Raw genomic sequence first — 135,445 nt, 5'->3', positions numbered from 1 at the left:
GCTGGGTCCTCAGGTAGTACTATGTCCAATTTTCTGAGGAACCGCCAGACTGATTTCCAGAGTAGTTGTACCAGCTTGAAGTCTCACCAACAACAGAGGGATATTTCTCTTTGTCCACATATTCTCCAGTATCTGCTGTCACTTGAGTTTTTGATCTTAGCCATTCTGACCGATGTGAGGTGAAATCTCAGGGTTGTTTGGATTTGCATTTCCCTGGTGACTAAGGATGGATGTGGACATTTATTTAGGTGCTTCTTAGCCATTCGATATTCCTCAGTTGAAAATTACTTGTTTAGCTCTGTCCCCATCTTTAATAGGATTATTTGATTCTTTGGAGTCTAACTGCTTCAGTTCTTTGTATATATTGGATATTAGCCCTCTATCAGATGTAGGATTAGCAAAGATCTTTTTCCATTTTCATTTTGTTCTGATGACAGTGTCCTTTGTCTTAAGCTTTGCAATTTTATGAGGTCCCATTGGTCTATTCTTGATCTTGAAGTATAAACCATTGATGTTCTTTCTGTTCAGGAAATTTTACCCAGTGCCCACGTGTTCAGGGCTCTTCCCCATTTTCTCTTCTATTAGTTTGAGTGTATCCAGTTTTATGTGTAGGTCCTTGATCCACTTGGACTTGAGCTTGTACAGGGCAGTAAGAATAGATTAATTTGTACTTTTCTATATGCTGAACGACAGTTGAACTAGCACCCCAGCACCATTTGTTGAAAATGCTGTCTTTTTTCCACTGGATGGTTTTACCTCTTTCATCAAAAGACAAGTGACCATATGTGTGTGGCTTCATTTCTGGATCTTCAGTTCTATTCCATTGATCTACTGTCCTGTCTCTGTACCAATACCATATACAGTTTTTATCACTACTGTTCTGTAATAAAGCTTGAGGTCAGGGATGGTGATTCCTTAAGATTTTTTATTGTTGAGAACAGTTTTTGATATACTGGATATTTTGTTATTCAAAATGAATTTGCAAATTGTACTTTCTAACTCTATGAAGAATTGAGTTGGAATTTTGATGGAGATTGCATTGAAGTTGTAAATTGCTTTTGACAAGAGGGTCATTTTTACTATATTAATCCTGCCAATCCATGAGCATGGGTGATCTTTCCATCTTCTGAGATCTTCAATTTCTTTCTTCAGAGACTTGAAGTTCTTGACATACATATCTTTCACTTATTGGTTAGAGTCACACAAAGGTATTTTATATTGATTGGGACAATCATGAAGGGTGTCATTTCTATAATTTATTTATAATCCTGTTTATCCTTTGAGTAGAGGACGGCTCCTGATTTGTTTGAGTTAATTTTATATCTAGCCACTTTACTACAATTTTTTAAAAATCAGGTTTAGAAGTTCTCTGTTGGAATTTTGGCGGTCACTTACGTATACTATCATATCATCTGCAAATAGTAATATTTTGGCTTTTTCCTTTCCAATTTGCATCCCTTTGACTTCCTTTTGTTATCTAATTGCTATTGGTTAGCTCTTTGATTACTATATTGAATAAGTAGAAAGATTGGGCATCCTTGTCTTGTCCATGATTTTAATGGGATTGCTTCAAGTTTCTCCCCATTTAGGTTGATGCTGGTTACCGGTTTGCTGTATATTGCTTTTACTATGTCTAGGTATAGGCTTGAATTCCTGATCATTCCAAATCTTTTAACATAAAAGGATGTTAAATTTTGTCAAATGCTTTCTCAGCCTCTAATGAGATGATCATGTAGGCTTTTCTTTGAGTTTGTTTAAATGGTGGATTATGTAGATGGATTTCCATATATTGGACCATCCCTGTATTCCTGGATTGAAGCCTACTTGAACAGGATGGAGGATCATTTAAATGTCTTCTTAGGTTTAGTTTGTGAAAATTTTATTAAGCATTTTCCATGGATATTCATAAGGGAAATTTGTCCAAAATTTTCTTTCTTTGTTGGGTATTTGTGTGGTTTAGGTGTAAGTGTAATTGTGGCTTCGTAAAAGGAATTAGGTACTGTTCCTTCTTTTGGTATGTGTAGAATAGTTTGGAGAGTATTGGTATTAGGTTTTTCTATGAAGGTCTTATAAAATTCTGCACTAAACCCATCTGGTCTTGGGCTTTTTTTTTGGATTGGGAGACTTTTAATGAATGCTTCTTTTTCTTTAGGGTTTATGGGACTGTTTAAATGGTTTATCTGATCCTTATTTAATTTTGGTACCTGGTATCTGTCAAGAAAATTGTCTATTTCATCCAGACTTTCCAGTGTTGTGGAATATAGGCTTTTGTAGTAGGATCTGATAACTTTTTTAATCTCTTCAGTTTCTGTTGCATCTCCTTTTTTTATTTCTGATTGTGTTAATTTGAATACTGTCTCTGTGCCCTCTGATTAGTCTGGCTAAGGGTTTATCAATCTTGTTGATTTTTCTCAAAGAACCAGATTCTGGATTCGTTGATTCTTTGTATAATTTTTCTTTTTGTTTGTTTCTACTTGGTTGATTTCAGCCCTGAGTTTGGTTACCTCCTCCTGGGTGCACTTGCTTGTTTTTGTTCTAAGGCTTATAGGTGTGCTGTCAAGCTGCTAATGCATGCTCTCTCCAGTTTCTTTTTGGAGACACTCAGAGCCATGAGTTTTCCTCTTAGCACTGCTTTCATTGTGCCCCATAAGTTTGAGTATGTTGTGCCTTCATTTTCATTAAATTCTAAAAAGTCCTTTTTAAAATTTTTTTCTTGACCAAGTCATCACTGAGTAAAGTATTGTTCAGCCTCCATATGTAGGTGTACTTTCTGTCGTTTTTGTTGTTATTGAATTCCAGTCTTTGTCCATGGTGATTTGATAGGCTGCATGGGATCATTTTGATCTTCTTGTATTCATTGAGATCTGTTTTGGGTCCTATTATATGGGTCAGTTTTTGGAGAAGGTACCATAAGGTTCTGAGAAAGTATGTTATTTTGTTTTGGGATAAAATGTTCTTTAGATATCTGTCAAATCCATTCATTTCATAACTTCTGTTGGTTTTACTGTGTCTCTGTTTATTTTCTGTTTCCATGATCTCTCCATTGATGAGAGTGTGGTGTTGAAGTCTCCCACTATTATTGTGTGAGGTGCAATGTGTACTTTGAGCTTTAGTAAGGTTTCTTTTATGAATGTAGGTGCCTTGTATTTGGAGCATAGGTATTCAGAATTGAGATTTTGTCTTGGTGGATTTTTTTCTTTGACTAGGATGAAGTGTCCTTCCTTATCTTTTTTGATAACTTTTGGTTGAAAGTATGATTTTGATAGGTCTGCCTTTATATGTTACTTGACCTTTTTCCCTTACTGCTTTCAATATTCTTTTTTCTTGTCTACATTTGTCATTTTGACTATTATGTGACAGGAAAAATTTCCTTTTTTGTCAAATCTATTTGTAGTTCTGTAGGCTTCTTGTATGTTTATGGGCATCGCTTTTGTTAGATTAGAGAAGTTTTCTTCTATAATTTTCTTGAAGATATTTCCTGGCCCTTTAAGTTGGGAATCTTTGCTCTCTTCTATGCTTGTTATCCTCAGGTTTGATCTTCTCACTGTGCCCTGGATTTCTCATTTTGTGTTAAGGGCTTTTACATTTTGCATTTTCTTTGACTGTTATGTTAGTGGTTTCCAGGATATCTTCTGCCCCTGAGATTCTCTCTTCTATCTCTTGTAGTCTGTTGGTGATGCTTGTATCTATGACTCCTGATCTTTTTCCTAGGTTTCTATCTCCAGGGTTGTCTCTCTTTGAGATTTCTTTATTGTTTCTATTTCCATATTTAGATCCTGGATGGTTTTGTTCAATTTCTTCACCTGTTTGGTTGATTTTTGTTTTTCCTCTATAAGGGATTCTTTCTACCTGTTCACCTGTGTTGTCCTGTATTTCTTTAAGGAAGTTATTTGGGACCTTCTCAAAATCCTCTAACATCATCGTGAGTTGTGATTTTAAGTCAGAATCTTGCTTTTTCAGTGTTTTGTGGTATTGCTGTTGTGGGGAACTAGGTTCTGATGATGCCAAGTAGCCTTGGTTTCTGTTACTTAGGTTCTTGGACTTGCCTCTTCCCATCTGCTTATCTCTGGTGTTAGCTGGCCTTGCTGATTCTGACAGCAGCTTGACCCTCCTGTGCTCTCAGTTCTGTCAGCACTTCTGAGGAACCAGCTCTCTCCCAGTGGGGTCTGGGTACAGAATGCTCTAGCACAGGGTCGGCTGCTCAAGAACTTTACAACCATTGATTGTTATTCCATATTTTTGTCATACAGGTGAGAATTCTATTGGGAGAATTAATAAATAGCATCAGGCCACAGACAGCCATGATAGAGGCCTATAAAGAAAGAAAACCTTCACTTACATTAGACAAGGGGAGTTTTTAACTCTTTAGAACTTTGCAAAGGGTACTAGTCATCACACGACCTAGCATATATTCCAGAAGTCACAAAGGAATCCACAAGATAATTATCAAAGTTATAATCAAAGCTACCTTGGGTTTTAGTACCAGGAGAACTGGGCTTATATAATAGGCAAAAGCAAGTTCCTTGTCCTCAGTTTTTAACTGAGGAGAGAGAAACTTGGGAAGTGGAGCAAATTGGTCAAAGAGTTATTTGGAGCCAGAGATATCTAGTCCAACATCTGATAATCACATAATTCTGAATTAAAATCTTATCTTCCACCCCTGTCTGAGATTTCCCTTATGAAAAATATATCTCCAAGCCTCATATAAGTTATCCATCCTAACCTTTAAAAAATAACTTACATTATGGATTTGTATTAGCTATGTATTGTTATTTCACAAATTAAATTAGCATTACTCAGTCTCAGAGTGTTAGGGATCTGCAGTGGGTTGGTTATGCCTCATGACTCACACATTACCATGCAGGAATTGGAAATCTTGAGAGAGGCCAGAAATGTGTCCTCAAGGGGGCAAAGTCAGACCTTTGCTATAATTCCTTATCCTGAAGCTGCTTAGGCCATAAATAAGGCCTAATAAATACACGGCACAGCAGGCAAGGAGCCATGTGACATTTGGTTTTAGGGTTGTTATTGTTGTTTGTTTGTTTCTTTGTTCTTCAAAGGTTTTGAGAATTCTGCCAATTCTAAGAGTTTGAACCCCATGACTTCTGTTTCAATCAAGCCAATTATAAGCCACTAATACAACCCATTACCAAGAAAAAGAAGAGGGCTGGAACCTCTAAAGAAAGATCCAGAGCTTGTTGGACATATTTTAAAATCATCTAGAATATTTAATCTAGATAAATCAGAGAAATTTCTGGCACCACTGTCAAACCATTGACAGAATTTAATTTCTAACTTTAATTGTCAAGATGTTGCATCTATTTACAACATATCATGAAAGATAGGGGGAAAGACTGACCTTTTCTTATTGTTACCTTGACTCCATTGCAGTGTACCTAGAGATGCTGAGCTGACCAAGGATGAACATTGACTAGCTGACCCATGTCACCACACCCTGATCTGTAGCTGTGATTCACTAAGTTTTCTCTTCCTTCCTGACTCACGTTAACATATACTCAAAATTTGTTTCAGACTCTAATGGCCGGCACTTCTCCCTAGATTACTGGCTTTCTTTTCCATAGGCTCTAGCCCACAGTGCTCTCCCAGGGTGCTCAGTAGGTTGCTTGGTTTTCCATCTTTGCCTTCACCACTTCATTCTCTCCTACACTAATAGGACTGACCATTCAGTTGACCCAGAGGATAGAGTCTCAGCCCAGTGCTACTTACATGTGACGCTGGAAGACTGCTGTGAAGGGCCATCTATCCTCTGTAGCATACTTGGTAACATGCTTGTCCTTTACTTGTGAGATGCTACACTTCTCAGTGAAAAATTAAAAGCTTCTCCAGTTATTGCCCAATAGTCATGTGTGTATGTCTCTGTGTGTGTTTTAAGACAGTGTCTCACTAAGCAGCACTGGCTATCCCAGGAGTTCATTATGTAAACCACGCAGGCCTCAAATTCACAGATTTTCTTTCCTTTGCCTCCTCTGTCTCTGTCTCCTAAGTACTGTGATTAAAGATGTGTGCCATCATACCCTGCTTATTCTTTATTTCTCATATTAATTTTATTGAGTAGTAGTCATATATCCATCCCTTCAAAAATATTAAAATTGGGGGCTGGAGAAATGGCTCACAGATTGAGAGCACTGGCTGGTCTTCCAGAGGTCCTGAGTTCAATTCCCAGCAACCACATGGTGGCTCACAATCATCTCTAAGACATAATGCCCTCTATTGGCCTACAGGTGTACATGCAGTAAGAATGCTGTATACATAATAGATTAATCTTTAAAAAATATTTTAAATTCCCTTACTTTGTATTTGATCAACATGTGATTGAGTTCCTTATTTTTTCTTAACACATAAAGAGGCTGGGGCAGAATTACATAATGTATAGATTTCAGAGCTCTCCTTTATTATTACACATACACACACATACTCACACACATACACACACATATACTCTCACACATACACACACACATACACACATATATACACATATACATACACACATAGTCACACACACACACACACACATGCACACACACACACACACACACACACACACACACACACACCTCCTCGAGATTTCTTTCATTGGCATTTCTTACTTCCCTCCAAAGTGATCGCCACTGGGCACCAACTGCTTAAGAGGAGTCACAGGCTTTCATAAGCATGTCTAGCTCTCTACCAGGAAAACCAATAGAACCTAAAATATGACAGAAAAGAAAGATGATGTGTTCAGAGAAGCTAGACCCACATGGTGGAGACAGGAATCATTCTACCAATAAGGTTTGGGGTAAACAGGACCCAATGAGGTAGGCAGGAGATTGGGACTAGAGAGGTTCAAATAGATGGTGCCATAGGGAAAGAGAAGAAAGGACACATTTCTGTAAGGCATACAGCAGACACACCTAAAACTGAGTTCAGATTTTAATACAAACTTGGCCCATGGCCTTGAATGAAATTAGGAAAGCATCTAAGGAAACCGTTGTCATCATTGAAATGTAAGAATGTAATGTACTCATTACTCCACAAATAATTGCTTAGTGACCACTTTTGTGTCCAACAGTGTCCTAAGTACACATCTCTGCCCCAGCCTCCTGACCTTTCCCAAAAGCCTCCAGTTAAGTGTCTGCTCACCCCTTTGCCTTGATGAATAAGGTCTTTTCAAGTTGACCCCACTGTCCCTTCTCGGCCCAGTCTTTGCCTTCGATGCACTACATTTCACTAATGGTATTTCCCTTAAGTGTCTTTCTTGCCTTTCAACTTTCTCCCTTAACTCCTTCATGCTGGCTAGTTTTATGTCATCTTGACACAAGCTAAATTTATTAGAGAGGAAGGAGTCGCAGTTGAGAAAATGGCTCTGAGATCGGGCTATAGGTAAACCTGTAGGTTGTTATCTTGATTAGTGATTGATGTGGGAGTGCCTATTACATTGTAGGCATTGTCATCCCTGGGCTGGTAATTCTTAGTTCTATAAGAGATCAGGCTGAGCAACTCAGTAAGTGAAACCCCTTCGTGTCCTCTGCACCAGCCACTGCCTCCAGGTTCCTGCCCTTTTGAGTTGCTGTCCTGACTTCCCACAATGTGGAAGTGTAAGTCAGATAAACCCTTTCCTTTCTGACTTGTTTTTATCAGTGTTTCATCACAGCAATAGAAATTAGACATCCTCTTTCCAGTGTCTTCTCTGTCAAGGATGTACTACTTCTCAAGGTTCGGATGTAATAGTTCCTACTCCAAACCTCAGTCTGGAATGCCAGCTGTTAATAGTCAATCACAGTAACTTTTTACAGTGCCCATCTGGACCCCTTAGAGGATGGTTCTCAATCTTCCTAATGCTACAAATATATAAAAACAGTAAAAGGAAGCCTGCTTGCTCTCACTCTCACTGGTATGTCCGTTCCCTGGCATTAGAGCCAACCTCTTGGTCTTGGGAATTCTGGCATATACTGAAGACCAGCGGATACATCCAATCTCATGGACCGAACAACTACTGGGTTCTTGTATCCTTCATGTTGGACTAGCTAGAACACACACACACACACACACACACACACACACACACACACTATTCTATCAGTTCTGTTGCTCTAGAGAATTCAGAGCTCTAAATCCAAAACTATCTGTGCTTAGTAAACATTTATTTAATTAAATTGGAAGTTGAGTTTTCAATGCCTCAATTTTTAAAGATTAAGCAAAACCTAAGCCAGCGTAAGAATTTCCACTTTCTGTGTATGCTGCCAAATATCTTAATAACTTTGGCATTTGTAGAACTTTCTTTCATTTCTGAAGTGCTTTATGAATATTCTCTAATTATCCCTCCAATGGCCCTGGGCTGGTATAGTTAGTGACTCTCTGTCCCTTGGACTATCGCTCTTATGAAGGTGTGAAGCTGGATCTTTTCCAGAGCACAGGCAATGAGGGAAACTGGAAGGATCCAAATTCAGCAGATGGTCAGTCACAGAGAGGGACAGTGGCAGTGAGGACAAACACTTTCAAAGCAAAGACATTTTTCTTCCATTCTCTTTGTTATCACCAATAACATTTTATTCTGACTTTTAAATGGTAATTTTTATAAAATAATTCAAGTCCTCTAGAGCCAATCTATTTTTTATTTTTATTTTTTTGGTAAAAGCAAAAGGTCCAAAGCAAAAATATAAGTGTGTGTGTGTGTGTGTGTGTGTGTGTGTGTGTGTGTGTGTGTGTGTGTTTGTGGCTGTGTTCAGGAAGAGAGAAAAAAATTGATTAAATGCACTAAAAAATATCTTTTGATGCAGTGAACTCTGACACAAGTCATCATAAAAACAAATAGGTTTTCTGACTATGTGCAAAAGTTAATGGTGACACAGACAACATGAATCTGGCTCTGTGTCACATCATTTGTTTCATAATGAAAAAGAGATTCCACATTATTTCTTAGAATTATATCCTCTAGCTAAATTACAGAGAACCATACACAGCAATACTTAAGAAAGTGACCCCCGTCAGATTTACAACTCTGAGATATTATAAAATTGTGTCTAATTTAATTTACTTCAACATATTATGCAATTTGTTCTAACACCCACAATCTGATAAGTACCACACCAATATTAATCATCTGTAAAAGCATACCTTGTGCTATAGTTAAACATGTATAATATTCCTAAGACATTATAGGCAGGTTGACTACAAACGCATCACTTTTAGCATATGTCCCAATTTCACACACAGTAAAGCACCTAGTGTTTAAACTACATAGCACTTAAGCACCTTTTTCTGGTTTAAGCAATGTTAAATTAAGTCAGAAGATATAATCTACGGTTCAGATTAAAGATGCATACAGTACTGATCTTTTCCATTCAGGGTGTTGTTAGCAAGACTCTCAGCGGCTGTCTAAAAGCACCAGAAGTGTCTGTGAACCAACATAGTGCAGTGTGGATCCACTGACGGAGGAGACTATTCGTGCCCCAGATAAAACACACAGGAACTCACTGTGCTACCAAAACAGTAGACATCCTTTTAAACCTTTCAGTTATCCCTGAAATTTGTTATTTTTCAGAGCACAGGCAACTGGAGTAACAGAAAACAAGAAAATGAAACCTCAGTTGGGGAAGAGGGGACTACTTTCCATATTAAGCTGTTCAAAGAAGAATATTTAAGTTCCTCCTTCAAACTCTCTGTGACAAGCACATGACCACTGGGCCATATCCTCTGTCCAGCATTGTGTCTTCTCAGTTAGACTGGATGTGTTCGTGTGGCATTGCCATAGATTAGTGTGTACTCTTGAAATGACACAATAAAGACAGCATGTCACCTCTGTGCTTACCTTCTAAAAGCATGTAACCTGAATCTAGCAATCAAATGCCAGCAGAGAGACATCATATAACACATTTGACCACTATAACACATTTGACCACTATTCTTCATAGCTCTCCAGGTCGTCAAAACAAGAACTGCCACCACCACAAAGTTGGCTAATGAGGCATGACAATTACAGGTGACTGAGTTGATAAAAACCTGGAACAGGGGCTGGAAAGATAGCTCAGTGGTGAAGAGCACTGGCTGCTCTTCCAGAAGTCTTGAGTTCAATTCCAAGCAACGCCATAATGGCTCACAGCCATCTGTAATGGGATGTAATACCTTCTCCTAGTGTGTCTGAAGATAAGGAAAGTATACTGATATACATAAAATTAATAAATCATTTTTTTAAAGGCTGGAACAAAAAAATGAACATTAGGTTAAAAAAGTAAGAAAGATCAGTAAAACAGAGGCTTTGTTGATATTAATGTATCAGCAATGGCGTATCAATTATAAGACTGCACCAAACAAGTATAGATATTAATACTAATGAAGGAAAGGGGATGTGGGATATAGAAAAACTGTTTGTATTATAGAATTTTTTTTTCTTTTCAAATTTCTAACAGCTCAGTTTAAGATAATTTGCACCAAAGAACCTGTGCAGTTATGTAGGATGATGTCATTATACAAGGTGTGTTGAGCCTATCATTGGATGAGAAGGAAGGGTAGGCAGAGAAAAGTCTAGGAAGAAGAGAGGAGGAGGAGAAGCAGGAGATTCATGATGGAAGACGAAGATGAACCATCTCCATCTGTGTGGCTCTGAGTAGCCTTAGGTAGATATGATTATTTCTAAGGGTTTCTATGGGTCAATTTGTTTTATCTAGGAGGGCGGTTTATATCTTTATCATCTGGTTTGTAAGCTTATTGTGTAGAGGGATTGTGGATTGAGAATTTAACATACAAACCTGTTTGATAAGTTATTGCTGTTGGGTCGTGACTTTACCGAGCTGTGGAGGAGTGGAGGACAATGTGTGAAAGTAATGGCTGAGAGACAGCTGGAGTGGACAGTTCCAGTTCTGTTGCCCACTAGAGATGAGGACATGTGGGCCCATGGAACGGGATGTGTGGGTGCCAGGCTTGGTAACTAGGGGATTGCATTCAGCTCCGCACTAGACTAGCTCCCTGGTGTGAGAGCTCCCACAGAGACTCCACTGGACCCAGATCAACAGAACAGAACATTTTTTATTTTTACCACAACACACTTATATGCAAGGAAGAACTCATCCATAAAATATGTAAAAGCAGCCTTGGGCTGAAGAGGAGGCTCTGCACTTAACAGTACTTGCTGCTCTTACAGAGGACCGAAAGTTACAATCATAGAAGACAGTGATTAGCATCGTTCATTTACCAAGAAAGAACAAACTAAAACTATAAGAAACTATTCCAATTTCACCCAGATGATGACATCTTTAATTAACAGTGCTAAATCTAGGTGCAAAGAAGAGTCATTAGAGCATTGGTATTGGCAAGGTATATCGATAAAACTACCCTGTAAAACTATTTATTACAATATATCACTTATGTCCTAAAGCCACAGTGGTAAGCATAAGAACCCCCAAATCTAAATGACAATCATCTAAATCCCACCAACAAAGAAAATAGATATTTTTGTAAATTTACACAATGAGACATTGAACAATATTGAGAGATTCAGTTACCACATTAAACAATATAGATGAAGCTCAATGACCTGAACACATGAGCAAGGCACACAAGAGTCCTTCCATACAGGCAAAAGATAGACCTGAGCTATGGGATTTAGAGAAAGGAACAGACAGCTCATAGACTAGTTCCTGTTTTCACAGACATCTAATCTACTGGAAAATCCTGGCCCCAGCATTCATTGCAGAAATTTCCATTTTTACAAGTAACAACATGGCTCAACTCCAAGACTGTATTTCATTGACTGATAACCAGGGAGTTTGGGCAATCTTTAAAAGGAATGAGATATTTGTTAGGTGTGAGGTAACCAAGAAACATATAGTTGTGTCTTGGTATCTGTGTCTCCAGATGGGCAAAATGCCCCTTTGCTGCTAAGTATCCTTCAGACTGGAGATAGGCTGTTCTCATTACATTTTTAAACCAAGACACCAGGGAAAGTTCTCCCTGTGTGTACTGATGAACAGTCTATATCCTCAGAAGACCTTGGCTTCATTATAATATCATTTGCATTGTAGTTTCAGCCTCTCTTCCTATTCTCTGGGCTTTTCTAGAGGATCACGGGAAGAAATGGTTTAAAGAGGAGACCCTGACAACCATAACTTAGGAGAGGAAAGGGGGTCACTTTTCCTCATGAACATGCCCTTTACCTCATAAATATTTATAAAAACCTACCAACGCAAATCACCAAATTGTCAAAACACAATCTTTATAAAGCCGTGGAGGAGATATGAGCCTTAGATATTTGATATTAGAGAGTTATTGTTTCTTTGTAATGCTGATCTTGGTGACTATATTGTAAATGGTCAGCTCTTGTGTTTTCTTTAATAAGAAGTTTTACTACTTAACTTTAAAGTTACATATAAAGGTCAATAGTCAAAATGATACTCGTACCTATTTTAAATCCTTGATTTTTCAGGTTAGAACACCAAGGCATGAGTGTTATAATCTTTTCCTTCCCTGTGTCATTAATCATTCTTTCCCCGACTCCAGTCATTCCTTACAACCTCTCTTGCTGTTCCCTTAATTTCCAGGTAGCCCCGCCCTTGCTTTCATTAATGAAGACAGGAGGAAGAACCTGTAACAGTGAGGCAGTTACAGCAGGAACTGCTAAGGAGCAGCTCTGCTTCTCATTCTCGACTAGTTCTGTCTTGGCCAAAACCAAAAACTAGCCTTGCTTCTGTCCAGCAGTCTGGCCCAGATGAAGACCAGAAAGACCCCAAATGGAAAGGCACGTTGACTGTATTTTTCCTCTCTGGTATCCTCATTGGCATTTTATGCCTTCGATAAAAAATAAATAAATAAATAAATAAATAAATAAATAAATACCATGACCAAAAGCACTGTAGGGAGAAAAGGGGTTATTTCTGCTTACAGACAGTACAGATGTTTATCATCAAAGACAGTGAGTGCAAGAACTCACTCAGGGAAAGAACCTGGAGCCAGGAACTATGTAGAGACCATGGAAGGATACTGTACCCCTGACTTGCTCTACCTGTTTTCTTTCTTTCTTTTTAAATTAATTTTTACATTATTTAATCTTTTTTTACAGTTCAGTTTTTATCTCCCTCCTGGTCTGCCCTCTGACTTTTCTACATCCCACACCTCCTCCCTGGTGTCTCAAAGAGGATGCCCCCACCCCCACCCCACCAGACCTCCTCACCCCTGGGGCCTCAAGTCTCTTGAGGGTTAGGTGAATCTTCTCTGACTGAGTACACACCCAGCAGTTCTCTACTGTATATGTGGGGGCCTCATATCAGCTAGTGTATTCTGCCTGGTTGGTGGCCAAGTGTCTGAGACATCTAGGGGATCCAGATTAGTTGAAACAGCTGGTCCTCCTACAGGCTCCTCCTCAGCTTCTTTCAGCTTTCCCCTAATTCAACCACAGGGGTCTCCAGCTTCTGTCCACTGGTTGGGTGTAAATATCTGCATCTGACATTTTCACCTGCTTGTTGGGCCTTTCAGAGGGCAGTCATGCTAGGCTTCTTCTTATAGAACGCAGGGGTAGCAGCCCCGGGATAACGCCACCCACAATAGGATGGATCTTCCCCATTGATAACCAGTCACAAACCTGCCTTACAGCCAGATCTTATTAATGTATTTTCTCAGCAGAGGCTTTGTCCTCTCTGATGACTCTAGGTCATGTCAACTTGGCATGAAACTAGCCAGTATACCTGGGGAGAGGGAACCTCGACTGAGATATTACCTCCATCGGATTGGATTATAAGCCAGTGTTGATATGGGAGGTCTCAGACCTTGTAGGTGGCCCTGTGTTGTAGAAGAAACCTAGTCTTCAGGTACAGACCAGTAAGCAGCATTCCTCCATTTTCCTGCCTTTGTTTCCATCCTTTGGCATTCCTTTGTGATGGACTGGGATTAGGACATGTAAACACGTAAGTCCTTCTTCCACAATTTACATTTGCTTCTTGGTGGTTATCACAGCTATGGAAAGTAAAACAGGACACTCTCCCTTCATACAGCTTCGAGGAAGCTCTGGGAGGTTCGATACTGCATCGGCCCTAGAAAGTGTACCTCAAACTTCAGCCCTGGCACCAGGGTGGGGAGGCACATGAACACTCTGGAGGTGTGGCGCCTAGACTGACCAGCTCACCGCTGCCCTGTGCTTCAACCTAGTGATTCTTATTGATTCCTGCATAGGGACCCTCAGTGATGTTCCTTTCTTGGGGTCCCTCCTGCTACACAGGAGTTCTTCCTATTACCTTCGTGCTAAGCTCTCAGCTATAATGAAATTTCTTTCTGAAGTGTACTCCTCCATTATCATAGAGAATCATTTTTAAGAGTTTGTGAGACAAAGTACTGAAAGAAGCTGGCCAGGATGACACTGATGGCTGTTTATTAGTTCAAGACCCTAGCTCCAGAGTTATGTATTCTCAAGGCAAGAAAGCCCCCATCCTACTCAAGGAGTACCCCTCCCCCATTTCTATACATGCTTCATTATACTTTCTCCTCTCCATTGTTAACTTCTCCTAAGAATGTTTACCCCTTCTAATGGTCTCATGGTTTTCTCTCTCCTCGAATAGTCATGTGCCCATCCATGAACGTGTGGGCACAAACACACACACACACACGCACACACACGCACACACACACGCACACACGCACACACACACACACACACACACGCACACACACGCACGCACACACGCACGCACGCAATCGCATACACACACTTAAACCTAGATTCTCCATGTAGAGATAATATGGAGCATTTGACATTCTGAACCTGGTTTATTTAGCAGTCTTCACATCCATCCATCCATCTTTGTGAAAATGTCATGATTTCATAATTCTTTACAGATGAAAAATGTCTACGTCATATTTTTTATCCATTCATCTTGTATGTCATTTAGGATGTTTCTACTTTTTGGCTATGAGGAGCAATGCAACCAACATATGCAAGGGTCTCTGGGGCCAGTCAACTTTAAGTGCATTGAATACACTCAGCAGTGGAATCGATGAGCCATGTGTTAGTTCTGCTTCTAGGGTTTTGCAGGCTTTCTCTACTGACTACTTTATCGGCTGTACCCTCTTTCATTCCCACCACACTTATTGCTCCTGATTTTCTTGATAATAGGCATTCTGCATGAGTCAAATTAGACACAAAAAAATTTTAATGTGCATTCCTCTGAGGGCTAAGACCATTAAACATTTTTTTTTTTCAAATATACCATGTTTATTGGAGGTTCTTTTGAAAACCTTATTTATTGATTGTAGGACGGGGGAGTGTATTTAGTTGCGCAAATGTTTTATATTTATTTATTCTATGTCTGGGTGTTTTGTCTGCCTGTATATCTGTCACTATGTATATGCCTTGTTCCCAGAAAAGCCAAAGAGCAGAACTAGATCCCCTAAACCTGGAGTCTCAAGTGGTTATAAACATGTGTGAGTGCTGAGAATCAAATCTACCCCCTCTGTAAGAGCAGCCAGTCCTCTTATCCATCCCCACAGCCCTGAGCTTTTCTGTTTCTCATATACTGTAGATATTAGTATGCTGTTTGTTGTACCTCTGGCAAATATTAGTCCTTACTCCGTAAGCTTCTACTGTATTTTAGTGGTTGTGTCTTTTGTGTTGCAAATACTAATACATTTGGAAGTTTTGAGGATAATTCCCTGTTCTTTTACAATTTTTTGCAGTAAGCTTGTGTGTGTGTGTGTGTGTGTGTGTGTGTGTGTGTGTGTGTGTGTGTGTGTGTATGCACGCACGCATGTGTATGTGTTTATACTTTGATATATACCTATATACACTCATAAGTATATATAACATTTAGTAAACATATATATTATATATAGTGTTTTGCCTACTTTTTATTCTAGAAATTTCATAGTTTGGTGTCTTATATTAAAGTCTTCAGTCCATTTGGAATTGGTTTTTGAGCAGGGTAGGATATATTGATCTAGTTTCTTTTACATGTGAATATCTAGTTTTCTGAGCACCTTTTAATCATTACCTTTCCTTCCAAATATACTTTTGGTACTTTTGTCAAGTATCAGGTGGCTTTAACTTGGTGGGTTGATTTCTAAATCTATTAATATATCCCATTGGTCTCTATGTTTATTTTTGCCAGTACCTTACAGTTTATGTTATTATAACTTTGTGGTATAGTTGAAGAGTAGATATTGCTCTTTCAGCTTAGGATTACTTTGGCTATCTCAGGAGATTTTGCATTTCCATGTGTATTTTAAGATTGTTTACATGGTGAAGAATATAACTGGAATTTTGGCAAAATTTCATTGAATCTGTAACTTGCTTTCACTTGGACAGCCAGTTTTACAATACTATCCAATGGCAGCCTTTGTCTTTTAGGATATATTCTGAGATAAAGGCAAAACAAATATCATGTCCTTCCTATGGGGTTGCAAACCCCTTCAGCTCCTTCAGTCTTGTCTCTAACTCCAATATCAACCAACCAGACCCCCCAGGGAATAAACCACCAACCAAAGAGTACATATGGTAGGACCCATGGCTCCAGCTGCGTATGAAACAGAGGATATCATTGTCTGACATCAATGGTCCTGTGAAGGCTTGAGGTCTCAGTGTAGAGGAATGCCAGAGTGATGGGGTGGGAGTGGGTCGATGTGAGGGAAAGCATCCTCATAGAAGCAAGGAGAGAAGGAAACCAGGGAAGGGGACAATATTTGAAATGCAGATACATAAAATATCCAATAAAAATAAATTAAAAAAAGTAAGAAATAATTATGTACAGGCTTTTTACAGAGTAATTCAAAATGGGATTAGAAAGTTGAGGCAGAAAACAGGGCTTACAGCTACAAGTAAATTTCTTACATGATTTTTCAAATTATAATTTCTTAATATTTATTAAACCAAAGGGTTTTTTTTTAAATAGGAGTAAATTTTTTCAACGGAAGAAGTGAAGTAGAGAACAGGAAAGAACTCTTGGGAAATTGCAGGCAGAAGTATATATTCCTCTTTCCAATACTCAGCTCCACCAACTTCTACAGACAATATTTATCCATTGTTAGTCGCTGCAAACATAAGAACAGTGAAATAAACCATCCTCTCTCACAATTTGCTTGCAGCATTTAATTTTACAGATATTTATTTTTTAAAGCCTTCAATGTAAAATACTACTGCACTATAACTCACTTTACAGTGACCCAAGAACAGTCCATAACCTAAGCTAGTCTAAATTCACAGGAATAATTCACCCAAGGAGTTAATTAGCATCCAACTTATGGCTTTTCATCTCATCTGAGCTGCTGAAGCAACTAGTTACCTGAAAAAAAAATTATGTATTTTTGGAACACTTGTCAAATTTAATTTGGTTGAGTTCTGAGGCAGAATTAACAAGCATTTTCCTATCTCTTGTGCCTGAAGAGCCCCAAGTATATCTGCTACATTTGACTAGGGTAATGTAATGTGCTGGAGCAATTCTTCTTTAGGCAGCTGTGCAGCCAATTCCTGCGGATTTAACATCTCAAAGGACATCCCAGTTGGAACCGCTATTGGGTATAACAGCTGGCAACAGCTAATTGCCTGGTAACATACCTAGTTTTCTTACATCACAGCAGCGGATGTGAGAGCCAAGCTGGTGTTTGATGTGCTGTATCAAGTGCATATTCATTTAAAGAGGGGGGCTCTTTTAACACAAAAATCAATAATTCTTCCTTTAACTTTCTTCATTAATTTGACAGGAATAATTTTGCCAACCCCACCCTGCGAAAGTAATGTTGGGGGGGGTCCCAGAAATTTTATTTGCCTGTTATGTCAAAATGGAAATATAAAGGCTGGCAATGCAATCCAGTGGAGAAGCAGTTGCCTGGCCTGGGTGAGAGATCTGGACTGGATTCTTAGCCATCTCAAAACCCATTGGAACTGAGGTATGGTCTTCTGACTTGTTATTCATTTGCATCATTTAAGCAGAAAGCAAATATGACCCCCAGGAAATTTCAAAATCAGATAAGCACCAATAATATTTTCAGTATAAGTATGTTCTGTGGAGCTTGCATATCAAGAACTCATGCAACCTTCATATACCAGTGCTAAAGCATTTGTTCTTTGCCTGATATTTAATACAAACTTAATTATTTGTATCAGTTATTTAAAATTAATTGATACGAATTTAATCTTGTTATCCTGTATTTCGTTTGACAGTCTTAACCCTTCCTCACACTGACACTAGAAACAAAGAAAGTAGTTAAGCCCACACAGGAACAGAACGTCAAGACAGAGAGCAGACAATGGCTATAAGTACAAGTGAGTTTCTTATATGATTCTCAGATTTGTTATTTCTTGATATTTATTAATTCAATTGGACTTTAAAACAGGAGTAATGGTTTTTTTCAGTGAAAGGAGAAATGGAGAACAGGAAAGATCTTTGGGAATTAGTGGGGGAAGTATACATTTCTGGCACGTGTATGTAGATGACACACCGTACATTATTTTAGTTATTCCTGTCCTTAAGGGGATAGTGTCTCAAGGGAACCAAGTTAACCTCCAGCCACAATGTTTCAAAATGAGTTTCAAGAACAAATCTTCACCCAAGAAGCAAAATCATCAAAAGGAGAGCCTTTGTCAATTTGACAAATAGATTCACTTGGAGAGAGTCGCACTCAGAGTCAGAGAACTTGGCGCTCTGCACAAACTTCCCTCTGTGACTTGGGGGCAACCACAACCTTACTGAGCAAATCAAAGTAATCTGTCCTGAAGAATTGCTTCTCAAACTTTAAACGCATGCAAATTACCTTGGGAACTTGTTAAAATTCAGGTTCTGCTTAGGGGGAATGAAGCCTGCATTTCAAATGAGGTTTCAGTTAATTCTGACACTGCTGGTCTGTGCACCACTGTAAGAAGCAAGGGAGAGATCCTGGGCAAGCTCTGACACCAAGAGAAACTGCCACATGAGTCTTGACAATGCTCAGAATCAAGGTAAGTACCGGGAATATAGCCAGAATTATATTAACTAGTGACGGAAATTGTATGGGGGACCACCTCTAACTGTTTATATCCATTGCCTGAGACAAATAACTAACACAAAGAAGTGATCATTGCTTGGGCCTGAAAATTAGTGTTTGCACAAACTGGGTTAAAAGCAAACTAATCTGTAACTTTCTCTGGGTCTGGATAGGGGCCGTTGCCTCAACATTCATATTCCCTACTGGCCCTGGAATAGATTTTGGGGAGAGTACAAGAACCCCTTGACATCATACAAAATTGAATGCTAATGATGCAGTGCCGATAATTAACATACTTAATAAGCATATGGCTCAGGTGCAATTCCAACTGGAACGTGTGTGGCCAGTCCAGAGCTTCTAGCCTCTATACCATCATGGTGTGTCTTGGGTGAGCATCAGGGCCTGCTAATGCCAAAGCTGTTCTAACCTGCACTCAACTCTTGAAGAATTCAGTGATCCAAAGATCTAAACCACAGCTCTGAGTTTTGTCAGAGGCGACAGAAAGTAACAGACTTCCCGGGAACCGAGCGCATGCCATAAATTGACAAAAGTTATTATTATGTGGTTATCACTGTGTATTTTTCAAAATTGCTTTCACCAAGTTAAATTAGAATTAAATTGTCAGGTTTCACCGAGAATTAACAAGAAAGATACTCATGAAATTAGCGGTTAAGAGTTTCTTAAAGGCTGCACGCAGTTTGTTTTATTGTGTGGCCTATCCAACACAGTTCTACATCACTTGACTGTAAGTCAGTGCAGGGAATGTCTAATTTGAAAGGTGTTTCTTTCTTTTTAATCTATTGTTACCATTTTCTGGTTTGAAGTTTGCTTCTATGATTAAAAGGAATGTTTTGATTCTTTCTCCATAACTCTTGTAACTTTGTAGAGAGCTCAGCTATGGCTACCAGAGTGAAATTCTCAAGAGTTGAAGACTAAAGAAAAAGGAGGGGGAAGATGAATATTCACTTCAACATCAGCAACAACAACAAACAAAAACAAGCAAACACACCTTATCCATCTTTTGAGAAGTAACCTGAGAGCCACCATAATGTTATATATACCTATAGTTAACTGTAACTCTCCTTTGAGGGGCCTGTAACACACTATGATTTCTATGATTCTTGGTAAAGGGTGTGGACCTGGCTCTCTTGTGTGTCTTACTTCATTTGTTCAATGACTTGTTCCTTTGACTTTTTTTATTTTTATTGGATATTATCTGATTTACACTTCAAATGTTATCCCCTTACCCCTCACTCCTATCCCCTCTCCTCCTCCTATTGCTTCCATGAAGGTGCTCCCTCTCCCAACCATCCACTCCCACCTCAGCACCTTGGCATTCCCCTACACTGGGAAAATGAGCCTTCACTAGAGCAAAGGCCTCTCCCCCTATCGATGCCAAATAATGCCATCCTCTGCTACATATGCAACTGGAGCCATGGGTCTCTCCCTGTGTACTAATGAGTTTGTGTTTTAGTCCCTGAGAGCTCTGGAGGGTTTGGTTGGTTGATAATGTTGTTCTTCCCATGGGGTGGCAAAGCCTTTCAGCTCCTTCAGTTCTTTCTCTAGCACCTTCATTGGGGTCCCTGTGCTCAGTGTAGCTGCAAGCATCCTCATCTGTATCAGGATGGCTCTGGCAGAGCCTCTGAGGAGGCATCTATATCAGGCTCTTCCCAGTAAGCACTTCTTGGCATCAGCAATAGTGACTGGGTTTTGTGGCTGCATATGGGATGGCTACCTAAGTGAAATTGTCTCTGGATGAACTATTCTTTAATCCCTGCTCCTTTATTTGTCTCTGTATTTCCTCCTGGGAGTGTTTGGTTTTTCCTTTTAAGAAGAAATGAAGCATCCACATTCTGGATTTTCTTCTCTTTGTGCTTCATAAGGTCTGTGAATGGTTTCTTGGATATTCTAAGCTTTTGGGGCTAGTATTCACTTATAAAGGAGTGCATGCCATGTGTGTTCTTTTGTGACTGGGTTACCTCACTCAGGACGAAAACTTTTAGTTCCAACCATATGCCTAAGAATTTCATGAACTCATTGTTTTTAGTAGCTGAGTAGTACTCCACTGTGTAACTGTACCACAATTTCTGTGTCCATTCCTCTGTTGAAGTACATCTGGGTTCTTTCCAGCTTCTGGCTATTATAAATAAAGCTGTTATGAACGTGATGGAGCATGTGCCCTTGTTATGCATTGGAGTATCTTTGGGTATATGCCCAGGAGTGGTATAGCTGGGTTCTCAGATAGTACTATGTCCAAATTTCTGAAAAACCTCTAGACTGATTTCCAGAGTGGTTGTACCAGCTAGCAATACCACCACCAGGAAAGGAGTGCTCCTCTTTCTCCACATTCATGACAGCATCTGCTATCATTTTTGACAGCATCTGAATTTTTGATCTTAGCCATTCTAACTGGTATGAGGTGGAATATCAGGGTTGTCCTTTGACCATTAAACTTAAACCTTTATGTCCCATTCAGTCTTAGTCACACGAACTATGTCTATTCCCCAATCAAAGTCAGGAATCCTGGTTCAACCTGAATTGGGTCCCTAAAGGTTTGGAGAAGTGCTTTAGGCTGCCTTATGACCACTCAGAGCTGTGTCTTTGTCCCCTTGCTACTGACAAATGAATCTTGGCAGAGGCTAAGGCTAAGCTTGGGAGAAGCAGAGATAGCAAAGAGGGGATCAGCCACTCAGGTACTCATACCCTCACTCTGGGCAACAGACAACCCGAAAATATCTACGAAACCATAAGAGCACAGCAAAGAGAACCTCACCAGATCAAACACAGAAAGGGGATACCCAACTCCCAACTCCTAGGGTCCAGTCTACTCAAGGTGCCATTTTCTTCTGTCCTATGGCCAAGGCTTGTGAGTGCTGTAATTGCCTCCTTCTTTCTTTTCAGAAACTCCAAGGCCTACTTACTTTTTTGTTTCTTGTTTTTTTTTCTTCTAAATAAACCAATGAAAAGAAACAAAACCCATGAAACAGACAAACAAAGAACTCACCTCAGTGCTGCAGGGTAACCTAGTCAACCTTTAAATTAAAAAGCCTGGAGTTTCCAACGGTCTGCCCCTGAGTGTTCTGCACACAGCCTGTCTCTCTGATGATAGGAGAAATTCGGGAACTTAATCTTAAGAAAGAAAAGTCTGGAACAAAAAGCAGCAAGGGATACAAGCAAAACACAGCAGACCATGAAAAGAAGCAGAGTTACGGGAAGAAAGGCAGCTGCATCACCCGTGGGGGCAGAGCAGCCATCTTTGGATGGACGTGACTGGTTTGGGGTGTTTGTCTATGAATAACAGATGTCAGGTTGACTGCATTTTTTTCCTTCATAACTTTTAGACAACAGATATGGTACATATGATAAAGAGGACCAGGAATACATGGTAGATACTCCATGAATTATAAATGAAAAGGCTATTAAAAAAAGAAATTAGGGCAAATTTTTTATAAACAAAAAAAAAAATGGATGTCCTGATCACATTTGAAAATAGTGCTCAAATGCCAAGAATAATGAGACTAATAATAGCCAATAATATCATTTTATATGAAGAAATCTCATTAAGTCATATTTGATATGGTCAAATATATTTTTGTACAATTTAGCTCATAAATCAAAGATTGGACTGGTCTAGAAGGTGATTCAAAATTCATAATTAAAGCCATCTGGCCCGTTACTATGTAGACAGAATAATCTTTCTTTCACTGCAGAACTAAAATAAAAGTCCTTGGCCCTGTTTTTCCAAATTCTCTTTGGTGCTATCATGAGTCCTATTGGTAATTTTCTTCTTTAGTCTTGTTATACTTTTAAAAACATATCTTGTTGTCCTTATTTATGTGAACAAATGTGCATTCATGTATGCATACATGTGTATGACCACCCCAGGACACTGGAAGAAGATGTCGAATTCCTTAGAGCTAGAGTTAATGACAGTGGTGTATCCTCTGGCATTGGTTCCAGGAGCAGAGTTTGAACATCCACAAGCCACTGAGCTATCTTTCAGCCCCTTGTTACAAGTTTTGTTTGGTTGACTGGTTGGTTGGTTGGCTGGTTTTTCTGTTTGTTTTTTTATCTGACTGTCACTTCTAAGAGTATAAAACAATTTCAATCTGAGAAGAAAAATGAGTACACCTTTACCAACAGATAATGAATCAAAGGATTCAAGACAAACAATATAAAGTTCCTGTCAGTCCACACCAGTACCATAGGGCAAGCATAAGTTAGTCCAAAGCAGAAGGCTATAGGGGAGACTTGTGACAGAAAACAGGCAAAAACAAAATGACCTCACCCTACCCCATCCCACCCCCCCCCCCAAAAAAAACAAAAACAAAAAGTCATGCAGAGCAGCATTTTAATTTTCTTTGTATTGCCAGAATCAGAAAGGCCATGTTACATTCTGGTACTTTGTTAGTGGTTTTGTTGTGATTGTTGTTCATTTTGGAGGTGAACCAGTTTCAAATTGAGATTTTTTTTTATATTTTACAAGATTTATTTTTATTATGTGTACATACTATGCCTATGTGAATGTATGTCATGTGTGTACATATGTGGTCATGAGGTCCAGAAGAAGATATGGAATCCCCTGGAGCCACAGTTACAGGCCATTGTAGGCCACCTGATGAGAGTGAACACAGGCAAAGTGGGTTCTTCAAGGTGAGCAAATCAACAACAACAACAACACTTTTAATTGCTGAGCCAACTTAGGACTCCTGAGAAATTGTCATCCTTGATACTTTTTTAAACTTCGTTTTTTAATTTGTTTCTGTGAAATTACTTTTATTGTGACCTATACTTATGACATTGTATCTAAAATGTTTCTTTTAAAGAACTATTAAGTTCTTTCCATAATACACAATTCAGACTGGCAAGATCAAAGATAAAATATGTTACCAGACAATTAGGGGAAACTACTAGGCTTTCATCTAAGGCTAGCTACACATCCCCAATATGCCAATCAAAGAGACAAATGATGGGAAAAAGAAGAGAAAGGACTGTCATTTGATGTGACCTCGTTTAGGTTCATTGGCTCCACCTTCAAGTTCATCTTTGTTGCACTAACTTAAGTTTAAGCTTATACAGAGGAAGGAGCATGTCTTCCTGATGAAGGTGTGGTCCCATCTATCACTGACAGCATCTGTAATGCAAATTATTAGAGCTGTGTGAAATCTCTCTTAGAAGATAAGTCACTCCTGTGTTTGGCATGTAGACTTGAGCCTTCTCCTTCTCCCACTATGTGATTCCTGGGAATTTTTTTATTATTATTATTCTATGGAGTCCACAGTTTCAACAGTTGTGTGTCAAAGTTTAAAATATGGGATCGTCTGCTAGGACCGTGGCAGTCCCACTGAGAAATAGCACAAGTGATCCAGGGTCCTATTGAAAGTTCACACTTATGATTAGAATACAAAAGGGCCTGAGGATTCCATTATTTACGGAACTTACATTATGCCAGGCCCCTGCTAAACTCCTCTAATTATTTACCCAATTCTCCTGAATAATTCAATGATAGGATTGTGTCCATCTTTTTCTTAGATCAGAAAGTTACAGTTTAGCAAAGTCAAGCAAGTGACTCAGGTGCTATGATCACTAAATTAGTATGAAATTGGTTTTATTATTATTATTATTATTATTATTATTATTATTATTATTATTATTATTATTATTATTATTGTGATGGCTAATATTGGTTGTCAACTTGACTATGTTGGGAATGGGCTTACCCCCAAGCTCCTGGATGCCACTAAGAAAGATTTCTTTAATCGGATTATTTAAAGCAACCATCCTGAATCTGGACCATACTTTCCGGATAAGAAGACCTGAAAGAAGGAAGTTTTGCTTTTTGCCTCCTTGTCCTCAGGCTTGCTGTCCAGGTCATCAGTCCTGAAGGGATGCTTCGTCGTTTCTTCACTGATATGAGAACAAATTCTTTAAGATTCCATCCTAGATGTGAATACCAGCAGCTCTCCAGGACTTCAGGGCCAAACTGGGACAGCTCAGACATCCAGCCTGGACTGAACAGATAGTGGATTTTCAGACTTTTCAGTAAGGAATAACTATTGTTGAACTACCCAGGCCACAGCACATCCTGTAAGCACAAACGCACGTGCATGCACATATGAATGTGTAAAGGAAGCATATGTGTGCAAACAGGAGTAATACAAAGTTAAAGCATGAATCAAACAGAAAATGCTGTGCTGCCTAAAGAAGGTTCACTTTTTTTCAAACCGACATCTACCCAAACCTGTTTCTGTGTTGACTCTTCATTACATTAGTCAGATCTTATCTTGCAAGGAAAACAACAACCTCAAACCTTTAAACCTCTGTTTACAAAGGTCATAGAGATGTCAACTGAGGTTCTCCTCTCCTATCGTGGTGTAGGCTTGACTTCTCCCTACTAATTTTATTAAGGAGCATCACTTGGATGCACCTTAGTTTAGCAGTCAGAATAATATGATCTATTAAATTGGACCCATACTTGCACTTTCCTAGAAAACAGGACACATAAAAATAATCACCCCTGCTGCAGACAGCCCGATTCTATGTGGAAGAGAAAAAATTAATGAATTCTTTCTTGTTAGACAAAGAATAGAAAGTCCAAGCGAGACAAGCAAATCCATTCTTTAATTTGCAGCCAAGTAATTAGATGGCAATGAAATGCATCCCAAGTCCCGTGTACAAAACCCAACAACCAGACAGGGAATGAGCCAGCAATTATTTGAAGAGAGTGGAAGTTTGTGTATATGCTAATGACATGATAGAAAATAAATCCCTTATCCAAAGAACGTCCAATGACTGGGGAAAGTGCACAGCATCCCTATAATGAAAAGAGATAGAAAATATGTCGTTTTCTTATGTTTATTAATCTCTAACTGCTGCTGCCCATCAGGCAGGAGACCTGGGATGGAAACTATTCAGCTTTTAATTATCATGTTCTTTCTTGCTCAGAGTCGATCACGGTACTTTGGTATTGTAGGAATGTAGCTCTTTGAGGCCCAAAAAATACTAAAACTTGGGTGTCACACATCTCGTTAAATTGGACAGTTTTACTTGTTTTCAGACAACGGAATAACTTAAAATTGGAACCTGATGTTTTTATTATACAGCCATAGTCCCGTATTTTTAAATCAAAAGTAATAAGTGTGCTTGTTTTGTGTGTTTTGTACGGAAAAAATTCTCTGAAAGTATTTTTGCATACTGTAATTATATAGAATTATATTTACTTACTGTTTGCATAATCGTAAATTTTCCAAAGAACTAAGAGTCAAATTGTAGGCTGACATTTTAAAATATGTATTATATACAAATTGCAAGTCAAGTCACATAGACTTTTGTGTTTACTGAGCTGAGAACTTTTGTATTGAAGACTGGAAATGTATTCCTGTATCATTAAAGAGAACCCCAAGCCCATTGTCAGCTCCTTATTATGATAAATATGATATGTGTTTATATTAACATTTTCTTCCTATTTCTAGTTAAGGTTTTCTATTCTATTCCTCTTGAGATATGCTTAATTTTTTGAGTAGATTAGCATTCATTTCTACTCCCTCAGTTTTAGATGATTGCACTCACTCATGGGTCACAAATTATCTTTGGTTTTGCTCTCTCTGATTTCATGATTTTTCAGTTGTTTTCCTTCGTCTGACCTTCTGTTGTCAGTTCATGTGTCTACCTGAGATGAAGGATCATGTGGTTGTTGGTTTTTGTTGTATGGTGGTTTGAGTGGAAATGGTCCAGGATGGGTAGGCTCCTGTGTTTGCATGCTTAGTCCCCAGTTGATAAACTATTGGTAAAGAATTAGGAGGTAGATGTGTACTTGTAGAAGTAGGTGTGACCGTATAGAAGGAGGCGTGTCCTTGTGGGAGGAGGTGCTTCACTGCTGGTGGGCCCTGAGATTTCAAAAGCCCATGACAGGTTCACTGTCTCTGTCTCTCTTTGTCTCTCTAGCCCTCCTCTCCCTTACCTCTCTGTCTCTTTCTCTGTCTCTGTCTATCTGTCTCTCAGTTTCTATCTCTTTCTCTCTCCCCTCCTCTCCCTCTTCCTCTCTGTCTCTGTGTTTCTGCTCCTGTCTCTCTGTGTCTGTCTTTCTGTGTCTGTCTCTCTGTGTCTCTCTCTGTCTCTCTGTCTCTCTGTCTCTCTCTCTCTCCCTCTCTCTCTGCCTGCTGCCTGAGGATCAGGATACAGAGTTCTCAGCTATTACTCTAGAGCTATGCCTGTCCTCTTCCAAGCACAATCATCATGGACTAAACCTCTGGACTTATTTGAAATCCCCAATTAAATGTTTTCTTTTGTAACAGTTGCCTTTCTCAGCTTCTCTGTGCAACTGCAATAGAACGATAAATAAGTCCTGCTGTTTTGTCAGTAGTGAGAAATAGAGAAGCAGCTCCACAGTGTCATCTTTGACGGCCTGAGGAGGTCCCTAAGGCTTTTGGGACTTTGACTCAAACTCTACCAGGACTCACAGCACTGATGCAGAAAAGAATTACAGATATAGCCATTTGGATCCAAAGTTGGAGGCTTGGTTAAAGATACTTTCATATAGGTTTAAGTGAGGGACTAGAGATGGAGTGGCATGTATACAGGAAACAAACACACTCAAGTGAGCGTTTCCAGAGAAAATAGGGGGAAAGTAGGAAATATCTAAGTGTGAGTGTGGGCTATTACTCATATTACTACTATTATCCACATATGCCATTTTGCGTAGCTCATTCGGTATATTTCTAAAGGTTGTTGTAATGGCTATTCTTGGTTGTCAACTTACCTACATCAGGAATTAACTAAAATACAAAAATGAAGGGGAACACTTGTGAGGGACTTTTGCATAATTTGAAGTAGGAGAATCCCCTTCTAATCTGAATCTTTGAGGTAGGAAGACACACATTCAATCCAGGTCTTCTGAGATGGAAAGATCCACCTCTGATCTAGGCCACACCTTCTGCTGCAAGCCTATGTAGGGACACTGAAAGAGCAAGCTTTTGCCTTTTCTGCCTTCTTGGGTCCACCATTCTAACAAATCTATTCCTTCACTAGCATTAGAGATACGTTCATGTAGGCTTTGGGATTCCAGTGTCTAAAGGACCAGGTGAGACATCTAGCCTCTTGGGCTGAGCAACTACTAGATTCTTGGACTTTCCACTTATTATAGCCTGCAAGTTAGTGTAATAAATTTATTCATATATATATATATATATATATATATATATATATATATATATATATATATGTTCCTATATATGTGGAGAGAGAGATTTACTCTATAAATTCCAATACTCTAGAGAACTCTGACTAATACAGTTACTACAAAAGCATACTTTTTAAACTGATGTAATTAGAGGGTGGTTCTGGAGATGTTTTGGATGGAATTATAATCTGATAAAATAAAATCAAAAGACACAAGGCTTACATGGGGGAGGAGAAATATTTCAGATCCTTTCTCTGCAAATGGAATTTTTGTTGAGATTCCTAAAAATGCTCAGGCTTATAGCTGGAAGGTGCATATTGCCATAAGTAGTTGTTAGTTGTGGTGGGATTCTTGGCTCTATAAAGTTGAGAGGTTTCTGTTGGATCCTGGGTGAGAATCTCTACCTCATTCCCTATGTTCTCATCACAACTTCTCTTTCACATGTGCATCCATCAGTTATATGGGAGGACTTAAATTTGGCCAGTGAAAATATAATAATCCTAATCCCTATATGCATATATAAAAACTCTTAGATTAGAAGACAGAGGAATCTTTATAATTCAGCTGTAAATATTTTATTACCCAGAAAAGCCAAAAGAATCTTTTAGACAAATTAATAATAGTTCTATATAACTGGAATCTAACTTACCATCCTTCCTTGGATTTAAATCTTCTGTTCTTTGAGTTCACCAGTTGCTGCTTCAAGGTGTACACATATCTATATTTTATCAGAAGCAATCCTCTGTAGTCACCTTTAATTTATATTCACGGGAGATTTTGTTTTATAATTACATTATTGATCTCTGGAACAACATTCTACAATGTTCCTAGATTAAGAGGAAGCTAATGAGTTTAGAGCTAGACCTGACTCTAGTACGTTTAGAAGTAGTAAAGAAAACCAGAGGTAAAGAGAAAGGGCAAAGTAACTTCACTCTGCCTATGGGGCATGTGAAGGGACATTTGGAAGGACCTTTGAGGTTCCTACTACTTTCTCAATATTGATATAAAAATTTTGAAGATGAATTTTGTGGGAGTACTTATTAATAGAAATGATATCATTGTTCCATTTAGGTTACTGTGGATAGACTTCTGACGCTATCAACCCACACCCCAAACACGTGCCAGTTCTCATTGCTTTTGAGATTGTAGTAAAGAGTCCTTCAAGTCAAGATGAGGCTTAGCATGAGAACTAATACTTGCTAAGGATTGAATATCTGCCAGGTACCCTTCTTAATATTTTACACATGTGAGTCTACTTTAGAGCTTTAAATCCCAAGAACAAATCTTTCTGATCTCATTTCACTGTGAAGAAATTGATAAAGTGAGCTACACAGTTAAGCACATAAAAGAACCAACATTTAACAACTTCAATGTCTAGGCAGTTAACCAAAACACTATGGTTCTTTAGATTTGTTCAGAAAAACACATCTACATGCATGCACACATGAATGCACATCCACGTGCACAGATATGTACATACACTCACATTCTCTCTCTCTCTCTCTCTCTCTCTCTCTCTCTCTCTCTCTCTCTCTCTCTCTCTCTCTCTCTCTCACACACACACACACACACACACACACACCTAAAACCAGGTTCTCAGTTACCGCATCCAAAGTCCCTGCTCTCATCCAGCAATATGAATGATGGATACTGAACTTAATCTTTCATTAGCTCCTCCAAATCTATTTTATCTTGCTCTATGTCTCAAGAGCCTTCTGCTCCCCGAAGAAGGAGGTAGGAAAGGGAATCCAGTAAGTAGCTCTCCAACCTGTTTCATCTTCCCAAAGGCCTTTGCTTGCAGTGGCCACGTCTTCTTTGCAACTTCCTGCCTCACTGCACACCCTCATGTGTTTGTTCATCTCTATCTACATCACTGTCATGGTCGCTTCTCCTCCAGGCTTTTCTTGCCTTGTGATGGTTGACATGGTTCACACACAGGATCTAAGATTTACCTAGGCGACAAACCCCTAGTTACATCTGTGTGCTGGTTTTTAGATGGAGTCTGCTGAGGTAGACACCTCAATTTGGGTGTCTCTCTTCAGTGAACTGGAGTTCATAGTTGAGTAAGAGAAAAATGTGATATGAGTACCAGCATTCATCTCTCTCTCTCTCTCTCTCTCTCTCTCTCTCTCTCTCTCTCTCTCTCTCTCTCTGCTTCCTGACTGGAGATATAATGTGCCTAGCCACCTCAAATGCCTGACGCCATGTCTTCCTTACTATAATGGGTTAGACCCTTGAAATTGTAAGCTTGTATACTCCCACTCATTCTTAAATTTCTTCTGGTTCAGTATTTAACTTCAGCAATGAGAAAAGTAGCTGATACAAGTCCCTTGATTAACCACCACCACCAGTTATACAGACAAAACATGGATGGGCATGTTTTGATAAGTAGACTGCTAGATGCCCTTCCTTGCTCCCCTAACCTCTTGAGTATCCCCTTGATATCAGGGTCATTAAGATATGTAAAATTGACATTTGTTTTCCAGATGCATTGTCATCTTGGCAGCTTGCTGCTAAATAAGTTCATTCTTTCTAGTTCTTTCTGAACTCTGGCTGGCTGGCTCAATTCAGCTGTTCTGGTTCAAAACTCCTCTCCAAGTTGACTGATTCAAGCTGGCTTCTCTTGGCTTCTGACTGAATTTCTCTGCTTGGAAAAACTGCCTCTGAATTCCATGAAGTGAATGTTATTGACAGCACTGATTGCCTGAACTAAATGGAATGGAATGGAACTATAGGAACCAAACAGAACTGAATGTAACTGGTCTCCACCACATTGTGTGAACTCAATTAAACTGCACTCACCTGAACTGCACTCTCCCTGACTCACTCTGTGCTGCTCTTATGTAGCCTTTCTTATCTGTTCTTCTGAGAGTTGGGCATATCCTATTTCTGACTCTTTCTGTCTAATCTTTCTCTGATTCATCATGTTGTCTGCACCTCAGCTTGATGTTACTTTCAAGCATGGCTTCTTTATTCTACAAACTATGTTGACCTTAATTTGAGGGTGATTAAAGGGGTGTGCTTAGGGTGTGTCTGTATTCCAACCAGATCAAAAAAAAAAGAAAAAAGAAAAAAGAAAAAAGAAACCTAGAAGGCTATATGATCTCTTATCAGAGCAGCCATGTTGCTGGATTAAAATTTCTCTACAATAATATATGGCAATGCATAAGGTATAACGTGAGGCATAACCGGAAGGTCCCATTATTCTCACTTGCTTATGAAAAATATTTTCTGAGCATTTATAACTAATTAGGCATTGTGCCATGTGTTGAAGGGACAGCCATAATTATGATAGAGCGTTACTAGCATGCAGCTTACATTTCAGTGGGTGGAGTAAAACAATAAGTTCAACAAACTGTATAATTTGTTAACTGATATAAAGAAAATAATTATAATAGTAATGCAGAAAGCTGTTGGAGGCTAAGGGTATCCTTCATGATAGCCTGCAGAGGTTTCTCTGAAAGCTATCTTTTGAGTCTAAGATAAAGTAAAGCATCTGGTGATGTGGAGAACTGAAAATGTAGATTATTCCATGCTAAAGAAATGACTACGAAGACCATGAAAAACAGCAGCACTTTTGACAAAAGGAAATAAAGTAAATGTGGTCCAAGTATGACAAGGAATGAGCCAAGAGAGGTAGATGGAGAAAAAAAAATCATATAGGTCTTTCTAATTCTTTGGAAACTGTTAATTCTTTGGCTCCTAGCAAATTTAAGGTTCTGTACAGTACTACTTTTAGTCATGATGAGTATAAAGAATTCTGGGTGAACAGAGTCCAGGGAAGGTAAATATAAAAGCAAAGGTGAGCCATCATGGGTTGAAAGGCCTGTGAGGATTATGCTACCTGAAATGATTCTTGTTCATTTGCTGACATTTTAGAGTTTGAGAGGACTTGTCCCCATGGTCAATGTTCATGTCTCTGAGCAGTGAGCAAATCTTCAGATGAGTAGAGTACATTCAGATGTTTGAAGATGTTTTATGTCTCAAGGGTCTTCTCCAAATCACATAGACAGGTAGTTCACCTATCTCTGCAAACATCCTAGAAGTGCTGATAAATGTTCTTTCAGTTCTATGATAATTTAGTATCCCTCAACTGTCTGGAACTTTCTGATAGAATGTGGTTTGTTTTTTATGCTCTCTGCCATTTGCTTTATTTCAAATTATTTGCACATTTTAGACTTTCTATTTTTATTTATCCTCAAACAGGGATGGACAACATCCAGGAGTGCTAATACACACACACACACACACACACACACACACACACACACACACAAACACACACATTCATGTATGTAAATAATACATAATCCCTATCTTTCTCCCTCTCCCTCTCTATATATAAAATTTCCTGAAGCACAAGTTGCAAAGTTGCCAGTACAGAAGTTCTACATAAGGAAACTTCATGTCTGTGGGCAAGGTGGGTTTTAGCTTCATACCAAGGTTACACTTAAATCCCCTGAGACAAATCATGTTTCCCATTAACTATAAATCTAAGACTTCCTCGATTTCATTTAGTAGTCCTATCCTGATTCTGCCATTTGGACCCCTGGAGTTTTTCTGATCCTCTCCAATGCCCAACTTTGCTGTGACACTCATCAGATTCTGTGAGGCCCATGCACTTGGGCATCTGCAATGATTCACATGCTGAGCTCAGCTGAGGCTGAGATAGAAGCAGTGTCTGGCAGACACCATTCTTAATGAGCAATCCATCACTCCCTTCGCTCCTGTTCTGAGACGTGTCCTTCTTTATCTCTGAGCTCTCCACAGCTTGTCTTCTTTGCCTTTGCTTTTTTTCCCTCATGCCATCCTTAACTGATCTATCAGAGAATCCTTTCATTCTCCTCACACTGTTGACATTTCTAGGTGATCTGCTTCCCATATCTGGCAGGCCATGCTGCTGGACAGACCCAGTGAATCTACATCCTACCATGGGAATGCATCTCCAGATGAAGAAAGAGTGGAAACTGGATCTTCCTTTTTACATTAATTACATCAATGAAGTGTTTGTAGGCGCAAGGGTCTTGAGAACGTACGAATTACTTTGTTTAAAGATGCTGTGCTTATTTACTTTCTTTTATCATCAGTGAATGAAACCTGTCATAAATATGAACAATAAAGTTTAAGGAGGTTAAGGGGGCGGCTCTGTGTGTGAAATGGTTGGCATGTATTCGCAGCATCCGTGTAAATGTGAGTCTTAGAGGCAGGTGCCCGCAACCCTTGCTCTGGAAATGTAGAATCCCCAAAGTTCAGTGTTTATTCGGTCTAGTTATAAGGTCAATGAGAGACCTTGTCTCAAAAATTGAAAAGAATAAAATGTGGCAGAGGACCCAAAAGATAGCAGAATGGGTTTTTTAAAAAAAGCTAGCCAAGCAACTATGAGTTCGGATCCCTGAAACCCATATAAAAAGCCAGATATGGTAGTGTACATCTGTAACCCCAGCATTCCCAGAGCCAAGATGGCAGACAGAGGCAGGCAAGTCCTCCAGAAACTAGCTGGTCAGCCTAGAGTGCCAAGCACAGCAGCAGAAACAAGAATGACGTTCTTTCAAACAAGTAGAAGTCAAAAACTGACTCCCCCAGTTAACACACTCACACCATGGCATGCATTCACACACAGTTGTTATAATTACTCTAAGTTATTTTTAGTCATGACAGTTTGTCAGCAGAATAAACAGGAACCAAACAAAACATAGAAACCAACTGGGTTTCAGAAGAAGAAGAATGTTTTTCTTTGCTCATGTCTTTAGCAAAACTGAATGTCTTGGAAGAACTGCCTATGCAACCTCAGAGAGAACAACATTATTTGATGAAATTAGTGAGGTTGACGGTAAGAACATACAAGCCTGGATGTGGTAGTTTAAATAGATATGGCCCCCATGGACATGTGTGTGTTTGAGTGCTTGGCACACAGGGAGTGGCACTATTAGAGGGTGTGTCCTGATGGAAATGTGCTTTGAGGTCTCTTATGCTCAACCTATGCCCAGGGTGACACAGTCTCCCTTCTGCTGCCTATGTATCAAGATGTAGAATTCTCAGCTCCTCCAGCAACATGTCTGTAGGCATACTGCCATGCTTTCTGCCATGACTATAATGGACTAAACCTCAGGAACTGTAAGCCAGCTGCAGGATGGGTTATGTGCCTTTTTCCTTGATAAGCTGACTCTATCTTTAGGGGTCAGACTGATTCTATAATTGGATAGGGCTTTGAAGACTTTCCAGGATGGTTACTTACTCATTCTAGTTACCTATTCTTGCTTCAGACCTGATGACAAGGTGTCCCCAGATTGGCTGCCTGAGGCTGTTGTTGGCTGACCACAGATTCCTGTGGTTTAAATGTTGTCTTTGTGAGAGTTGCTGTGATTGAAATGTCTCTTCACGGTGATGAAAACCCTAACTAAGACACTTGGTAACTTAGTTGTTTTGTCTCCTTCTCTAGGCTAAGCACTTCAAAAAGCAAAGTGGTTTAAATAAGCAAATGGATTATTTCTCTGATGTTCCCAGACACATCTAATAAAATAAGCCCATATCTGTTTTGAAGAAGTGTCAACGGTTGACTGTTTTCCAGGAAGATCAGTGTTTTACTTGTGGAAACTTGAGAACATCTACAGAGAAGAAGCTTATTTTTAGCACAAGTAAACCTCCATCATTTGAAGAGGATCAGTTTGAGTGGTGAGTTATTATCAATAATAATAATAACAATGATAACAACAATAATAATCACCATCATCACTTTGGAAATCACGGGGTATTAGTTGTTCATGGAGTCACTGGATCTTGCCGGTCTAAAAGGTGGAACAAAAAGATTGTTGCTGTTGGATCTGTCTCCTTCTCAAAACCACATATTATTAAGAGTTTAGATATCAGTCACAGCAGCCACATGCAGATTTCTCGGAAGCATATTAATAAGCAAGAAAAAAACTCTAGAGTTAAATTTTATTCCTGTCTTAAATGAGTAGACGTGACCTTAGATAGTTGACACAAACACCATCTTCAACAGAAACCCAAAGCTCTATAGGTTAAATTTAAGGGAATTTGAAGAGACAGAAAATAGTATTCTGGGTCAGGTAAACACCTTTCTCCCACTAGCATTTTTTTTCCTACACTAAAGTAGAACAAAACAGCGGGAGCCCAGAGATAAACACTGCCCCCAAAATACACTTGCTGCAAAACAATTTTAGGAAGAAAATGAAAGCTATCCTCAAGGAGGCAAAAAAGTAGACAAGGTAACTATTAAATAAGATAAATAAGACAAGTCCAGGGTGAAATAAAAACAAAATGAAATCCATAGCAGCAGACCAAGGGAAGTTGCCCATGGCACCTAAGAGCTGGTTATACTGAAAAAAAAAAAAATGCCCGAGGGTGCAGTGGACAGAGTTGGGGAGCTAAAAATAAGCTGTTTTGATCCAAATTGGGTTGGTTACTTATTAATTATATAGTAGTGAGAAGAATCCCACAACTGATTGATTTCTTCATATGCTGAAGGAATGGATGAGAAGTACAACCCTGTAGTACTGTGAGGGGTCTGAGGCACACTGCATCATAAAGTATGGTGACATCATCAGGTGAAGTCCTACTGTGAGAAAGGAATTTACCATCACACTCTCACACCTGAAGCCATAAAAACTTAGACATCCTGGCAAAATGCTAGATCTGCAAAGAAGCGGAAAGTAGCCACCGTACTCTGGCTACTGAAGAAGAAACATACATATTTAAAGATTCTTGGAAACATGATGATCAAGGCAAGGAAGTCCAGAAATTTATAAATGGAGACTTTCCCCAAAGCACATGGACAAAGTGGATGTCCTTAGAAGAGTAGCCTTGGTCATGGTGTCTGTTCCCAGCAGCAAAACCCTAACTGAGACAATCATTAAGGTAATTTTTAAAAATTCTATTCTTCATAATTTTTTTTCAATGAGCATTGTTATTTTTTCTTGTAAAAATATTGAATTAAGGTTCCACTTTAAGAAATTAAGATGCCAACTGATGCCAGAGTAGCACTTAAAACCACAAAGAGCTGTTATCAGCCTGTTTCCACATACTGAGTACAACATCTGTAGGATATGTGTTTTAAGGTTGCTTTGAACAGCAAATGCTTGTTCACATACATTATTTTGGGTCAGGGGCATGAAAGAATACATAACATAAGGTTAAAACTATCCATTTTGATTATGTTCCAAAGGCTCATTGCATGGGATATCCAAAGCCTAATAAGGTTGGTTGCACTGTTCTGTTAGAGATAGGTTACACTTAAATAAGCTGAGTACATAGAAAGATATCAGGCAAAGAACATAATCTTAAGTGATCTTAAGCCATGTTACTAACTTGGCGGCAAAGTGTGCCAGAAACTCAGTCTCTTTGGGATCAAGAGATGCTTTCATAAAAATTTATCCCCACAGTATTACAGAACATTTGCATATTAACTTTTGAAATGAAAATGACATCTGCAAAAACACTCAAGAGTATATGTATATATGATATATATCATATATAAACAACCATATAATATATATAATATATAGCATATAATACACATCATATATTATATATTCCTTATATGTCATATATTATATACTTTCTATATTCTTAATATTATATATATTATATATATTATATATTTTAATATATAAAGTATACATGTGTTTATATATTATATCTACATATATGTCAAAAGGTTAAAAATAAAACAATTAACTATTTCAAAAACATTATTTTAGATCCTGGACTCTGGGAATCAGAGACAGTGAGAATATGAAACTAACTTCTTTGTGGATTAGAGTTAGGGTAAAATCCAGTAAAATCCCTATAACCCATTTTTGAGATTCTGTAAACCCCACCCCTCAGTTACCTAGCAACAGCCGGCCTCTACTCCTCTACTTCTCTACTCCTCTCTTCTCTCGGCCTCTACCACCCTCTTAACTCCCCCATGACCTGAATAAACTCTATTCTCTACTATACTGTCATGTGGCTGGTCCCTCAGGGGGAAGGGATTCCCAACAAGGGCCCCCAGAGGCATCTCCCTTGCCCCAGGCCTCACCTCACCTCCATGGGACATACCACCCCCATCCTTTTTCTACCATTGCTAAGACTGGGGATGTCATCTTTTAACAACACCCATAGCTTACATTAGTCATGATGGTGAGCTGAGGTACTGCAGGCAGTGTTGTCAGTGTGTGATGAGACTGTGTGCAATGTAGAAAAAGCACCTGTGCTGAGTGTTCAGAAGTGTGGTAACGCAGTACCAGTGGCCACAGCAGAAACTCTCAGATTCTCATGCTGCTGATATTGAATTGGTCATTGGCCACTGAGTGTTTAAGAAACATTTTATGTTGTACCACATTTTAATGACCCCCCCTCCCAATTTGATCATGCAGTTCAGGGCCCTAGCACACATTTTGTAAGTCACAAGTGAAGTGTCTGTGTTTAAATCTCTTAGCTATTCCCAACAGCCTGGTTGAAAGGACTCCTGCTCCTGCTCATCTTTATTTTTTTTTTTTTCTAGCTAAAATGGCAGCTGAGGGCTCTTTATTCTACACTCAAAAATGAAAGAAGTAAGAGTTTTTGCAAACAAGTTAAAAGCAAGGGTTCTTTAAAGTATAAAATGATTTGTGTGAACACTGTCAAAGATTAGAAAATAGTAATGCTGGGCTTTGACTTACGATGTTAGGACTTAGAAAACAAATATTTACAGGCAATGAGTAGATGGATTCATAGCAAGGACGCTTGAAGAACTTATCCACCGCTCTTCAATGACTGTGCCCTGCTTCCTTGTGTTTCTTAAACCCCCAAGGCAGGCTGAACACATGCAGTTTCTAGTTTATAGATAATGTTAAAAATCGAATCGAATCTGCTGTTCCAAAGAGCCCCCTTTATCTAAACATCCAACCCTATATTTCCATTTTTAGTAAGATCTGAAGTCAGCATGTTTAAAAGGAAAGTGTCTCTGGATATAAAGTTAAAAGAAGCAGTGGAGAAAAAAATATGCCTTCTTTTCCAGAAAGTTGCTATGGAAAAAAAAAATCTTCTTAAAAGTTTATTTTAAGCTGTTCCGAGAGAGGGATCGGAGATACACATTAACACCAAGCTTGCGGCACTGCCAAAGCTGTGGACCTGCCAGTGTGCGCGGAACTTTCATGTCAGACTTCTTGCAACTGTACCCAGTTTGGTTGATACGGTGAAGTTTGATATTTTTGTGGCAATTGTCACTTTAAATGTCTTCAACCTTTTTAAACTTTTGTACATGGAGTGGTGGGAGGGAAGGTTCTGTTATTAAAAGCTAAAGCAAAAGAGATGATTATATAGTCTGCCTTCAGTAGCCCTGTGGTTCTCAGAACCCAGGCTTGAAACCCTGCTACCTAAGGAGAAGGGAGGAACTTGGTATCCAGCAGGCTCTCTGAAAGGCCCAAGTCCCTAGGCTACTCTCTCCCTCTTTAGCTCTGTGCTTTTTGGCCAGTTTTTGTTTTCCAGACTAGCAAAAAACTATTCTCTTTTGTGACTGTCTTCTCTTTTAATTTGTCTATTGAAGTTTGTGGTTGGTTGGTTAGTGTTTTAAGACAGGGTTTCTCTGCGTAGTCATGTACCATGAACTCAAAAGTTCCCTCTGCCTCTACCTTCCATTTTCTGGGACTCTTGGCATGGGACACCACAACTCAGATGTCTATTAAATTTTTGAGACAGTGTTTCATGTAGCCCAGGCTTCTCTCAAACTAGTAGCTCTGAGGACAAGTTTGAAGTTTTGATTACCTCGCTGCTGAGGGTGGGGAATAGACGCAGATGCCACCACATCTCTTTGTCGTGGTATTGGGGACTGGTCCCACGTGCACGGTGGGCAAGTACTCTAGCAACCGAGTTACAAACCCAGTCACTATCCAAATTGAAAAACACTTTTTATACATATATAATTATCCATCCCATTTAAGGCTTATTATAGTAGAAGTCAGTTTAGTTAAAGAATTATATGATAAATATATTTAAATCACTTAAATTTATTTAGATTTTTTTAAAAAGATGGCCTATTTAGTATCCTAAACATTTCTAAGGTTTATATTTATATTATTTATATTATATTTTTATTATTATATTTATATTTGTAATATATTTGTGTTCTCACTTCTTCATAAAAGGGGATTCATTGTCCTGCAGGGGTAATTTTTCCCTCCTTACTTTTTTGAATTGAGATTTTTGGAGCCCAGAGAATGGGATAGAATCTTTATCAACTCTACACTTGAGAGATTACTAGCCAGAATATTTAAAGAACTCAAACAAACAAACAAACAAACAAATAAATGTAAAGGATTCAAGAAAACGAGATCCAATTTAAAAACTAGCTCTAAACAGATTTCTCAAAAGAAGACATAAAAATGGCCACAAAATATCCCAGACTGTTCAACAGCCTTAGCGGTTAGACAAACACAAACTGAAACTTGCGTTGAGATCCATGTTGCCCTAGTCAGGTGCCTCAGATCAAGGAAACGGTGCAGCACAAAGACCACTGCGACTGTTGGGAAAGCATCCCTAGTTGGCTCTGGTGGGACTGTAGCCTGGTGCAGCCCCTGTAGAAAGTAGAATGAGGAATATTAAAAAGATGTTTTTTAAAGGTTTCTTAAACCATTTTCTAGTTTCGCTGTACCTCCTCAAGCAACTGTGTTCTTCCAATGTTCAGAGTATCTTGGAGTCTCTGTCACCATCTACAGACCATCTGCTTTTTGTGTGCCAGGGGTAGATGACTTGGCCGGCACCTCTGTGGGAGGGCGCGCCATAGACATCGAACCATGGACAGAACTTTCCATGTTTGCTTTTTGGTGGCTTTTCATGAGTTCTGAATACAAGTCTTTTTAGGCGTTTTCCGATATCTCCATTCAGGTTTTAACCATTTTATCTACAACTTTTAAATGGCAGAACTCAGATTTGATGAAATGTAATGGACAGATCTGTTCCTTTACATTTTGTGTTGTATCTATCAAAAAGTTGTCCAGATAGTTTCCCTAAATATTCCTTTAAATTTATCGGAAGTTGGAGTTCTGTTGTTGTTGTTTTATTTTGTTTGTTGTGGATTGTTTTTTCATTTTTCTTGCTTAGTGATTGAGACAGATTCTCTTATAGCCCAGGTTGGCCTCAACCTCTTTATGTAGCTGAAGCTGGTTTTGAACTCTTGATCATTTGCTGGTATTACAGGCATACACACGCCTTGCTCAAAGTTTAGGTGTAAGTTTATCTATGATTTACCTCATATTGAAAGTTTTGTATACTTCTGCAGTACTGTTTGAGGAAAAGACTTTTCTAAAAAAAAAGCTAACACTGTCTTTGTAATCACGCAAACCCGTTGTCCAAAGATGCTTAGATATATGTTTCTGTTCATTTCCTTTCTTCGACGCTACTGTTTTGTCTCTATGCCAACATGACATACATTCAGTTATCTGATCTTTGAAGAAAGGTTCAGTGAGTTGTAAAGGTTTTATCTCTTCCTATTTGTTTTGGTGAAGGGCAGAGGACAACCACGGTGTGAATAGTATGGACTCAACAGGTCTTGACCCTGTCCCAAGCTCAAGCGATCTTTGCAGGTTAGCCTTTGAGTGCTGGGACTACAACTGAGCATCAGTGTGCCCATTTCCATGACCCTTAAAACTATATTAGAAGTATGCATGCCTTTGATCCTAGTGCTCGATGGCTAAGGCAAACAGATCTCTGAGTTTGAGACCAACCTGGTCTACACGACAAGTTTCAGTTTCAGACTAGCTAGAGTCAAATAGTGAGACCCTGTCCAAAAAAAAAAAAAAAAAAAAAAAAAAAAAGTACTAAGATTTTGATTAAGTTTTCCTGAATCTGCACATTAATTTCGGGGATAATTTGTATCTTAAAATGCAGAGCTCATAACTGTATTTCCATTTATTCAAGAGTTCTTTTTCTCAGCAATGTTTTACAGTTTTCTAAGTCTTGTATATATTTGTCACTTTAAGTCTTAAGTACTTTTATGTTCTAATGCTAATGAAAATGATATTGTTCTGTCAGTATACAAGTCTGCTACTTGTATATAAAATACAACTGGTATTTTCCATTGCCCTGTAACTGCTCAACCTTATTTAATCCACTTTTTTGAGAATTTTTTTTCATAGATCTTACTATGAAGCTAGTTTTTCTTCTTTATTTCAATATGCATGCCTTTAATTTCTTTGGATTGCTTTTGAAGCTGTTCCTTTGAAGCATGTTGTCAAGATCACAAATATTTGAAAGGGAGGAAAGTTTTCTTCTACTGGTTTAGGCATGTTCCTTAATAAGTGCCCCCTCCAGAGGAATTTTTTTCCTCTATATTTTAAACACTCTGGCAGCCCTAAATTTTGTCTTTTGATACCTCAGTAAGAGATTCCTTGCTTGAGTTTTAATGGTCATGTTCCTTGCAGGCTAAAGGGGGCCCTTTGAGAAATAGTTGTTGAAAAAATGGTTTTACTCAATGTACAGCTTTACTTTCAAGGCTGAAATTCTGAAACTCCTTCAGATTTCTGCTGGCTTTTGGTCATTCTCCAATGCTGTCCTTGTTCTTTTTTTAAAAGAAAATAAAAACATTATTTAGAATGTATCATTATCATACTCAGGAGGGATGACGAGGCAATTCTCTATGAACTTACTAAACATTTAATGACATACTTTCTCTCAAAACTCGTCACAAGAGTGTTTGAAGAGTCCTGAAATATATAGCTTCCTGCGCCAATGTATCATGAACAATGAGATCTTTTATTCTGACTCCAGCGTCTCTATTTTGGTGGTGTGTATGGGACTATGGCAGGCTAACTTATTATCTTGAAAGTCCAGTAAAGCTCAGACCTTCCGTGATCTTGACAATGAGCTACTCCTGTGTTTTACTGTTACAACCAAAAGTCTGAACAGTTTCATTTTTATCTTTTATTTTTTGGTACTAAATATAATATCCCATAGTGTGATGATATGTTAACACACTTAACACAACATTTCCGTGTTAATGGACATTCTGTTTGTCTTAGATTTTCTTGTTAGTTCCCCTGCCACTTTGAATAACATAGCAGTATATCTCTTGTCAAAATTCCATTCTATTTTGGCACATGTATTTTTTTTAGTTGCTTAGATTGCCAGGAACATGATTACTCTCTCTTATGCTGCAATTCTGTGTGTTTATTATCTTCTCACCACAGGAATATTTTAATGTTTGTGAAGCCAAATATATTTGTGCATGTTCAAAAGTGAGTATTTTTAGCCATGACAACCAAAGTGACCTTAAGTGCCACAGTGACACTTGTGATGCAAGTTGTGATACTTGTCATCCTTGTCCTTCAGCTTCTTCTTGGACAGGAGGTGAAGACCTGCAGGTTCTCCAAGCACTGAGCTTCTGAGAATTTCAGAGACTTCTCTCTGCTTCGCAGACATGGTGATGTGTAATGGTAAAGGATGTAGTGGTAGAAGCTTGCCTTATGCAATTCAGAGTCTTTTGGTATCTTCAGTATCACTGTTGCCCTTTGACCCTCCAGCACTATGTGCCCAGCTTTCTACATTAAATGTTCTGAGTCAAAATAATCAGTATGTCTTTCTTTCCTAAGTGGACCCGACTATGAAATTATTTAACATTTTAGAGTCTGGAGGTTGGAAAAGAATAGGCCCCATAGGTTCACATATTTGGATGCTTAGTCATCAGGGAGTGATACTACTTAAGAGGATTAGAAGATGTGGAGGAAGTATGTCAGTGAGGGTGGGCTTTGGAGTTTCAGAAGCTCTATTCAGGCCCAGTGGTTCTCTCTGTGGATCTGAATGTAGAACTCTCAGGTACCTCACACCATGCCCACCCTTGTGTCATCATAAGTCCTACCATAACGATAATGAACTAAACCTCTGAAACTGTAAGCTGGCCCAAATTAAATACTTTTTCTAAAAATATAAGAATTGGTCATAGTGTCTCTTCACAGCAATAGAAAACTAAGACATGCAGTTAAGTTTTAAAATATATTCTTTAAACAATAGTTTATGTTAATCGTTTCTTAGATTGTTCTATAGTATTTAATTTTCTACATATTGAGATCTTTTACATATCTGAAATTAATTTGGGATCATGATATAAGGGAAACCTTTATTCAAAATGAGTATTCATTTAGTATTGCAAGCATCTCTTACTTGATCCAGGTTTAGTGTGACTGAGTCAGAAAACAAAGTTGTGTTGTCAATTACCACACACTAAGATGTGCATGATTAACTTCTGAGGCCTGACCAATTCTTGATTTCTTCTGGTCCCACCATGAGAAGACAAATAGTTACTGTTTGTTTGTTTTTTATAAACATAAGAATTTAATCTGGGGGTTTGCTTGAAGTTTCAGTGAATTAGTCCATGAACATCATTAGTAGGGAACACGGCAGCAAGGAAGGAGCTATGGTACTGGAGAAGCATTTGAGAACTTACATATGACCCAGACATGATGTAAAGGGAGGAGGAGAGAGAAAGAAAATGACAAATACATAATTTTAGAATATCAGGTTATAATTTTTATATCTGTATTATTCAATGTTGAGTTTAGCATTAATATCTTTCTCATGTAACTTTTCCTGACAGCATTCAGAAGCCTTTCTTCTAACTTTTCAAAGACTTACAGCATATTGTCCCTGTCTTTAGTCACCCACTGTTACCCCTTTCTCTCTTGTATCAATGTGGTTCATTTTCCTTTTACGGGACTATGTTGGATGTTCCATAGTGCTTCATATCTTTCCGGTAAACACTCAAGAACAGGATTGCTAGGTCATAGGACAATTGTATTTTTAGCTTTTGAGGAAGCTGCACACAGTTTTCCACAGCAGCTATGCTGATTTTTCCTCTCCAGCAGTGGACAAAGTTCCCTCTTCACATCTTTTCCTACCTTGTGTCTTTCTGAATAGTGTACCAGGGATTACCCTAACAACGTGTTTGCATCATTATGGTATGGAAGGAAATCACACTCAAAAGAGGAGAAATTTCCTTTGGTTCCCAGTTCCAAAATTTCGGTTCATGTTCCGCTTACTCCACAACCTTTTGGCGAGACCAAACAGCATGGAAGGGTGATGGAGTGTCTTGTGGTGTTGAAGTAACAGTGAGAGTGTGGGTCTGGGATTCCAATCTTCCTTCCCAAGAACCTCCCAAGTGAACCGCATTCCTCCCACTTCTTAGGAGAGGCACAGATGCCCAGTGAGCTGGGCCTTCTTATGTCAGTCATTAATTAAGAGAAAATCACAGGCTGGAGAGATGGCTCAGTGGTTAAGAGCACTGACTGCTCTTCCAGAGGTCCTGGGTTCAAATCCCAGCAACCACATGGTGGCTCACAACCATCTGTAATGAGATCAGATGCCCTCTTCTGGTGTGTCTGAAGACAATGACAGTGTACTTATATATGATAAAATAGTAAATTAAAAAATATCTTTAAAGATATTGCACAGATTTGTCCATGGGCTAAACTTTTTTTTTTTTTTTTTTTTTTGGCAAAATAGTTTATTCAATGGTAAATCAGGATTTTTATTTTTAAAAAATCTAAACATTACCTTTGGTAACATCCTAAAATTACTAATTAACAATGTAAATTTGGGTGAATACTCAGAAGTCAAGAAATCCCCTATGAATTTCTTCACTCTTTCTTCTACACCTTCGGAAGAGCTTTCTTTGGTTCAGGACTTTAAATGATTAAATACTCACACTTTAGACTGGATCCAATACAACATGAGTAACAGAAGCAAGATTCTTCTCCAGTATTTGGTGATTGCTAAATCACTCCATATCTGCAGCATCAGGACTGAAGATGCCCAGCCTGCATCCCTAATGCTTAGAAATTCTGCAATAGGTTCCATTTCTGCTGTCCACTCAGTTGAGAGTTAGTGACTATAAGGTTGCTTTTCATGTAAGAAGGTCTTAGTTCATTGATTTTGTTTGAATTTCCAATTTCTCTCTCTCTCTCTCTCTCTCTCTCTCTCTCTCTCTCTCTATATATATATATATATATATATATATATATATATATATATATATATATATACATATATATATATTCATGTAATAGAATTATCTGGTACTCTTCTTTATGATCCAATGAGCATATGGTAAGTTGTCTTCCACAATTATACTTGGACAAAAGACATATGCTCTATTATTCAGATGTAAAGTTCTAAAATAAAATCATATACCTATAATATAGATATCAATGCCCAGAAATTTGTATTTTCCTCTAGATGATCAAATTTTCTGGCATGAAACTGTGGTGAAGAATTCCCAAAGAGCCTCTGTATTTCTGTGACATGTCAACTGAATACATCTTGTCTTGAGTCCTGCCTTTCCTTAAGCTATGTTTTCATAGAAGCCACTCTTTGTCTCCCTGATGCTTATGTTTTGTGGTAGGAAGTCATTTGTTTCTCTGCTCATGTTTTCTTTTTCTATTTTTTTTCCTCTAAGCCACAGAGGCAAGTCTTTTACTGAGAATCATGTCTTTTTGGATGTAGACACAGAATCCTATAAACTTACCGCTAAGCACGGCACATATTGTGCCTTGCAGGATTTGGTATGTCATGTCTTCACTTTGATTTCTTTCAAGAAAAATAATTAATTTACTGCTTCAAAGCCAAGCACAGGGGTATATGCCTGTACTCTTTGTTCTAGGGCATTGGATGCAGCTATATTGCTTGAGGCTAGCAGGGGATACAAAGTAAGTTCAAGGCTAGTTTGTCCTATATAGTGAGACTGTCTCAAAGACAGAGAAAGAGAGAGAAGAAGAAAAAAGAGAAAAAGAAATAAAAAAAAAGAAAAGACACAGAAATTTACTTCGTGACTTTCCCCCCTTGATCCATTTTTGTAAAGTAGGTTATACATGGAGAGGTTCAGGGAATAGCATGCTTGCTCAGTGTGAAAACTGATGCTTGAATCCACAGAGCCTACTCAAAGCTGGGCATGGCAGCATGTTTTTCTAAGGGATGTTATGAGAAAATAAAAGATGGAGAGAAAAGAATTCTAGGAACTTCCGGCTAGCCTGACTGACCTGTGGAGTTGTAAACAACAAAGATACACTGTCTCAAACAGCATAGAAGGTGGGGGGGAGGGGGGTCCCGGACTCTCCAAAATGCTTGCAGGCACACACACTTGCCATGAACAAACACTGAACACACATATATGAAATAAGTAGATTATATAATTTGTATGCATTTGTATGTGTCTCAGTCAATATCTCATCTCTGTGAAGAGACACCATGACAAGGGCAAACTCTTACAAAGAACAGCATTGAACTGCGGCTGTCTTACAGTTCAGAGCTTCGGTATTTTGGCATCAAGGATGGGAGCATGACAGTGTGCAGGCAAGGTACAGTGCTGAGTGGTAGCTGGGGTCTCTCCATCTGGATCTGTAGGCATCAGGAAAAGAGAGACTGGCTTGGGCTTCTGAAACCTCAAAGACCACACCCAGTGGCATGCTTTCTCAAGCAAGTACCCAGTCCTAAGTAGTGCCCCTCCCTGATGAATAAGCATTCAAATATATGAGCCAATGGGGGCCATTCTTATTCACGACACCCCAGCATTTTCCCCCTAGAAACTTGTTACAGTAAATATTAAAAATAAAAACTGCTTATCTCTTTATCAGCCCCCACGGTCTCACTCCGCAGATGCCTCTCTAGTGTGGAGCCTTGCACAAGAACTCTGTCACTCGGCCCACGGGCAACATTCTCGACGAGATTCCCTTCACTGGTTCAGTCTGCCTTCCCTACTGCCTCCTTCCCTGGTGAAATTACCACCCCAGCATCTTCTTTCCTCCATCACTTCAAAACCCAGTAACTTTTCAAAAGACTTTATATAATTAATTCTCAGTTCACAAACCCTCTACACAATAACATTACATCCAATAGACAAAGATACAAACTGCCCTTCCATATGAGATAAAGACCTATAAAATCCCTTTAAATACTTATATCTACCTATGTCCAATTACAGCCACCAGGATCTAAGTCTCCTTTCCCCAGTTCCATCTTGATTTCCTCAATCTCTGCTCCTCTTCCATTTTCCTATCTTTTCTTCTCCTACTTTTTTACTGTCTAATCATATATTACCTTAACATCAATCTACAGTAACTAATTTTCAGTTTCATCGTATCAAAGCCAGAAAAAAAAAAGAATACTTCATATGATTTTAGTTTAAAAATACGTATTCAGAATTATTTGGATAGAATAGAGATCAGAGGTTCCTGTGTGTGTGTGTGTGTGTGTGTGTGTGTGTGTGTGTATTTTAGTTTATTCTTTCCTACAATGTATCCTGGCTTCAGCTTCCCCTCCCTCCATTTCTCCTAGTGCCAACTTCCTCTCTCCCCAAGATCTATTACTTTTTCATCTCCTTTCAGAAAAGAGAAGGCCTCCCAGAGATATCAACCAGACACAGCATAATTAGATGTGAATAGACTAGGCACAAACCCTCATAGATGAAGTAACATCATAGGAGGAAAAAGGCCCCATGTTCAGGCAGAAGAGTCAGAGATACTCCTCCCACTCCTACTGTTAGGAGTCCTAAAAGTAAACACCAAGCTAATCACCTATAACAACTATGCTGAGGGCCAGGGCCTCCACACATATAGCCTTGTCCAGGCTTGCTGATTTGGTCTCTGTCAACCCCTATGAACCCTGCTTAGTTGATTCTGTGGGCTGTGTTCTTTTGGCGTCCACAACCATTATGGATCCTACAATCGTTCCTCTTCTTTCGAGGGGTTTCCTAAGCTCTAGCTGTTCTGGGTGTTCTAGAGCTCACTTTGTAGACCAGGCTAGCCTTGAGCTCAGAGGATCTGTCTGATTCTGCCTCCTCAATGCTGAGACCAAAGATGTGGGCCTGGCTTTTTAAAATTTTTTATTTTATGTTCATGAATGTTTTACTCACTAGTATATCTGTGTGAAAGTGTCTGAGTATAGAAGGATATCCAAATAATCAAGCTAGCTTTTGTCTTCAGTAAACGATAATGTCATATGCATAACAAATAACTGTTTTAAGTTTCTGACTTACTGTCCGTAAATATTTGACCTGTGAACCTATTTTGTATACATATACCTTGAGTCCCAGGATAGCGAGAAACCATTTCTAGAATACCTGCAGCCAGTTGGAAGGCATCGTCACGGCTCAAGTGGGTGACTGCAATTAGATCCAGAATTTCTTTGGGCCAAAGGTTGTAAATTAAATGCAACCATCATGATAAGAAATTTTAAAGATAAGGTCCAACTACAACTACCAAGGATAGATGGGGAGGAGGCTTGGTCCTGGGGACCATGGTATTATGAATGAGAATGTCATTCATGTATCAAATCTGGGATATTCCAAGAACCCATCAGTGGGCCTATGTATGAAACTTGACTTCCTCCAAGCTTCGATTTTTAATCTTTCAGCTCCTCTGTCGTGGAATATCAACATTAGCCAGATTCTGTTCTAGAGAAAACTTAGTGCTCTACTTCAGTTTTAAGACCTTCAAGGATGTAACTCTCATTTCGTACCAACTGCCGCTCTCAAGCAAGTACCATAGGAATCCTGCTGCAACTAAAGATCTACGTGGATTCACTGTAGGCATCTGCTCATTGAAGGTTGGATAAAACATCTTCTAGGCCACATCTCTGTAAACCTGCACAACTTGTAAGCACAGCTCACCTATTATGTCAGTGATTGTGTGTGGAGACGGTAGGATCCTAGGTTTCTGGACCAGCCGAGGACTACAGAAACGCACCTTATCTAAACAAGCAAGCAAGCAAGCAATCAAAACTATTACAAGTCTCATAACAGTTGTTGAAGTCTCTTTTCACAGAAAGTATCTTATTTACCTTCAATGCCTAAATGGTCCCCATAAAGGTAATTTTGATGGAGAAATAAGTATAGTTGTGTTCTGGGGGGAATGGGTGAAGGAAATAAAAGAATGAGCCATTGTTTCAATTATTAACTACAGGATGGTTGGTTAAAATCCTCTTTGTGAGCAGGAATGCCAATGGATAAAATAATAGGTACTAAATGCCTACTAAACCCAAAGCATCACAGTAGGTGCTTTGCATGGTTCATTCTCAGAGTGAACATGCCTGATGCAGGCAGGCAATAGAACCAAATACAGCATGGAGCTCTGCCAGACTCTGCAGTTACTCTGGATGAGTTGACTTCTGCAGGATGGAATTGTGGACCAAGGTCCTTGAGCTGGAGCCAACACAGTATGGTTGGTTATTATGTGGGAAGGGAGCAGAAAATAAAATGAGGTGAAGGACATATTTATCCCAGGTCTTAATAATCTAGTAAATTCCTGAGAATCTTGGGGTTTTGTTGTTATTGTGTTTCTTTTTCTGCTCTTATGAAAGTGCCTATATGTTTAAATACTGTACATAATATTTATTTATCAGTTCCAAAAAGACAGTTTGTACAGAAGGTGTAACTTTGAAGTTACTATGACTTTTATATAATGGGAGCAAAATTGGGTTTGTTCGGATTTGGGTTGCTTCATTTGACAACTGTGGTAGAGGGCAAATTTCCATATTTGTTTAAATATGGTGAGAAAGATCCATTTGTCAACATTATTTTGATGTATATCAGAGAGCACACAGAACAAACCGGGCCAAGGAAAAACTCTGCAACACTCATAAAGGAGCCCGTGAGAGAAAGAGAGCCGACTGAAGCTTAGTCACTGCGAGAAACTGAGAAAGAATCATGAGAGTCATGCTGGGAGTTGTGGGGTCTTCCCTATACGAAAGTTTTCCTTTTTTTTTTTTTTTTTTTTTAAAGCCAGAGGGAATTGATAGTTTTGAAAGAGTCGAAATTCTGCTGGAGAAATTACTTCAGCTAAGTAGAGAGAGAGATCGAGTTGAACAGACAGCCACCATGTTGCGAAAGCTACTGGAGGCCGTCCATTTTTGATATGCATGAAACTGTGCCTTTTTCACAGAAATCATAGACGCAGAGTAGCATCAGAGGTTCGGCGTTCAAAGCATCAGGAGAAAGAGTAAAAGGATTGGGACTGAGACAAGCTAAAGACAGAAAAATAGCCACGCAGGGTGGCCATTTGTGGTCTCAGCTACACAGGAGGTCGAGGCAGCAAACTGTTGTAGCTCAGTAATTTGGGGCCATTTGGGAAGCTCTGAGAGACCTGTGTCCCCATCAAAACAAACGGAGAATGTGAAATCTGGAATCCCCAGAGACAGAAACTCAATTCCTCATATATTGGTAATCTTATGCCTTTAAATTTTCTTGTATGTGTGTCCTAGCCATAAAATGTAATTTTAAAAATTAACTTGTTTGCAGCTTTCTGGAGGCATAATTAGCAAAAAATTTTTTTATATATTTTAAAAGTGTACAATGCAATGTTTTGATATACCGACAAACTGAGAAATGATTGCCAAAGTTAAAATAATTAACATATTTCTCACTTCAACTAATGTGAAAGTGACACTATTCTACTCTTTGCAAATTTGAGTACACATTGTTATTAATTGAATTCACTAGGTCTATAGAAATTATTCATACTATAGTTGAATATTAATATACCTTATCCATAGCTATGCCAGGGCTACTGGTCTCCAGGAACATCTTTCTACTTAATTTTAGACTTTTAATTCCAAATTTTAGGGAAAAAAATTCACTGAATAATAGTTATCTTTTGATCACTCTCTTTCTACACCTTAAATATCTTTGTAGTCCTTTTCTTCTGGTCAATTAGTCCACAGGAAATATTCAATGAATGGGGTGAGATGTGTGTGTGTGTGTGTGTGTGTGTGTGTGTGTGTGTGTCCAGTTTTGTGTTATTTCAGCATGAGCTATGAATTCTATAGTTTTCTCTCTTTACATAGACATCTATTTGAACTCCAGTGATAGAACCTGAGGTCCAGTGCTTAATCCAATAGGCTTCTTAGAGCATGGATCAATGTGTGCTAGTATAAGCGAGAAAGAAGCGTGGAATTGACTATATCTTATCCCTCTGAGGTTAAAAGCATGTTTTTCTAAGGCTATGCATATGCAGCAATTATTGGAAATGTCATCTGAGAGCCTAATATGTTCTGGATCCTGTGGTTTTATTTCATTTTTTGATAATTTGTTGAGTGTTTTACCAAAGGAAAATTATAGAAATAGAAATTGTTCCCCCCAAACCACCCAGTTGCTAAGTATCTCAGGTTGGATTCTGACCCAAGGTCTGTCTTTTCTCTCTACTTCTCCCACACTGTTAGCAGCAGCAAGCTTACAGGGTGTGAGAAAACCAACATCCAGTCACTGAACATAAATTGTAGCCTGCATAGCAACACCAAATGTTTTGTTTTTATACTCTGTAGTGGGGAAATACGTACAACTTTCTCCTTTATCCTGAAAGAGGAAAATGCTTTACAAATGTTAGTTTTCTGACTCAATATGTTCTGTGAAGAGCTGAAGAGACATCCTCCACTCTGTAAGTTAAAGCAAGCAAGACACACAAAGCTTGGGAGACAAGGACTATACTGCTGCCATTGCTAATCAACCTGAGAGAAATGGGAGGAAAATGTACAGTGGGCCCTGCTTCCAAACTAAGCACCAAGTGCTCTGACTGCTTCTGTGCATGAGTAACTGCCACTTTATTTTTGCATTTCATTTTTATGAAGTTTTGAAAGCCAGCTTGAAGAAAATCAAATCGCTAAACAATAAAAAAAAGGGTACATTAATGCTGAATACCAAGTTTTGTGGGTTTTTGTTTTGCTTTAGTTTTGAGTAATGGCTAAGGTATTTAGGAATTGGTTTAATACCACGCCAGTTCAGTAGAATGATAGGTTATCCTCTAGAAATTAGGACCACTTTAAACAAATCTTTTTAATCCCAATAATATTGCCAAGTATGGGTGTCACTGTGTGGAGTAGGACTTACATGCTGGTTATTGCTGTTGTTTGTTTGCTTTTAGAGTTGTTGGTTAGTCTCATGAAATTTGACATTTGTACCAATAGTGCACCAGTGGGCATGTCTTGGCAAGTTGAGCATTATTGTAGTTTGTGTGTGTGTGTGTGTGTGTGTGTGTGTGTGTGTTTGTGTAAGTATATATATAATATCTTATACATGTTATATATATATATACATATATAATTTAATGAAGCATCTATGGTGGTGACTTCTCTGTTACTTTTTCAAAAAGTCTTTGATATTGATTAGCTGTCTACTTTTCCCTCCTCATAGAATAGTGCATCTCTCAACCCTCATCACAGAAACTTTTTGTAATAAATGGCAATTAAAATAGAGAGCCAGAACTGGCCCACATGCAGACAATAAGAGACTATGAAATGCTCAATCCTAACAGCCCTTGACATGGCAGCAGTAACTGTCCTGGATAGAAAAGTTCACGTGGCAACTGAAATCATCCTAGATCAAGATGTGTGAGGTCAACGGTCCTACAAAAATTCTGTTTGCAAATGTGAACAGATTTGCAACAGGGGAGAAATCTAGCTAGGCTCTCTAGATGGCATACATGGTAACAGACCTAAATCAAGCAAAGCAGTTAATGGGAAAGTATAGAGTTTGGTATATACACACTAAGCATAAGAAATCAAATTAGGTTTATTTTTGAAAAGGATTATAAAAGAAATGAAAGCAGAACATGTGACAAAAAAATCTTTGTGTAGCCTACGAAACATAAACATCCTAACTACTCTCTGCCCTCTCCAGAAAGAGTACTAACACCTAGAATAAAGGGACATTCTCAAGTAACAGGTACAGAGATTAGTGTTCATTAATTTCTGTTCCCCGTTTTCTCCTCAGGCCTAATTTTGAGACTAGAATATGGTTAAAGGTGAGCATATGTTAGCATCACTTATACAGGCCCTTCTGCTAAGGGGTTAACCACCTTTCTTCCTCTCAAGCAGTAACCCCCACTTCCCATGCATACAGCTGCATTAGGACTTCCCCATCATTGTCTTTGTGTCTCTTACAGACTCTGCAAAAGATACTTCCTTCCAGTTGGACAGGAATTGATTGTTCGGAGGTGGGTTGGCATTTGTTATATTAAGTCTTAGCCCTTCTGTAAGTTCAAGAAGTCATCAGATGACATAATATCCTTTGATGACATGTGTGACACCTGTCTAGTTTTAAATGTCTCATGATTTATAACACATTGAAAGTAGACACTATTTTGTTTTTGTGTCTCTAGTGTTTGTATAGTTGTTTCTGACACACTCCAAACATCCAAATATCAGTTTGAGCAAAACACCAAGGGCTTTCAGGCTTAATTGTACTGACGAGCTTTTTGAGGAACATACTTATATTTCTCATAAATTATTCTTGTTAGGGAAAGCTGTTCCTTCCTTAAATAGACTTAGATCTTATGTATGTAAATACTTACACACACACACACACACACACACACACACACACATCTGAGATTTTAAATAGCTTTAAATGAATATTGTGAAAATGCTATCAAGATTAATTATACTTATTATATCTTGTATTATTATATTATATGTATATCTTATATTATTAATTATACAAGATAATATATCTGTGACAATATCCCAACAAATGCAACATAAAGAAATGAGGCTATGTTTTGTTTTATGGTTTGAGAACACAGTCCATCAGAACGGGGAAAGCATGTCAGTGGGACCTTGAGTCAGCTAATCACATCGCAGCTCTAATTGGGTAGCAGGAAAATGATCACTGGTGGTCAGTTCTCTTTCTCCTTTCAATGGAGTTTGGGCTCCCAGTGTATGGCATGGTGCCACTCACATTCGAAGCAGGTTTTTTCGGCTCTGTCAAACCATTCTAATTATAACCAAACAGAGACACCAAGAGGCACATTTTCATGGTTGTTCAAAGTTCCATTTAGTTGGTGATGAAAATGAACTATCCCAAGTCTACCTCTAGTAGACCCAACAGTACCACTCACATTTAGGATGGATCTTGCCTGCTCTAAATTTTTCTGAAAGCACTCTCAAGGACACACTCAGAAGTGTTTCAAGATCCTAAATCCTATCAAGTTGGCTATGAAGATTAACCATCACATTGTTCTTGCCATAACCCAAATGGCATAACCCAAAATATCAGTATATCACAAATGTAAGTCATCAAATAAACTTTGGTTTCAATAACAACATAAACATTTTAGACATAAAATTAGTCGAGTTCCATGAATCACCCTATGGCTTTGTGCATGCTAAGTGTGCACTGTGCTTCTGAGCTACATGGTTATCTAAGAACCTTGTGCTACATGTGGGAAGGAATGTGTTCTCTGAATCTCTTAATCTCTCCAAGGGGTAACCTGGTCACCTGACCATCTACCAGAAATATATGTCATTTGTGGACAACAGGTGCCACTGTCATATAAGTATGTGTTGTAGCACTCAACCTTGGCCCAATTCATGTTCAGCAGTTTTAGTATTGACCTGGAGCAAAGATAAATATATAGTGAGCCATATGAAAAACATAAAACAAGTCATCTTAGCTTGGACGTCTACTAAAATACTATTCATAACCTATGGCTTAATACATGCTTATTGGCTTTAGCATAAGTTCCATATTCCTTGTCCAATCATCATTGAAAGTTATAAGTGGTTGTAGAGGTGCCTCATGAGAACTTCTCAATGAGAGAAATAAGACGTCTCTCAATAAAAATGTGTGTGAGGAGAGGAAATTTCCTAAAACCAGTGTAGCTTAATTTCTGTGTATAAAATACTGAGAATGTATAGCCTGGGATTTACTTAAGTAATCATTGCTCATCGGGCCATAACAACACAGCTAAGTTTAGTAAATGAGAAATTCGTTCACCTTGCAAGTAGATATTCCCAAAAAAAGAGCAAATGTGATGGCTGATCTTTGACTGTCAACTTGCTCAAGAGATATATGGGGGACTAACTAATGCATACTTCTAGGTGTCTGTGAAGACACTGCCCGAGAGTACCACCATGTAGGGACACCAACTGAAGGGGAAAGTCTCACACTGATGTTGGTGGCACCATAAACTAGGCTGAGCCTAAGGACAGTGGATGGAAGAGAAGAGTCATGCAGCATGGGCGTGCTTCATTCTCCCCAACTGCATATGCCTACTATTGCTGCCACGTCTTGCAGACATCATTGTATCAGTGACTCCAGGGAGCTTCCAGGTTTTCAGCTCCAGATCATAACCACTGGTCTTCCTCATGCTGAAGCTTGAAGCCTCTCAGAAGAGCAGCTACCATTTTCTGGCCCTTTATCTCTCATGGTCCTATTGGATGATCTATCTTCTGATTATGTAAATTAGCCTAGTAAATCCCCTCTTCTACACAAATAGCAAAACTTTGAGTACTGTAGAGGTAATTGAGTGTAGACTTAAATATCTCTCCCAACTACTTACCTCACGTATCTTTAATCCCATACTCATAAAAAACAAGTATCAGAAAATGATATGTTGGGCTTTAAAGACATAAGCATTTCCGGTACTGTAATATTTTTATTATAATTCAACTTCGATGAAGTGACTTTTTTTTTTACATTAATTCAAGATATGAGGCACATAGAATTTTAGTGAGCACAATTACTGCACAATGTTAAGCATTCCCAGACCACATTCTGAAAGGTTGGGGCCATCATCTTGATTCCTAGACTTTTCTCAACAGACACCATTGTATGGAGTATGCAGGGACCTAAATGTTTGCGGAGTAAAACAAATGAGTTGTCACAAACCCAGTATGTGTGAGAATTCCTGACAGCACCCAGCTTTCCCTCAGAGAGCCAACATTCAACACCTTCACCTATACTTTACTGTTCATGCTGTAGCCAGCATCTGCTCATTCTTCAATGTTTATGTGAGGATTTTTATTATAATCTCTCTTTATGTTCCAGTGCCCCTGGGAAGAACAGAAAGAGACAGGAAGTATCGGCAGGGAACTGAGCACTGCTATCTCTTACATATAAAAACTCCCATCTATCATACCGTAGTCCTGGCTGCCTGGAAATTCCAAGACCAATTTACATATAACTGCAATGGACAATTTATCTCCTAACAAAATTTCCCCATAAGCGCTGTGACTTTTATCTCTAATACATTTGTTACGGACTTTAAATCATCGATCCCAAGTTTATATATTTTAAGTGTCACCTACTGAGTTGCCACAATAAAACTCGTTTGCTTGTTTGAGACGCTACACCCCACCTCCACCTCTTCCTCAAGCTCTTTCATTCTCCCTCCTCTTCCTCCTCCCATCTGCTGCCACTGCTGTCAGCATTGACACCCTCACAATTCTAATACACTTCGGTGAGAGAACATAATCTTTTCTCTATCTACTTTAGGATCCCGATGGGGCTCAGTAATGGAAGAGATTAGTAGGAGAAAATCATACATGTCCACTTCAGTTTTGCACAATACAGAACCCACATGAAAACTAAGACTTAAAGAGTAAGTATACGTGAATGCTTCCAGGCTGGACAAAAACTAGTGAGTCATGAAAATGGAACTAGACATTAGAAAACTAGGCTCTAGAAGATGGCCTTGGGTAATTGATGGTGGAGAAGTAGCCAGGAAGATAAGGGTCCATGAAAAATTTTATACAAAATATATTTTAAAGGATGCTGGCGACAGGGTGTACTTTTCTCCTAGTATGGCGCAGACAGGTTGTATACAGGGGGCTCGTCTCCTGCTCCTAGAAGGAAGAGATGACAATATTGGGCATGTTCAGGGTGGGATGGCTGGAGACAATATATCGCTACAATCCACAGACCCAGAAAGGCAAGTTACAAGGCTGACTCTAAAGGGGACACATGGGAAGGGGAAACAGAATAGACTAAGCAAGTGGAATGGGGACAGATAGGGAATGGGAACAGGAGGGATTCTGTGTGGGGTGGATGGAGAGAGTGAGGACAGGGAATGACAAATGGAATTAAAAGGCATTTGGGGGGTGATGTGAAAACAGTACAGTAGAAACTTCTAGGAATCTCAGGGTGGCCCTAGTGAAACTCCTAGGACATGGAACCTGAGCCAACCATCTTTCATAGCCAGGCAACGTCCAGTAATAGGGATGGAACACCAGTCCAGCAACAAAACCTTCAACCTATAGTCTGTCCTGCCAGCAAGATGTGCTAGGGCAGTGGAGGCATGGCACTTGTGAGAATGGCCAACCAATGACTTTACTGCTGTGGACACCAAGACCAAGGCAACTCTCATAAGGACAGCATTTAATCGGGGATGGCTTACAGGTTCAGAGACTCAACCCATTATTATCAATTCGGGAATATGGCAGTGTCTGGGCAGGCATGGTGTAGGAGGAGAGTTCTACATCTTCATCTGAAGCCTGCTAGGAGAAGAAAGACTAAGTCTTCTGCACAGGGAAAAGCTTAAAAGCCATAGTGACACACTTCCTCCAATAAGGCCACACCTACTGCAACAAGGTCACACCTTCAAATAGTACCACTCCCTGGGCCAAGCATATTCAAAACCACCACACTGGTCTAATTTGAGGACCATGCCAATGAAGGGAGCCCATGCTCAGGACGACCTCAATGACCAGGAAACAGAGAGTAAATAGCCCAAAGATCCACAATAGGGGGTACAAATCAAGAAAATAATTCCTAATGATATCTTGCTATACTTACAGATCGTTGCCTAGTCCAATCATTGGAGAGGCTTCCTGCAGCAGCTGATGATGGCAGATCGAGACTGATAGACAACCTTCGGTGGAAAGAGAGCCCAAATTGGAAATCTTTGAGGACACACTCCTTGAAGCCTAGGGACCTACTGAAGAGGAGGAGGAACCAGAAGGGTTAAGGACACCGAGAGCACAGCCCTTCAGAATCAACTAAGCAGGCATCATGGGTATTTTAGCCAGTCGGATCCCCACTATGCTGTCTGGTCTCTGCTAAAGGTTGTGGGGCAGGCAAAACATGGACTGAAACATTTGCAATTGGGAACCAAAGTAAATCCTTTTAACATGATTTTACTCTTAGGGTTGCTGTTTTGTCATAGCAACAGAATGATGCCAAAGTGACCAAGACCTATACATACTTTCAGTGCTATGGCCAACACCAAGTATGCTGTGATATGGATTGTTCCTAAATCAGTAATTACTCTAAATATGTGTTTTAGTCAGGGTTTTTATTCCTGCACAAAACACCATGACCAAGAAGCAAGCTGGGGAGGAAAGGTTTTATTCAGCTTACATTTCCACGTTCCCGTTCATCACCAAAGGAAGTCAGGACTGGAACCCAAGCAGGTCAGGAAGCAGGAACTGATGCAGAGGCCATGGAGGGATGTTACTTACTGGCTTGCTTGCCCTGGCTTGCTCAGCTTTCTTTCTTACCTTTGAACCCAAGACTTCCAGCCCAGGGATGGCACCACTCACAATGGGCTGGGACCTTCCCCTGTTGATCACTAGTTGAGAAAATGCCTTACAGCTGAATCTCATGGAGGCATTTCTTCAAGGGAGGCTCCTTTCTCTGTGATAACTCCAGCTTGTGTCAAGTTGACACAAAACCAGCCAGAACAATATGTAACATTCATAAAGCCTCACTAGTATGGTAGAAAACACTATTTATTAGTTTAGCTATGTGTGTGGGAGTTCAGGCATAAGCAGGTCAGGGGACAAGTCTCAGGAGCCTGTTCTCTCTGAGTCACCTTGGGAGCCTGGGATGGGACTAAGGGGAGATCTGTGTGCAGTCTACCTGCTGATCCATTCTTGTGGGCTCATGAAAACATTCTTATATTATTTTTTCTCCCTGGAGCTCCTAACGGATTTCTTTCCCTATGCATTAAGATTTTTTTTCTTCTTTTTAAAAACTTCCTTTGCTATAGCAGCACTGAGCTGGCTAGAAGTTGGTTCCAGGTTTCTCATTTCCCTGAGACATGGCTACATAAATTAATCACTTTGAAGTCTGCATGGAACATGAGGGCCCTCAGTCTTTTGGAAAGTCAATGCTTGGATGATCTCTAATTTAGGCATTTCCATGAAGGCTTCAAAGGAGATAAGCTGTTCATTAGTGGACGTCATGACACTTAGAAGTCAGCTCTCAGGAAAAATATAAAGTCGAATATATTCCATCACACCAAGAGAGGGACAAGGTAGCAGCTGAATAAAGTAGGCTTCTAAACACACAGGAAATGAGGAGCAAAATATATATTTAAATTTTCTTATTTAAAAATAGAAAAAAAACTAGTACGGTAAACTAAGAAGTTGGTCTAACAACAACAAGAAACCCTATGGTAAGTATATAGAAGAATTAGAATATTTCTAAACTTATAAGATAGCAAAAAAATGCCTCCTGATATTTTGATAAAAGTATATTCTATGTAGGCTTAATCAGTGTTTACAACTTCAAATTAGCAATTTCCCTATCAGTACTCTCTACATGTACAGAGTTAGTTTGAGTCCCAAGAACAAAGTCAGCAATGTGCAGGTGCACATGAAGTTAGTCACCCACCACACGATGCCCTGTGCAAGGTCCACATGAACAGCCAAGAGCCAGCATCTTCCTTCCTTGAGCCTTAGAGGAGCAAGGTAACACCAAGCCCAAGGGTGAATTTCCTTAGGGAACAAAGGAAAGCTTTCCTGGGCATTCACTGCAAGCAGAAGGAAGCATTCGAGTATGGTCGTGAGGAACCACTCATGTACATACAGAGAAATGGCCAAGAGCTCTGCAAATAAAAACACCAGAATGGCCTTAAATACCGCGCAGGGGCTTATGGGTTTCATTTAAAAAGAAGTAAAAGCCTTTCACGGTGAAGCAGTGAATTAATTCCGTTTCTGTCTTGAATGTCAAGAAAAGGCTGAGAGGAGTCGGGACTTGGCAGAAGAGCCAGTGAGGAAGTTTAGGAGTCAGGGTGTGCGAGTGTGCCTCAGCGGAATGACAAAAACCACAGAACTCAATGGGTTGTAAAGTGAGAACGTATCATTCGACAGTTATGGAAGCCAGACATTGACAAGAAAGGTGCTGGCAGGGCCGGCTTCTTGGAGTCTCTTTCTTTGGCCAGTTTCTGTGTCCTTCCATGACTTCTTCCCCATGCTGCCTGCACAACATCCAAGATGTCTCTATGAGGGATCCACACAACTGCCTAATTTTACCTAGATTACCAAGGAGGGAGGACTTCAACACGTGACTTCCGGAAGGAGTCTAACATAGTAAGTGGTGCTGAGAAGAGAGAAGAGCAACAGAGTAAAGGAAGGCTGGGCAGAAAAACCAACTTCACGATGAACTTCATATGTAAAGCTGTCCTGACTTTTAGTTGGCACAATCAGGAAGCCTAACACTGACAGACAAGGCCGTTTGCTATAAACAAACAACAGACAGAGGCTTAGTGAGCCAATAGTGGGGTTCAACTCAACCTGTAGCAATTTCAGCAGAGACGGAGTTTGCAGACAAGAAAGAGTACTGGGTCAGGGGAAGAGTACCACAGATGGAGGCAAAGGGACTGATCCGCCCAAAAACATGAACTAGAAGGGACTGGCATCCTGGTGAGTCAGGTCTGAGTGGGACAGAAGCCAACAAGGCTTTAGAAACTATCAAGTAAGGCAGAGAATCAATCAGAACAGTAAGTTCTGTCAGAACCAGGGCAGAAGACAGGGGTTAACTGTTGGGTCTTCTCCAGCAGCATACAGATATTTTACTTCAAGCACATCAGTAAATAATCTTGAATACGTCCTAGTTGACGTTAGCAAATTAAGACTTTATTTTCACCACCCAGAATGCAGTCAGAGAACGCTGTTAAGCCATACAACTTTCATTTTCTTTCACAGGTTTCCAAATACTTCAAAAGAAAAGCAGCTGAGTAGGACATCATGTCTTACAGCTGAATATGACATCATGTCTTATAGCTGAGTATGACGTCATATGTCTTACAACACTTAGTAAACTCAACCTTCCGCATTCATTAGTTCTTGATATTTCCATTTATGATAATGCAAGTTTCAAAGTCTTCTACAAAACAAACCATGTCTACAATGGCCTGTATATTCCTGTGGTGATAGCAATACTCCACGAACAATGAAACCTGGAACACATCTTAGAATACCATAGTCTTAAGTAGCTTAACAATTTTTCATGAACCTTACTTGAGTTAGACTCATAATTTTGTGAACAAAACTGAAAGCAAGCTGCCCATGAGAGTTACACTTATCCACAAGCAATACTGTGACACTGTTTAGTCAATCAGAGGAAGATACTTAAAAGTTTCACATTATTCCAGAGACCCTAAGGCACAAAACAAGTGAATTATGTTTTTAAAAAGCAACAAAGGGAATGATATTCTGTAAGATTTTAATAAATTTAATACTATTATACAATAAAGAAAATTTTCACAAACATTCTCTCACAAACCTGGAAACTTTATATTTACACAGCATTATAGTAATTTTAAATGTTAATCTATGATACAATAATGTTACTTCTGGAAACATAAAAAATATAGTTCTTTTAATAGCCATGCTCTCATTTTTGATGAAAGCTAGACAGTTCATTTTAATGTTACTTTAAACCTTTGAAAATGCATAACAGAAATTCAGCTAGCTTCACTGAGCCCTTCGGACGGAAGGCTGTTCACGCAGCGTAGGCGGACGGCTCATCTTCACTTAAGTCCGAATCTTCATCCACCCCTTCTATGACTGACTTCTTCCCTTTACAGCAGGATACAATCAATCCGATCAAGAACACCTATAAATTCAAATAAGCAGTGTTACTAAAATCTAAACATTAAGCAATACAGTGCCAACTCATCAGCTGAAGTAAAGAGTGTTGGGCAGTTCTGAAGACTTGTCTCACTTGGGGCAGCTAGAGACCTCCAATGACATCAGCTCCCGGACTCCTGATCCCCTTCTGGGCTCCATGTGTAGCTGCACACATGTGGCACTCACTCACATACATATCAGTGGTGATGTGCTTATAAAAAGGAAAGAGAGGGGGGATATGTTCTACAGAGGTGTGTTGAGATGTGGGGAAAGAGGGTGCCTCTGGTGGGCCCATATTGAGGCATCCCTTCCCCAGCCACATGATGGTATAGTATAGAATTCAGGGCATGGGGAGCGGGAGGGGGAGTTAAGAGGATAGCAGGGGCAGAGAAAGGCACAAAGAGAGAGGGGTGGGGAAAGGGAACTGGGAGTGAGAAGGTAAGAGAAGGCAAGAACAAGAGAGAACAAGAGCGAGGAGCGGACAAGCAGCCACTTTTATAGTGTCAGGCACACTTGGCTGTGGTCAGGTAACTGTGGGGCGGAGCTTAGACAAAATGCTAACAAATGGCACCTTTCCAAACCTTTCAATGCCAGTAATAAGACTCAGGCAGAATACTAAGGCACACACAGACTTATACACTCAGTGTATAAAGGAAAGCCAAGGCATGCTTGGCTACATGTACTTACCACAAGAAAGGCCCAGTTACCAAAATAATATGCAGCGCTGAAGAACCAGAACTTATGGAGGAATACGTATGTTCGGGTAACAGTACACTGATCTAGAAAAGCAAACAAACAATTCTGTTAAAGTTGTTTCTTTCATAAACCAATGACTTTTTGAATCTAAAGGGCTGTTAACCAAACTAATGTTAGAGACAGGTCTGGGTCTTCTTCCATGACTGCTTTCAATCACAGCCAGCATTAAACTATCTACTATTATGCCATATTATATAATAAAATGAGTGTCCATATAATAGTTTTGATACCAACAATAAACGTTTTACTTATGGGCCAGTTCAAACTTATCTGAAATAGAAAAATAAGTACAATATAGCATCACAGACAGATAAACAAGTCAGAAAACAAGACTTTCCCATCAAGAAAAACAGACAGAGTGATCGGATACAGTTAGCAGACATGGCCCCTTGTAAGGAAACAGCTTACTCTTGAAGAGATTGTATGAGTTCGCCAGCACCTCAGAGCATTCTAGTGAAAAGGTAGTTATTACTTCTTCTAAGGAAATACCATTATCATTGTTTACAAAATTGGCAAAATTTATACAGCACTATATCTTTAATCAAAAACAATGCATTTATACTTTTCCTTCAAATAAGATGTCACTTAAAGAGAAAGAGGACGGCGACTTGACAGCTGAGGTGGATTTGAACTCACTTCCCGTCCAAATGCAGTCCATTCATCATCCCAGGAAGTTGTAAGACACAGATGCCAGTGTCTCAAGTGAGGTCCGAGGGCATATTTCAAGCTATTCAGAAAGGTGTCTGCCGCTCCGCAGGCAGGCCCTGGCTATGTGAAATGCAGTGCTTGCAGCTGCTCACCGGGTTTAACAACCTTCCACACGTCAGGGGGCCTTTATTCTCTACAAAAAATGACTTACAATGCAACTTCTTCCCCATATATTAAGAAAGACAGTATGACTTCTGCATTCTTACATCTGAAACATGCAAGAGCCAAGCATCCTATATGCACTTAGATATATCCTGCTGCTGATTAAGAAAATACACCTTTAGTTTTTATTTTATAAGCTGTCTTCTCTTTAGTAATGGTAAGTGCCACTATTTTTTGAAACAAAATTAAGCAGCAAATTTTTGTTGTCCAACTTATTATTATAAAAGAAATCTAAAATACTGTTCTAAATTTTATGGCTGACGAAGTTTTCTGAAAAAATCGAAATAAGTTATATTTTATGAGAATGCAAGAGCAGTCTAGAGATATGTTAAACAAACATTTCAATAACCTAAATCTCCTTCACTCTGACCATTTCCACTATACTTTATCAGGTAATATTCAGTAGAGATGCAGCTTCCTGCACCCCACCTCTAGGGTCACCAGTGACTCCCTAGGGTCCCCTCATATCTTTCCTACTTTTGTGGGAATTATGGTTATTTGCTTAGTTTTCAGGAAGGGTCTTTCTAGGGTCATCCTGGCTGATCTCATGATCCTCCCCTCTCGACTCCTGGATGCTGAGATTACAGCCCTGCACCACACCTGCTCTAAACAGGTCTTTGCCCTCCTACACTTGGCTCTTCATCCTACCCTTGGCTCTTCATCCTACCTGTGGCTCTTCAGACCGTGCTGTTTTAGGTGCTGGAAGTCAGTGCACCAAAGGAGACCCCTGGGCTGGAAGTTACTGCAGACTTTCCTCTACTCCTTCCACAGTTTACACTCACTTCAATCATAGAACTATAGCATAGAAATTCACAGTAATATGATCAACCAGTTTGCTACTTACAGCAAACAAGCCTAACTATTCCAAAGTACCCACAGGGCCTTCACCTGCCATCAGGATGAAATAAAAGAAAGTTTAGGATGGGGCTGGCCTTACTAAAGTCAGATTACTGAACAGAACACTTTCTAATTTTAAGATCTGACAAGAGTCTAAGGATACTAAAACAATAGCCTTGAGTACATTGTCAAAGTGGAGGCTGAATAGCATTCCCAGTGTTGTGAATGAGAGGGAGGCACCAAAGCCTGAGGTTACACACTCGACTATCACTTAGCCCCTTTGCTATGCAAACGATGGAGCCTGCGTATTATAAAATGGTTATCATCCTTTCTCCCCAGGATCACCACACAGAATAAATAAAGTATATCAAAAGTCCTGGGCTAAGTGACAGTTACTAGTTTCCCTTATTTTTTGACCAAAAATAATAAAATTTATGATAAAGCAAGTTGCAAGAGCTGCAAAGTGGTTGTGAGGCAAACAACTACGCTTGGCCCTTTGTGGATGCCCCAAAGTAGTGGGAAAGGGTTCCCCTGGCAGGGGTATCATCACTAGTTTGCACATCTTCATTACTTTTCTCTACACAGTGTTAAAACAGGCTAAGCAAAATTCAGATGTGAACATTTCAGCAACAAGATGTATACTGCTAGGAAGTAAACTCCCTTTAACAACAGGCAAGTTGAATGCCTATACTGGAAAAGAGCCATAGGCTGCAACTGAGGAAAATTTGTTTAAAACTGTGTGTCTGTGTGTGATTTGTTTCCAGAGAGATAGAAGGATGGGCTAATTGGATGTGGGCGTCACCATACCCTAGGCTGGTCCCAGACTGAATAAGGAGGAGACCGGTCATAATCATCAAGCTGGGCACTGCATTTATGTTTCCTGACTCTAGACACAATGGTGCCAGCCTCCGTATTGTACCACTTTGACGTAAGGCATATCCTCTTAAACCTAAGCCCAAATGAACCCTTCTCCCCTTCTACTGCCTTTGTCACAGTAACAAAAAACACAACTAGTATAAAATTATTTAAAAACAAAAACAGTATCTTCTCTATGTATCACATGAGCTGAACGTGAAAGTTTAAAACTGTCTGGGAAAACCACTCAGCAGTCTCACCGTGGACGGGCAGAGTACACAGAGAAGCAGAAGTTCTATTCCTTTCCACACTAGAAGACACTCTGGGAGTTAATACTTGACTGAATTAGAAGCTCAGGGCCAGAAGAGGGATTAGAGGACAGCAGCTGAGCCAGAAGCAAGCACAAGTGAAATCCAATCATTCTTCCCCAGAGGCCTAATAATCCACTCAGTGACATTTGAAACTGGCTTAGACCGGATTACTTGGACCACCACCAAAACTGTATCTTAAATATTTTTCCCAACCACACTGTTTACATGTTTTCCATGTCTTAAAGGTTTGCCTTTTTGATGCAAGCGTCCTAAAATGAAGGTGAAAATATTGTTAGTATTTGACTTTGCCATTAAAAATGGAAGCTACCCTAAAACTCCATGCACAAGCACACAATAGCATTCGTTATCTTTATATGCCTGCTACACTGAGTTTGTTTACAGAGTGGCAGACACTTAGAGAATGATGCTTGCAAAAGAGCTCTGTGCTGGTATTTCACACCCAAGAGATGATTTCCCGATGAACAAAGGGAGAGATTCTTGTTCGCCATCCATCCACCAGTGTCCAGCTGCTCTCCGGGATCACCTGCCTCTAGCCTACCTCAAGCTCTTCACACATCGAACTCTCTTCAACCTCCAAAGCCAAGTTAAGGATGGACATGGCTCAGCGGGCAAAGTGCACGCCGTGCAGGTGTGAGGACCGGAGTTTGGAGCTCTGGAATGGGTGTAAAGCAGGCCACAGGAGCATCTATAACTTCAGCACTCTGTGTGAGATGGTGTTGAGGAGAATCCTGAGCTCTCATAGCCTCGCTAGCCTGAATCATGCAGCTGTGAATGAGAAGCCATGCCTCGAATCTCACACAAGGTGGAAAGTGAAGGCCAGCACCAGAAGTTGTCTACACACACACACACACACACACACACACACACACAGTGAGAGAAACAGAGAGAAGGAGACAGGCAGACACTGAATTGGCAGATGACCCAGTGCACGGTTGTGTTTTAAAATTAGAAGCACTAAAGACTACATGTTTATCATGAAAACCTGAAACTTGTTTTTCGTTCAGAGTATACAAGTTAGGAGCTGAACAAGGGCACCACGGGCACACACGTAGAATGGAAAGACTTTTAAGTCTCAAGCTTGCTCTTCTTACTCCATTGCTTCCCACATGTCATCAGAGAGAATCAGATATAACAAAACATGTGTCAGAGCATTAGTCTACCTGATAATTGAAATATTTATTATACATTTGCTGCTTTTCATACTGCTAGCTGAGGCATTTCCTCTTCATGTACAAGGTAATACCATAACATATAACACATATACCACAGTGGTTACTCCGACCACCTCCCTGTTCTAAAGGCCGAAGCATGATGACTGTGAGTTTGAGGCTAGTCATGGGCCACACAGGGTATTCTGAGACCAACCTGGGCAATGGAACAAGACCCTATCTCAAAACAAAACAAAAGTTTAAAGCTACCTTCCCCACCCCTGCCACCAAGTCATTAACAACAAAACCAAACTTAGATATGTGTGCGTTGTCTCTGGTTAATCTCTCATGTTATTTTCTAGATCCAATAGCAAATCCCATTGCCTCTACATTTAAAATATACCCAGGTTCTGAATGCTTTTTTGACATAAGTGCTTCCTTGGATTACTGCAAACCACCTCTCAACCTGCCTGTGCCTCTGGCTCATCCCAGTTGGTACAAGGGCCAGCAGACCACAGCACTCAGGGCACTGTGTCTGTGTAAAGGGAGTTCCATATAGACATCACTATGCCAGGGTCGCTCTCATGATACAAAGGCAAAGCTGAATAATGAAAACAGAGTGTGGTCCATCGAAAACACCGCTGTCACAGTGATCCCTTAGGAATTTAAGTTACATTATACCATTCTTCTGCTCACAATCTCCCATCAAATATTTTCCTCTGAATAGAAAAGCTGAAGACCTTAAAGCTACCTGTCTTCTGAAACAAGCCCCAGCATGCTCTACCCCCGCTTACTGCTCATCTCACGGTGTTTTCAAATGCTATCATAATGGTAACAATTCCTTCCCATCACACCTAAATCCTGCTCCATCCTTCCTCTGTACAGGATCAGCACTGGTCTCCATGGTTCACCCGACATACTTACAGACTTGTGCCTGCCTTTTATTTAAAGGATGCTGGGCAAAGATTCTGTTCACTATGATACCCCAGCATTGGCAACACTGGCCCGTGACATCAACATGTATCTATGAAACAAAAACGACAAGGAAATAACCAGAACTATGTGATCGTATGAGGTATTCAAAAGTAAAACGTTCAGGCTGTCGGTCTGCTCCGAATTACTGAAGGTAGTATGTTACCTCCCAAACACACTGAAGTGGTAACATGCATACTATTTAATGATGCACCCTTCAAGTAAATTAGCACAGTTCTGTCGGAGTTGATAATTTTCATCTTATAGACTAAATCTCTTAAGTAATTTTTAAAAATTCAAATTCCCACCTCTAAATGTGTAAATTATTGGACAAAAGGACCTTATCTTCTTTCAAAAGAATGGCAATGCCTCACATTCTTGGGTCCAAGGGACTAAGTAACTTCTAATGTCCTAAAGAGAGTCATCTTGTAATAAAAGTTCAAGGAGCTAGGAGTATCTTCACTTAATATGGGCAAGAGGGTTAAGTTCAAACCTGACCTTCTACTCTGGACAGTTGGCGTTTCCCACCATCTTCATTTCGCATTCTATGGAGGGACTGCCCTGGGCACAGAGCATGCACAGACATTACTGAATCCTGCCACCAAAGTCTCACTGTGGCATCTCTGCCTAAGTTTTAGGTTTTAGCTCTAGAGAAATCCATGTCGAGCCCTGTAAAATGAACATTGCTTAAAATAACCATTTATGTAAACATCAAATGCCAAGTGTCAACTAGTACAGTAAAAAAATGCCTTGACCCACTTATCCTAAAAAATGCTCCCTGGTGTCTGGTTTCCTTAATTATAAGTAACAGGATGTGTTTATCTTAAGAGATACAAAGGAAATATTCAACTCTTGACAGATGGAAAACTAGAATTGTATACTTTGTTTCTGTGTAAAGTACTGACAAGTAGGATTATTTAAATATATCCAGTCTTCCCCCTACCATTATATGAGTGTGTTTTCTGTGTGAAGGCCTGTGAGGGCATGTAAAGGTGTGTGCAGCCAACAAAGGTATTCCCTTTGCTGCTCCTTTAAGACTCACTGATGGATAGTGCAGCTGCTTCCTTGTTCTGGTGATATGTCTATCTAATGTTGGGGGACTGGAGACGAGACAAGACATGAATATAATGGAGACTTCCATCCGGGTAAGTGGCTTAGTGGAAGGGAAGGGGCAGATCGCTCTGCCTAACCCATGAGCAGGACCAGCACAGAAGGAAGGGAGCAGAGAGGAGGGAAAGGCTCTGTACTAGGCTTGAGGATGAAACTCTCTGGGGCTGACAAGATGAGATGTCCAGAAGTGAGCAAGCAGCTAATTAGAAAATAAGAATAGCAACTTGGGACCCTACATGTGTGATTTTGCCCTTTAAATTATACAGTGCGTTTAGCTTCTACATTTTTAACTGTCAATTTCCAAGCACTGCTAAAAGCCCTCACTAGTCTAGAGAAGCTCAATTTAACAGACTGACTGCAATGAAAGGAACACGATGAAAAATGAAAAGAGACAAAGTTTTAGAGGCTGCGTGGGCTGAGTCACTTCACTCAAGGTCCTTCAGGCTGAACACTAGCAGGATGTTCTAATCTTATGTCACACAGTACTAAACTCGGGTACAAATAAACAGAAAGTCTTGAATTGAGTTCTACTGTGCAATTAATCTTGTAAATAAGTTATTTCAATTATTCCACACAGGAATAGATATCTCTCAGAGCAAGCAGATAAACTTAATTTCTTGCCCCCAAGGATTATTTAACATGGCATATCAAGGTAGCCTTGTGCTTTAAATTGCTGCAATACCACATGAACTACTTTGATCAGAAAACAAATCCTGCAGGGGGCTGCAGAGATGGCTCCGTTGCTCTTGCAAAGGATCGGGGTTCAATTTCCAGCACTTATGTACTGGCTCAAAATGGCTGCAACGCCAGGTCTGGGTGATCCGGTGCCGTCTTCTGATCTCTGCTGGTACCCGGTATATATAAGTAGCAAGTAAACATAAATGCAGGCAAACATCCATACAGGAAAGAAAAGGGAAGAAAGAACAAAATTAAAACCAAGCAGCCAAGCAAACAAACAAGCTAAAAGACCTGTTATGATCTACAGCTTCCAAAAAAAGAAAATTTCCAATTAGAAAGCACAATGTTTTATTATAAAAAGATAAATTTATAATGTATTAAAATTATTAATTAAAATTGGATTGTTACTACCAAAAAATGAAACACCATGTCTGCACTTAAACTTCTGCATATGTCCTCAAAAGGTGCAATTCCTGCAATCTGAGTCTAAGAAGGACTCATTTACATCACTGAATATGCCCATAAATAATTCGAAGTCCACTTCATGGTAAAGAGAGGGAGGCAGGGGAAGGGACGGAGACAAATACAGCCATGATGTTTGAAACAGCCATAAAGAAGACTATTCATTTAGAGCCTTGCACAAAAATACATGGTGTGTGTGTGTGTGTGTCTGTGTGTAGTCAGATAGGTAGTCAAGTAGGGATATAGTTTAAATGGAATAATGCTACACGTGGCATAATCTTACCAAGGGCCACAGACTAAAGCTTTTACGAAAGCTTCAGTGCAAGGTAAGGCGATCTCCCTGAACTTGAATGTAAGACCCTGTTGCTGAAAACATTAGCTTGCAGAATTAAACGGCAGCTGACCTGAAAGCCTCTTATGGGAGGGCTAGTTCTCAAAGTATCAGAAAAGGGAGAAGCAAGCAATAGTCCTACCTGTGAACAGCTGCAAACAATGACTGACTGGCAACCTCTCCTCTTGGAGCACTAGTAAGGGGTAACCAAAGGCTGTCTAATTGGACTTATGCCTGCTCAGTAGGAGGGAATTAATCCTGGTGCCATCATCCCAGTAACTACCTTTGGCTGGAGAGGTCACGGACACCAAAGGGAAACCTATTCCTGCCACTTCTCCTAAGCCAGTGTAATTTCCAACTGTATTCTAAATACTTATCCTTACACCAACAGGTAATTGTAGCTCTCACCCCTAAACTAGTGAACCTTCAGAGAGTAAGCAGCCATAGGGTAGCTAGCTCGAACTGAAGCATATAATCCCGTACACCTAAGGGAAAACTGCAGGAGGAGGAAGTGCAAAGACTTAAATGCCAGATACCCAGGAAGCCTGCTGTTAGACAGTCTTCTGGACATGACAGGGAAGCTGCACGTATGGAATCTCAACAATAAGGCTATGTAAGCTTAACCTGCATAACGACAACTTGGGCTGACATGCCAGCATGGTAGGGGGAATGTCACCCCTAGATGAAGGGCTTTGGGCAATCAGTAGCTGCTGAGAGGAGAAGAGTCTTCTCCAGGGACGAACTTGATAGGTTATCCAATCCCAGGCAGTCAACCCTAAAGACACTTACACACAAGCTACACTACATCAACTCGGTAGCTTACACACATTCATGAGTTTATATGTGTGTGTGTGTGCGTATATACATACATACGCATACACACATATAAATGTAACAGTAATTAAGGAAGAAATTGTGAATTTGAGAGGCTGTATAGGGCACACAAAAGGAGTTGGAAGGAAAAATGAAGGTGTAAAGACAACATGGAATACTCAGTATGGTATTAAAAATGAAATAAAAAATGTATACTAGGGATAATATAAAACTATAGGACACATTATTCGACTGAAGAGTCAGAATTAAAAGCAAATGAGAAAGATTTAGCTCATTTTTCTAAGGAATTTCTCCTTTTAACTCAACTGCTAAGGCACCTTCAGGTAAGTCCTGCACTGGACAACATGTTTATTTTACATTAAACCCTGTTCTTTTGTAGGGCAAAACACATTGTGTTAAACCACTAGGCATACCACTTAAACTTACAGAATTTAAGAATGATATTAAATATACATTAAAGCATTAAGGCTTATATAATATGAAATTAGATTTAAAAAAATACCAAGTATTTAACCCCAAAATGATATAAGATGTCACCTTTCCCAGTCTCCAATCTCAGTCTACACTTGGGTGTGTCCTTTGAGGCAGCGGCACCTGAGGAACACAGACTGGCTCTTCCTGTTTTCTTTACCTGGGTACCACGAGGCGTGACTGCCTAATATTTCAGCATTTTTGTTCTTCTCTTTTTGTGTTTGTTTTTCCAAGGCAGGGTCTGACTATGAACCTCTGGCTGTCTTGGTACTGACTCTGTAGACCAGGCTGGTCTCAAACTCACAGAGACCAGCCTGCCTTTGTCTCTAGAGCACTTTGTCTCTAGAGTTACATTTCAGCACTTTTAAGGCAGGACATGCTCTGTGTAACTATAGTACAGGAACACATCCTAGAAATTCAACATTGAGAGCACACGCTTTACCTTGCGTATTTTCCACCTGGACCCTACCTCCATAATATCCTTCAGGACTTTCATCTCCACTCGGTCCAATTTAGGACCATGCATCACATCTGAGCACGTCTCCTTTATGTTCTCTTTGCCCTTTAAGACACTGGCATTCTGAGGTGCAGAGGCTAATTACTGTACATGCTCTTTGGTCTGGCTTTGGGTCATACCAGTCCACTGATTCATGTTATCCACTGCTGTCAGGCTGCTGTTTCAGGAAGCGCACAAAGCCCATTTGCTCCTCAGCGATGCTGATTTTGATCTCTCGATGTAGACTTCGTCAGATTCCTCTTGAGTTTCAGCTACTATTTTCTTCTTCCTTGAAACTTCAATACTGCCTTCATCTGAATCACTTTCAGTCACTCCAGTTATATTTATCTCAAGTTAGAGTCGTTTATAAATCTGATAAGAATGTATTTATTCATTTTTACCTTGTTGTTATCTGCTGGTAAATTGAACTTGTTTTATCTTTTCATTCCCGTTTGATAAACTCAGCACCAAGTCTGGGCAAATCTTTATCTATACCAACATCTTACTAAAAGTCTCCTTTCCAGTGATTCTACACTGTGTCAAATTGACAGCTAACACTAACAAACACAGAATTAAGAATACATTCATTTTTGCAAAAAGACCCAAAAATTGGTTATATGGCGAGCTCCTAAGTGTCTCTTAGTATGAGTCCATATTAAGAATTAGATTTACACACAATTATTAAGGATACTTCAAAGCTACATTAAATTAAGATAAGGAATTTCCTTCACTTTCAATTCCTTTCCTTAATTCTCTAGTACTGCAGTTTATAATATTCTATTACAAGCATTCTCAAAGCTTATGGCTTTCTAATTAGCAAGTTCTTCTGTTTCAAGCACTACACTACTGACCAGTGCATGCAGCCTTTCTTGGGTACTAAAATGCTAGTCTTCTGTTCTCTCTCTCATGTTCCAGCCTGTGCCTTCTCTAATGACCTAGGTTTCCCTGTGTGTTTCTGGTCAGTCTCTTTGTACCATCAGCAACTTCCATCACCTCTTTGCTTAGAATGAGCATTCCACTGTATTTACAAAGCAGCACCAACTTTGTTTTTAAAATTTAAAGAACAGATGATGTAATACTATTAGACTTCTTTCTTAAAGAAAAACACAAAAACACTAAATGTAGAGGAAAAACCTAGAATACTTGGAATCTGGCCCCTCGAATTAAAACTAAAGGCTTACCCTAACTATACAGTTCTCTCAGAAGGTGGCATCTCTAGATGATTCCTCTGTGATATCATAGTTTACAATGCGGAAGTAGGGTAGGCTCTTTAACCCTAACATGTAGAGTACCGTAGGTAAGTGGTGGGGACCACAGAGCATCGCTTGTACCTGCTGGATGATGGGCGCATTGAGTGTACAGCACAGTGGTCACCTCCTTCTGTGGAAAGATGCCACTCTCCTAACGTCCGTCAACTTCAGTATTAGTCACGCAACCCTTCACACCTGTACCTTCATGTCTCCAATACACAGGCTCATGTCTTCTTCAGCTTTACATTTCATTACTTGGCTAGTTAATAATTTATAAAGGTGGGATGGCGTTTCAACTTACAGGTTAGTATTTGAGTGTAAAACCCCACAGATTATTTGATTTCTCCTCAGGTTCTACTCTATGGTGAGAGAGGAAATAAATTTCAACAGAATGAGTGTGCAAAAATCAGGTTTGCTCCACAGAGAGGGTCACATTTCCATCTACTCTAAGGTAGACATAAGACAGAAAATGCATGTCAACAACATTGAAAGTGACTGAACGCGACAACCAAATAGGACTTTGCCTCTGAGGACTTTCTAACGCCAACACTTAGGAACATACTGCTCTCTGAACTTGCACCTTGTTTTCCATCTTAAATTCACTCAAGGCCACATGCTCCCCAAACACCGTAGTGACTGCTGGAGTCAATCAGACCAGTTCTGCTGACTTAAGAAAGGCAGTTGATAACTTTGTCTCATTCCCTCTATCGACCTATCTCTATCATTAGCTTATTTTCAGATGTATTCTTCTGGTCCCTTCTATGCACTATCAGAAACCACTGCCACTTCCTCCCATTGCTAACTTCATGGCCCAATGAATCCTGGTGGATGGTTTGGACTTTCACTTTATGGAGAACTGAGCTAACCAGATATTAATGGTGCTTCTTGCCAACCCTCGGGTCTCAGTACCATGCTGATCTGAAGCCCTTTTGTGAATAACTACTGAATTCAACTTTTAGAATAATAAACTACAAGATAACTATGTCCTCGCTTCAAGCTTTTTATGGATCTGCTGCCACTTTCAGACTTTTGATGATGTCACTCCACTGGTTCTTGTCTGAGCATCACGACCCTTTCAGACAGAACATCTCTTCCACCGGTGTCGCATATCAGACATTTACATCACTATTCACAAGAGTAGCAATATTACAGTTATGAGGTAGCAATGAAGAGTTTTATGGTTAGGGCCGCCACAACATGAGGAGCTGTATTAAACAGTCGCAGAGTTAGGAAGGAAGATTGAGAGCCGCTGTAATTTCCTTCTGTCATCATTATAACCCTCATGCCCATAATCTACAAAATGAAATGTCATAATAGTCATGATGTAAATGTTTTCCAAAGGTCTTAGGCAACCCCTGTGAAAGGGACATTTGACCCCAAAGAGGTCACAACCAACAGCTTGAGAACCACTGTGTTACTGTAAGAAGTTTAAAACTCTCTTGAGCATACGACTGGGCATGCTCTGTAGCAGGGCACAGTGTGAGCCTGAAGCACAAACTACGTACATTCTTCTTGAAACGCTGCTTCGGTATCTCTGACCGGAAGTTCCCTGTCATTCTACCAGACTCCACTAGGTAGAATTAACCGCACCTTCCCATGGATGACCTCACTAAGTTCATACACATTACAAATTGAAAGACAGTTTGACAACAGCTACTTTACCTTTAGGAGCATCTGCATCACATCTTTTTGGCACAGCAAGGGTTGAATTGCCTTTATGGGCATCGGAAGTTATATTGCTCTGAAAGATGAAATGTGATTAAAATAGAAATATTACAGTCCCGAATATATTTGGATTAAAGTAGTCACATTGCCAACCACATGATCTATTTTCTACTAATGACAGAGAGTAGCCATTAATATTACTAATATTAATTTAGAATAAGATTCTAAAAGGTTAATTGAACATAAATTATAAGACAAGAAGTTATGGTACATTTAATATTAAGGTGCTTTTGCAATAATGATTTAGGTCATTTACTAAACAGCAGAACTTCTTTACAGAATGAGGTGACATGAAAAAGGAAAAGGCCAGGCCTTGGAGCTTTGGTTCCATTTAAAATCACTTAAGTGACAATTGAGCAAACTTTTTTTTTTTTTATTTCATGTAAAAATAAAGACAAATCACTGGCTAATGAAGGATCTATCAAAGCAATGGATGAAACGGGTATATATGACGGGGCAAACTGTTCAGAAGTGCTGTAGGACACATTTTATGAACCGGAAGTAAACAGAATGTGTCTTGAATGAGAAAGTCCCTTGCACCCTCTCCTATCTTGAGTATTTAAATATTTGGCCCTCAGTAGAGGGTGTGGTTTGAGGAGGTTACAAGGTGTAGCAGGAGATGAGCTTTGAGAGTAAGAAGGCTTCCCATGCCCTACCCCCTGCTTTGTGGCTGGAGTTAAGACATGAGCTGTCAGGTCCTCCTTGCTTCCACTGCCACCAGATCCATGGCTGTCTCTGTCTCTACTAAATCAGAAGCACCCGTGCCTGCCCGCCACGTGCTCCCTGCCATCGGGCACTAACCACTTTAATGTTAGTCAAAATAAATCCAAACTCACTACCCAATTAAATCTAGAAAACATAGTTGTTTTTTATTAGACAATACCAAGAAAACAGAAAAATAAAGCAAGGAATTTATCATGCTTAAAAGAATCCCAATTATTCCCACATAAAGCTACCCTAGAAGTTTCTCTCACCGAGTTACAGCAGCAATGCACAAACATGATGTATTCTCTCAAACTTTAGGGAACACATTATTAAAATTACTTAAACTGCTATTTTTGCAGAAGCATTAGGAGTTGTAGTCAATAAATTACTGAGGAAAAGCACAGTCACTTAGTGTCACAGGATCCACTTAATGAATATTTATAATGAAAGTATGTTATTTTCAAAAGTATGAAACAAACATAAAATGCTCAAAAAATACTGAAAAACCAGTTTTGTCAATAATTAATGTAATAACTAGTAAATAAAATTTGGTTTTAAATATCTCTAAAGTTCTTTTCAGTTTGTTCTTACTTTTTATCATGATTCCTAAGATGTAGACATGGCAGAGTTTATGCTCTGCCCTTACCTCAATTAGGTAATTCTGGCTTCCGTACATCACGTACTGAGGGGCGAGACTGTAGATCATGTAGCTGCTGTGAAGGACGATCAGCAGGAGGATCATGCAGAGGAACAAGAGCGCCTGAGGCCTGGTTCGCCCTCTTCTGATTTTATATAACTGGGGGGGTGACAAAGTTCACCAACGTTAGTGTGAAGCTTCAGTCCTCATGAGGACATAGTGACAGTTCCACTGTTCACAAGTAACTGGAGAACAAAGGAAGAAAAGGACCACTTTCGCCCTGTAAAGCTTTTAGTGTTACTAGATGTGGGTTCAAAATACAGTCAAAGCACCCATTCCTAAAGCATCCTATTAAAATATCTCAGAATAGAGCAAAATAAACACTCATGGCCACCAGCTCATACAACCCAGCTTTACTTCCTGTGATCCCTTTCGGATGCTCAGAGAACTAAGAATTTCGAACTCAAACTGAAAGCATTCAGAATACGTGCATCATTCTGGTTTCATTACATTACCATATAAGCAGAGATATGACAGATTTGTGTATTAGTTTCTATAAAACAGTAATGATGCACTCATACTAAATTCTGCTTCAAAATCAGTTTTGAAAACTGATGATAATCTGATTACAGACATAACATTTTTATCTGAAGTACAGAAGAATTAAAGTGTTAACTGTCATTTTAAAGTGGTGTTCTTTGCTCCATCTTGATGGCGAACCCCACTCTCACTCTAGTAACTGAAGCATCATCTTCCAGCTACTTCACCAGACAAGCACACTTCCCATAGTCCCTTATGCCCAGGAGTGGTCACAAGATGAAATAGTTCCAGAAAGAGAAAAAGAAAGAATCTCTGCACCATCAGACCCCATACTTTTAACTACTAAAACATGTCCCCCCATAGCAAGAAATTTTTTAGTTCAAATAAATATTTACTAGCTTTTCTTTGATTTATATCTAGAGGTAATGTCTATCTGATTCAGGTTTGATTTAGAATTCATAACTATTTCAAGATAAATATATACTAACTCCACTGTGTGAAAGGCTGTGAGCTTTCCATATAGGCAATGCAGGCTCTCTTGAATACTCTAAATCATGTGTAGGTTGCTTATAACTGACATAGTGTGGGGCCAATAATTATGTTACATTGTTCAAGGAAAAATGGGAGGAGACAAGTCTAGCCTATACAGTCATTTGGTTGGCTACATGCACAGATGGACAGCAATGGGTACAGAGGGCTAACAGTCGCCATCGCCAACCCCTACCCAGGCAGGAAGTGTTTGAACTTCACTGAGCCCCGGTGCTTGTTTTATGTCCAATGCAATCAAGCACTAAGCCAGACAACACACTTTCTCCGCGGTCTCTCCACTTCGCAGTGCTGACATTTCCGGTTTGATTAGTCTTTGCTCTGTGTGCTGCATCATGTCTAATTAGCAGCATCACTGATCCCTATCCACTAGATTTCCACAGCAGTCCCTAGCAATTATAACTAAAAAATGTTTCCAAACATTGCTAAATATCTGTGTGTGCAGGGGTATGCATGCTCGCTCACACACACACACACACACACACACACACACACACACACTCCTAGTCAATACCTCCTGCTCTAGAAAGAAAGCACTTTTGTCTTAACATGAAGGAAAACATTAGCATTCCTATCACTTTCACCACCAATCTACATGTAGTACATTCTAAGGGCAGCAGCTGGCTATGGCCTCATACACTATCCTCCTAGCAGAAGAATGGCCAAGGCAGGCAGGATCACAGACTTGAGCCAACCTGGGCTACACAGACACTTTCTCACGTACCACACAGAACATCAAAGAGGGTAAACTGCCACAAGAGAAGTAATGGATAAAATAATGAGAACGTACCCGAAAGATAACATATACTTACTCTAATCCAAAAGAACCAAATGCCGATATTTCGAATTCCTGCCATCGAAGTAAAAATAAAGTACATAATAATAATTGTTATAAGAATATAATCAAGAGGGAACACCTGAAAAAGGATAAAAATCACATTTAATATTCAAGCTATGAACGCTCTAGAAATTCAACAAAATAGCCAGAAACAATTATTTATATTTGATAATTAAAGTGTTAATCCCCTTTCAGATTACGCTAATATAAGCATATCTTAAAACAAAAAATATTTTGATCAAACCCTGTCTATTATCATATTTTTATCCTAATAGGGGAAAATTTCTAAAATAAATTAATTATATTTTTGTTTTGAAATAAAATGCTTAATTAAAAATTGAATCCCAAATACTATTTGGAAGAGTTCTCCTTTGGTAATATTATGTATCCCATATCAACATTATGCTAATACACAGATAAAATCATCTGTAAACCAATGCCAATGCAGAAAGCATCTGCAAGTAACAAATTAGCACAGAGATCCAATGCATATCTGACTTTGGTTAAACTGCATAATGACTATTTTAATGGGACAGGAAAAACAATGTTTTGATATAATGTAAAATGACCGACATGTTACTTACTGTTTGTAACAAAGGCAAAAGCATGTTCAATGGATTGCTCAGGTTAGTTCCAAAGATGATGAAACCAGAATCTATTCCCGCTGAATGAAGGGCTTTATCTAAACTAAAACAGAGATGTGAAGAATGAATTTCCATTACACCATCACATTTCCAGCCTAGCTAGAAAGAACATCACTTTAACCTAAGCATGCAACTTCTGTTGAGCTGTAAGAAACAAATTAAATGTGACTTAAATATTTCAGAGATTGTCAATAAGTAAAAGAGAAACACTGTCCATTACGAGTCCTTTTAGAGATTCTTTGCGTTCATGTTATACAATACTTCAGGTAGAATGGGCTACACTAATGTAATTCAGCACCGAATTGCATGTTATCAAAGACTTCATCTAAGTGCTTTAGAAAGTATGTCTACTGTACTTACTTCGACAGGAAGAGAGAAACTACAAACAGCAATGCAACCAGGATGAAAAATATTCCCCAAATAATCTAAAATGAAAAATAGAGTCGTTAGAACACAGCTCTCAACATTGGCACTGAAGGCATAAGCTCTTTAAGCTGACAGACGGGGCTAGCACATAGCAATGACCCAGTGCACGGCACAGTGTAACTGAGTGTATCGTCTTAGCACTGCTCTAGGGCTCTGCACATGCAAAGAGGCAAAACACTTAAAGTCTCCACTAACAACTAAACACAGAGAACTTTGGCTTGATCAGAAACATTCTGTTCTATTACCGAAGAGGACATTAAATAGAAAAGCAACTTCACTCACACATACATGCAAGAACATGGACACGTACACACACACACTCACACATACAAGCATGTACATGGGCACACAAACATACACACATACATACAAGCATGCACATGAACAGACAGACACACACACACAGAGGCAGACAGACAGACAGACACACACAATGCTAAACAGATATCAAACCAGAAAAGTCCACGTAAGCAAAATTCCTTCTAGGTAGAGGAGCTGGCACAGAAAATGTTTCTGCGGCAGATAGATCAAGTGTTTAAACTCTCACACCTTACAATATAAACTTTGTTTTAGGGATGGATATAAAAAGAGGAAACAAAATATTGGAACTGAGTCCTACATAACTGTTTCAAAATGAAAAAGAAATAGATTCTATGCAGCAAAATCTTGAGATCTGATGTTGATGTTTTTTGCTGCTTTTGTTCAAGTTCAAGGAACTGTGGGCCAAGGTAAAGAGCTGGCAAGGCTACAGGATAAAGGCTTTGTTCTGAGCACAGGCTAGTTCCTTTTGGCTTTTCCTTTGGAACTGATGGGAGGAGATGAATACGAAATTTCCTTTGAGAAGATAGTGAAGTGTCTTTCAGAATGCTGGGGGGATAAAAAAGTGAACCCGCCCTAACAAAGATGAGCTTCTGAAATCTAATTTGACAAAGAGAGTTAGGCTTGCCTTTTGTGGATTCTCCAGTTCAAACAGTATCCTTGGGGCTTGATGAGAAGGAAGGTCAGAGGGAGAGGGTCAAGAGGACCTTTGTGAGAACACTACATGACCTGTCTCATATGATGTGGCTTCTCTGAAAAGTCATCATTAGAAAAGGGTTTCCTTGGCAAGGAACTTTTCCAAGAAAGAAAGGCACTGCAGCAAGACAGAAACTGCAGACCTTGAAGAGGCCAAGATGCCCTTCTGATACATGCTGGCAACAAAAGTTAAGTATAAAGATGCTTAGTTGTCTTACCAGTATATATATATGTGCATGTGTATATATGTATATATGCCCATGTGTGTATACATATATATATATACACACACATTTATAAAGTTAAGAGTATTTATCTCCTTAAGATACAGAATAAGCACAAGGAATCTGAGCAGCGTATGACACTATGCACCCTGCATGTATACAGGAACTAAACTGAGTAATGAAAGCATCTATGGCAACAGTGGTGAGAGTATCGAGTCGGCTGACCTCGAGGCCATAATGCCATTCATTATACTTTCACCAAGATGCCAATTTCTATATGAAAATGAAGCTGCAGATGTGGCACCAGTAAAAGTCCTGGAGTAAGAATTTTCAAAACATTTATTCCCCACAAAGGCATAAAAGAGCTAGTGCAAATGACTGGAAGTAACTTTTTCTGCATAATGGAGATGAAGCAAAAGCAAATAGCGATGAGGGACCATTAATTCAAGAAAATGTGGATGAACCTGGGTAAGACACAGAGAACCTGAACTTGCCCTAGCTCTGAATCTCCCACGCTAATGCTACGGTCATCTTGAAAACAGTCACAGAGGCCAGCAGTCTGGAGATAACACGGCACACAGAAGTGGGCCGAAGCTCTTCAAAACATTATTCCCGGAAAATGCCATCACTTGACCTGACTGGTGGTTCTCGAGAAAACTACTTATAAAGTGGCCTGCACTTGACCTAGATGGCTGTTCACACAGTGCTAAAAGCCTTTGTGATGGCTGCAGATAGTGACAAGCAATCTGACCTGCATGGCCTCAAGGGTCAGTGAGTAGTGCACAAAAATATACTAACCAAAATGCTTTAGAAGAAGGGCTAGGAAATGAGACGTCTGTTGAGTCTCGGGTTCTCATTTCCCAGCAATCTACAAGGAGCTGTGCATGCTCAGGGCTATGCATGTGCGCAGAACAAATGCAAGAAAGCCTCAATGCCTGCTTGAGACTGCACAAGAAGGAAGTACAGCTGAGCCTGAGCCCAGATGCCAGCTTGTTGCTGCGTTGCACCCATACACACAGATGCTCATGCAGAGGCTAAAACTCAAGGGTTGCAAGAGATTAAAAAAAACTAGTTATTAATTGGCACGCTAGTTCATAGGAAGTAGAGTAAACACAGATCAAAGAATTAAGGCCTTTTGAAGTCATAAAAACCCACGGCTCTAACAAAGAAAGAGGGAGGAAGGGAAGAAGAACAAGAAGAAAGGAAGGAAGGGAGCAAGGAGAGTCATGAATAAAACCAAACCAAGAAAATATGTTAAACACAAAGGAGATAGAAGAATTAATAAGCACTTATTGAACCCCAAACGTTGAAATTAATAAATAAAAACTTTATATGTGTTTAAAAACTTTTTTAAAAAGTAAATCAATACATTAAGATGCTTCAGCACATAAACATTATCAATGAAGATATGTTGAGGATTGATCTGGTGCTACTTATTCAAATGCTAAAATCTGTACCCCAACACATGGTAGCTCCAGGATGAACAAATTCTTATGTATACCAGCTATTGTTATGCAAACTTGCTCCTTAAGTTAACTGGTCAATAAAAGGCTAAAGTCAGTGATTGGGCAGTAGAGGTAGGTGGGTTCTTAGTTACCTGGTCCCATGTAGAGAGAAGAAAAGAGAAAGAAGAAGGAAGTTGTCATGGGTAGGTAAAGTGTGAGTACCAGGCCTTTAGGGCTGGTCTGGTGGAGTAGGAGTGGACTAGGTGGGAAACAGCAAGTATTAGTTCTGAGCTCATCAGAGAAAAGTAGACAAAACAGCAGAGAGGGCTGATATCTTCCCAGCTCTAATGCTTTTACAAGTGTTATAAATCTAAAGGTTTCTGAGTCTTATCTGTGAACAGAACTTAGTCTGAAGTGGGGTAGGAACCCCTAAAAGATATTTTAAGGCAACAAGGGGGTGTAACAATCCCCAAAATAATATGTACTACAACAAAGATACAGAAGCTATTTATTAAAAAGGGAACTAAAAATTTTAAACTGAAGTATAGAATAATGAAAATTAAAAGTCCATTAGAAGGACTTACCAGCAGGCTTGAGCAGAGGGAAGAGTTACAAAGAAATTAAGTATCAGCACTCAACTAAACCAAGGAACACAAAGGAGAAACAAGGAAGGGGGTGAACAGAGAGAGAGAGAGAGAGAGAAGGAGGAAAGGAGGGAGGGAGGGAAAGAGAGAGCCTGCTTAGTAAAAATGAAAAATTCTGAACTTTTTAGTGCATTTCACTTAAGGGTTTAGACTATGTAGATGCCTGTGTTGTTGTAAATGTGAGTGCACTTCCTCCTTCTGGATATGTATACTGAAGTCCTTACTCCAAGTGACAGTTTGAGAGGTGGAGCCTTTAGGACAGTGCTGCTCAACCTTCTTAATGCTGTGTGATCTTATAATATAGTCCCTCATGTTGGGGTGACCCCCAACCATAAAATTCCTCTTCTAGCCTCTGCCTCCACTGCATGCACATGGTTACAGTTTTAGGAAAAAGGCTGAGGTGTGCGGTCAGTATGTGAGTAGAAGCAAGTGGTGCTGCTGACCACCCTAATGCTCATGTCAACCTGCTTCTCCAAGGGCTGCATCTTATCCCGACTTATTATTTTTTCTACATATGACACTGAACGGCTTGCAGATGAGTGATAGATAAAATGCTTCTTGGTACCTGTGTCTAAATAGCAACAATGTTTAAACAGAAGCACAATTCAATCATAAAACCAGGAAATTAATATCAATATGACCTTAGCCAAATCTCGACTGAGTTGTTCATGTCAGCTACAGAAAAACAATCTTTTGTAGTCTAAATCCAACCCTGGATCACACAGTGCTGATGTGATTTTAGTAACCTTTGGTTTGGATCAAATCCTAATTACTGCCTACCACCCCACCACACACCCACACACATAACCTTGACATTCTGTGGCTGGGGCAATTATTTTATAGGATGCCCTTCAAGTTAAATGGGCAATTTCTCATGAGCATTTTATTATCATTATTATTATTATTATTTTGGCAGAAATGGCAGAAAGAGTCCTGTGAGTGTATCATACCAGGAGTCAAAATCAGGTCTATTTATTCTACAATTAATAAGGTTTTCTCCACTGTGAAAGTGTCACTTCCCCTTTTGTGATGTCATACTTGAGAATAGGTAAAATTGAATTCTCAGTGATTTTTGCCTTTAATGCCAAGTAGCTATTAATGTCTCTTCCCAGAAAAAATATGTGTTACCTGCCAAATGCTGCTTTCTAACTATGCTGGGTTTTTCTAAATTTGTTTGTTTAATGATCTTTGTTTTATTCAACGTATTTACTCACATCAATAGTCATAAATTGAAATATATTGTTTAAAGATGTATTTTATTTATATGAATATACTGTAGCTGTCTTAAGACACACCAGATGAGGGCATTGGATCACATTATAGATGGTTGAGACACCATGTGGTTGCTGGGAATTGAACTTAGGACCTCTGGAAGAGCAGTCAGTGCTCTTAACGGCTGAGTCCAGCCCCCAATGACTGACGTTTCTTCACTGAGCTATCATCATTCCTGCTGCTATGTGCAGTGTGAATATCACTATTCTATACCTAAAGGGTCCTACACTTCGGCAGTGGCAGAGCCCAAGGCTGGCTCCTGTCAGTACTATTCTCTGAGAATTTCTGCTTGTTGTCTGAAGCTGTTTTCAGCTATTGTTTGCTCTCCTAGACACAGTCCTAGACTCAGGCAGCTGCCTACTTCCTTTCCACAGGAGCAGCCAGGGACAGTCTACGTCAGATCAAACACACTGGGCAGGAACCACTAGTCCACCTGTCTCTTCCCTGGACCATCACCTTTGCACTCATCTGTATGTTTTTAAGTGTCTTTTATTTTCGTTAGCTTTATGGTAGCTGGAGATTTTGTTGTCGAGTTAAATCCTTTTCACATTCATTCTCACTGATGGGTGTGTCCTGGGCTATAGATCTCAGACCAGCAAATTATACGCATCTTCTAGTACAGACAAAAACATGAAGCATCAGCCTTATAATCTGTAGAAACAATATTATTAGCTCAAGAGTCAGAGTGAAGGACTGCCTGCCCTCTTGTAGCTGCCACAAAGGACCTGGTCCTGTTGATACATTTGTCCTCCAGACTCACGTAGTCCTATTCAAATGTGTAGGGCCAGAGTGTTTCCAATTTTGGAGTAATCCAGGCTTCAGCATACTTACATAAACTTTACTACCGCAAATCCTTGGTCCAAAGACAGAAAAGTAGAAATCTTACAAATCTGAGACTTTCTGAGTACCACAGAATGCTAAAGCATTCCAGATCTGCGGCATCACTAATGCTGAGAAATTCTGCAGTGGGATTCATTTCTGCTGTCCACTAGGTCTAGAGTTAGTGACTATAAGGTTACTTTTCATGCAAAAGGGGCCTTAGTTTATTGATTTTGTTTAAATTTCTGGTTTTAAATAAATTTTATTTACAGTAATGTTTATATCTACTCTATGGAATGTACTCTTCTTTACGACTCAGTTAACATAGATAAATTGATTTCCACATGTACTTGGACAAAAGGTATATTCCCTATTATTCAGATGTGAAGTTCTAGGATATATATTGAAAAATATGTATGTATTTGCACTATGTGTATGAAATATACCCAAGGGGGCTAGAGGGGATGGTGGATTTCCTGGAACTCTCCAGTCCTGGTTACAGGTGACTGTAAACTGTCGAGTGGCTGCTGGAAGAGTTGCCAGTGCTTTAACCATGAACTATCTCTCTAGCCCCTCCCACGTTCTCGTCAACATTGTTTGCACAAAATATCTTATCTTGCACTGTGGCTATTTCTTAACCACCTATTACCATGTTTCTGTCTGTTTCTTGCCATTTTCTGTAATTTTTGCTTCATGAAACATGGTGCTTTGGTTTCTCCAACAAATATTCATAACTGCTACATTTTTATTATAAACTGGAAGCTCTCAGATTAAAATGTGCTCATTTTGTATCTCAGCCATGGTACATTTTTCCAATCTTTTGGCAAAACCAATGCCCAGTTTTCTCCCTTTCCCCCTGTTGGTTGCCGTAAGTGGTATGTCTAGACAGAATGTGGCTCCTATCAGCCTCATCCCTTAAACATTTCACAAGGCCCAACCCAGCTGTCAGCAGAGCCACGGGCCTTTCTAGAGACGACGGCAGGGAAGCAGTCCACTCCTCCTCCATCGGCTCTCTAACTAATGATGCCACAGCCAGTCAGCCCTCCCTGCTGCAGACCTCTGCTATTGTGCAGTTTGTTTCCGTCTCTTCTCTGAAATGGTCTGCTTTAATGTTTCAGGTTGTTATACTGAGACCATCCCAAAAAATCCTATGTACAACACCTCTGTATTTTGAGGTGTATAATTTCAGATACACCTCAAAGTCCCTTTTGCTACTTAAGATACTTGCAGTTTCAGGGAAGAGGTCACCAAAAGCATCATCCTGTCTACTGAAACACACCTTTTGTGTTCTTACATTTAATATTTTTATTGAATCTGACTTTGTCAAACATCAGGATCACTTTCTGTTCTCCCATGGTTTCTGCTTGTTTATCTCTAAGGACCTCAGTTCTTATTTTCAGTCCTCTTGAGCTGCTATTTTAAGTGTATCACCTATAAATAACATAAATGGATCTTGCATTGTGGTAAAAGTTTTAAAATTATTCTAATGGTGGGTTGGATCTATTCACATCTGTTGCATTGCTAACACATTAGGCATTAACAATGCCTGGATGGACAGTTATATGTACATGTCTTATACTCTTTGCTTTATGTACTTAAAGGAGAAATAGAATAACAGTCATCAAGAAATGGGACAATTTCAATGGGCAGGGAGGTTTTGTTTGGGAGATAAGATGGGAAGAGTAGAGGCAATACTGTACGACTGAAGACGGCGAACTTTAAAGCACAGGAAGCTGGGATCACGATGTGACGTCACTAGCAACACTATACCTCTGTCCAGAAATAACAAACCTCAAATAGTATTTAAGTGTTTAAGAAACACTAAGCTAAAGGTAGTTTTCTACCTTTTCTGAATTACATTAACTATAGACAAAACACCAAAGGGATAATCAATGACTTTTATATCTCACTTAAAGGAAATTTCCTTGCATTTATATTAAATTGTTTTTTAAAAAAACCTGTCTATCCCCAAGGGACTTCCTTTAGGCAAGCCTGTGTTATTGGAGGTAACATGCAGAGTATTGTGAGAATTCTGATCACTATTGGGGAACGACACATTTATATCACAAACAGGAATAAAAGTCAAGTCAACTGTATGAGAGGGCTCGGGCAGGAAACCTGGAACAGAGGAAAAGCTAACGGCTGGAAATCCTTCATCGCCACCATTCCACCCTATTGTTGACCACAACACAATACTTGGAGCGATAAACCTTTAAGGAAGAATGGTTTATTCTGGCTTAGTTTTGATCAGTCTTGGTTCAGGGTCAGTTGGCGTCCCAGGCCTGCAGTGAAGTAAGTTGCTCACCTCGCAGCAGGGAGGAAGTCCACAGTGCCAGGTCCTAACTCCTCCACAGCACACTCCTATGGCAAGACAGCTTCTAATTTAGAAAGGTCTCCTAATCTCCCAGCAGCGCTAGAGTAGGACACTAAGCCTCTAATAAGTATCTGTGGGGGACACTTGTCCAAACCACAGTCCTCACAGCAGAAGGAAATAAGTAAAGCTGTCTTCTAGTCACTAACAAAACCAATAAAAGAATTTTCTAAGCAATCTACAATAAAGCTGTAAGAATTGATAGGCCAGCTAGATTGCAAGAAGGTAAATTCTTAAATTTTACAGATGAGTAACAAGCACTGAGAATTGAAATCTGTAATATAGTTTTCATCGGAACATAAAAGGATGCAGAAGCAATTTTTTAAGATGTTTATAAGCTAGTATAGTGACTATAACAAACACTGACAGAAATATAAGATTAAATAAATAGGTCCCAAACTAGAAAATTCAATAATATTAAAACATCAGTTCTCCAGAAATTACTTATAGATCTTGTAAATCCAGAATAAGCCTGGTAGACATTTCAACAGGTATTTAACAAAATTCTGAGCTGATTCTAAACTCTAGATGAAAATGATCTGTCATAATCAAGGCAACTCTAAAAAAGTCAGATAGAATTGCAAGGACTTCTGCGTGACTTCATGACTGACTACACTGTTTCTATAATGAAGCTTCAGCACTGAGACAGAGCTCAGGGGGCAGGGGCAGGGGCAGAGCTGGGAAACACTGAACAGGTATCCAGATAGCAAGGGAGCTGCCCAAGCTCAAACAGAAAGTCTCCTACTCGCACAAAGACTGTCTCAAAACAGAAATAACCAAGATATGCAAATTGTGATTTGCAAACATCAGACTAGTACTTAGCAGTAAGGCAGATTAAACCACATAAAATGAAGAAATGTGGAGGGATATAAAACCAGTGCCGGGGACTGGAGAGGTGGCTCAGTGGTTAAGAGTGTTTCTGTACTTTCAGAGAACAGGTCCCAGCACCCATACTTGGTTTCTCCCCACTCTACGAGACCCAAGAGCCTCCTCTGGTCTCTAGGACTGCTTCTGCAACCCTGGGCATATGCTCACACAAAACAGACAAGCTTTGCTGTGGCAAAGTTGGCATTTCTGTACTTCATGAAAGTCTTGAAAGCTTAAACTAAAGTGTGGGCTGGGCTACAGGGAGCAGGGGACAAAGTGCATCCAGAGACATGTGTGGGTATTCTTTGTATCCACATAGTTATACTTGGCAAAATCAATCTGTGCACTTAATCAGATTGCTTTACGAATTCTTCTAAGCATATGCTCAGTGAAACAACACACTTAAACAAAAGCAGCTAATGACAGAGCTTCAATCATTTGGTAAGTGTTCATTAGAGATGACAAGAATTTAGCATTAAAGTTAAGACTTTGGGGATGATATACTCAATCACCTTGGGGAAACAGACTAGGGCGGAGTCCTTTATATAGTTCACTCTGAAAAATGCTTATAAAGTTGACCATCTAGAGAAGTGAACTAATTTAATAGACAATATATTCTTATTTTTAAAATGTCAAAAGATGCCAAGGTGGTAGATACAGTAACAAGATTCAACCTGTCTGAGCCATCTTTTATGGCATTCTCTGAAATGTTATTCTATTTTCTGTTTTTGAGACAGTGTCACCATGTGACTCAGGCTGGCCTTGCACTCAAAAGCCTACAGCTCCAGTGTACCAAATACAGAGACGGGAGGCATATGTCACTTGATAGCAATCTGAAACTTTTATCTTCAGGTTTAGCCAACCTGTTACCTACCTAACTTCACTTCCAGTCTACCTATGGAATGTGCAGCATAAACTACAACTTGAATAATACGGCATACTGACGTCTGACGTCCAAAAGCTTCAGATGCAGAACAGGTATGCCTGGATCTGCAGCTAACACTCTCAGTTACTTCTTAATCTGAGTTGCCATCACTGCCCTAGGTACTGAAACCCTGATACCAGAATTCAAGTTCCAAAGCCTCAAGACTAGAAGGTTGGTAGACAATAGATTCTAAAGTGGAGAAAGTAATGGTTTCCAGTTCATAAACAGAGCATTATGAACTTCTAGATGCTCATATAACAAGCTAAGCTGCCACTTGGGGGCAGGGTTCCGGAGTCCTGCTATGTGTCCCCAGTCTCTCGTGTACCACACAAGCACAGACCCGCAGACTATGCTCTGAGCTTCTTGGGTTACTTGCCTTCCTTTGCATTTCCCAATGACTCAGTGCCCAGGAAGGAGTAAGTGGGGTCTCTGAGGGTTACGCGCCTTGATCAAACCTCCAGTCACAGAGCTGTGACCCAACCTCAGTTATTCCGGCTGCAAAGCCCATGCCCTTGAGTGCCGTGGTGCAATGCGGCTCAGGGAGACCCACCTCTGAGAGGTGCTACAGAAGGACTTGCAAAAAAATTGATAGAATCATTTTATAAATCTCCGTTTACCTTCAGGGGGCGCAGGGCACCACAAAATTTCGTCCACCAGCTGTTCTCAATGAATTCTAAGTGTCGCTCTCTTTTCCTGAGTGTTCGTAATCTTTCTTCACATTGCTTTAAGGCACGTCTATCCCTCGCTGACAAAGGTCGACCATCTTTGCTCTACAAACAACAGAACAAAAATCAAGTTTTTTCTTTCCTCCTTTCAAACCATTAAAGTCTTAACAAAATGCTTGCAGATCTGGCAGATCAAGCAGCCTTTGTAAGGCTGGACACTCACAGGCGAACGCACAGGTCAAACAATGGACACGGACATTGAACAGACACAGTCTGGCGAGGTCTGTGCTGAAATGGACCTGCCTGATGTGTGCTTCCGCAGTGCTCCTAATATGTGATAAAGCTAGGTGAGCATAATGACTCAGAAAAGCATCCCATGACAACAAGCCCAAAAAGGATGAAGAACACATCTGCTTTTCACAGAACAACAAATATTTCCTTGGGACTCTGTTTTAAAAATGCAGAAACACTAAGGACAGGAGTACGCCCATACTGTTCCTATTACAGTAGAAAGCACACCATCGCCAGCACAGGCCACTGTATCCTCAATTTGAAACACTAAGATGAAGATAACTTTTCAGGGGAGCCTCATTTATAAATGTGTCTTCATAGAGGCACCAGGCACCCTGAAACCAGCCACCCCCTTTCATAGCTTATCTTGATGGGCCATTCCAGATGGAGTTCAGAAGGCCACAATGTTGGACAGTGGCAGCAGGCTTCCAGAGGTTTCAGAGAGAACGGTGACTCTAATAAGAACCTAGCCAGGACCCACTCATTTTCTAGTAGGCAGCATATCCTTCAAGCTACAGCAGGGCTACTGCTCAACCGTATATTCACGCTGAGTATATGGAACAGAAACACGTGAAAGATGAAGAGTTTGGGAAGCTGAGGCACACAAGGAGCTCCAAGCTGCGAGCAAACATCCTTGGGTGTTTCTGACGTAAGCACCACTGCAGAAAAATCATGGGCTCTCACAGAGTGGGAGAAAAGAGGCTGGAGGGCAAAAGCCTACCTGCTGAGATTTTCAAGAAGTAATATTTCAAATCCACCTGGAAAAATAATACTTGAAAGGACGGTTCCCTGGGGGCTTAGCAGTGGCCACCAAAGGAACTGCATTCCTGGTTCAGAGTACTGGGCTATACCATGAGCTGGCATCAGGAGGAGGTGTTGTACTCACAATGGTGGTTCTGAAAACATTTAAGATGCATCAGTGAATAGGTTATGAGGCTTCCAGCAAGCTTCAGAAAGTCATGGAGCCCAGATAACATGTAGCAGAGTTGATATTTCTGCGGAGAGCTCCTGAGCAGGCTATTCGTGAAGCTGTGAGGGTAAACCTAGATCGGAATGGAAATCTCAGGATACTGGAGATGCCAGAAATGTGAGACATCTGCTGGGGAAAGCTGGAGATAGTGAATAAAGCAGAACCAAAGGGGCTCACATGTGCCACCAGTGACAGAGCCGAAGAGCGAGCCATCTCAAGCTCTTGTCACAGATGATGCCACCAGGAGCCCTAGATGCCAAACATGTAACTTCAGGTTTGGTGCTTGTCCTCTTTCCCTGTATCTCCCTGTTCTTCCTTTTTACAGTGGGTATGTTCACTCTACGTCACTATATGGTAAAACTGCTATTACTTCACAGGGTCTCAGAGCGAAGAGTATACCGCATTTTCCAAGACTTCTGCAGCTTAGCAGTACTGGGACTGTCAAAATGCCAGAGGCTTTTAAAGATGGACTGGCTACAGTTTATAGTATGACATGAGGGTGGAATGTGATGGATTCCAGTGATCTCTTAGGGCCTCTGTTTATAAAGGCTAGACTTTCGATGATTAATTTCATCATGGATTTACTGCATCAGGAAAGCACGCATAACCTTTATGAGACACACTTCTGGGTATGTCTTCGAGGACTACTTCAGGATTAACTGAGGAAAATGAGACTACCCTTGAACCACCCCATGGCCTGAGGTCCTTGGACTTGCTGAAGAAGGCTGTGGGAGAAAGCCCTTTTCTGTATGTTGACCCACCCAGACAACAGGCAGTCTCCCATTCTGAATCAAGAACTGCTCTAGGTCCTGTCAGGTGGTTGGTTCAGTGAGTAAGGGCACCCGCTATCAAGGCTCAGGACTTGACGTCAGTCCCCAAAGCTCGCGTGGTAAAACAGGATATCTGACTCCCATAAGTTGTCTTTTCCTTCTACATCTGTGCTATGGCATGTGGCCACCCCTCCTCCCCTGCACAGACATACAGATGAAAAGAAAACATACGCGTTGCTTGGCCAACAGTGTGTGCTTACCTTATGTTAAAAGCCTTTCTAGTTGTTAAAAACAAAACAAAACAAACAAACAAAAAACAACAACAAAAAAATCAATGTGTGTCTGTCTCATTTGAAGAAGGCATAAGAAGAAAAACTGTTATGTTTTTAGAAATACACTTACCTAACGTGATCAAATGTAACCTTAATATGCTCAACAAACACCCAGAGTTTGACTCTAACAGAGGCAATGAAACACATTACACATAACTTCAGGGACTGCGAACAGAAGACTTGGTCATAAGCAAGCAGCGGATTACTTTTAGCTGTTAAAATACCCACAGAAATTCTCAAATTGCCAGTATCCTATGAATGCTCAGAAAAGGAAAAAAAAAAATCAACGTAATTCTGAAAGTATTTGTTGCCCCAAACTTAAACATTGTAACAGGCTCTAGGTCTGCCAGTGGCAAAGGAACATCAAGAAGGACCAAAGAGACAGGATGACATGGTGCTTCCGGCGACGAGGCAGAAGCCTACCTTTGACCGAATGGCCTGCATGTGCTGCTCCACCTCCTCTATGTCCTCGGTGTTCTCCAGGCGTTCGTAGGCAGTGCTTCTGGTGCCTTTTATCAGGTTTAAAGGCAATGCTGACATGCCATACGCCTGAAAAGGACGACATGTTTTAATGCAGCTACTCCAAACCTCCAACACATGTTCAGGTTCAAGCTGGTGACCCCTCAGAGTAAGGACTGGAAAGTGAGTGTCAGGAGGCAGCCCTCAGCTCGCTCCTGGTCACCCCAGAATCCTTTACTCCAGTCACATGCACGCAGGTTATGTTTTTAAAACAAATTATTTAGACTCCATCAAAGTGGTAAGTTACAACTTCAGACTAAGCAAGTATGAGTTAATACAAAAACTAGCAAAATTATTTTTTGTAGTATTCTCTCATTACATAAACCTCTAGAATATACCCCCGATATTTGATGATTAATTCAGAGACTAATTATGTATGTATAATTCCTTTAATATTCTTCATAAAAATAATCAAACATTTTACTAATCTTCAAATACACTTCAACAATTAATTTCCAACATGAAAATGAACAGACCAAGTGCGTGAAACGTTCCCAGACTGGGCCTTGTGCAGGACATCTGAGCACCAGGTGTTCCCAAGCAGACGCCACAGTAGAAAGAGAGTTGGTGTCACTCCCATCTGTGTCCCAGATCTGATCTGAAATAACCCATCGTGTGCAACAGCTGGGGAAGGAATTGAAAGCCCTGACACGGCAGCTAGCCAGCCTCAAGAACAACGACATGTACTGAGAAACATGTGGACCCTGTGCCCACCTGGATGAGCCTAATGGACCAAAATGGATCCTGGAGATGGGTGAAGGGGACCAATCTTGACACATGAGTCAAGAACTGGAAGCTGGCATGGACATGGGCTAGGGGAAGGTGAGAACTGTGCCCGCTTCTCTCACGATGATGGTTGTTGGAATGACCATGTCTGCCAGAGGCTTTACAGTTGGATCTGTGACACAGAGCTGGGCAAAGGCAGCTGAGTCCACTCCCCACAGTTAGAGCCTTGGTTCCATGGACTCAGATACCCGGTGTTGGTAATCCCTCTGTCTTGGTATCTCTGCCATCTGGGGGTGTTTTTTTCAAGGGGGTGGTTAGAACCCTGACACTGAATACAGTGTACAGCCTATTATTGTCAAGGTGTGTTTTTCTAGAGTAAGAAGAATGAAAACGTACCATTCAGTTCCAAATTCCATTCCCAAATATGTTTCACTATACCTATCAATATGAGACTCAACGGCAGGGGCTGGAGAGATGGCTCAGCAGTGATGAGCACTGACTGCTCTTACAGAGGTCCTGAGTTCAGTTCCCAGCAACCACACGGTGGCTCACAACCATCTGTAATGAGATCTGATACTCTCTTCTGGTGTGTCTAAAGACAGCGACAGTGAAAATAGTATATACTCATATAAAAAAATAAATAAATCTTAGAAAGACTCCAATGACATTTGCTATGTCGCCACTATTCAAAGACACATTAACCTTAAGTGCTTAAGAAATGCTGAAAACTTACTACCTATGGTTGCAACTGCAGATTATGACTAGATGCAAGCTTGTCATTGGTGTTTCTTCTAATTACACAACCACAGCACCTTACTCAGTATCCCCTGGCGTTAGGACAGGGCATGAGATTGGGTCCCCATTCTGTGCAGAAAAGCTGTGAATTCTTTAACATGTTAACTCTAGTGCTGCTTCACTGGGAACCTCCTGCTTAGTTAGTATCTTCGGATGCAGTCTGCTGTCCAAGCCTAGGGTGTGTGCATTTTCCTGACTGCTCTGCTGGTCTGACTTAGTCCAAATCCATCTTCAATGCTGCTTCAAAGCATTGAAAATCTCACTCCAATACCCACATCAGACTATTATCTTCTAATTTATCAGCTTTCAGATTCTCCAGGAGTCATGAGGATATCATTCAAATTCCTCTCACAGGGCAGGATTCAGGGAAAGTGTCTCTAGGGTTAAGACAGGAGGCAGGGAGGGTACAGTACTCAGTACCCACAGCTGCTGTGGCACAGTGGTTTTACTTATCCACCCATTCTTAATTATGCACATGGACATACATTATATATATATACATATATATATATATATACACACACACACATACATATACATATATATACATATACACATGCATATATATGCATATGTAATATATATACACATGCACATATATGTAATATATATACACATGTATATATGTGTATGCAATACATATATGTATATATATAATATGCACGTGTATATGCATGTATCTTCTGAGAACCTCACTTAAGAGTGAGTTAAAAAGCACTTTACTAACTGTTTATGGGCTGGGCTGACTGACTGTTCTCACAGTCATCTTGCATCCCCATCATCTTGTTAACCTCATCTCTCCTGCAATTGCTCACCACTCTTAAAACCCTCCAGTGACCCACTTCAAGCTGTGGTGGATCATTCCTTAATATATGCAGTGCCCTCCCAGAATGCCGCCAACTGCCTGCCTCATTAGAAAACTTCAGTGCACTTCAAGTCTCCGCTTAATTACACCATGTCTGAGAAACTTCCCTGGATTTGCAAATGCGCCTTGCTTACAATAAATAACAGTGTGCGGTTAACAGTACTGGTCAGCCAGCCTTCTAGGCTCTGTGGAGTCTCAAGAGCAGAGACTGTTTGATGTGTTCAGATTAGGTCCCGATTCTTCTTTCCCATCCTTAGTCTATGAACATTTCCTAAGCTGATAATGTGCCTATGAAGACAGGGCTTGATTAAAACCCTTTAGGACAAGAAAGCGATTTACCCCTGCGGTTGTTTCCTTCCATACATTAGAAGAGCTGAAGCGAACTAACTACTCAGTAGCTTCAAGTAAAGTCCCTTAGAAAATAAAAATATTCTGTGGTAACAAAGTTTTATTTGGAGGATACCAGGATGCTCCACCTCTTGGAAATCTCACTGAAGGCCGTGAATACAGGACAATAACCACTGGCCTGCTTAGCCAACTTCGGCCTGCCTCTAAATTGCACGTTTATGTTTCAATGGTAATGAAGAAAATTAACTATAATGTTTAGGTTTTAATAAGCTTGAAATAAACATTTTAAAATATTAAGGTTTCTAATTTAACTGGATACTTCAGGGAGGGAAAAAGGTACAAAACCACGTTTATTGCTTACTACTGCCCTCCAGTGGATTTCCAGGAAACTGGCAACTCTAATGAAAGCAAGAATTTTAAACACTTCTAGGTTAGCCCTAATTGCCTCCAATTTCTGTTGCTGTTTTGTTTTGCTTCCAAGAATAATTCACCAACTAAAATGTTTCAAAACATAATGTATAAAGTTCAAGCATTTTCCCATCTTATTTCACTGATGAGTTTAGAATGGAAATTTTTCTATATGCTACTCCCGTACTTAGAATGATGTTTCCAACGCAAAAATCTTCATTTTTTGCTAAGGTTTCAACAACAGTCACATGGGGAATGAATAAACATTCCCCATGTGCTTGTAAAACCTCTAATTCACTGACATGCGTTAGTGTTACATATGTTGTTACAACCAATGACTCTATTCACTGCACAAGTACTCCAGCCTTCCTTGCAAGGACACAAACATTTTCTCACATTTGACATCAGGAAAGTCTGTGTCCTGACATTGGTGACAGGTCAGGACTCAGCGGCCTCACTGCATAGTCACAAACTCCATCCTAGCTTCGGAGCAGTCCCTGTCCACTGAAAGGCACACAGTGCTGGCATGGGACACTGTCGTACCTGCTACTTGCACATCTAAGACAGTCGCTCGGCACGTTGAGAGAGATGAACAATCGTATGGACCAGAGAAGGAGAACAGAGAAGCACCGAGCAAAGCAAACATTCACCAGCACAATAAACAAAACTGGGCAGCTGTTTGCAGAGCAACAGTAGAGGCTTCTATGTTCATCCAAGGAAGAGCCTCATTTAGAATTTGTTCCACTATTTCTACCTAAGTATATGGAGGTATACATTTTTCTCCTCACAAGTGGGAAGACAAAAAGCAACAAAACAATGAAAATTCACACAATCCTGTTGTCAGCAGCTTCAGAGCAGATCCCAGACATGGTACATTATTAGCTCCTAATAGCATAAAAGAAAATATGGCACTACATTTATTACTACACAGGAGCACTAATAACTAATCTATAGCAAATGTACACAGAGCAGGATAGTAGATGGTTATAATTTACAAAAACTTTAGAAGACATTTTGACAATGAGTGTCACTCAGCACACCACTGGCCATATTTTATATGGAAAGATATTTATTCAACAGTTCCCCACTTGAGGGCACCAATAAAATTCACACTATCTACATAGGTATGTATCCCTAGAGGTTTCGGTTGTAAAATGTGAAAGGCAGCAAATCCCTTTCAACTTGGGCTTCAAATAATAGGCAGATCCAAATAGTTCATCATTCTCCTAAAACTGAGTGTGCGATCACATGGCTTAAGACAGAGTACAGTACCAAAAGGGAAGTGAAATTTAAATGATCAAACTAGTTTCTAAATTAAATAATATATACCATATATAAGAAACACACTTGATTGGTACAGAAATGGCTGTAATTTTAATATAAAAGTTAGCTATAAATTCTAGGACAAGACATAATTTCCATTTAGGTGACGCTTTACATGCAGTGTCAAAGTCTCTACATCTTAATGTCCCACTTTGGGCACTTCAGCTAAAATTCAATCCCTTCTCCCTTTATGAAAATCTTCCGTGCCTCCTTTCATACTGTACTTCACAGAAGACCAATTCTCCAGCCTTTCCATAATGAAGCTGGAAAAACTTTAGAGTTCAAGTGTAAACAAATATAATAATTAGTAATATTAATTACCTATCGACACTAAAGGTGGCCATCTACAAATGATTGCTTTTTGATTAATTTTCAAAGGAATTGTGTAGGTTTCTGGTTCGACTTTACAGAAGTTAAGAAATCACTGGCCCATTTCTATCAGGAAAGCACATGAGAGAAATAACCAGCCCTTACAGTGAGGCATCTGCGGGCACACAGGTACCAGGGCAGCACATGATGAAACAACCAGCCCTTACAGTGAGGCATCTGCGGGCACACAGGTACCAGGGCAGCACATGATGAAACAACCAGCCCTTACAGTGAGGCATCTGCGGGCACACAGGTACCAGGGCACCTCACTCAGCTGCACATGCTCCCCTTCCCACTGCCAATATCAGCAGTAAAATAAGCCAAACGCTGGGTTGGATGAGAAATATTATCACATTGTGCTTCGAGCATATTTTCAGGGCTATTTAAGTGACATTTATTCTCTTTGCACCTCCTCCCAATTCCAACTACCCATCAATTATGAATACATGTCTGACTTACACATCTCTGAATAATTCATTCCCTCACTCCTCGGAGTATAATTGCCTTGTGCATGTTTTAACTTTCACGGAGAGAAGAAAGCAGCAGAAATTGCAGTTTGGTTTATTTAATACTAAACATTTAACCAAGTTAACAACGACTAGTTCACAATTGGTCAGCAGATTCTAAGACTGACTTCATTGCTTAGTTAAACTATCACACCGAATTCCTGGGGAAGTTTCATGAAGACACTGAGATGACTAAGTGGTTAGGAGACTCTTGAATTCGAGCTCCACACTAACCCTCTCCACTTCACTGTACACTCAGCTTAAAGAAGAGCCGTAACTCCTAGGCAGTTTAAACCCACACGACCTAACCTTCTTCCTTGTTCTCGGGACTTAGCCAGTCCTTTTCTTTCTATTCAGCAGCAACTCTGTGACCTTTGGCTCCCAATCTTAGTATAGGTTCCTCTGGTGATTTTATCAGTATCTTTAAGGCTGCTCCTCTGTATTTGAGAAAAATTGCTTTAAGAATATCTCAATTCAACATGGTCATTTGGTTTAAACGATTAAATGAAAATGTTCAAGGTTGAACACCATAAGACATTAGTTAAAAGTACTTCTCCATGGGCTGGCGATATGGCTCAGCAGAGAACGCTGGCCGCTCTTGCAGAGGACCCTTGTCTGATTCCCAGCACCCACAGAGCAGCTCAGTCATCTACACTCCAGTTCCAGGGGATCTGGCTCCCTCTTCTGGCCTCTGCAGACACCAGCACACAAGTGAATATACATGCAAGTAAAGCACCCACACATAAAATAAAAGTAATTAATCACAATATTCTGCTCACTTGGGAAGTGTCTTTCAAATGGTCTTGGTGACTTCACTCATTTTTCTCCTCACTCACAAGCTGGAAGCCAGGTTATTACTTGACCCCTCACCTACTTCACTCCCAATAGTACCTTTTTAAGGTCATAGGTATAGCAAATAGCCTAGGCAGACACAGGCAGCATCTTTCTTAGAGACAAAGGGCAGCCATATTTATTGTCCATGTAAATGATTCAGCTTCCTTGAGTCAGAATTCCTTTTTGGTGGCTCACCTCACCATGTGTATGTTTCTTAGATTCCACTCACAACTGCACATGCAAACTAAACAAGGAACCTGAACAGGACAACATCAAGATTATGGAGTACTGCTGATGTGATTAACCAAGGCTCCTGTCTGACTCAGAAGTCTGGCATCTTCTTAAGAAGCTATAGATGTGTAGCCGACTCCAATCAGGGAGAGTCCTCTGCCTTTCACAGTTCTCGCACGTGGTATTGCAGGTTGCTTTTCTCTCTTGTCTGTTTGTTTCTCCTGACTAATCTGTCATCCATGTCTTACTTCAGCTCCTGTAATTCCCAAAGCACTTCAATAAACAATGCCTGATGAACTTCAGAAGTACCTGTGAAACCCTTTTATTCACCTAGAGGACACAGGCTCCTAACTGTCTTGTTTACAATTTGTGATTTTTTCTTAAAGGACAATAATTAATATGTTGTAAACATATTCTGTGAGACAGACAGAACACCCCCCCTTACAGCACATGGCAAACTCTTATGTACTCATACATTAAAATGCAGACAACTAAAAATGAATAGTGACACCAAGACCTAAATAAACACTTGAAGACATGAAAGTGTGTGTGTGTGTGTGTGTGTGTGTGTGTGTGTGTGTGTGTCTGTGTGTTTGATCATGTATATGAGTAACTAGTACGAGTTGGTTCTCTCCGTCGAATGGGTTCTAGAGGTCAAACTCACAAGTGGAGTCTTGGTGGTAGGCATCTTTACCCAGTAAGAAATCTTGCCAGTCCAAAGTCTTTTCATTATGTATGTAATAACACATGAATGCACATGGACCATAACTCGATTCTGTTATTATCACAGCCCATTTCTTTTATGCCTAAAAAAGCCAGGCAAAAATGTTTCCAAAATTTTTCATCTTTATAAGAATCAAGAATCTGAAAAGCTTCCAGATAATTTAAATGTTTTTTATATGGCTCAGGGGTAGGCGTGGGGGTGGGGGGCTCGGAAAGAGCACTGATCATGATTTTAATCTCACCAAACCACAAGGCACTCTGTATATGTAGCAGTCACTAATTCTTGCCACTCCCGGGAAAATGAACAAAGTCAGAAAATATAGCAGCAGCACCGTCTATATACCATTCAGTGTACAGTATATATCAGTCTACACACTGTGGAGGAGCTCCAGTGTCTGACTGCACAAGCACATGCCCAGGCAGAACAAATCTACCAACTAGTAACATCCTGGCAAAGCGTCCAGGGCTCTGGCATGGACACAGTAGTGTGCTATGTACAGGATATAATTAGCTACGATTCACAAGTTATGAAACTCATTTCTCAGTCTTAATTCTGCAAACAGGTAAGATGGCCAAGTCTCAGGTAAGGGAAACTAGAAGAGTTGAGGAGGGAAGGACAGTGAGCAGACGCCTGAGGTCAAGGTTGCTGCCCGGGTGATGCTGACTCCAGCCCAGACACTCCCGTTGAACTTACCGTGTATGTTATGGCCGCCAGCATCCCAATCAAGGTCAGAGAACTGATGGAGAACGACAGTGCAGCCAGACCTTCTGTGAAAAGGAAAGACACTGTCAATGTACGCGTCTGCGATTCTATTTATTAGAGCACAGAGAATACAGACGTCAGGCTCCTTTAGGCAAGGGAAGGAAGGAAACAAATACGTATCACTGTGTCCCTCAAGTGCTGATTCTATTCAAGAGGGGAATTTTTAAGGAGCTCTTTATAAATTGATCTTCCTTCCCCTTTTAAAATTAGAAAAAAAAATCTGTTTAATTAGTGGCCTATATGTACACGTGTGTGTGTGTGTGTGTGTGTGTGTGAAGGCAGGAATGAAAGGTCAACAGTGTGTGTTTTCCTGCTGCTCTTCACTTTTTTCTTCTTTCTTCCTTTCTATTTTTCTTCTTTGAGATACGGTGTTCCAGTGATCCAGAAAGTTCAGGGATTCATCTAGACCAGCAGTTAACAAGCTTGGGAAATCTCCACCTGCCCCCAGCCATCTGTGAGGAGGTTACAAATCTTTTATGCTGGTGATGTTTAAACAGTAATATGTTCATAAAGGTTAATATACTTAAATGATGTATATTATTTTTATTTAACACACAGAACATATTAACAATTTATGGGGCAGACAAGGCTAATCCTTTCAGGATTAGAAGAGACAGCACCGTGGCTAAGAGCATCCTTGTTGTGCCTGAGGACTTAGGTTCCCACCACTCACATCGAGTAGCCCACGGGTGCCTGAAACTCCACCTCCAAGGGATCTGATGTCCTCCCCTGGGTACCGCAGGTACCTACACATGCATGGCACTAGCACACATGTGGCATCACTACAAAAACACACACATACACACACACACACACACACACACACACACACACACACAGATAAAAAGAAATTTCTTAAAAACTCTATTTTATCAAATCGGAGATGTGTCAGCGTTATTTTTCTTTAACTGTCATAGAAGAAACAACAGAAGCGTTTATAACACCAAGGCATTTCTGCAATCCAGCTCACAGCTAGCTTAAGATGGGATGACCTCTAAGACACACACTGATCTGAGAGACAAACGTGAACAGGCTAAGGCTGTGGCTTAGGGGCTAAAGTATCTGGTACATAAACACGAGGACCTGAGTTTCCATCTCCTACGCTTATGTGAACAGGGATGTGCCGACATACCTCCCTAGCTTAGCTGACCGGGTGGAGACTGTTGGATCACAGAGGCTTGCTGGCCAGGCAGCAGAACTCAAAGAGTGTGCTCCAGGATTAACTGCCAGACTCTATCTCAAACAATGAAGACGGCAACCAAAGAAACCATTTGGTGTCAACCTTTGATCTACATATACACACACAAGCAAGTGCCACAGTCCCATGCACACATGCATTAACCATACACACAAACATGAAGATGTATCATAGAATTACTAAAATGGAGTATCATACTAACATATTTAGGCAATCAAAAAATTAATATTACTAATAATCAAAATGGTTTGCTCCAAAGAATTCAAAATTAATCATTAAGAATTATTCCTATATATTTGAGCTAGCAAGGTGGTTCAGCGTGCTAACTACAGTACTTGGCCCACAAACCCCAGAGCCCACATAAAAGTAGAAGAGAAGTCTGTAAACGTGCTCTCTGACCTCCGCACACACAAACACACACATACACACAAATATTAATATTATTTTAAAAACAGAATCACTCTTAATTGACTAAAAGATAACTAAGCTGTTTGAAGATGCTGATGAAATTTCCTCAATAAAAATCTATGATCTACGCACACACATAAACAAATTGTATTGACAGAGCTTTTGGAGCATATTTGTAGAATTGATTACTTTGCTATAAAAAAGCATTGTTCAGTGAAAGAAACCAGATATGTATGAAAATCACAATATATCAATATACTTTTAAATAGGTGAACTAATATATATTCTGATAAATTGTAACATGGAAGGTCAAACTAACTCATTAGTGCAATTAATGGATTCTTATAGTGATGGACATCTTCTACACCTTGACTGTATTCAAATATGTAGTCACATTTATGTAAGACAAATTATATAATATGAGTCTGTTTTAGGACACATTAAGTCATATTTTGGAGCAGTTAAATACAATAGATATCTTACACATCTAGGGAGTAGATGAGGGGAATGAGAGTGGAAATCAGGAACACTGGGTTGGGACTGGAAGAAGGGCTCATCAATTAAGAGCACATCTTGTTCTTCCAAAAGACCCAGGTTCAATTCCCAGAACCCATAGAACAGCAGCTAATAGCTCTTGCAGAGGACTGAAGTTCAATTTCCAGCAAGCACACTAAAGGGCTGACAGACAACTATATCAACTGCTCCAGGAGATCCAACAGCCCTGCCCTCCACAAGTACCTATTGTTTTCTCATGGGCACCTACCTACAACCTCTGTGTGTGTGTGTGTGTGTGTGTGTGTGTGTAATTAAGATTTTTTTACAAGAAATCTTTATTAACTTAATCAGTATGAACTAGGTTTTATTTTGTTAGAATTTCAAGAAAAGCAATGCTGACACATTATAATACCATAAGCATTATTTAATTCCTGTAAAACATATAACTTACTTTCTCAATACAATATGACTTCATCTTTAGTAGCATGATAGAATACTGTCCTATTAAAAATTTAAAATAAAAATCTATGCCCAGCACATTTCCTTAACATGTATGATTCTGCATCATCATAAGGGATTAACGATCACATGAAAATACTTCGTACATTAAAGCCTCGTTATAATAGGTACCTTTCGCAGAAGTGCAAAGCTGCCTACGTAATGGCTGCAAGGCAGCTTTACCAATGTAAACCTCCTCACGAAGAACAGAGTGGCAGTGTTAAGTTCTTAGATGAGTAAAAGCTGGCTAATCTTTGTAAATTGCCGAAGAAGGCAAAGGAGGAAGTTCCTGTCAGAATGTTTTTACACTTACGACTAGTTCCGAGATCTTCAAACAGGAGCTTCACCTTTTCCCACTCTGTAGAATTGTTGTTGCTGGGAAGATTCAGCGGCACAAAGGCACTACAAAGGAGAAAATAACTCTGTCTAAAGGCTTTGAAAATACATTAAATAAATAAAAGAAAGGGTCTGAAACTCAATTGACAATAGGTTTTTAAAAGAAAAATCAATTCTTCCAGATCCTAAATCTGTACCAGACAGGGGGGGTCTGAGGAGCTTGTCACTGATGACTTACTTTATTGTGTATTTCTTTTGAAGCATGATATTAGAAACATTCTGTGCTGACTTAGCAGAAAAATACATGCAATTATTTCAATACATTCACTATAAAAGGAAAACAGAATGCATCACAGTCAGCAGTAAACATCACACAGTGAGGCCAGAGGTGATGTCTGCTTTTCTTCCTAAAGGCTTTCAAGATCCTGCCCAAAGTACACAGCGATACTTTTTGTTGTTTTTGGTCTAACCTACAGGAGAGAGGAGTACACTCAAACAGGAACACAGAAACAACAGCTTGCCCTAAGAAATAATGAAAACAGAATGCAGTTCTTTTATTTTCCAGACCAGAATAATAAACAAGGAAATTAAGACATTAAGATTAAAAAGCAGGATATCCTCAAGATAATATAAGGGAAAATCACCCCAAAGGGTAAATATACTACTCACACCTCCTTCCTAAAGGCATTTAAGGGAAGCTGTAGTATGGATCAATTTTTTTACAGAAGAAATGATGACTATATATTGACTGTATACAAATGAATATATTGGAACAAAAATATTTCCCAAAGAAAGCAATTATGTTGAAACTTTAGCTTTAAACACTTTTGTCCCAGGTCCCAGAAAAAGATAAATGGGGTGCTATGTTGGATAATTTAATTCCTAATCCTTGAGCTGTGGGTGAAGGCCCGTGGCACTGTGTTTCTGAAGGTCTGTCTAGCAGGCCAAGGCCCCACGTTCAATTGACAGCTTATGGAAGGCAACTCTAAGTACTCACACTGCCTTGAGTCCTCTTAATGTTGGAAATGAACTCTTACCACTTTAAAAAGAAAAGTGACTCGAAAGCATAAGCTTAAATATAAATGTTCATTTATTGTCCAGCAATGAAATCAAACAGCATAAAGTTTTAAAAATGCCTTCTGTATATTATATATCAATAGTATCAATCATTAATTTAACCATGGAAATTTAATTAATAGAAAAATAAGCAAGAAAGAACTATTTATATAATAACCTAATTTCATCTAAGCGTAACTTTTTCTTGACAGGCTACAAAATATATTTTGAACTTTTTAGTTTGGAATGTGAGTTTAGAAAAAAATTCTTTTATAAAACATCACATAAAGTTTGAATAAAACATATTACAGATACTTATAAGTAGTATTCATATAAAAATTTCACTTTTAGGCACTCAAAAGTACTGTGCTTTGGCAGAATAGACACAGTTAATCCCGGCTTGGAGGAATGCCTGGTGAACCAACTTTGAGGCTGGCTGTTCAACAATTCAAAATAACAGAGTAACAATACAAGAGGAAATGTTAGATGACCCAAATTTTTTAACTAAACTTTAAAGAAAAAAATGATACAAATCTTAAGTTGGACTGATTTCGGAGAATTAATTATTTTGATGAAATCCATCAGAGACTTGGCATTCATTAGCTCAGGCAAAAACCAGAGCAGACACTCAAAGCATCTCCCTAACCACATCACCACAGGGACTGAATCACTGATAAACAGAAGCAAAATGAAAGAGAAATATCAAGAGGAAGAATGAAAAATAAGTAATAAACACTAAGTCCTAAGCAATAGTACACAAACATTAAATGTAAGGGAGTAATGGTCAACGTGTGTTAGTGCAAGCTTGATTCTTTACATGGGGCTCAGGTAAGGAGACTGGGGAAGAAGATCACAGCCAAGCATGACCTCTGCTATTTGAGAGCTCACTGAAGCTCCGATGGCTGCCCAGGCCCCGCATGAGGTCAGTCAAAACCCAAACATAGTTAGGGAGGAGCTCATGTGTGCACTTCTGAGACCTAATGGACAACTGATGGCCAAGAAAGGGAAGGCCATTTTCTTACAAGTGGATGAGACCATATGCAAAAGTATATGAAAGGCACAAACTGGAGTCCATAACTGTTTACATCTTTTAATGATGCAAATACGGAGTTGGGGGGGGGGGGTCGGGGATGGATCTGGGAAGAGTTAAGGGAAGATTGTGGGATAAATGTAATCAAAATGTATTGAATGAAATTCTCAAAATGTAATAAAACATTTATTTTAAAATGGCAACTGAAATCAAGTAATGATGTGATACATCACTTTTAAAGAGGCAAAAAGTAAGTTAATAAAGCTATCAGGCATTTGTAAATGGTGATGATTTATGGCAAACAAGAGTTGTTGTTTAAAATCACATCAATATAACTCAAAGACAATGACTAGAGAGAACCCCAGTTTCTACAGCCACAGCAACAAACAGAATGGGAACACAGTAAGATTAGAATCCTCCCTCTCCTCACTGAAAATTAGAAAGCTGAAAAGTTGCTTAGTGAAAGCATTCTGAAGTCCACCTGAATCACTGAGTTAACTTAATTCCGTGTATCTTTGGGAAGAGGCAAAGAAGAGGCTATTAATGACTTTCAGGAGACAGGAAACTGAAAGGATGAACTCAGCATCCTTTCAGTCAAACAAGAGTCTCACCTCCTACCTCACCACCCATAACATCCTATCTCTGCCACTGGCTCATCTGTCTCCTCCGCATCTCTGAGAAACTGCTTCTCTGACCCTCGCCTCTCACCTCAATTATGAGTGGCTTACTCAGCTGCCCTTGCTGCCCTTGGGATCATCACTTCCCAAGCCCAGTCCAAGAATCCCATCCATCCAAACTTTATAGTGCTGTGACTTCTAAAGCAGGACATTAACTCCCCTTGAGTCATGATCACACATCTTCTCTGCCTCCCGACTGCTAGGCAGGATAAAACTCACTATTTCTACACAGTGTATGCTAACCTTGGAGTCTACATACCTGTCTAATATCATGTGCCAAGGGTCTCACGTGATCACTTGAAACATTGCACTGTGATTTGTTGATTGTTTGCTTGTTAGCTGGGGGGGATGGGTTTAAAATCACATACTTTTTAACATCACTCTTCAGCTGTGTAGAGCCCTTCTCCCATGATACTGGTATTTTTCAAAGGAGCAGCCCACAGTTCCCTCCACATTGCACAGAATAAGACATAGTAAAAGGAGGCCATCTGCAAACCAGGCATAACTCTTACCAGAGGCCAAACTTGCCAACATCTTGATCACAGGCTTCTTGCCTGTACAGCTGTGAAAATTAAACGTCTACTGTTTAAGTCTGGCCTGTGGCACTTGCTATGGCAGCACGAGGAAAACCAGTACAGACTGCACGCCGTTTGCCTTTTCTCCTTACATTATTAACCAATTAGTTCCAGTTCCAGCCCATTGTATTCCCTACTACTCTTCTGATTCTACACGGTGCTCTTCACAATCTCTCACTGGAGGGCTTAAACACTGTAATTCACTTACTCACTCATGTCCTGGGCCTTGAGGACGGAGACCAGCAATTTCCTTTACTGGCCCCAAGATCTAGCACTCACACAAACTACAAGTGCTCCAAAATCTGCTGAGTCCTACAAATATCAAACCTAGACCACACCCTGGCTATACAAATTACCTACAGATTTATCAGCAAGAAAATCTTTTCAAAGAAACTAGGGCATTCTGCCTTAAAGATATCCGCAAGCAATTCGATAAATTAAGTAACTAAAAATGTATGCCTCATCCAAATATTTACATATGGTAATGAAAGCACTGCCCATAGTCTTTCACCCCTCATTCTATTACACCAGCGCGTGCACAGGTAAGTACATTTATTAATAGTTCTACATCAGGATCCGCTGCAGGCTGAGCGCCTGCATATATGAAAATCCAATAGTCTTACTGCTAGTTTTGCTTTATATGTCTATGATTGCCTCAGAGCTACAAGGGGACACATGACTACACAAGCTAAATGCATTACACCCTTAAAGTACTTACCTTCTATCTGCCCTTTAACCTTGCAGGCCCTGTTTTAGTAGCAGGCTAACATGAGTTAAATGTCATCAAGAGAAAACTAGCATAAATATCTTTCTGGCCTTCTTTATTTAAAAAGGAGGCTTGTAAAAGCACAGTCGACAGCTAAAACAAATGACAAAACCCAACACTTACAGCCTTTTATGACCCATGAAGACAGGCAAAAGAAACAGGGACGTAACTGGAACCCTAAGCTCCATGATCCTTGGGAGCCACATGGGCTGCCATGTGTTCCATTCCCACCACAACTTACGGCTAATGAATGTTTACAGTATCAAAATTATTTAATAAAATTTAAAACACAAAACTGTGGGCTGGAAAAACAGCTAGTAGTTAAAGAGCACTTCCAGAGGACCCAGGTTCAGTTTCCAGCACCCACACAGTAGTTCCCAACGCTCTATCACTCCAGTTCCAGGGGCTCCAATGCCTCCTTCTGGCCTCTGCAGGCATAAGGCACACAGGTAATACACAAATATACATGAAGGCAAAAGAACCTTACACATGGAATAAAATTTTAATGTTTCTTTAAAACCTACCAAATTCATTATAAAACATTATTAAAAAGCAAATGACCAAGGAAAGGTAGACAAACGGGCTCGGAGGGATAAAAGGGAATGGGGAAATGATGTGATTGTATTATATTAAAACAATCTTAATTTCTTTAAAAAAAGTAGGAAGCTTGAAATTGCAAATAAGGATCATTTTATCACCCTTTCTGCTATTAAAAAAAAAAAAAAAAAAAAAAACTTTAAAGGATCAGAACTATTTCAACAAGACAAGAGTCTCCAATAAGCAAGGACAGATGTCAGACTCAGGAATCAATGAACAAAACTTCACTGACACTTCCATGAGAATATGCAGAGCTCTACGAACACAGATGGAGCTTTGAACACATGGACATCAATCATGTAGGTCCCTGGAGGAGCCCCAGAGCTCACTAACACGAACTGTGGTCCTCTAAGAAGGCCCTGCCGCCATGGCAGAGAAATCCATACACTCAGTCCAGAGACGACTCCCAGACATTGCAGCAAGTGTTAGAGCTGGACAGAATACAATATACAAAATACAAATGTGCTCCTGTAAAAGCAGTAACGAGTGTACATGCAGGAGCAAGAAATGCAAAGGGCTAGAAGGAAGACCAGAGCTCACGGTGGCTCCACAAAGTGGTGGCATAAAAAGCCACTTGTTCGTTTTTTTTCTTCCTTTTTGTTTGGTTTTCCTTGTCTAGGTTTTTCTGAATGAAACTCTGTTACCATTACTCAGATAATTCTTGTTTCCATTGGCACAGTGAAATGTCAAGACTTACCCAACAAGAAGCAGCAGTGCGCAGATCACAACAAATCCCAAAGTGTACTTGAGCGCCGTTTTAATTTGCTAGAAACCCGGGTTGGGGGTGGGGGTGGGGAGGGAGAAGAAACATATTTCTTAGCAGGCTTTATATAAAAAGGTATTGCAACAGTATAACAGTACTGTTTATATCAAATATACATTTCAAGTCAAGAGTACAGAGTTTCAACTGTTGGACAGAAAAACCTTGAATTTAAAGAATCTATAATCAGTATTCTGCATCTTAAGTGCCTTTGCAAGTATCCAGAATGGTCAGAACCCTTGAAAAGCACAGCACTGAATGTATAATTAGCCAGTGGGTGGAATGGTCAACATAGAAAAACATTCCCCAAAACAAGCACCTGTGATATCCCTGACCCAACACAAAAAACAGTCAGAAGGGTAAGTAACAATATTTTTGTTTTTATTGTTTTTCAAGACAGGGTTTCTTGGCATAACCCTGCATAACCCTGGCTGGTCGCGAACTCAGGGAGATCTGTCTGCCTCTACCTTCTAAGTACTGGGATTAAAGTTGTAGGCGACTATGCCTGACTATAAATAAGAAATATTCTCATGTATATACTTAAAGCCATAAAATATAAATACGTAACTATATAAATACTTATATGTTCATGTTTTGCTACATTTGTAAGCATAAGTAAATACACATATAAATTACTATGTAGCCTGACTGGCATTTAACTCATCATACTACCTCCATCTCCCAAGTGCTGGGATTACGGGCATGCACCACCCCACCAAGCTTGTGTGCATATTTTAAAAATATGAACAACATTTGTCATGCCAGGCAGCACCATTCTAAACATTTTACATATGTTAATTCACCCAATTCTCACAAGTGTAAGGTAAATGCTCCAACTTCTATTTCAGAGACGGGGAGCTGAGGCCCAGAGAGGTTAAATAGTTTTTCCTAAGCCAGCTAAGTCCTAGGGGTCTAAAGAAGGGTTGGAATAAAGTCAAGAGGAGTCATGGCACTCATTGGAAACTGAGGATGGCACTGTGTCAGTGGGGATGGCCACTCCATCTTAAGGAACTCACGGTGCATTTGCCGGTGTCATCATCGTCCTTCTCTTCGTAGTAGAAGTAGACAAAAGGGATCCAGAAGAACACACAGAACAGAATAACAGAATACAGAGCTGTGGGAAGGAACAAAGAAGGGTCCAATCAAATTTACTAATCAGATGTCCTATACTCCTAACTGTGTAGATGTGGTGTTCAAACAGCCTTAGCTCTCTGCATTCCAAGAAATCAACAAGAGGAGAATAATACACTCAACTCAAGTTAAGCTTCAGACAATGTGCAACAATGTTAACAATGGTACCTGTGGAAGGGACATCTGCTTCTCCTTATGTGCACAGTATACAAACCTGTACAGATCTCAGTTCTATTAACTCAGCACTCATTCCAGCCCAACCTTTACCAGCCACCCTGGCAAGTTAAAGAGCCAGCTAAAAAAAGATAGAATAACTTTTACAGAAATAAATTCCGTTTGCTAAATACAAAACACAAAGAATTAGCACACTGGTCTTAAAGGAGAAGAAGAGCTAAGAATGGCAGTAAGTCAGTAAAATGAGATTCAAAGTTACTTGATGGGAATTATGTTTCCACTTCAAGAGAATGTTAGATTTGAAATATTTTTAGATAGTGAAATATTCAACTCAATACAAAGCTTAACCTAGGAGCAGAGATCTATACTGTCAAAGTAACATTGAGATACTTTAAAAAAACAAGAAAACCTGTTTTTAAAAATCTGTGCATAAGCATGTTCTTGCATACGTGTAATCTGGAAAGACAACAGCAGTTATGGTGTTATCATAAGCTAGTTACGGAGGAGCAGCTATCACATTCCTCCAGACAAGGGAGCAATGTGACCAGCTCACACACCAGAGTGACTACTGTGCAAGGGAAAATAACAGGTTGGCCAGGACACAGAAGCCTGTGTCCTCCTGTAGGAGTGTGAAATGGTACAGCCATCATGAGAAACTATTGCATAATTGCATGATTATGCTTCTGCATATACATCCAGAAGAATTAAAAATGGTGTCTGAGTTATGTCTATACTCCCAATTTTCAAAGCTGCATTGTTTACAGTAGCAAAAATAGAGATGAAACCAGGATCCAACGACAATCAGTGATGTACAATATAGCATATATGTAAAGTGGACTATTATTCAAACATAAAAAAGAAATTCTGGCATACACTATAATATGGATGAATTCTAAAATCACTGCATTAGGTGAAATATGCCAGCCACAAGTAAAAACTATATAATTAAACTTATAGGAAATAATTAAGTAAAACACATAAATACAAAGGGTAGAATTATGGTTGTCAAAACCCAATATTCAGTGGGTAGTTGAGTGCACATGAGTTGTCCCTGCAACACATCATCTCATTTATAAAACAATGGCTAAAGCTGCTGTCAGCACTGCCATACTCAGTCCTGTGACAAGACATAAGGCAAACTCTGCAGCTCTAACAGAAGACAAATCAAGCTGTCCCTGTGGAGCTGTTGCCCTGAAATCTGTTTCTCTGGCTTCATGCTATTCTATGAAGCATCTTGTGTATCAATAAACACACATCTTCAGCCAAAAATTAGGCATGCCACTTTCAAAAGTTAAAAATCAGAGCAAAACCTTAAACAGATACTCTGCTACAGAGCATATACAGTGACCACAAGCGCATCGAAAGATGCATGCTGCCGTAATCATCAGGGAAATGTAAAGGAACCCAACAATGAGCTCCAACAAAGCAAGCTAAATGACCTGCCATGATTAAAAACAACTGAAAAGACCAACTGTCAGAAGCTGAATAAACAGACTTCGTGAACATTCACACAAAAGATACACAACAAAAAGACAGACAAGACATCAACAAAGTTCCCAGATGTTACGATGAATTAAACAAGCCCCAGACATAAGAATATATGCTCTATGAGTCAATGGAAAGAAATTCCCCCTACTAGACAAACTAGTCTCATAGAAGGCCAAAAACTGACTAAGAAAAACCCAACAAAAGAGACTTCCCAACATTGAGCACTTCCCCAAGGAAGCAAGAAATAAAAAATTAAATAAATAAACCTGTGGAGACTCAGCAGTCTCTAAGCAGTGGCCACACAAAGCACACCACAAGCCCTCCCAAAATGGCAATGTCCTGACAACCCAGCTAAACCATCTTCTTCATCTGACTATTTTCCTTGGTGCCCATCAAGATTCCTGCCTTTGGCCCATAAACGCTGAGCTATAAAGTAGAATTAAATTAACATCTGTGATTGGGTTATTCCTGACAACCAGTTATCCCTCTATATCCATAAACAGAAACTCAGATATTGCTTCTTCTATTGTTATGAAACAGAACTATCTCTTTTAAAGCTGTGTTCCAAACTCATGGTAATCATCAGAGCAAGCCCTCCCTGAACGCCCAGTCAAAACACTGTGAATCCTGACTTCTTCATAATGTGCTTGTGCTTACTTGTGTTTCCAATACAGAACTTCATTAGCTAATTACAGTAAGCAGGTTGTAGGTCCGCAGGGCCCCTGACATCAAGGATCACATTAAGGAAAGGTCTCATATGTGCAGAAACTGACACAGACTAAACTCATAAACTCGTGATTTCTTTTTAAAAATTTAAATACATTTATATTTCATATACATGTGACCACATAAATATATATACACATATAATATATGTAATTTATAATATTTTATACAGATATACATATGAATGATCAAGTAGACAGAGAGCTTCTGGCCCAGATCGTATGTTAACCCCCCACACTGGTTTTTGTAGGTACACAAAAAGCAAGCCGTCTACCTTCTAAATGCTTTGTGTCACTAAAGGATGATGCATGTGAAATTAACATAAATACACTAAGCTTCTGAAATATGAAAATTCAAGAGCCTTTTCCTGTTTATTATTAACCTTTAACCCAAAGCATTACGATAAAGGATAAGAGACAGGTGGCCTGTAATCCCACCTAATGTGGAGGCTGAAGCACCAAGATCATAAATTCGAGCACTCCTTGGATTATGAAGCAAGTTCAAGGCCACCTTAGGCAAGCTACTGGTAGCGTTCTCAAAATCAAGATAAAAAGGGGACAGAGATTTAGCTCAGTGGTGTGATGCTTGCCTGGACTGCTAAGGTCAGTCATTACAAAAATTTTAGTTTTTAGTTTTAGGGTCAAAGTACAAAGATACTGTACTCTGGGAATAAGAAAAGTTTTCCAATTTCTTTTATCCAGCTGAAGAAACCTGGGGTGAACACTGAGAGCTGCACGCCCAACACCCACCTCACTTCCAACTTCTCCTTTATTTCCACCTTCCCCTTTGACCTGCTTCCTGTTTGAAACTTATACACTCCAGCACCATTTTGGACTTGTTATGATCATAAAGGACTAAGTGTCGAGGACCAGAGAAGAAGTGAACTCCGAACCCTCACAACACAACCTAGATAGAGGCCAGGCCAGCCTACCATTCTAGCTGCCGTGACAGCTGCTACTTCCTGGTTCTTCTAGGGAATATGATCAATGCCTGGGGAGGAATCACACTTTCTGGGTGCGTGTGTGAGTACGAGCACAGCTCCACCCTCTGCAGCAGTGTGAGCACAGCTTCACCCTCTGCAGCAGTGTGAGCACAGCTCCACCCTCTGCAGCAGTGTGAGCACAGCTCCACCCTCTGCAGCAGTGTGAGCACAGCTTCACTCTCTACAGCAGGAAGTGTGAGCACAGCTTCACCCTCTGCAGCAGTGTGAGCACAGCTTCACCCTCTGCAGCAGGCACTCCCAACAGCTTCTAAGACAACACCCCTGTCACACAGAAAGTTTCATATGAACTACTTGAAAGCACACTGCCCATAGCAGACCACTCACTAAGGAATGGCAGAGTAAACAGCCCTGTTCCCTTGGTAATTAGTAAACTACAGGATGTAGAAGGGAAAAGCTCTGTGACCTGTGGCATTCTTTAAAAGAGATTTCTCAATTCATTTTATAAAGCTACCTGAGTCTTTTTATTTAAGCAAAAATCAAATAAGAGGAAGGTCACAGGCCTGAACTAATGCAAGTTGACTGAAGAATTCTAAACGAGAAAGAGCAAAGCAAATCCAGCGAAGTACTATTTAAATTGACACCGTTTTTACCAATTCTGTAGGTCACTGACAGAAAGTTTGTCTAATAATAATTAACCTACATAGTGTGTATTATTTTTAAGAGAGTTATAAAGCCCCTAAAGGGCATGATCCCCTTCAAACACAGAAAAGGCTGCAGATACTGTGGGTTTGGTTATAAGACCCCCTGGCTTCAGCTTTCAGGAGAGGAGGGCACATACCTAAATCACAACACAGAACCTTAATCCCTTGAAGTTACGCTGCAGTAAAGAAAAGATACAGTATCACAACTCTTGGGACATACTAGTCCTTTTATAAGGAGCAGATCACCAAAGAATAGAATGCCACTCTGAGATTGCAGAAAGACTGTCTTCTGTCTTGACCACATAATCCCTTTTCCTCTGAGACTCCAGCTCCATGCTCTATTGCAGCCTGCAGAAGAGCTGTGTACAAAACTCAGGTGGCTGATCAACAACCCGGGGACAGTGGGGTTGGGGGGCATGGAGGGAACTAATGCTTCCCTAGCCGAGCCTCAGGAGGACTTCAGGTCCAACAGACAACTTCCCTGCAACTCTGCAGGGGAAGCACAGCTGAGAAGCACCTGGATTCCTGCTAAGAAACGGCACAGAGAGTGTTGCTTCACACTCTCATCCTCCTGTACTTTGTTGGGCAATAACGGAGACAGATCTGAGAGCAGAGCAAATACTCTCAAGCACTCTCCCGTGTATGCGCTGAGAATACAGAACGCTAAATAATTGTTGGTGAGCATCACTGCGGATTTGTATCACGAAGAAGAATCATTCTGTTCAGCACAAGATTGCTGTTTCCCTCTTTATAGTATTTATTCCACAGTTCAGGGTTCATTTTTAATAATAATTGACTAAATAAAATATCAAAAAAAAAAAAAAGATAAGCTAATTGCTGGCTCTACTTCTAATTGTCTAGCAACTAAGGACCAGAACATTTGCTCCAAAGCTACACAAACATTAGGTGAAATTGCAGTAGGCACAAACGCAGAGACCAGGATGACACACTGGTTACTCTAGAGGCCATCTTACATGAAGTCAAAGAACCACATTCCAGTTTGTAAGCTTTAGTCTTAGTCTTCAGAACTCAGGCTCACCTTTCTTCTTGTCATCTGCTAATTAGAGTTAAGGTAAGGTTCCAACTGTAGAAAATCACATAAAATGGTAAAAACAAGAGTCACGTGGTTAAGCTTCGTGTTACTATGAATACTTGAAAGGGTAATTTGGGTCACAGTTCGGAGAAGTCAGCAGAAGGTGGAGCAATCTTGTGAGCTCATGGTGGAGCTGCCAGATGATGGCGCTAGGGAGCATCAACTGCTCACTTCCGGGTAAACAGGCAAAGGAGAGGAAGGGGAAGGTGCCAGAATGGCGTGTTCCTAGGAGAGCACATGTCAGTGGCCTAAGGGCCCCCTAGTAGATGCCTTTCTCTGAACTAATGCCACCTATTATTAATCCAGCGATTTATCTGCTATTGTTGACTGTTCGCTAAAACCTTTCTGAAACTTCAACAAGCAATTGACTGTAACAAAATGAATGTGTCATACACATTGAAGAGTAAGACTCTGGTAATTTAAAGAACTGTGTAACTCTTCCACAGTCCACACTTAGAGCACTCCTGTAAGAGGTCACCTGTGCCACTCTACAAGTGAGACCCACCCCTTCCCAGCCCGAGGCAACCACTGATGTGCAGTTTCTAGCAGTTGGGCTTTCCAGGATATCTCACACACACAGAATTATTCAAGATAATGGTTTTTTTCATCTGGCTCCTCTGCTAAGTTCAAGAGTTGTTTGTTTTGCAAATGCTGACATAATAATTCACAGGCTGTACAACTTGGTTTCAAGTACTCAACTGTGCACTTGCAACATTAACAGCAGACACAATAGGTGAGTGAACATCTGGCCAGGTGTAGTTCAGCTCTGCGGTCTTGCTGATTTCTGAGTGTACAGTCTACTCTAGCAGCATGCATTTTATTTGAGCATTCACAACCTTTTGGGCTTTCAGATTCATAGGCTGAGGCTATTATAAGCACATGTAGCTTTGTGTGGGCACTGTTTGTTTCTGTTAGGTAGATTCCAGAAGTGAAACTTGTTGGGATAGCCTTTTTATTTCATTTTGCGTGAGGGTATGTCTCTGCATTTTCAATTGTTAATTCTGTATGGGCAGAGAGCTATGTTGGCAGGACTTTGGTACTGTCATTCCCATGGCCCATCAGCAGGGTTTTCCCTTTTGTAAATAGCCATCCTTCCTCACCTGCCTAAAGGCGACCTAAAAATGTGTCGGAGGTCGTCTAGCTCAGAATTGGTTGTTAATAAAGGTCTGACGGTCACTAGCTAGAGGAGGAAATGGAAGCTGGAACTTCTGGGCAGAGAGGTTGCAGGGAAAGGAAAGCAGAAGCATGAGATTCAGAGACAAGACCGAAGAGGAACAGAGACGGTATAGAGCTAGCCTATATACGTGTAGGGATGCAGGCCGGTTAGTCGGTTAGGTTTGGAGCAGCCAGAAGACTGCCCAAGCAAAAGGCCTAAGCTATAAACTCTACTAAATGTCTCTGTGTCATTATTTATACACTGGCGGGTCTAAGAAGTCCCACTATAGAAACTACTGTGTTACCTCACAGATGAACCTTTCTGAGAAAATTATAAACTATTTTCCAAAGCAATATAGCATTTTACATTCCCAGTGGAAAAGCATTTGAAGACTTTACACTTGGCAATATATGTAGTATAACCTGCTAATGTTTCCCAAATTCAAACAGGTTTTGATGAGGAGTAGTTATAAACCATGAACATAATCAGACACCCAGCAGAAATGTCTTCAAGTTGAAGTGAAGGGGTTGGAAGTATGATGACTTTAAGGTAGACTGACAGCTTATCAGCACCTATTGGGTTGTCTGGTGAGAAAGTGTGGGACCCTCTAAGACAAATAATAATGATCCCACAGGCCAGCCAGAGGTCAGCTACGCTGCATCCAAGAGTTCCAAGTGCAGGAGAGGGAGCACTGCCCAAGTTTCTGTGTTAGGATCCACATGGCATCCCTCCAAAGTCGTGTCAGCAGAACTGGAGAAATGGAACTGTCATCTCAGTGCATCCGGCAGGAAGGATCACTCCCCAGAAGTTCATACAGCATCAAACGTAGAGCAGGAGCAACTCTGAAGCAGTTTTTGCTCTGATAGCCTTGGCCATAGTCTAGCTCCTCTTCCTCTGGTCTTCCTTTCAGAGTGAGACTATCTGCCCTATCCCTGTGGCCAATATTATATTGTTTGTACACGTAGATCGTTATCTGCTTCCACGGTTTAGGGAATTTTGCCTCAAAATGAATTATTCAATTTTCATTTTGAGTTCAATTTTATCTAATTTATGTAATACTGAAATGAGTCTTTGGACATTGATCTTTAGAATCTGTGACCTTGGAGAACTACAGGGCAGGATTAATATGTGTTTTTGAGAGAATAATATGGGGCAAACGAAAAGTTAAGCCCTGCTGGTATTTCAAGGTGGGGTAGGTTTGGGACTGGTACCCTGACCCTTTTCCCATCCCCCAAAAGCAAACTCCCCACAAACTCTTAAGAGGAACAGTGAGAATTTGCTGTCTGAGAGCCAGGGTGAAGGCCCTCGTGAGAAAGTTGCTTATGTAAGCCAAGTCAGCTGTATTTTAGTAGATGGCCTCGGCAAAGCAGCCACTCCAGCAGAGGCAGTATATCACACTAGAAATATAATCTATATTTAACTAGTGATTAATAATGCTGGCATTTTTATGTATTTATTAACCCATCATATATCTGCATTGGCAAGAATGCCTATTTAAATACCTTTCTGATTTCTAGTCCATCAGTTTGCGTTATTAATGATTAATAAAAAACTGTTAGATCAACATCCACTCCCTAGCCTATGAGATACAGCTCTGCTCTTCCTGTCTGTCCATTACATGTCTCCTTCACTGGAGCTTCTCTATGCAGTCCAAACTGGGGTTTTAAACTCAGTGACCCGCCCATCTCAGTCTCCACAACCAGCCACTTAGTGTTTGTCTCCTGTGTTCTGAAGGTAATTAACACACACGAAGTTCAATGTACTAAAGATTTCCCCCTATGAAAAAATCCAAGTACATTTTGTCTAACCAAAGCTTGTCAGAATTTTATTGTTCATTTGTTTTAATCATTTGATACTTTATAGGTTAGGACATATATAATTACAGTCTGAACATTAATAATATAGTAATAATAAATACTATTATGTCTTTTAGTATACTAGTTCTTTCACCACTATGAAAAGCTTTGTTGTCTCAGGTAATACTTGGCTTTAAGTTCATCTTGTCTGATATAATGCATTTATCCCAACTGTTAGAATTCTATTTGTATAGCATATTTTTCCAATCTTTCAAAATCCATTTTCAAAACTATTACTTGTGCTACTGAACAGAAGAAGCTACTCATCAAGGAGCAAATTAATTAGCAGGGACTATTTTTGAAAAAGTCCTCTATGCCAATCTACAGTGTGTGTTGATCGAGTAGTTACATCATTTACATTTAATACAATTTTTAATAAGATGTATTTAGATTGACAGTATGTTATCAAAAGCATGACTCCAACTCTAACAATAAAACCAGGATTTGGAAATAATTAAATCTTGCTACAGTCACTGAGATTTACAACTTCAACATACATAAAGGTTTTTAAAAATAGTGGTGATGTTAACCCATATGTTTCAATGCACAGTATTGAATACAAGACTATATTTTTAGGTGGGTAAATATTTGCTATATGAATAGAAAATAATGGCAAAAAAGCATGCTTGGTATGAGGGCCATTCATAGCATATCTGGACCAGTATATTTTAATATAATTTTAAATTAAAAGGTAGTGAAGGTATAAATTCGCATCAGAAATTGTTAGGCGATTAACACTCCTTAACATTTTCCCTGAGGAAGACAAATGAAACTCCTTTAAAGAGGGCCTTTAAGAATTTAAGTCATTTTGCCCATTTCTTCCATGGGAAATACACTCAGACCTAACCTATTCCTTAAACTGGCGTCTACACAAAACCTGATGAGCCCAGGAAAAAACCTGTAACAGCAGCTCTTAGAAATCAAATATGTTCACAAGCTAAATTTCTCAGTAATTAAGCATTGAGCATATATTAAACTTATAGTCTAGGGAAAAAATGGCTGTCAAATGATTTACAAGTAGATTGGTTTGGGGTTGAAAGCACACACTCCAAAACAGGAAAGATAGCTCTCAGTGGTTCAGTACCACTGTTTGTCTCAAAAGCTCTGTCCACATATGCACCCGAGAGGTCCTATGAAAAGCTACTCACTCACATAGTTCCTCAATCCCAGTGCTAAACCCAGACAGAAGCATTACTTTTTACTAATAGATTACCAAGATGTCTATCACAATCTCTAACTCAGAGTATCTCTGGAGCAGTTCTGAGTTATTTACAGGTCCCAGATGATCTTGAAGTTGCCCTAGAGTTTTAATACCACTAATTATCCCCTTAAGTCATACTCCCAGAACAGCAAACAGCCCAACTAAAGCTGTACACGTCTCCTTTGGGCACTGCCATGACCTTACAGGATGATCTGATCGTTAACACCAATGTCTTCACCTGCAATGCATCGCAACAGTGCTGTGAAAAGACGTGGGAGTCCACAATGCCTAGCAAGGTGAACAATAAAAGCATTTATACACCAGGAGGGTTATGGATAAAAACAGTACCCTGGCCCCTGCACAAAGGCCAGGACCTTTCAGGTATATGTGCAGAGGCGGAAAAGCACAGCTCACTCCTTTATCACACTGTAGCTGGCCACATGCTCCCACAACCAGGAAAGTGACTCTCTTTCAAGAAGAAAACACTGCTCTTAGCAGACCTTCACCAAACGCTGCTGTGACTTTGGAAGACCTTGTGGGACAAGGGTATGGTAGACAGCTGGAACCCTGTTCTCCTCTTTCCCCACCTATGACACCCCGGCACTGGACAATTTCACAGCAGGAAGTTCGTAAACATCTGGACCACGGTGTTAATTGATGTACTCCCAACAACAAAATTTATTAAAAACAATCTACAGTGTCTATTAATGCTATTTAATATTAATAAAGTAGTATTAATTAAGACCGAGCATATTATGTTAATTACTATTTTAAAATAATGAGAATTATTATCTTAATAATATACTAACTAAGATTAAGCACATTATGAAAAAAAAAGAAGTAAAAACAGTGCCTCAGATGTTTTGAATTTTAAGATCCAGAAGAACATCTCTTAGGCAACTTGACAGATCTGACATTTCAGGACAAACAGCTAGCCTTAGGGACAGGTACCTATTTTAGAAGCTGCACAGTCTTGTCAGGGTCATAGCCATAGTGAGTCAAGGCTGGACACAGCCACAAGGAGACAAGAATCAAAGAATCATCTCCATTATCTAGGTAACTTTCCCCAGTTAGACTTCATGGTCATTCAAACATCTTTTTGTAGATGACTGACTTAACTGTCCGTGTGTGTGTGTGTGTGTGTGTGTGTGTGTGTGTGTGTGTGTGTGTGTGTGTGTCAACTAGGGACTGAACTCAGGACCTGACAATCCAACCTGCAATCTGATATAGAGGTTCAGTCACCAAGTCAATTTATGTTTCAGCTAATGACAAACTTATCTCCTCTGCATTTCAAATGAGACCGGGACACTTTTTATCTTTGAGAAATCAGAGACCATCCTTGGAAAGATTCAGGAAAATAAACTAAAATCTTTCTCTGTGGGTTGACGAAATAAAATTATAAAGTCAGCCTGAAGTAAATTGGTTTATAAGTGCTGTGTGATCTTGGTAGTAATAGGTCCCCAGGGGTCTCGAGGTTCACAGAAAAGATAAGGTAATGTAAGAGAAGAACTTCCCTGGCAAGTCTGGTTATTTTGTGACTATCTACAGGCTGGTGACTACACTGTAACAGGTGGGTGGCCCAGTCAAATGTTCAAAGAGGTCATTTGTATTCTTTCAAACAGCTTGTGAAAAGGTAGCTTTGGCTTAACACAAACCTTCTGGCATGACTTCTTCTTCCTCTGGCCTAGCAGCTTCCAGGACTTTCAAAAATTAAGAAGAAATAAAAAATAAATTCTACAGCAATACTAGGGAAATCTTCTAAAACCTAATTAAACCAAAGGAATTTCATGGTTCTGGTGGATCAGGAGAAAAGATATAGGTTAGAAGCAAAATTGCTAAATTAAAGTTCAATAAGTTTCTTTCAAAATATCATTTCCTTAGGGCTGGAAAGAAGGCTTGAAGGTTAGGAACACTGACTACTCTTCCAGGGATCCTGAGTTCAAATCCCAGCAACCACTTGGTGGCTCACAACCATCTGGAATGGGATCAGATGCCCTGTTCTAACATGCAGGTATATTATAAATAGAGCTGTCATATACATGAAATAAATAAAAATTAAAAAAAATAAAAACAAACAAATTATTCCCTTCAGGCCAGCAAGACTTGGCCCCAACTGTCACCCCAAATTCAACACCATAAAGAGAATAAACCAACCCCTACAGGACTGGTTGAATCTGACCTGACAGGCATACTGTAACACTCACATGCCCCAAAACGTAAACACACACACACACACACACACACACACACACACACACACAAACAAACACACACAAATAAATGTAGAAAAAATTTAAATGATAGAATCATAAAAATTTCTACATATTTTTGACCTCCCAATATAATGTCCTACTAAACTCTCAGTCAATATCTTGATTTACTGACTTAAAAAAATGATATCTCTTCCCTAAATATGTATTTATACCTTTTACAAAAGCCTGTGGGTGTCCCTATCAGCCTTTCACAATCTACTACTGGAATAGGAGGAAAAAGTTACAGAAAAAAAGGCCACCATGACCCCTGGTGACAGCCCTGCGGGAGTAGAACAAAGCTTGTGGTAGAAGCTCCCTGGGAGGAGTCTACTCTTGTCAGAGTAGCAGTTAGCACAGGAATGCTGGAATCGCAAGTGTCTAATACAGAGTCCCAGTGTGCAAACCTGTTGACGTCACACAAGCCTTTACTTAACTCTAAGCCTCAAGAAGTGTTCCAAGTGAAAAGAAGGCAAAGTAGGTTTAAAATGGAGTTTGCAACCTTATAGGAAGAACAACAGTATCAACTAACCAGACCCCCCAGAGCTCTCAGGAACTAAACCACCAACCAAAGAGTACACATGGAGGGACCCATGGCTCCAACCACATATGTAGCAGAGGATGGCCTTGTAGGACATCAATGGGAGGAGAAGCCCTTGGTCCTGTGAAGGCTCAAAGCCCCAGTATAGGAGAATGCCAGGGCAGTGAGGTGGCAGTGGGTGGGTGAAAGAGGGATCATCGTCATAGAAGCAGGGGGAGGAGGGATGGTAGAGGGGGGAACAAGGAAAGGGGATAACATCTGAAATGTAAATGCATAAACTATCCAAGAAAAACGAAAAAAAAAAGAACAGATGCATATTATTTATTCCTGGTGTGTAAACTATAATTTCATGCTCGATATCAATTAAGAGTGTGCATGAAGTTTTACTTTACATTTGATTGGCAACCAGAATAGACAAATGAAGTGACCCGATACTTACTATAGTAGCCATACAGAACGGTGCTCTCAATCTGTACGGTGACATTGGCATTAGCCCAGTCCTAGGAGAAAAAGGAGACAGTAACTACCTTAGCTTTAGCAACAATTTGCCTCACATGTAGAGTTAAGATTTGGTACGACTGAATATCACCTCTGGAGCCTGTTAGTGGATCAAATAAAGAATGGTCTCCAGGAAACGAAACCAGATGAGCAGACAAATACTTGTCATTATATAAGTGCTGAGTCGGCAATGCAGCTCTGCGGAGAACCAGACCATTGGGAAAGACTTCCCAAAACTGTTCTAAAATGTGACTCAAGAAATGAATGAGTCTTGGAAAGAAAATACAGAGAGGAAAAAGAAAACAGAATATACAGAGCAGGGCTGCAAGAAGCTCAAGGCAGATTCTCCAGAGCTGTGGGAAGGCGGACAAAGCAACTGCAGGGAAACTGTTACTTTGTTCAAACACTTAATGAAACACACACAAACTGCAGAGCCTTGTTGTTGTGTTCAAGCACTTAATGAAAACCAGGAGAGGAAAGGGTTTAACCTTTACAGGTTATGGTCCATCATAAAGTGAAGTCATGACAGGAACTCCAGGCAGGAACTGGAGCTGAGACCATGGAAGAATCCTACTTACTAGCTTGCTCTCCATGGCTTGCTCAGTCTGCTTTCTTATATACCTGGTTAGGGATGGTAACACTCACTGAGGGCTGAGCCCTCCCACACCAATCATTTAAAAAATAAAATAAAAAAATAAAGCTCTGTGCATTTGCCTAAGAGACAACCTGATAAAGGCAATTTCTCAGCTGAGGGTCTCTCTTCCCTGGTGACTCAACTTTTGGTCAAGTTGACAGAAAACAGCACAGTGACTACCACAAGTGAACTGTACCTTTGTGAACATCACCTAAAAGCTAACTGAAATGCCTCTGTATTCATCCTTCATACCTGTTAGTTAAATTGCTAAACTTAAAAATATAATTCAAATTTGTCATTTGCACAGAATACAATCTGTACACTGCTGAGACAGAACTTAGGTATAATGGCAAGCAGACATTCTAAAATTCATCTGACAACAGACAAATGTCAGGAAAAAAAAAAAATGGAGATTTCCAAAGTACTATACAGTACCACAATGTTGTTAGAGGAGCCTCCCACCTACCCAGTTCCCACAACCTAGCATGCTGGTAATAGCCAGTGGTTGAAAACTATACCAGAAAAAAAATTCTCATGTATTAAGTATAAGATAACCACATTCTGTGCTAAATCTAACATAAAGGTAATCTAATATACCAAGACCAATAACTATATATGCATTTTATAAATAGTGCTGCCCAATAAATGATTAAATGACTTTAGGACTCTTACTGGGTTCTCTGACAACCAGGAAGCCTAAATTAGGCTTCCTTTTCCCATCCTGAAGCAGCTAGGTAGGAAATTCCAGTTACTCATGGGACCCAGAAACCCAGCTTAAGGTGTTCAGCCATCAGAATACTCTATCAGCCCATAAACTACTTATGCTCAGCTCAAACTAGTTGACACATTGTTTATCTACTGAGAAGACTATTCTGACTGCCCCTAGAGCAAGACAGAAGTTGAGGTATAGACGAACCTATAGCCCAGTGAACTTCAGCCTGCACCTTTGATTATAATCAAGAAGGGTTCTTTGCACCAAAAAGTATTCAGTGTAGCTTGTTTAAAAAAAGCAACAAAAATCAAGAGGAAATCACTGTCCAGAGGAAAGATGAGAAAACAAATTATCATAAACTCTTATCAAAAATACCATGTTAATACTAAAAACTAAGTCTTTATAAGAAAACAAAAGGACGCAGAGTACTGTAGAGGTCCGGAGACAAAACAAGCTGCAACCAACAGCTTAAAGCATTTAACTTCTGTCTTTAAAACAGTGACGGAAAAACATACAAACGGAGAGAAGGTGAAACTGTAAATAGGATCTGTTGCCTACTATGGTAAAGTATGGAAGAATCTATGGACCAGGAGAATGCTTTGCTGTCCTGTTGTTAAGTACCCAGTGCTAGAAGCCCCACTGCTGGAGCACCCCCTGCTGGAGCACCCCCTGCTGGAGCACCCCCTGCTGGAGCACCCCCTGCTGGAGCACCCCCTGCTGGAGCACCCCCTGCTGGAGCACCCCCTGCTGGAGCACCCCCTGCTGGAGCACCCCCTGCTGGAGCACCCAAGTAAATAAGGAACACAGTCACACATGTTGGCTCCCTAGAGATTCCTTAAACAAGGCAGAAGATTAAAAAGAATTTTAAGTAAGATGATCAAATCAGTGAACTAGTGGATGTATTTTTCTCTTTTTATCTGTTACACATTATACAAAGCCTCAACGCATTTCCCAGACAACCCCAGGGAGTAGTGTTGTACTCAGTGAAAATGACTTAAAAGTAAGAACTTGAAAATCCCACAGAGGTGCAATTTCAAAATATAAACTAAGAAAAGAAAACATAAAAGTTTCTAGTTCCATCCACTTGCCTAGAAATTTCATAAAGACATTGTTAATAATAGCTGAGTAGTACTCCCCTGTGTAAATGTACTACAATTTCTGTATCCATTCCTCTGTGTAGGACATCTGGCTTCTTTCCAGCTTCTGGCTATTACAAATAAGATTACTATGAACATGGTGGAGCATGTGTCCTTGCTATATCTTGAAGTGTTGGTTGGGTGCCCAGAAGTGGTATAGCTGGGTCCTCAGATAGTACTATGTCCAATTTTCTGAGGAACTGCCAGACTGATTTCCAGAGTGGCTGTACCAGTTTATAATACCACCAGCAGTGGAGGAGTGTTCCTCTTTCTCCACATCCTCACCAGCAACTGCTGTCACTTGAGTTTTTGATCTTAGCTATTCTAACTGGTGTGAGGTGAAATCTCAGTGTTGTTTTGATTTGTATTTCCCTGATGACTAGGAATTTTAAACATTTCTTTAGGTGCTTCTCAGCCATTTGATATTCCTCAGTTGAGAATTCTTTATTCAGCTCTGTACCCCATTTTTTAATAGGATTATTTGAGTCTAACTTCTTGAGTTCTTTGTATATATTGGATATTAGCCCTATATCAGATGTAGAATTGGTAAAGATTCTTTCCCAATCTGTTGGATGCCATTTGTCTTCTAGACAGTGTCTTTAGCCTTACAGAAACTTTGCAATTTCATGAGGTCCTATTTGTTGTTGACTCTTGATCTTAGACCATAAGCCATTGGTGTTCTGTTCAGGAAATTTTCCCCTGTGCCTATGTGTTCTAAGCTCTTCCCCAATTTCTGTTCTATTTGCTTCAGTGTACCTGGTTTTATGTGAAGGTCTTTGAACAACTTGAACTTGAGTTTTGTACAAGGAGAAAAGAATGGGTCAATTTGCATTCTTCTGAATGTTAATTGCCAGTTGAACCAGCACCATTTGCTGAAGAGGCTGTTCTTTTTCCACTGAACGTTTTTATCTCCTTTATCAAAGATCAAGTGACCATAGGTGTGTGGGTTCATTTCTGGGTCTTCAACTCTGTTCCATTTATCTACCTGCCTGTCTCTGTACCAATACCATGTGGTTTTTAATCACAATTGCTCTGTAATACAGCTTGAGGTCAGGGATGGTGTTTCCCTAAGAACTTCTTTTATTGTTGAGAATGGTTTTTGCTATCCTGGATTTTTTGTTATTCCAAATAAATTTGCAAATTGCTCTTTCTAACTCTAAGTTCTTATCATATAGATCTTTTGCTTGCTTGGTTAGGGTCACACCAAGGTATTTCATATTGTTTGTGACTACTGTGAAGGGTGTAGTTTCCCTAATTTCTTTCTCAGTCTGTGAATCCTTTGAGTAGAGGAAGGCTACTGATTTGTTTGAGTTAATTTTATATCCAGCCACTTTGCTGAAGTTCTTCATCAGCTGTAGGAGTTCTCTGGTGGAATTTTTGAGGTCACTTAAGTATACTATCACATCATCTGCAAATATTTTTACTTCTTCCTTCTTGATTTGTATCCCTATCACCCTGAGGGAGGTAACCCAGTCACAAAAGAACACTCACAGTATGCACTCACAGATAAGTGGATACTAGCCCAAAAAGCTCTGAATACCCAAGAAACAATTCACAGATCTTATGAAGCTCAAAAAGAAGGAAGGCCAGAATGTGAATGCCTCAGTCCTTCTTAGAAGGGAGAATAAAACAGGAAATACAGGGACAAATAGAGGTGCAGGGACTGAAGAAAAGGTCATCCAGAGACTGCCTCACCAGGGGATCCACCCCATATGCAGCCACTAAACTCAAGCACTACTGCTGATGCCAAGAAGTGCTTACTGGCAGGAGCCAGATATAGATGCCTCCTCAGAGGCTCTGCCAGAGTCATACAGATACAGTTGAGCATGCTTGCAGCTAACCATCGGACTGAACATAGGGACCCCAATGAAAGAGCTAGAGACAAAACTGAAGGAGCTGAAAGGGTCTGCAACCCTATGGAGAAAACAATAATATCAATCAACAAAGCCCTCTAGAACTCACAGGGACTAAAACATCAACCATTGAGCACACACGGAGAGACCCATGGCTCCAGATGCACATGTAGCACAGGATAGCATTGTCTGGCATCAATGGGAGAAGACGCCTTTAGTCCAGTGAAGGTTCAGTTTCCCAGTGTAGGGGAACACCAAGGCACTGAGGTGGAAAGGGTGGCTGGGAGAGGGAGCATCTCCAAGGAAGCAAGTGGAGGGGGAGTGGGGGTAAAGGCGATTACATTTGAAATATAAATATAGAGAATATCCAATAAAAAATTAATTAAAAATATATGTAAGTTATTTAAGGTCAAATATTTGCTGAAATTTAACATCTTTTAATTAAGTGGGTTTTTCTGTCTGACCAGTTTTTAAGACAATAGGCTAAATTGTTATTTTTTAACTACAAATTTGTGTAAAATAAGTAACAGAGATCAGGGCTATTAGTGCGTTTGCCTTCTATGCTTCCCTGCCCCGGAGTATCTGATGTACTGTTGGAAAGACTTACTTTAGAAAACCTTCCTTCTATGCTCTTATTATATTTTATAAACTCTGGCCTCCCAAAGTAGAAATCAGTGGGAACTTCACTTATTTAAACCCCAGAAGACTGGGGAACAATCAAGAAGTAGCACAAGAGACTAATAAATTGGAATATTTCAGAAAGGTGATGAATTCCACAGATAAAAGACAAAGAGGGTCCACACATATATATTCTCTGGGCTGTTCTTCACTATGACTTTGGAACTTCTGTCTGATTGGAAGCACAGCACAACTCTCCCACTCACAACTGCACCTTGGGAAAGGAATGCTAAGTCAGGAGAAATTCCTCTCTCTATAGGCATCTGGCAATGTCCCGAGACATTAGAAGCTGGAGTAGGGTAAGGAGGTGGTGGGGTACAGTGCTTCAGGCATCTGGTATAGGATAATCAAAGCAATAATGATTATCCAGGGCAAAACAGTCATTTACAGGTACGTCTCATAGTTTGAATCAGATAGATAGATGGATGGATAGATAGATAGATAGATAGGTAGGTAGGTAGGTAGGTAGGTAGGTAGATAGATAGATAGATAGATAGATAGATAGATAGATAGATACATACATACATACATAGATGGATAGATAGATAGATAGATACATAAATAGATGATAGATAGATAGATAGATAGATAGATAGATAGATGATAGATAGATAGATAGATAGATAGATAGATAGATAGATAGATAGATTGATTGATTGAATATATTTAAACCTGACCTCTATCTGCATTCAAATTTTAGGCCTGTCTTCTTTCAAAGTATTCACACTACTTTACCCACAACCCTTTTGTTAGAGTAGCAATAAAAGCCAACCAAGGAAAAAACCCTGGTCAAGAGAAGGGGGTCTGGGTGGAGACCTAACATCCTAGCTAGGCAGGGGACTGTCACTAACACAGTGGGCACCTTAAACTACCAGAACTATTACTTCTTTGTTGAGATTCTTGTTATGCCTATGTTCAGCCCAGGGAATGGCACTATTAGAAGGTGTGGCCCTTTGGAGTAGGTGTCCCAGCTGCCTGGAAATGAGTGTTCGGATTAAGAAGTAAAACTCTCAGCTCTGCCTGCACCATGCCTGCCTGGATGTTGCCATGTTCCTGAGTTGATAATAAACTGAACCTCTGAACCTGTAAACCAGCCCCATTTAAATGTTTTCCTTACAAGAGTTGCCTTGATCATGGTGTCTGTTCACAACAGTAAAACTCTAAGACAGAAGTTGGTACCAGGGACTGGAGTATTACTGTGATAGGCCTGACCTTGCTTTTGTTTGGAAGAAATGTGGACTTTGGGACTTAGGATTTGGAAAGCCATAAAATGTTTTAGGCGGGACTTAATGAACCATCCTAGTAGGAATATGGAAGACTTTGTTACTGAGAATTTGAATTGTGCTGACCTGGCCCAAGAAACTTCAGTGGAGAAGAATTTCACTATGTGGCATAGAGACTGTTTTTGTGATATTTTGGTGAAGAATGTGGCTGCTTTTCCCCCTTGAACAATGTGTCTGTCTGAGGCTACGGTTTAGATTAACTGCTTTGAAAAAGGAAGTCTTAAGCCAGCCTGGTATAAAGTTTGTTGTGTGGTTACTAAAGTTTACTCTTATGAAGAGCATTTTAATGAAAAGGAAAGAAAGGAGGGAAAGAACAGCTGGGAAAGAAAAAAATACAAGATATATGGTTCAGATATTAAAGGCACCAGGAAGTAGAATGGAGCTGAATCCTGCGTTCTAGGAGTTAACAGATTAAGGGGGTGGGTCTTTGGGGCAAGATGTCACCCAGCTAAATTTCAGCCCAGGTATGGCAGTACACACCTTGAATCCCAGGAGACAAAGCCAAGCAGGTCTCTTGATTTCAAGGCCAGCCTGGGACAAAGCAGGTTCTAGGTGAAGAAAAGCTTATGTCCAGACACTAGGATTCAAACCCAGAGTCCAAGTTCTGGTACATGCTTGGCCAGAGTTCTGCCACTGACTCACACCCAGTCCAAAGGAAAAGGCTTGAACTCCTCCAGAATAAAATAAAATCCCTCAGAATAAACTAACACAAAAACTAGGGATGGAGATGACTGGTAAAGCCCCGAGTCTAATTCCTAACACTGAAAATGAGAGAGATAGAGAGAGAGAGAGAGAGAGAGAGAGAGAGAGAGAGAGAGAGAGAGAGAATGAATGAATGAATACAGATTAAATTTTAAAAAAGAAAAATAACTATGATCCAGAAAAAGGTGAGAAATTTGGGCATGGGTACAAAAATATCAGCAGCATATAAGAAAGTTCATAATCTCATAAAAACATTTACTTTAGAAATTTCAAGGCAACATTTCCCTATAACATAAAAACTCTACATGAAAACCTAAAATCCAATCTCCATCCAAACAATAATTACACGAGATAATTATAGTTTATACTGTATTGAAATACTTGTGCATATTCACATACATACATATTAATTTCACAGGTTGCAGAGAGAAAAACATCCTAGGAGTTTGCAATTATGAACTCCCTGGATTTCATTACACTACTTCTAAATAAAAACACCTCAGCATCCTCTGATGCCAGAGTCATTTAGCTAAGAAACAGCTGTATGCCCAGACCCAATCAGTGAAAAACACAAAATACAAATTTAATGAAAACAAAGAGAGCTAAAGACTATTGGCTAAACTTCTGAAATGTGTGTTTCTGGAAGGTTCATCTTCCCCCACAACAAGAAAAATGCAAAAGACCTCTGGAGGCAGAGCTTCAATCTCCTTTATATTTTCAGACTGAACCTGTTTTTTGGTTTTTGTTTTGATTTGTTTTTACCCATAAAGCCATGGATAATCTAACTACCTCCTAGGCTGCTTGTGAGTCAAAGGAAGGCAGTGTACATAAACACTTAACACACAGAGGCAGTGCACAGACCCCAACTACCTCTACAACACTACACTGTCTGGTACACACTAAGACTCCATTCATACTAACTGGGAGTCAGCCCTATAGGATAAAAAGGAATCTTAGTTTCTACAATTGTCAGAATACCTCCAAATATAGTCGCAAAAAAAGATTATCAATTGTTGATGTCATTTAGACCCGAATCAGGGGGTTATTAAAGCAGTACACATTACTGCAACTCAGAAATCACTACTTTATTCAAGCACCATGTGCCAGACACTGACATACAGTACCCACTTCACAGAGGCTTAATTTAGCTCTGAGGAATAAAAGAAATTTGTATAACTGAAAGAGAACATCTTCCAATCTATGACTGTCCTTTTTAAAGTGAGGAAGCCAGAGTACTGAAAAGTTAAGTAACTTGGCCAAAATTACTCACCTCAGCCTAGCAATCTTCTACACGGGAAGACTGTGAATTAAACGGTGTTCCGCCATTCACAAGAGCTTTCCAAAATCATTTATTTGTGGTATTAATGGGAATAAAATCAAATACACTGCAAAGGATTTATAAGAAGCACAGGAATAAAACCTCCTATTGAGCTGTCTTCACACTAAAGCGGATCCTGACACCGGCTGGGTGGCTGGACCGCTGACTCCCTATAGAAGGTAATAGAAGGTAGTTGTCTGCGCCTGACTCCCACTGTGTGCACTCGTTTCTATACTTATTTGTTCCCAGACACGAGAGACAGCCCTGGAGGGACAGCTCGGTGGGTACAAATGGTAGGTAGTTGTGAGAGTGGCAAAAACTAGATCCTCAGCAGCCACATGCAAGCCAAGCCAAGCATGGCCTCCCATGCCTACATCCTCAGCGTGAGCAGGTGGGGCGGAAACAGGATGCCGGAGGTCTCTGCCACCCACCAGCCTAACCTAAAGAGAGGAAGACGCCCTAAGTCCTCCTCTGGACACCTCACACCTATGCCTGGGCACACGCACACCACAGAAGAGGGAAAGAGGAAGGAGAAGAAAACAAAACTCACTGGTCTAGTAAGTGAAACACCTGTGAAGTACCCACAAGGAAGAGTAATCCCAACGCAGGACACCACTTACCTTGAACGTGCCATTTTGATTTTTCATGTAAGAAACCAGAAATATGTCCACCGGCAGGAGCGCTGATGTGATAAGCGCGACGGCCAGTGAAAAAATGGCTGTCACGGTGGAGACGACCTCACTTTCCCGTTGACTCTGGTATTTACGAACATATACCCAGCAAAAGGCCAAAATAGCCTGAAACACAGCAAAAAGAAATACCTCGTTATCTTATATATTCTTGAACACATGTACTGGAAGTTTATTTGGGCAAAGGTCCTTTTTACATGTATAAGGAAAATCTTTATTAACTTGCCCAAGATAGGATGTTAAAGCATATACCCTCACCGAACATTATTAATAGTTACACACAATGTCATCCCCCAGTACATCTCTCCTCTAAAGGAAATGTACTTATAGTTCTTTTTCAATCTTATGGCTAAAGCATCACAAAACAGAACATGGATGGATGGAAGTGATTTCTGCCATGGCAACCCATAGATACCATCCGCCCGGAGGGTCACTGCTAACACCACACAGAAGCTGTAGTCCAAATGTTAAGTGCATTAAAGGAAAGTCAGCAATGAAAATGGAGTCACGAGTTTAAATAATTTAGTGAAAACTGTGCCCAGAGGTAAAGAAGTTGACATCTCTAGCTAGGTGACACTTTTGGGACCTCTCTAGTTACTAACAAAGATCAGAAGTCATGCGTGATTCATCATGAGGCAGCACTGGGGTCATACAAGGAGCTGGTTAAATGGCAGATAACTTGGGTGGGATGCGGTGAGTCTGTAGATTGTGGAGTTCTAACAGATCCATAAGCAATGCACACACTTTAAAGAATACCAGTAAATCTGCTTCATAGGTACAGAATCGCCTCTGTAGTAATAGGAGGGGCAACTGAAAAGTGGAGTGAGCCCAACTACTGAGGATTTGGGGAACTCAGTAAGGTGCCTACATTTAGCATAGCAAACAGAGCATAAGACAACAACTGAAATTATTCCGTATGTAGCACAGGAAACTAAAGTCCATATTGTTTGTCTAAGATCATAAAAAAGGAACAATTATTTCTTAATATTTTCTTACACTGTTGGCATTGGTTCTCAAAGTATAAACACTAAGTGTTTCTAAGACAATTTCTGGATATTCAAAAGTTGAAAACTATTCTCAGAATAAATTATCATTTGCCATTGGGCTGGCTAACCTTAAGTCAACTTGACACAAATTATGCCTCCGTCACCTCCGTCAGATCCAGCGGTAAGGCATTTTCTTACTTAGTGATTGATGTGGGAGAGCCCAAGCCCATCATGAGCAAGCCAAAGGAAACAAGCCATGAGGAGCAAGCCAGAAAGCAGCATCCTTCCATGGCCTTTCCACCAGCCCCTGCCTCCAGGTTCCTGCCCTGCTTGAGTTCCTGTCCTGACTTCTTTCAATGAAGAACAGTGCTGTGGAAATGTAAGCTAAAGACACCGTGCCCTCCTCAAGTTGCCTTTTGGTCATAGGATTTCCTCGAAGCAATAGAAACCCTACGACCGAGTTTGTAAAAAGCAGTTCTGACATTTGGGCATGTGATTTATAGGCCCCTGATGCAACAGCATTCTTTATTTGAAAACCTGAAACTAAAGAGACTTCGACTTCAGTGTTTAGTGGAACTTCTCAAAAATGAACAACAGTGAAGTATCACTTACAAAAGCTACAGAGGGTTTAACCAGTAGAGATGTAGCCAAAGCTGAACTTGCTCCTAAGACACATACGTGGAAGGAAGCTGTGCTCAGGCCTCTGCCCACATCTCTTGCATGAACAAACACATGCACAGGAACCTGCACTGGCCACCCTGGCCCCAAGGCGAGCACACATACAAACCATCCAAAGGAATAAGTACAGTGTAATTTAAAGCCTCCAGCTTCCAAGTGACAATTAGAAATCTTGTCACTAGTTGCACACAGTAGTGTGAACATGACATTTTAGTACTTAGAACTTCTCAGGACATTTCTGAAGCCATCTGTGTTGCTTTAATAAGGTAGTGTGATGTTGCATAATTCAATGTATTCATATTTAGATGAAACTCACTAGTTACCACTAGCTCCGGAGTAGCAGACAGAGTTCAAGTTGGACTAATGGTACTGAAAGAAAGACAAAAATGTTCACTGTTTTAGAATTACCCACTGCCAAAGAACCTGAAGAAGCTGGTACTCGCTGGTTTTGGGTGCAGTCCCAAAGAACATCCCCCGCTATCAAAACAGTCCTCTACTTCTGACTAGATTTTGTCCACATACTTTAACCAAAATAACTTTCTTCAAGATGTGAATACAGCTCCTTTCTAATAAGCCAAGCACGAAGCAGACTGAGAGTAATTTAATTTTTAATAAATCATTTTTTTGCACCTCGCAAACATACTTCTCTACTCTCAGGTTGGTCCTGACTCAACGCCACAAGCCATCCAAAGGCTACTTCTCACTGACACTTTCAACAGCATCCTCTCCCAAGTCCTGTTTCACTTACGAAATCAAGTTTTCTCTTTCAATGCTTAGAATCTATGTTCCCCATTTACGATGAGCCCCCTCTTAAAAAGCCCTGTATTGTTTTGTTTGTATCCTTCTAGGTAAAACTACTGTGCTTTAAATGCTTTTCCATTAATCAAGATAATCCAACTATCCTTTGGTGCTCGTTGCGTGCTTATTTTTCTCTAATCAAATGGGCTGGACAGCTTTGGAGAGTCCACCAATAACCTCTGGGATTTCCCACTCCCTCCAGGACACAAGCATGGCCCAGGGCAATGGGAACTGTAAAAGTGAAGGGTGCAAGCCTGTACTCAAGACTGAGTTTAGGATCGAACATGCTAGGCAAGTGCCGTGTGTGTGTGTGTGTGTGTGTGTGTGTGTGTGTGTGTGTGTGTGTCCTGATAAAAAATTGGAAAACTTGACTAGCTGAACATACTACAAACGTGTCGGTCTAGGGAATCTGAAAAAAACGACAACAAACGAGTTTCAAAATGCAGACGCTGAATGCCTCTAGGACTGAAGTCTTTGTAGAGTGGGGTTAGAACTTGACGATATGAAATGTCTTGAGAGAAGCAAATTAAACTAAGTCAGAAAGTAATAACCAGGCCACCCTGGGTCATTACAGTTAGATTTTTGGGCAGTTAATGGATTAGAGAAGTGCAGAAAAGGAGCCTAAGTCAGACAGGTAATAACCTCCTGACTGGCCAAGGTTCTCTACAACATTCTAAGTGGAATGTAATATCTGGAACGTGACACTCACGTCATCAGGGCAGCATCGCACAATGGACGCGGGGAAACCTTAGGAGTTACTACCCCAAAGGCTGGAACACAAGGGGGAAAGGAGGCATTAGAAAAATAAACAAGACTTAGGTCAGCGCTCAGGAGACTGGCTCAGAGTTGGCTAGGACTCCAATCAAAGCCGTCGTCACGCCTTTTCTCCACCTTCAGGGTCGCTCGTCCCCAAAACCCACCCGCCAGCCACATTCTTATCCAAGAGGCGGAAGCTGGCTGAAGTCAGGAAGAAGACCTCAGGGGATCAGCGTTTCCCCACCTTCCTCAGGGGGCCCTCGCGGACCTGCCAGAGAGCAGGGAGGGCGAGGAGGGTCCCCGGACTCCAGAGGCCAGCGCTGGCCCGCCCTCCTTCTCCTCCTCCTCCCACCCCCTCGCCCTGGGAGAACTCGGAGCGCCTCCCCTACCAGGAGCAAAAGGCCGAAGATGCACCAGCCGATCACCAGCTCGGCAGCCGCCGCCGCCATCTTCGCTTCCGGTCCCGACGAGCCTAAAGGGGAGGGGAGGGAAGGGACAGGACGGGACGGGACGAAGAGGGACCCGGAACTGCGCAGCCTAAAGGTTAAAGGGGCGGAGGGGCGGAGCGGAAGGTTGCCAAGGAGACCCCGCCCGAGAGCGTCCCCTGGCGACCAGCGGAGCCGGGGCGGGGCGCACCGTGACGTCACAACGCAGCGGGCCCACGCGCGGCCGGCGTTCCACCTGACTTCGCTGACACTCTAGGAGCTCGACAGAGGCAGGGTCCTGTTTGTGCTTCCGAATGTCCAGTGAATGTAGGGGTTTTACTTGCTTCCAAAACACAAGGTTTTGATCTCATTACGCAATCGGAAGTCACCAGGGTACAGGAATGACTCAGGATAAAAGAATGTCATCTGCCCAGATGACTTTATAATTTGCTCTTGACCAGGC

The 135,445-nt window shown here is 40.0% G+C and overlaps 1 protein-coding gene across 1 annotated transcript; it reads right to left on the bottom strand.

The window, feature by feature from the left end:
• Window positions 1–61,275: 61,275 nt before the first annotated feature.
• On the bottom strand, window positions 61,276–135,230 carry LMBRD1 (LMBR1 domain containing 1). Its single transcript, XM_080917028.1, has 16 exons — window positions 134,947–135,230; window positions 131,271–131,447; window positions 122,276–122,336; window positions 109,594–109,691; window positions 108,515–108,582; window positions 103,094–103,182; window positions 100,113–100,186; window positions 92,195–92,320; window positions 89,361–89,513; window positions 79,097–79,161; window positions 78,677–78,779; window positions 78,067–78,171; window positions 76,178–76,327; window positions 74,764–74,842; window positions 62,387–62,478; window positions 61,276–61,685 (listed from the first exon to the last, which is right to left on the bottom strand). The coding sequence occupies exons 1-16, from the start codon at window positions 135,004–135,006 to the stop codon at window positions 61,572–61,574; spliced, it is 1,614 nt and encodes a 537-aa protein (XP_080773154.1). The 5' UTR covers window positions 135,007–135,230; the 3' UTR covers window positions 61,276–61,571.
• Window positions 135,231–135,445: the final 215 nt, after the last annotated feature.

Source organism: Micromys minutus, assembly GCF_963924665.1.
Source record: "Micromys minutus genome assembly, chromosome: 5".
Taxonomy (NCBI): Eukaryota; Metazoa; Chordata; class Mammalia; order Rodentia; family Muridae; genus Micromys; species Micromys minutus.
This window is presented reverse-complemented; position numbering and strand designations above follow the sequence as displayed.

Bases quoted from the DNA above. Each gene is read 5' to 3' on its own strand.
- LMBRD1 (XM_080917028.1), bottom strand. From the start codon at position 135,006: ATGGCGGCGGCGGCTGCCGAGCTGGTGATCGGCTGGTGCATCTTCGGC. The intron at 108,583-109,593 runs GTGAGTTCCTTA...CCGGGTTTCTAG, and splicing joins ATGACACCGGCAAATGCACC to CAAATTAAAACGGCGCTCAA. The intron at 89,514-92,194 runs GTAGGCTTCTGC...TGTTGTTTGTAG, and splicing joins TGCAGGCCATTCGGTCAAAG to AGCAAAGATGGTCGACCTTT.